The following is a 135718-nucleotide window of genomic DNA, read 5'->3' on the forward strand; positions in this document are numbered from 1 at the left end:
CTGGGTCAAGCCCTCAGGTCTAGCAAGACCACTCTCCTGCCTTCTCTGTGAGAAGGATCATCTGATCAAGGACTGCCCTAGTTTGCCTGAGGCAAGAAAGGTCCTTAGATCTCATTCCCAACCACCATCTTCCCAGAATACAACATATGTCAAGAAGAAGAGAACTCCACCACCCACTTCAAGGAGGACACCAAGAGAGAAGTCCTCTATGGAAGAACTTAAGAAAATGGTGAAGAAACTCAGCTCTGACATGCTGTCACTCCAGAAGAACCAGGCCCAGTCTTATACCTCTAAAGCAAAGAAGACTGGAAAAGGTTTCTCCGCCCAAGAGTCACTATGCAGCTCATCCCTAGAGACAATGTCTGATGATGATGAGTATGATGAAGTGGCTCACTCAACTGCAGAAGTCCAAGGCAAGTTCCCCTCGTCAGAGTGGTTACTTGACTCCTGTGCTTCATCCCATATGACTGACCAAAGCTGCCTCTTTAGATCTATGACTCCCTTGACAAGGAAGAAATGGATCAAAGTGGGAGGTGGGTTTTTATTGGCCACTCATATTGGGAATGCAGAGATGAGTGGGAGAGCTGGCAGAAAAGTTGTTTTGGAAGATGTCCTGCTTGTACCCAAGCTAGGAGTGAACCTGGTTTCATGGAACCAGTTTAGCAAGCAGTTTGGTGTGCAACCTCCATCATTTTCTCTTGTTTCCCCCTCTGGTGAGACTGTTGTCCAGACAAAGCTCCTTGGGGGGGTTCTATTCATTGATGAGATTTCTCCTCTCCTACAAGAACGGGCACATTACTCATCATGTGCACCACCAATGGAGAATGCCTTTGTGACTGCTCAATCAGAGACCGACCTGAAGCAGTGGGAGCTTTGGCATAGAAGATTTGCACACTTTGGGAAGAATTTGCTCCAGAATCTTCACAAGGTAACAGACTTGAAAGAACCCATTCCTATCCCTAAGGATGGCTTTCACCAGTGCAGAGTATGCTCAATAGCAAAGATGAAGAAGTACAAAGGCAAAGTTACAGAGAGAAGACCTGAAAGACTTGCCCTTGTATCTATTGACATATGTGGCCCACTACCAATCTCAAGACTAGGATTCAAATACTGGCTTGAGATTGTTGACAACTTCTCTAGGAAGAAGTGGACCTTTCCTCTTAGGAAAAGAGAAGATGCTCCAGTTGCTCTCCAGAACTAGAAGATCAAAGCAGAGAGGAAATCATCAGCGCAGCTGAAAGCAGTAAGACTTGACAATGCAAAAGAACTTATTGCATTAGTGAAGCAGTGGGAGAAGGATTTGGGGGTTGGGCTCGAGCCGACTGAGGCATACAACTCTCTACAGAATGGACCAGTTGAGAGGTCAATACAAACCTCAGAGGACTCTATAAGGGCAATGCTTGAAGAGGCTAAAATGCCGGTTGAATTTTGGCCTGAAGCACTAGAGGCCCAAACTTATATGAGGAACAAACTGCCAAATGGCCCAGATTACGATGGGTTCAAGGTTTCACCAGATGAGGCTTTTGATGGTATCAAACCGACCATCAACCATTTGAAAGTTTGGGGATGCAAAGCTGTTGTCTATATGGACACAAGATCCCAACCTCAATGGGCAAGAAGTGACAAGCTAATGAATAGGGGTAAAGAAGCAGTGTTTATTGGGTATGTTGAAAACACAGCTAAAGCCTGGCTCTTTTGGGAACCAGACATGAGAGCTGTTAAACAACACACACATGCAGACTTCTTTGAGGACCAGCCTGGAGGTGATATGGGTCTCAATGTTCCAACATTGAATCTACCAAGCAGTGCACCAGCTAGGAAGCCCTTAGGAAGGCCGAGGAAGAACGTATCCTTAGGACAATCTACCTACCATTCAGGCGTCCATCAGAGCCCCCCCCCCCCCGAAATAGATCAGCCAATTGAGAGCCCTAAAGTCGCTCAGCCGAGAAAGCTGTTTGTGCAACTTCCCCAGCCTCCGGAGAACGTAGGGGAATTTCAGAAAATCGATCAGCCAATTGAGAGAAGCTCCCTAGATCCCCAGGAAATAGACGTTACTAGGTCACAAGTGACGGTCCCTAAATCATCCCTTGGAAAGAGAAAGGCTGACTATGATGTTGAGGGCTATGACATGAAACAGAAAGCCCCAAGATCCATGGTCCCTAAGCCCGAACTAACCACTGAAGTGGGAGAAGCAATGGACCTCTCAGAGAACCTTGCTGCTTTTCACCAAGCTTTCTTTGCAGCCATGCAATCAGTGGACAGTTCAATACCATGGGATAGCGAATTCCTGGAAGAAGTTGAGGAAATGGCCTTTGCAGCAACTGTAGAAGCTATTGCATACAAGCAAGAGGTCCCAATTCCAAAATCCTACAAGGATGCTGTGAATGACAAGAAATGGGGACATCTTTGGAAGGAAGCAATCCAAAAGGAACTAGATGCTCTACAGAGTAACAACACCTGGGAAAATTCTGTTCCACCAAAAGGAGCAAATCTGGTTACATCAAGATGGGTCTTTGATATTAAGAGAAGCATTAGTGGAGCTATTGAAAAGTTCAAGGCTAGACTAGTTGCAAGGGGCTTCTCACAGAAGTTTGGTGTTGACTTTATGGAGACATTTGCACCTACAGTAAGACAGGACACCCTTAGGGTGTTTATGGCTATTGTGTGTAAGAAGGATCTTCATCTTCACCAAGTGGATGTGAACAATGCATTCACAGAAAGCACCCTCCATGAAGACATCTTCATGTTACCACCACCAGGAGTTAAGCTTCTACCAAACATGGTGTTCAAAATCTTCAAAAGCTTGTATAGACTTAAGCAAGCAGCTAGAGATTGGAATCAACTCTGTGTGTCAAAGCTCAGAGAGATTGGATTCACACAGTCAGAAGTGGATCCATGCCTACTTATCCATAAGAAGAGGGAGATCATAATCCTTATACATGTGGATGACATTCCAATTGCTGCACCAAAGTTGACAGATGTTCTCTGGTTCAAAAGAGAACTTGGCAAGATCTTCAAGATCAAAGATCTAGGTGAACCTGAAAAGATCCTTGGCATGAGAGTCACAAGGGACAGGAAGAGAGGAATCCTGAAACTTGACCAAGGACACTTTGTTAGGGACAGCCTAGCCAAGATGGGAATGAACCATGAGAAGGCAGCACCTACACACTCACCCATGGACAGCTATGAGGCCCTCAAACCTTCAAGCCACATGGATGAGAGGTGTGACAAGGCAGAGTACCAGAGTATTAATGGTACTTGGATGTGGCCAGCAACAATCACAAGGCCAGACATTGCTTTTGCCCTAGGAAGGATGAGCTCATTTGTGAGTGACCCATCCACCTACCACATGAAGGCTTTGAAGAAGATCACTAGGTACCTAAGATCATACCCTGATCTAGGACTTCAGTTCTCAAAGTCTGGAAAAGGACACCTTATTGGATACTGTGATTCTGATTATGCAATGGACAAAGCAGACAGAGTCTCAATCCTTGGGTATGTCTTCTTCCTCTGTGGGGCACCAGTTTCTTGGATGAGCAAGAAGCAAAAGTCTGTAGCAACATCCACAATGGAGGCTGAATACATGGCTATGAATGCATGTGCGAAGCAGTCCCAATTCCTAGCTTCACTGCTAAGGGAAATGGATTGTCCAGAGTTAGTGGGAGACTGTTCCCATCAACCAAGAATCACTGGAAACCAGGAGACTGTATCAAATTTGAGACCAGTCCAATTAAGAGGTGACAATCAAGCTGCCCTCACCCTAGTGAAAGATGCACATGTTCATGACAAGTCGAAGCACATTGACATTGCCTATAACGCTGTTAGGAAACTTTGGTGGAGGAGGCTTATTGCTGTTGAGTACACCCCAACCTCTGAGATGGTTGCAGACGGGTTTACAAAACCAAAGACTGGTCCACACTTCCAGAGGTTTGTAAGCCAGCTGAACCTGTCATAAAAAGGTCCAAGTACTATTGACAGGAAGTGAGCAGACTGTAACCTCCCATACGAGATGAGTGGGAGTGTTAAGATGTAGCATCTTAAAGGGAGTCAACAATCAGGAAGTGATCTGGCAGCCTGAGGCATCCACAATGACTCAGCTTGTAGGGAGATACCTTCTCTCCCCTTTAGCTTAGATAGACATCTAACACAATCAACATATTGGTTCCTGATATATTGCTGCATGCTCGTGCTATTATTCAGTTGAAGATTGATCTCTTACTCCACTCCGCTGCTATCCACCCGTACCTGTTTCAACAGGTTGAATTTTAGCTTTAAGTACTAGAGGCCTAAACTTATACAAGGAACAAACTACTAAATAGCCTAGATTACGATAGGTTCAAGGTTTTACTAGATAAGGCTTTTAATAGTATCAAACCGACTATCAACTATTTGAAAGTTTAGGGATATAAAGCTATTGTCTATATAGACATAAGATCCTAACCTTAATAGGTAAGAAGTGACAAGCTAATAAATAGGGGTAAAGAAGCAGTGTTTATTAGGTATAATAAAAACATAGCTAAAGCCTAGCTCTTTTAGGGACTAGACATAAGAGCTGTTAAACAACATATATATACAGACTTCTTTAAGGACTAGCCTAGAGGTGATATAGGTCTCAATGTTCTAACATTAAATCTACTAAGAGTGTACTAGCTAGGAAGCCCTTAGGAAGGCCGAGGAAGAACGTATCCTTAGGACAATCTACCTAATATTTAGGCGTCTATTAAAGTACCCCCAAAATAGATCAGCTGATTAAGAGCCCTAAAGTCGCTTAGCCGAGAAAGCTGTTTATATAACTTCCCTAACCTCCGGAGAACGTAGGGGAATTTCAGAAAATCGATTAGCTAATTAAGAGAAGCTCTCTAGATCCCTAGGAAATAGACCTTACTAGGTTATAAGTGACGGTCCCTAAATTATCCCTTAGAAAGAGAAAGGCTGACTATGATATTGAGGGCTATAACATAAAACAGAAAGCCCTAAAATCTATAGTCCCTAAGCCCGAACTAACTACTAAAGTAGGAGAAGCAATAGACCTCTTAGAGAACCTTACTACTTTTTACTAAGCTTTCTTTGTAGCTATATAATCAGTAGACAGTTTAATACTATAGGATAGCGAATTCCTAGAAGAAGTTAAGGAAATAGCCTTTATAGTAACTATAGAAGCCATTATATATAAGTAAGAGGTCCTAATTCCAAAATCCTATAAGGATGCTATAAATAACAAGAAATAGGGACATCTTTAGAAGGAAGCAATCTAAAAGGAACTAGATGCTCTATAGAGTAACAATACCTAGGAAAATTCTGTTCTACTAAAAGGAGCAAATCTAGTTACATCAAGATAGGTCTTTGATATTAAGAGAAGTATTAGTAGAGCTATTAAAAAGTTCAAGGCTAGACTAGTTATAAGGGGCTTCTTATAGAAGTTTAGTGTTGACTTTATAGAGACATTTATACCTATAGTAAGACAGGATACCCTTAGGGTGTTTATAGCTATTGTGTATAAGAAGGATCTTTATCTTTACTAAGTGGATGTGAACAATGTATTTATAGAAAGCACCCTCTATAAAGACATCTTTATGTTACTACTACTAGGAGTTAAGCTTCTATTAAACATAGTGTTTAAAATCCTCAAAAGCTTATATAGACTTAAGTAAGTAGCTAGAGATTAGAATCAACTCTATATGTCAAAGCTTAGAGAGATTGGATTTATATAGTCAGAAGTAGATCTATGCCTACTTATTTATAAGAAGAGGGAGATTATAATCCTTATATATATAGATAACATTCTAATTGCTATACTAAAGTTAATAGATGTTCTCTAGTTTAAAAGAGAACTTGGCAAGATCTTTAAGATCAAAGATCTAGGTGAACCTGAAAAGATCCTTAGTATAAGAGTCACAAGGGATAGGAAGAGAGGAATCCTAAAACTTGACTAAGGACACTTTATTAGGGACAGCCTAGCTAAGATAGGAATAAACTATAAGAAGGTAGTACCTATATACTTACCTATAGATAGCTATAAGGCCCTTAAACCTTCAAGCTATATAGATAAGAGGTATAACAAGGCAGAGTACTAGAGTATCAATAGTACTTAGATATAGCTAGCAATAATTACAAGGCTAGACATTGCTTTTGCCCTAAGAAGGATGAGCTCATTTGTAAGTAACCTATCCACCTACTATATAAAGGCTTTAAAGAAGATCACTAGGTACCTAAGATCATATCCTAATCTAGGACTTTAGTTCTTAAAGTCTAGAAAAGGACACCTTATTAGATACTATAATTCTGATTATATAATAGATAAAGTAGACAGAGTCTCAATCCTTAGGTATGTCTTCTTCCTCTATAGGGCACTAGTTTCTTAGATGAGTAAGAAGTAAAAGTCTGTAGCAACATCTATAATAGAGGCTGAATATATAGCTATAAATATATATACGAAGCAGTCCTAATTCCTAGCTTCACTACTAAGAGAAATGGATTGTCTAGAGTTAGTAGAAGACTGTTCCTATTAACTAAGAATCACTAGAAACTAGGAGACTATATCAAGTTTGAGACTAGTCCAATTAAGAGGTAATAATCAAGCTGCCCTCACCCTAGTGAAAGATACACAGGTTTATAACAAGTCGAAGCACATTAATATTGCCTATAACGCTATTAGGAAACTTTAGTAGAGGAGGCTTATTACTATTAAGTACACCCTAACCTCTAAGATAGTTATAGACGGGTTTATAAAACCAAAGACTAGTCTACACTTCTAGAGGTTTGTAAGCTAGCTTAATCTGTTATAAAAAGGTCTAAGTACTATTAATAGGAAGTGAGTAGACTATAACCTCCTATACAAGATAAGTAGGAGTATTGAGATGTAGTATCTCAAAGGGAGTTAATAATTAGGAAGTGATCTAGTAGCCTAAGGCATCTACGATAACTTAGCTTATAGGGAGATACCTTCTCTCCCCTTTAGCTTAGATAGATATCTAACACAATCAACACATTAGTTCCTAATATATTGCTATATACTCGTGCTATTAGTCAATTAAAGATTAATCTCTTACTCTACTCCGCTACTATCTACCCGTACCTGTTTAATAAGCCCTTCCTTATCTTCTCTTTTAGTTAAATAATACCGTTACTAGTAATATAGTACTTCGTCTTTATATAGTTTAAAGTACTAGTCGTAGAGACGTTAGTCTTATAGATACCCTTCTCTTTTCTAATAGCGCTATAGTATAGCTTATAGAGCTAGTATTTAAGCCTATCTTTATCCTTAATAGGCTAGCCGTAGTTCTAAATAAAATAATAAGTAGTTACGGTCTTATAAGGTACGGTAATAGGCCTTTAGTCGCGTCTAATCTAGCTAGTTAAGTAAGTCGTGCTTTCTCTTCCCTAGTACCTTAGATATATCGGCTTTATTAGATAGATTTGTCATTCCTCTATTCTAGAACCCTATTCGGCCTATATAGGTATATATCTATTATTATATATTGTTGAGAACATACAGGCCGTAGGACAAGTATATAGGTGTAGGTGTGTTATGTGACTAGATCACGTGACTAGGGTTTACTAGCCTATAGGCTAGTAAACATCCGGACACCTAGTATCTACCTATACTAACACCGGCGATACTATATATAGATATACGCTATCCTATTAGGTCCTTCTTCGTCTTTCGTATAATCCGCCGTCTTCTACTACTACGTAACTCGTACCTATTTAATAGGTTATAAGCCCGGGTTAGTAACTCGGTGTTTCACCCTCGACAAAGTCGTATTAGAGTTATTCCTCTTTAGAACAAAAGGAAGGTAGACTAGAGGCCGTACCCGCATTATATAGGAAGCTATAGCCGTACTGTAGGTATATATAAGACGTAAAAGAGCCTAGTAAGGCACTATTAGACTCCGAGTTAGGAAGCCTATACTAATACCTTAGACAAGTAGGCGAGCTTACTAAGAAGAGTCGCTCTCCGGACATCGCGTTCGTATCGACTAACTGTTTATTCTAAGAGAGCCGTAGTGTCTTAGAAACCCCCTCTACTAAGAGAGTTACGCTATAGTATCTTAGTACTAATATTAACCTCGCGTTCGGTTTATCCTATTTCGATCCGATCGCGTACGACCGAATATATCCTATTACCTAAGGGCAGCTAACCTGTCCCTTAACTTACAAAAATGGAGAACGAGACTAGGTTTATAAGAAAGAGAGCAGCACCTCTTCTAATAAGAGAGAACTACGAAACATAGTTCAAGCTAATAAGAATACACCTAGTATTAAAGTAGGTTAACTAGGTCCTCGAGGACATTATTACGGACATTCCCGCTACAACCCTAGCGACACCCTCTATATTATCGGAGTCATCCCTTCCTTTAGATTAAGCGATAAGGAAGGCATCGTATAGACGGTACAATGTAACGGCCCTATATAAGATGTATATCTATCTGTCGATAGATAACTAAGAGATAATATACGAGATCCGGTATACGAAGGAGTTATAGGAATAGGCTGAAGCTAAATATAAGAGAAGACTTCTCGCTACTAGAAGAAGTTTGCTTTAGCAATATACTAATTTCGTAATAATAGAGGACTAGTCAATAGATAACGCCTAGTAGGAGCTTAGCTCAATTATAAGGAGGGCTGTTTCAATCTCGCCTTAGTTCTAAGACATTAAGACTAAGGACAGAAAGATCTAGTAACTCTTAGTAGCTCTACTAGACTCATTTGGCTCAATTCGCGATACAATTAATGCCTAGGTAAATCTCTTACCACAAGACATTCTTATAATCCTTAGGGAGAAGTAAGAATTAATGATTTATTAAGGGACAGCTATATTCGCTAAGAAGGGTTTCTAGGGTAAGCTTACGTACTATCTCTATAATAGTGACCATTTTATAAGCAAGTGCCTACACCTTTCTATAGCTTAGTAGGCTGTTAGGAACAAGGACAAACTAGCTAGGGTTACCTACCCTACTAAGAGACAACCGTTACTACCTCGTAGGAGGTGATTATTACTAAACCTTCGTAATATCCTTAAGGTGATAACGGACCTTATAAAGTAGATAAAGGAGAGCCGTAAGCTAAAGGCCTCCTCTAGTAAGCCTGTAAGGGCCTATACGACCTAGGAAGACGTATCAGACTCTAAGATACTATTAGAAGATAATAATGTTAATTAGGTTGCCTATTCTACTATAGAAGCTAAAGGTAAGTACCCCTCGTCCGAGTAGTTACTTAACTCTTATATATCATTATATATGACTAACTAAGATTCACTATTTAGGACACTAAAGCCTCTTTAAAAGAGGAAGTGGATCAAGGTTAGGGGTGGCTATCTATAAGCTATATATATAGGAAGTGTAGTAATAGGTAGTCCTTCTAGAAAGCAAATTGTCTTAGAAAATATCCTGTTTGTTCCTAGCCTTAGAGTTAGTCTTGTTTCGTAGAATTAGTTTAGCTAATAGTTTACTATCTAACTACCTAGTTTCACCCTAAAATCCTTATCTAGTAAACCCGTTGTCTAGACCAAACTTCGAGGAGGAGTACCGTTTATCTACTCGATCTCGGAAATTCTTAAGCTATAGTATACTAGTATACTCTCTTAAGAACGTGACGGTACCGCTATAGCTAACACTAAGTCCGAAGATTAGTAGGAGCTATAGTATAGAAGATGTACACACCTTAGCAAGGGACTACTAAGAAACCTATATAGAGTTACTAATAAGAAAGATCCTATTCCTATTCCTTCTAAACACTAGAATTGTAAGGTCTGCTCCCTTATAAACATAAGGAAGTTCAAAGGACCTACTATAGAGAGGAAAGGGGAGAGGCTGGCCCTTATCTCTATTGACATCTATAGGCCTTTTTAGGGCGTAGTCTCTAGGCTAGAATATAAATATTGGCTTGAGATTATAGACAACTTCTCTAGGAAGAAGTGGGTAATCCCTTTGAAGGCTAGGAGCGACGCTCCTATAGCCCTACGGGATTAGAAGGTCTAGGCAGAACGGTAGTCAAGGTGCTTTCTGTCTACGATCCGTAGTAATAGTATAAAGGAAATTCTCGCCTTACTAAAAGAGTAGGAGAAGGAGTTTAGCACTTAGATAGACATAACTAATGCCTATAACTCTCTTTAGAATAGACCTATAGAAAGGTCAATTTAAGCCTCTAAGAACATAGTCCGGGCTATACTTAAAGACTCTAGTATACTAGTTAAGTTCTAGCCAGAAGCTTTATAAGTATAGACTGTGATTAGAAATAGACTGCCTAATAGTCCGATCATTAATAGTATTACTCTTTTACTAGAAGAAGCCTTTACTAGCTAAGTACCGTTAGTCGACTATTTCCGCGTCTAGGGATGCAAAGCTATAGTCTATATAGACCTAAGAGCCTAACCTTAAGGCTTAAGGAGAGACAAGTTAATGAACCGAGGAAAAGAAGCCGTGTTTATAGGCTACTTAGAAAACACTACAAAACAATAGCTGTTCTAGGATCCCGATATAAAAGCTATAAAAGCGTATAGTCACGTCGACTAGTTTGAGAATAAGAAGGGGGGAGATATAGATCTTAGTATCACCTTTACTAACTAGCCGAGTCGAGCGCTATAGCGTCCTATTAGGAGGAAGCCCTTTAGGGCGAAATTTTCCGATAGGGGATTATTAGAAACACCGTTACGAAGGCTAGGAGAAAATATTAAGGCGGTTTTAACACTGTCGAAGGCCAATAACGGTGGATCTATACAGAACCTACCCGAGTTATTAATACTATAGCAACCGCTATCTATATAACTTCCCCCTCTCCTAAAGGATATTAGGGAATACTAGAAGTTTAGAGATTAGGGTACTCTAATAAAAGAAAAAGAAGATGTCGTTCAGTTCGACCTATCTAAACACCTAGCGCTACCTTAGGTTATAGGCAACAAGAGGTTAAGGGGGGACGGAGATGATAACTCTAAAGAGTATAAGGCTAAATACTATAAGGCTCTTATCGCCTAGATGTTCTATCTAGACCCTATAATAAGCTAGGTAGAGGAGATTCTAAACGACGTAGAAGAATATATATTTACTGCTGTTAGGCAGGCCATAGCCTATTAGTAGGAAGTGCTAATCCTAAAGTCCTATAAGGTAGCCGTAGGAGACCCCGAATAGGGATATATATAGAGAGAGGCAATCGAGAACGAACTTATTGCCTTAGTAAGTAACAACACCTAGGAAGCAGTTGTACCGCTAAAGGGTACGAATCTAATTACTTCTAGGTAGGTCTTTGATGTAAAAAGAATGATTAGTAGAGCTATTAAGAAGTTCAAGGCAAGACTAGTTATAAGAGGGTTTTTATAGAAATATAGGGTTGACTTCGAAGAGACCTTTACACCTACTATTAGATATAATACTCCCCGAGTATTTATAGTAGTAGTATATAAGAGAGATCTCGAGATGCACCTAGTAGATGTGAATAATGCTTTTACCTAAAGTAGCCTCCTTAAAGACATCTATATAATCCCACCCCTAGGAGTTAAAGCACCTCTAAATATAGTGTTTAAGTGTTACGGTTCGGGCTGAGCTACGACGGCACGAACGGCTATTAGCCGAAGATTTACGTGTACTACACGAGATCACTCGCTTACTAGTGACTTAGTGATTCGAGATCACTCGCTCACTAGTGACTTAGTGATTCGAGATCACTCGCTTACTAGCGACTTAGTGATTCGAGATATAAAGGAACGAATCTCCTTTATATTTAGGAACGACGAGATGCCCTTATAGCTTCGAGGCGTTCAACTTATATTACTATCTTACTAATTAGAATACGACCTCTACTCCAATTATTACACTTCACTCTTAGCTCGCCCTAGCCTCTCTAAAGAATACCGCCACGTGACTTGACTCTTCTCTTTTAAGACTAGCCCTAGAACGAGACATAACACTTTGAACGCCCTTAGGATAAGTACTACTTAGGTAGCTAGAAGGGGAACACCCGCCCCTAGTAAAGTAGGAAGCATCCGCCGTACGCTACTATAGACAACTACTATAAAGGACGATGAGTCTAATAACGACGACGAACCCGTTCCTAGGAAGAAGGACGTCAAGGCTACTAAGCTAGATCTCTTCTATAGGGATAGGGCCAAGTTCGACGACTAGATCAATCAGATAGACATATACCTTATATTTAACCTAGTCGACCCCGACGAACGAACTATTTTCGCTATTACGTTCCTTCGTAGAAGCGCGTAGAACTAGATCAAACCTTACCTTAAGGACTACCTTAACGGTATAGGATAACGAGACCCTACCGGAATGTTTAGGAACTATATACTCTTTAAAGATAAGATAAAGTCGATCTTCGGGACTTCGAACGAAACATAATAGGCTATACGAATTATTTAACACCTAAAGTAGAAGACATCTACTTCGGAGTATATAGCTAAGTTTAAAGAATACGGACAGATTACCGGATAGGACTAGACGGCGTTAATAATAATGTTCCGACGTAGACTTAAGGACTCCGTTAAGGACAAGCTTATAAGATACGGGTGACAGATTAATAACCTCGAGTAGCTAATAAAGGCGTCGATCGACATCGACGACTAGCTATAGGAACGGTACTAGGAAAAGAAATACGACTCTAAGGTAGGAGGTATAGTAGGATACGTTCCGGATCGCAAACCCTCTATAGGTTACGTAGCGAAGGGGAACTTTCTACGACAAAGCCAGCCCTACTATAGACCGTAACCAATAGAACTAGACATCACCTAACGAGGGAATAGGATCGATAGAGGTAAGGGCCGAAGGAAGCCCTTTAAAGGAAAAGGAAAACTGACATACTACGCCTATAGTAAGGAAGGCTATATAGTAAGGGATTGTCGCGGTAAAAATATAGTACGCCGCGAACAGTTCAACATAATGTAACCACGAACTAGTAAACCTAGGAGCAGCGTTAGATCTCTAGGAGATACCGACTATACTTAGGGAGTAGGAGGAAGAGTTGTTAGAAGACCTTCCTTAGACCCCTTATAAGGACGAGGAGGATACTAGGGTTAAGAGGACTAGCTATAACAGTTTATAGGAATATACTAGAAAGGACTCGACGAACTCCGACAAGAAAAGAAAAACCTTGACGATATATTCGACTAGATCGATACCTAGATACACCTTTACGAGGATTATATAGATCTCACGGCAATATAACAACACGATGACCTCTATAGACAGTAGTAGGAAGTAATAAGCGAGATCGAACGAAAGGAGAAACGAGAATTCGGTATAGTAACACGACGAGTCGACTACGAGGCCGATACGGGTACTCGAAATAATTACGGAACCCTTTATTAGAGATTCTATTATTAAGACTTATGTCAAACACACTACTCCGCTAAGTTAGGGGTAGGGTACTAGCCGTAGTAGCCGCGCGGTACCCTCGGAGCGTAGTATAGGCAAGACGCTACGCTTCGGGAAGTAGATATCGACGAATCTTACTTCGATAATAGCGATAAGGAGAACTAAGACCTAGGATAGAACGGATTATAGTCACCACTACTTTCCGATACGTAAGAAGAACCTAGCCTAGATACTATTAAAGAAGATCCGTATCCGGAAGAGTTAGGCGAAGACTTATCCGAAGGAGAAGAGAGCGAAACTAACGACGACAATAAAATTAGTACGTTTACGGTAGACGCGCTAAAGAAGCTTTACGAGCTTATTATCTACCTACAACGAAGACATAAGGAGTTCCTACCTAAGGTTTCCGGCAAAAGATACTTACACCTAATCGAGTTCGACAAAACACTTAATATAATACGGAATATAGTATAGAACTATCTAGCGGTAATAGTTACGGAAGATCTAGCTACGGCGGTAAGCGAACGACTACCGATCGGAAGCAAGATAACTAGTATAGGATACCTTATACCGTTAGGAACATTCGTATCGGACGAATTACGAAGAGCAGTACAGTACGTACGGGCTCTCTACTTAGAAACGTAGAAGATCTAGGAACGTAATAGACTATAAGTATAGATATAGAGCGACGGGCTAAAGGTTCTAGCCGAAGTATCTAGGCACGAAGTATAGCGAACTATATACTATTCGGGAAAAGGAACAACTCCCTAGGAGTAAGCGACTAAAGGGAGTTATATAATATAGAAGCTCGAGCATCGACATTACTAACAGTTTTCTAAACTAAAGCAATCGTTAACGGATATAGAACTAGTGTTATAATCGACTCCGGAGTAGCGGGGAATTTTGTCTCCGAGTCTTTTATAAGAAGAAACGGGTTAGCTACCCTAAAGAAGAAATAGGGTCACGAGTTGATCGCGGTAGACGGATTATCGTTACCTAGCGTAGAATAGGAGACGATACTATTACCACTAGCAATCTAATAGTACTACGAGGAAATCACCTTAGATATTACTAATATAGCTAGTTATAACATAGTATTAGGTATACCTTAGTTAAGAAAGCACTACCTAGTTATAGACTAGAGGAAAGGAGTACTTACATTTAGGTAATACGATTACGTTATCGGTATTGAACCTACGCGTCGACAGCGAGAGGCGGTGGATAAGGCAAGGAAATAGCTTAACGTATTTAAGCTTACGCCGAATAGAAGGACAAAAGAACCACCTTCGACCGGGATAGATACTAGCGTAGGGCCGCCGGATCACGAAGTTACTAGAACGGATAGACGTAACGTACTATCGAAGGATACTAGTATATCGGAACTAGCTATCCCTAAGGAGTACCTCAAGTAGAAGAGACTCTTTAAAGAGGAAAAAGGTAAAGATGCACTTCCTAAGCACTAACTATAGGACCACAAGATAAACATTTAGCTAGGGAAAGAGCCTCTATAGGGACCCCTATATCAAATGTCTAAGAAAGAGCTAGAAACCCTACGAGAATAGCTAAAGGAGAAACTCGCTAAAGGATAGATAAGACGATCTACCTCTAGCGCGGGAACTCTATATATGTTTGTTCCGAAACCAAACGGGAAACTACGACTCGTATAAGACTACCGAAAGTTAAACGAGATTACGATTAAAAACCGATACCTACTACCGAACATCGAAGAAGTATAAGACAGACTCACTAGATTAGACTAGTATATAAAGATCGACCTACGAGACGCCTTCTACGCTATACGGATAGTAGAAGGAGAGGAATAGAAAACCGTATTTAGGACACGATACGGACTCTACGAGTTCCTAGTCATACTAATAGGGCTGACTAATGCACCCGCATCCTATTAAGACCTAGTCAATAAGACACTAAGAGACCTTCTCGACGTGTACGTCATTGCCTATATAGATGACATCCTCGTTTATACTAAGGGATCGTTACGGGACTACATTACGAAAGTCTAGGACGTCTTTGAACGGCTCACTCGAGTAGGGTTTAAGACGGCACTAGAAAAATGCGAGTTCTATAAGAAATAGGTCAAGTTCTTAGGATTTATTATTAGTATAACAGGAATCCAAATCGACCTAGCGAAGACATAACCTATTCGATAATAGCTAGAACCGGCTAATGTCAAAGACGTATAATCATTCTTAGGACTAGCAAACTATAACCGAAAGTTCATTAAGGATTATTCTAAGACAGCCGCGGCTATAACCGTACTTATACGGAAAGACACTAAGTGGATATAGGGCAATAGAGAGAAATAGGCGTTTAACCTACTTAAGGAAAAATGCGCCTCTATACCTACGCTTCGATTATTCGACGGTATAAAAGAAGTCTAGATCGAAACGGACGTATCGGACATAGCTATAGGAGCATACCTTATACAGGAGTATAACGGAAAAAGACACCTAGTGGCCTATTACTCGAGAGAAATGACACCCGCGGAACAAAACTACGACATCTATAATAAGGAACTTCTCGCTATTGTCGCTATAATGTAGTACTAGAGAGTATACGTAGAAGGAGCACCTAAGTTAACGATTCTTTCTAATTATAAGAATCTCACTTACTTCACTACGACAAAAGTACTAACCCGAAGACAGGCCCGCTAGTCGGAACTACTCGGACAGTACAAGTTCGAAATCCGCTATACCGTAGGAAAAGACAATAGTAGGGCCGACGTATTGAGCCGAAGAGGCGACTATATAGAAGGAAAGGAACTAGTACGACAATAGGTGCTTAAGGCTAATCTAGATAGAAGCCTAAGCGCTTACATAAAGGAGTTCAACAACATAGTACGCGTTCTTTAAGACACGGAAGAGCAGTTCCTACTAGTATAGGGGAAATATTAAGTACCGAGAGAACGAGAACAAGAATGTATATAACAACACTATAACAATGATACGTATAGACATCCTAGAACCACGAAGACTCTCGAGATTATATAGCGTAGCTTCTTATTCCTATAGATAAGACAAAAGGTGCTATAGTATATTAGAGAATATATATACTACTAACGGAACAAGGCTATACGACACGAGAAATATAGACAAATATAGTTCAGGACGCCACTAACGTAACTATAGGACGAAGTGACTATAGACTTCATTACTAAGTTACCTAACTCAATAGACAAAGCGACGGGTATAACCTACGACATAATCCTAGTTATAGTCGACCGCTTGACCAAATATGTACACTTTATACCTACGAGCGAAACTTACACCGTAGAACAACTCGGATACCTCGTTCTAGATAAGCTAGTTAGATACTACGGATTCCCTAAGGTCTTTATTACGGACAGAGACAAGCTGTTTATATCAAACTATTAGAAGACGCTAGTAGCTACGATTAGAATCAAACACAAACTATCCACGGCATACCACCTATAGACGGATAGTCAGACTAAGAGAGCAAACCAAACGCTAGAACAATACCTACGACACTACGTTAACTACGCGTAAGACAATTAGGTATCACTCCTACCTATAGTATAACTAGTATTAAACAATTACAAGTCTGAAACTACGGACGAAACACCTTTCTTCGCAAACTACGGGAAGCACCCTACGCTATTCGGCGAAGAAGGACAACACCTATAGGCAGAAAGAGCTATTGCTATAACATCGGACCTCCGAAAAATACACGAAAGTATAAACAGACAAATTGCGACAAAACAAAACAAACTCTCCGAATCCCGAGCAAAACGACAAATAGCACCTTAGCTTAAGAGGGGGGATAAGGTCTATCTTCTTACCAAAAACCTCAGAATAAGAAGAAAGACTAAGAAACTAGATTATGTAAAAGTCGGACTATTTCTCGTCGAAGAGTTACGAGGACTAGTTAACTACCGACTACGATTACTAAAGGACGCAAAGATCTACCTAGTGTTCTACATTTCCAAGTTAGAACCAGTAGACCCTAAGACGCTATGTTAGAAAACATTCTACTTCTAACTAGAAGAAGAAACCGAATTCGAAGTCGAAAGGATCTTAGATAAGAAAGGTTAGCGATACCTTATTAAGTAGAAAGGATACGACGAATTAGAAAATACCTAGGAACCGAAAACAAACCTATAAAATTGTTAACAGAAAATCCGGGAGTTCGAAGAAAGAGGAAGAAAACACTAACTATAACATTACCTAGCGGGTCCTAGGACGGAAGAGAAGTCGATCGCGTTGTTAACGAAATCGATCGAGGACTAAACGGCGGGAGACAAGCCAATAGTCGCGTCCGCGGTAGGACAGTCGACATCCTCAAATTCCCTAGAGGCCTCTATCTCGGCCTCTAGGCACTGCGCCTTTTTACGCGCGCGCTCTTCCGCTTAGCGGAGTATCGCCTTGTCCCGTATTAGACGCGCTAGGATCTCCGTAAGCTCCTCCTCGTCCTTCTCGACCTTCTTACGATACTCCTCCCGAGTCTTATTAAGAGACTCCTAGGAGAGGTTTATACATTTACGCCCGCGACGTACGTATTCCGAGCACCGAAGCCGAAAGTTGCCCTCTATAGCGACGTAAGAGAGACCGTTAAGAAAACAATAATCGTACGCGAGATCTACTAGACGGCCGTGTTCGTTAATTTCCTTTACGAGCCGAAGACGGTTTTTAGAAGAAAGAGACGACATCGTTGCTCGAACTAGAAGAAGGGCATTATGTCATCTTATATAAGCTTCGGGACGAAGCTAGGCTAAGGAGGGGATAGTATTACGGTTCGGGCTAAGCTACGACGGCACGAACGGCTATTAGCCGAAGATTCACGTATACTACACAAGATCACTCGCTTACTAGTGACTTAGTAATTCGAGATCACTCGCTTACTAGCGACTTAGTGATTCGAGATATAAAGGAACGAATCTCCTTTATATCTAGGAACGACGAGATACCCTTATAGCTTCGAGGCGTTCAACTTATATTACTATCTTACTAATTAGAATACGACCTCTACTCCAATTATTACACTTTACTCTTAGCTCGCCCTAGCCTCTCTAAAGAATACCGCCACGTGACTTGACTCTTCTCTTTTAAGACTAGCCCTAGAACGAGACATAATATTAAGGTCCTACGAAGCCTTTATAGGCTTAAGTAAGTAGCTAGAGACTAGAACAAGCTCTATGTTACGAAGCTAGAGAAGATTAGATTTACCTAGTCCTAGGTAGATCTATACCTACTTGTCTATACGGATAGAGACCTTATAGTCCTTACCTATATAGATGACATACCTATTGTAGCTCCGAAGCTATTAGATGTTTAGTAGTTTAAGGCTAAGCTTCGAAAAGTGTTTAAGATTAAAGATCTTAGTAAACCTACGAAGATCCTTAGAATAAGGATTATAAGAGACAGGTCCTAAGGCACTTTAAAGCTTAATCAAGGATACTATATCTACGCTAACTTAGCTAAGATGAACATAGCTAGAGAGAAGGCTACGCTAACCTACTTACCTATAGAGAGCTACGAGTACTTAGTACCTATAGTACCTATAGATAAGAGGTGTAATAAACAGGATTACTAGAGCTATAATAGTACCTAGATATAGCTAATAACAATGACAAGGCTAGACTTAGCATTCCCCCTTAGAAGAATTAGCTTATATATTACTAATCCCTCGTAGTAGTATATAAAGGCTTTAAAGAAGCTCTCCCGATACCTACGGTCGTACCTAGACCTAGGTCTTATATATAGAAAGGGAGGGGGCAATCTCTAGGGATACTTAGACTCTAACTACGCTATAGACAAAGTGGATAGAGTCTTAATTCTAGGATACGTGTGGTTCCTTTATAGATCACCTATGTCTTAGATAAGTAGGAAGCAGAAGTCTATTATAACATTAACAATAGAAGCTAAGTTTATAGCTATAAACGTAGCCGTAAAGTAGTCACAATTTCTTACTACTGTCCTTAGGGAAATAGGGTGCCTAGAACTAGTAGGAAAGAGCTCTTTCTAGCCGAGTATAAGGGTAAGCAAGGGTACTATTAACGAGCTAAGGCTAGTTAAGCTTATAGGTAATAACTAAGCCGCTTTAACACTTATTAAAGATGCCTATATATATAAAAGGTTAAAGTATATTGATGTTATATATAACTATGTTAGACATCTCTAGTAGTAGAAGAAGATTATAGTAGACTACTACTATATAAAGGACATAGCTACTAATAGGTTAATAAAGCCCCTTAATAGCTAGTAGTTCTAAAACTTTATAAGGTAGCTCTAGCTTACGTAAAGGGATTATAGGAGACTATGTGGCCTAAGTAGGAGTGTTGAGAACATACAGGCCGTAGGACAAGTATATAGGTGTAGGTGTGTTATATAACTAGATCACGTGACTAGGGTTTGCTAGCCTATAGGCTAGTAAACATCCGGACACCTAGTATCTACCTATACTAATACCGGCAATACTATATATAGATATACGCTATCCTATTAGGTCCTTCTTTATCTTTCGTATAATCCGCCGTCTTCTACTACTACGTAACTCGTACCTATTTAATATATATAAAGGGAAACCCGAATAGGTAAAAACCCTTCCCGCCCCCGACCTCTCCTTATCTAGATTAGCTTTCTCTCTAAACGTACGTAGTCTATATTACTACCCCGTTAGCCCCCGCTCCTAGCCGGTCTCGTCGCGCTACGCCGTATCCTCTCTTTCTATACTACTCCTACTAGGCGGTACTGTTCTAGCTAGCCCTTCTCTCGTATCTAGTTTGTAATACGCCGTAGGTCCTTAACGTTATTAAGAAGTGCCCTAATCGTCCGGTTCCTCGCCTTTACTATCTACTCCCCCCTTCCTAGCGACTACCTCGGATAGATAAGGAGTACGTACCGTATATTCTAGGAGTAATAGCCGTAGGGGTAGCTAGTATTCGTGTATTCTAGAACCTTCCTCTATAATAGATACCCCTAGAGGCCGATATATTCGCTCCGTAGTTAGGTTACTATACTACTCTATACCCTCGTAAGGCGGTAGTAGATAATATCGGCTTTATTACTTATAGCGTCGATCTTAATAGTCGGCGCGAATAGATCTTTAGTATCTAGTACGGTTAAAAGTATACTACTAGTTATAACTTACTACGAGTCTATATTATAGTATAGTAAGGTCGTGAAGTTAATACTTAGAGGTTGAGATAGACGCGTCGGAATTAAGAAGTCGGGAAATCTAAAGCGGGAAAGCACGTGACCGTCGGTACGTGATCCGATTGGCTTAGAGATAGGTCTGTACTTCCTAGAATTCCACCTTCTTAGATCGATATAACCTTGAATATCATTAACAACACCTTGTAAAACGACATAGACATGCTTATAAGGCTTACAAACGAAGGAGAAAACACCGCTTAATTGCTTGAAAATACTGACTAAGCTATAGGCTTCTAACTTGCTTGCTTGTGACAAGGCTTAATTGCAAACCTTAGAGAATGACTTGCTTGTTAATCAGACTATAGACTCCGGATGCTGCTTAAAGCAATTAGCATTGGTGTGCTTATAGGTGCATTGAGTGCACAGATCCTCATCATCAACAGCTCCCCCAACAAGTCCAGTCCTGATGGATGTTAGGACTTGTTCCCTTCTAAGGGTAGAGATCATGGTCTCTAGGGATGTGGTTTCTAGAGGATTGTTGTGCCTCCATGTTCTGAGCCATTCAACATAGTTCAGTCCCTCCACAAAGTTAAGTCTGTAGTACCTATCTGGCATAACAAAGAGAGGCTTAAGCTTCTTCTTGTTATCCACCTGTGAGGTTACTATAAACTGATCTAGAGCAATCCTGTGGTTGTGTACCTAGGATTGGAATGATTCACAGTATCTGAGGGTGTTTGGGCAAAGCTCATCAAGCTTTAGCTTGTTGACACTCCTCATTGCATTATATAGATCAATTGTGACCACAGGTTTCTAGGTTGTTGCAATGGTATCATACAGCTCTTTAGCAGACTTGTCTGCCTCACCAAAGTTTGGCCTTATGCTTGGATCAAGTCTTGATGTGATGCAACTAAATGCTTTCATATCATTGATCTTCTATTTCTTGTATGCAGCCTTGTAGCCTGGGCTATCCTGCCTAATGGGTGTGGTCTCTCCAGCATAAGTTACTAGGGAAGGCATTGAAACCTTGTCCACCCAGTCCAGATCATGGAAGACATGCCCAGCTAGATCGTTCTCCAGAAGGGCTGTCAGGAGCATCGTTTTCCAGGCTTGGAACTGGACTCCCTTCTTCAGCACCTGGTTGTCCTTGGCGGATTTAACCAGGCTGCTGTGGTTGTTTGTTCTGCTCTCTATATTGGGCCTAGCTCTTCTGCTGTACCACTGGTATTGATGCTTGGGACCTCGGCTTCCTGCAGGTGTTGCTGAATCGATTGGATACAGGTAAGGCAAATGCAGGGTCAGGGTCACCAGCAAAGCAAGCTGATCCTTGATGGAGGCTCTGATGACAATTCAGGCTTCAGGTCGAATAGGCAGAGGAGCACTCGGGCTCATAACCTGTTGTAGGGGTGATTGACGAGTGTACAAGCTTGCTGAACCATGAAACAATAAGGGTGATCAGATACCTTCTGAATTGCATGAGATGTATCTATGGTGGCTACAGATATTGCTGATATAGGGTGTGTGTGCCAAGTCCTGACTAATATGGTACCCAAGTCACCTGATTCACAACAGTAGGCTTTGTCGTGACCGTTGCAGGAGGTCCGTAACTCAAACATAGCCGTTAAATGTAGCCGTCACCGTGGCGTGCGTGGTGGGTATCTCTCTCGATATCGAGGTATGGCTCTCATGAGGCTTGCAAAGTGAGAAGATCTTCTCGGATCGTCGCTGTTGCTCAGTCATAGAGCTCTTCGTGTACCTGCATGATGAGCAGCCATATCCGCGATGGGCGGTGATTGGCTGGTTCCTGCCAGGTACTGGAAAGCTGCCAGCCATCTTTCTGAGCTCCTCCCTCTTCACCATACCATCCCCACCCGTTCCACCCCTCCTGTTCATCGTTCGGCGTTGACGGCATTGTGATCGCACGTTCGTTCAATCTACAGTCGATAGCTTCATCATCGATCGAGCGCAAGCTCTCACACTCACTTCACGTCCAGCTACTCCGCCCAGAGGAGTCGCAGCAATGGCCGACCCAGAGACCGAAGTCGTCATTCCAGAAGAGGACACTGTCGCAGATGAGGAGGTGGAAATGGGCGAAGCTGAAGATGGCACCGCGCCAGGCGGGTTGGAGGATATTGAGCCCAGTGTTCCCACGCGCACCACTTTCCTCGAGTAAGCGCAAAGACCACGACAGCATCAGAAGGCATTGCGATGGCTAATACACTACATACAGCTACCTTCGCTCGCCAATCATCGAGCTGGTCGTAGGCGCAGGCGATCACACCAACACGCTGAACGCCCACCAAGGACTCCTCGTTCAATCGCCCTTCTTCGCTCGCGCCGTCGAGCAGTTCTCCGGCAATGCGCATCGTCGCGTCGACCTCACAGGCGATGACATGGCCGCGACAGCCTCCGTGATCGAATACCTGTACAAAGGCGACTACTTCCCCGCCCTCACCGGCAACACCAACCTCGAGTACGACACCTCCGTCCCACAACCAGACACTGAAGGTGTCGGCCTCCTCCGCCATGCGCGCGTTTACACTCTTGCCCAGAAGTTCGAGCTTCCCGCCCTGTCCGCCATGGCACACCGCAAGATCCACCTCACACAGAGCACAGCCAAGGGCGAGATCGCATACGCTCGCTTCGTGTACAAGGAGACCTCCGTCGACGACGAGAACATCCGCAAGCCGGTTGCAACTTTCTGGGCTACGCGCTCGCACGTCCTGCGTCACGAGGCAGAGCAGGAGTTCAAGAGGATGTGCTTGGAGTTCCCACAATTCGGTTTCGACGTTCTCAGCTTGGTGCTCGATGCGCAGGAGAAGAGGTCGCAGAGGACGGAGGGTGGCGGGTCGAGCAGTGGTCCCGGCAGGAAGAGGCAAAGGGTACTATAAGCTGCTACATTCTGTATTTTAGGAGGATGATGTTCGCTGACTTTGAGATGTGTAGCAAATATTGTAAGCTGTGTGTGAGCAGACAGGCTCGAATGTCAGGCGTAGAATGTAGCATTATGGGTGTGAGAGATGTATTTGGTGATGGAGGCGAGGTGCGAAATAGCTATACTATATTTACCTGCAATGTCAGATTGGGTGTATACTGGGAACCGAGTGTAGCCTGTCCTGAGCGAGATTGCGAACAATGACATGAGACTACTGATTGCTACATAGGTTTCAAAGGCCGCAAAGCTATCTTCTCGAACGACACGGCAGCTGGACGAGGCCTGTGGACAAATCAGATGGCCGTCGATACAAGAGTCGGACCATCTTTTTCTCGCCACAAGAGCATCAGTGAAGCGTAACAATCGCTAACAATGTCGAACCACTATACTTCGCATTGCCTCGAACGCAGTTCCCAGCTGAAATATAGCCGTTGCGCTCTAAGGATCACTGCGAGCATGACCTGTGCAGGATGCTTCGAGCACCGTAGACAATGGAGTTGGTGCTGACATGATGCGCGCGCCGAGGGGCCTGGCACAGAAAAGGTGGCCGCTATACTCTAAGGATAACAGCGAGCATGACCTCTGCAGGGCGCTTCGAGGACCGTGGAAGACAGAGATGTTGTCGAGATAACGCGCGCGCGAGCATGCTTCTACTTTGCTAGCAGTCACTACGCTACGAATTTGCTACCGCAACGATTAAAAGACACTCATCTTCTCGTATAGGCGGCCACATCCATGGCACTTGGGGCGTCTACTGGGCAGGCGCGTCGCGCACTGCATGATACTCACTTGTGCAGTGGCCTCCAGGCCAAGAGCGCAAGACCTTCAACACCCGGCTGGATGACTTGTTTCAACGAGCGACTTTGAGGACCATCCAAATAACCATGCATTCTCAGGCGCTGTATACAACCGCTATCTTGTCATTTTGAGGACGACATGGCCAGTCAGACTTATGTGCCATGGTCCGACAGGTACCAGCAATATGGACGCTGGAACCTGCTCTTGAGGACCAGATCGTATATATACCCCATCGCTTCGCGCAGTAATTTCCACATCACCTCGATTCACACCGACTATCCTCTTCGATAGTCCACCATCGACGCATAGCTCCTCCCTTCCCACATCATCACATCATCCAACACCATGGCGCGACGCACCCGTACCCGCCGGCAACAGCCCAAGCCCAAGCCCACGCCACCATACCACACCCCCCGAGACCCCCTGACACAAGACATGGGCGCAATAGCCCTCATCCGCCGAAGCGACGGCCACGCCATAAATCTCCCAGACATCACATCCTTCTGGGACATGGCCCGCACGGATCCCGACCAACTTGGCTCCAACGTCGCGGACTTCAGGGCATCAGCTGTCTGGCTCGGCTTCTGCAGAGAGCATATTCTGGCGCTACAAATCACGGGCCTCCACGATGTGGAGACGTATCTGAGCTGTCTGGATTGTAGAGTGCCGCGCGAGGAGTGTGTGCGGTGTGCGGTGTTGGGGAGTGTGGTGCATTTGTGGATGTGGGATGAGCCGAGCTGTCCTATTGTGAACGAAGTGTTTGTGAGGGATGGGCAAGCGATGCTGAGGAGATTGGGTCAGCTGGGAAGTCTTATGACGCTGGCGGTGCCGCATGCGATGCTCGAGGCGCATCTTCTCAGTTTGTGGGGCGTGCCTAACCTTCAGACGGTCAGAGCAGTTCGTATGGCTCATGCACCAGGTCTCGCGGTCCGCGTCAGCTGGTCCTTTGAAATGCCGCAGCGTCGTGCTGATGGACATTTCCATGATTGGGCTGAGCCACTGACTACGCCGCCCGCTGCGCCCTGTCAGGATTGTCACGCTGTGCTGCCGGGGATATGGGCTACGTTCAAGCTGAAGGCGGGTGAGAACTTCGCCGCGAAGTTGAAGAGAGATTTGATCGAGGGAAAGGGAGGGTTGGAGAGATGCATCAATGAGGCTACGAGGGCGGGCCACTGGGTGGTGCATCACGCTCACATGCACCCCGGGACCACGATCGAGAAGGAGCACGCGCTGTTCGCGCCCAGTGCTCGAAGCGAAGCAGAAGCACTCCCTCCACCACCGCAATCGCAGGCTATCGCAGTGGAAGGCCAGCACCAGGCTCCAGCACCTTACACCCACTCGGAGGCCATGAAAATGGGAGTCTTCGACGCGCTCCCTCCTCCAGAGGCAGCATCCAGGACCGACTCACCAGCATCGTCCTTCGAATGGCACGAAGGCCCAGTCCCACCCATCGGCACCTGGCCAGGCCACGACACGCCTCCGCTCCCATCGGACCGCGAGGACGGCTGCCCAGCGTCCACGTTCACAAAACGCGGGCGCCATACTCTGAACGAGACGCTTTATGCACTGCATTCCGCGTCAGGCCGACCCCTAGCATCGCCCGACCACCTTCTCAGACGCTCGCTGGGATGGTCGTCGGTGTCGGAGGTAGACATCGATGAGCGGGGCCTCGCGTCTAGGGAGAGAGTCGCACGCGCGGACGCGTAGCAAGCTGCGCAGCTGTGGGATGGGATTGATTGGGATGCGAGGCTCCCGCTCTATTGATGCAGCGTGGCGACTGCTATTACCCTAGGAGCGGAAATATTGCGCGAGTATAGGGTCGGGTCTTGTTAGCTACGATAGCGCCCTCGCAGCGCAGCGGCTGCTATTACCCTGGGAGCGGAAGCGTTGCACGACGCGACGCGCCTCTCCCTACAACATTGCTCAGGCCCACGGTGTCTGGAGAATTTCGCATAGGTCATATCCACTATCGCTATTCGAAGCGCGATGGCCACTTTTTGAGTCATGTCAAGAACCGTCGGGGATGTTTGAGCACGGTGGAGAGCAATGCAATTTGTACATTCGACATGGGCTATCATACACTCCCGCCGAGCGCTTCATCATACGGCTTCAGCTTTTTAGTCTGATACGCCGCCTGAGTTCAGCTCCTTGGCCATGTCAAACCATCCACCTCCACCGAATTGCGCCTTGCTCTTACCCTGAGATACGTCAGTACACCATCTGATCGCAGAGACACCATCCTCCAGTGGCACTCACCTTACTCACAAACCCAAACGTCTCATAATACGGTATCAACGCCTCATGCGTGATGAGCGCCGCATAATCCGCCACATCCTGATTCTCCAACCGGTGAATATACGCCTTCATCAACGTCTTCCCCAGACCACGTCCCTGGTACTGCGGCAGGACTGCAAGACTATGGATACAAACCGTTCGTCCTTCTTGCTTGTGGCCCAGGTTCGGATCAGCGGGATCACCCATCGCCATGTCTTCATCAGACACGACCGAATTCGTCGTCCTGGTTGAGACAATGTGGCCCATCAGGACTGCCTTGCGTTCCGGTGCGCCAGAGTATACCGGCGCTGCGGTCTCTGCGGTGGTGGGGACGTCGGCACTTCCATCGTTGGCGGTTTGGGATGTGAAGATGCCTAGACTGAGTTCGCCGGCGACTTTGAGACGGTATTGGAACTGTGGTGGGGTCGTCGTTAGCTGGTGTGGTTCTGGTTCTGGATTCGTATCCGGCCTGCGCTGCGCAGGGGTGTTTATGTGAAACTGTTACACGGGAGGAGGGTACAGGTGGAGTTGATGCCCAAAGCAAGGAGGGGTTGTTGTGGGAGGGTACGGCATTGCGAGGTGGTGCAGCGGCTGGTATTGTGTTTTGGGGGGAGGTTTTCCTTTGAAGAGCTGTGAGTTGTTGAAGGATCTGCTTGCGATGGCTAGAGCTTCTGGTGTGGCGGCGATGTGTTGAAGGGATCGCCAGAGATTCTGTAGGACAGGTCTCGCTTCGATCAAGCCCATGCGTAACTTTACACACACACACACACACACACACACACACACACGATCTTTGATGCCTGATGCTGTGTCGTGATGTTTGGCGAGAGATGGCTGACAGCCCGATCTTTGACAGCAGATCTCTCGGTTCTTGTTGTGACCACTTTGTGCGCCGCCGTGGGGGGATGGAAGTCACGCTGTCGGGATGTTGCGGCACAAGGCTACGGCAAAGGACAACGCATACAGAGGGTAGTGTACCGTGGTATCACCAGCATGTCACGGCGGAGGGGTGACGCTTGCCGACGATGGAAGGCAATGATGAGGCACTCACTTTTTCTCTCGTGCAACGTTCCTGGGGCGGGAAGGCGGCTTCTTCTAATCTCGTACAGCTCTCGACGTCGGATATATTCAGCGTCTGCGTGTAGGGATGCAATTCGTTTCGCTTTTCGTTGGTGTGTGACCGTTCGGTGATGATGCTGCTCTCGCTCTCGTTGCCAGGATCTGCGTCCATGGGTGTCTCGCGATTGATGCCCTCGTCGCGTGATTTGGAGAGGCCTGGCATGTTGGAGAGGCCTGGCATGTTGGAGAGGCCTGGCATGTTGGAGAGGGTGCTCTCATTTGCCAATGCAGACAGGTCACGAGGCATTGTTGATGAGGTCGATGAGCAGTGGATGAAGCGCGGCAGGAGTGCCAGGTGCCGAAGTCTTGCGGTGGTAGTGGCGGCGACTTTATGTCGGGTTGGCGAGGATTGTGTCACTGATGAATCTTGCAGATGAGGTCGAGTGACAGAGGGACAGCGGATATAGTTTAAAGTGGCGGGTTCTGAACAACACACTTCTACTTGGCAGAACAAGGAGAAAGGCAGTATCCGACTCGTAAGTACGCATTCTATCGCGTCGAGGAGTTTCGTTAGGTCGAGAATACTATCGTTAGGCTACGAGAGTACCCGGAGGCCCGCCACTCTGTATTATATCCACCCTTGCAAGGACAAATGACTTGCTGGCTTGGGCTTTGCAGTTTCACTTCTGCTGCTGCACCGCCTTGAGATGCAGTAGCTAGCTTGTGCAGTAGCATGCATATCACACCACGAGGGCAAGCCCGCTGTTGAGATGGTGCTCCAGCTGGACTGTCGTCCGATTTGACGACAGCCGCGAAGTCATACAACCAGGCTCTACTCTATCACGCCGCCGGCTTTGCATTGGTGTCGGTCGTTGGAGCATCTCTATCGCACGCGGCAAGTTGCAACTGCAGGGTCGGCGGGCCGGATGACGATGATGCTCTCGGCAACGGTGGACAAGGGCGCCGGAGCTTTCACTGCAGCTTGCCGTTGATGAACAGCACTGCCAGACGTACCAATCCACGCTGCTGGAGACTGGAGTACTTCTGCATGAGCCAGAGCGAAGCATCGCCCACGATCACTGACCGCCATCTGCAGCACGCCCCGTGCCACGTGGGAGCGACGGCGACGACGAGTAGGCATATACACATAATGTCCTTCACTTGTCAGCAGCAGCGCCGAAGCAACACCTCTCATGTGGCGTGCGCATACGGCAGCAAGAGCTCTCTCTCACAACTTCCCTCGCAGCTCCAGCTGCTCGCCTGAACTCATTCACTGCTACGTGCCCAGTCTTTGCCTGCATCATTCCACCACCTTCCCAGCAAGACGACACTGGCGCATAACCACATTAGTCATTCGGTCATGAGGCAACGGTAGCATCAACCACCACGATCCACAACCGCCTTCATCCATCCCCGCTCCACCCGCCCACCACCACATCCAACCATATCACTACTGCCGACGCGCCAGCCAGACACTTCCCTTTCGGGTGTCACTGCTCGAATTCCCGCATTCCAGCTGACCGGCCTATCATCGCCCGCCGTCACTGACCGTTCGGTCGACCGACATATCCCTAGGAACCAACAACCACCGCACACATCAGCTCTGGATCAGACGGCATAGGCAATATGTGAGTACAGACCCGCGCGTCTAGTCCAACGCGCTTCCCTCTGTGATCTTGTAACACCGGCATGGTATGACAGTGAGACCTAGCTGACCGAATCTGTCAACTCCACAGGCCTCGCCTTGCCATATCTATCATCGCGCCCAACCATGAAGCCGACCAACAGCTCATTTCTCTCGACCTCCCAACTGGTCTCTCCATAGCAGACCTGAAGGGTCTCGTCAACGCAGACACCAACATCCCCGTAGCCTCCCAGCAATTCTTCCACAACAACCAAGTCCTCCAAGACGACAACAAGACATTAGAAGAGGTTGGCATCAAGGATGGAGACATGATTGCTATGCTGATGCGCCAACCCCAACAACAGAACAACATGGGCTCCCAACCACGAAGACAGCAGCAGCAGCAGCAGGGCCAGCAGAGGAGAGGTGGGGCAGGTGGTCCACAAGATATTGAGAACACACGTCAGAACATACTTGCAAACCCAGGCGCGATGCAAAAGATAAGAGACGAACGCCCCGCGCTGGCAGACGCAATCCACGATCCGGACAGGTTCCGTGAGGTATGGCAGCAGATGATGCAGGACGATGAGGATCGCGAGCGCGATCGACAAGAGCAGATGCGGTTGCTGAATGAAGATCCGTTCAACATTGAGGCGCAGCAGAAGATTGAAGAGATGATACGGGAGGAGTCTGTGCAAGAGAATCTGCAGTTTGCCTACGAGCACAATCCTGAAGGTGAGTCAACATGTCAAGGCAAGTGGAGCTATGCCAACGACGCCATTTACAGTGTTTGGAAGAGTGACAATGCTTTACATCCCCGTCGAAGTCAACAAGCGCCCGGTCAAGGCTTTCGTCGACTCTGGAGCGCAGACCACCATCATGTCGCCTTCGTGTGCAGAGGCTTGCGGTATCATGAGGCTGATCGACAAGCGCTACGCTGGCATTGCCAGAGGTGTCGGTACCGCTAAGATCTTGGGTCGCGTTCACTCATCGCAGATCAAGATTGGCAATGCAACCATGCCATGCTCCTTCACTGTCATGGAGGGCAAGGACGTCGACCTTCTCCTCGGCCTGGACATGCTGAAGCGTTTCCAAGCGAACATTGACCTGCGGCAGAACAAGCTCATCTTCGGCGACAACAACGAGGTGAGCTTCCTTGGCGAGGCTGACATTCCGCAACAATTCGAGGAAGCTCAGCAGAACGAGCCCACCATTGCAGGTCCCAACGGGACGACGATTGGAGCGAAGACCGGGACAGTGCAGCCAGCAGCAGCATCATCTTCCTCCAACACCAATGGCGGACACTTTCAAGGACAAGGCCAGTCGCTGGGTTCGGCATCCAACAGCAAAGCGCCAGCGGTCAGCACACCCTCTGCCTCTGGTGGCGCATCTGGTGGCGCACCCGCTGAAAACTCGAGAGAGCACAACGAGAAGATCATCCAGCTGCAGGGCCTAGGCTTCTCGCGCCAACAAGCCATCTCAGCACTCGACGCGTGCGACGGCAACGTTGACCTGGCAGCAAGCATGCTATTCAACTAGAATGACAATCTTACGGAGAACACGGCACGCTATGATATACCCAAAGTCTTACGACATACACGGGCAGGACACTTTCGTCGAAAGCGAAGCATCATTACCACGGTGGAACGGAGTGGTGCTCATAGTGCATCTTTTGGTGCCGGTGATGCCTTTCGCTCAAAGTTGAGGTTAGTGTAGATTAGGAAGTATGATCAGCAGAGGCACAACGCCTTCGTTATGAAGAGGTAGTCACTGCGCACGTTTACTGCCATCTCACGAGAGTTCCTTCCCTGTCAAGGCGGCGTGCGCTAGTGCCAGGATGTGGTCATGTGCGCTGATGTTTCATGCTTGGCAGCTTGAGCTTGACTGGGATCAAGCTTCGGTTGCCATCTCACTGAACTTGTCTGCTATGTACTGCAATTCACTTCTACATACTACCAAACATCTTCTCGCTGCAATTTGCCCTTTCATCATACGGTACATGTACCTGCTGCTACAGAAACAAGTTTCTGCCTCAGTCGCCCGACTTTGGAATCTTTGCCCCACATCTGTTCATCGCACACGTGCACCTCCGTAAGGTATTCACAACCACCTGCAGGCCTCGCATCAAACGACATCCGCCATCTGCCGTCCGGCTTAGCAATAAGGTACTGTACTGTACCCCCAGCATTGATCTATCTGCCTGCGTCTTTTGATCCTCCGCAGGGCTGTGCAAAGGATCATGTGCAGCGACCGTACCTGCATCCGCAGCCGCAGCCGAAGCATATAAACCACGCGGGGAAAGAAAATGGATCTCGTCCCTCTGCCCAAAGCCACTGGCACTGGCACTGGCACTGGCTCCCGTCTCTGGAAATCGAAAGCAGATTTTTTTCGACCCTTTCGATCTGCTGCTGAGGTCGGGGAGGGTATTGAGCCACTGTATGATCCCACCTTACCGAGAGAGGAATTGCATAATCATGATCCGGATCTGAGGGATTTGAACCGAGCGCTGGAAGTGTTGGTGGAGGTGTTTCCGGATGTGCGGGTGGAGGTGTTTAGGGAGATGTTGGGGAGTGTTGGGGAGAGTAGTCGGGTGGAGGTTGTGACGGAGTTGCTTGTGAAGGAGAGAGGGGTGGGGGTTGGGGGGAAAGGGGATGGTGGTGGTGGGGGGAGGAGGTGGATTAGGGGGAGGGTTAGGGCGGAAGGTGGGAGGAGGAGGGGGAAAGGGCGGAGAGGTGGAGGTGAGGGGCTGGAGGATCAGGATCTGTTTCGAAGTGATGCTTACAAGAAGGCTGTCAAGGACGTTTTCTACCTGGAGTTCAGGAATCTGAGCCATTCGACGATTCGGGGCGTGTTGGCGGAGCAGAATTTCTCGTATACACTTGCGAGACCAATTTTGCAGCAGCTTGCGAGTCGGAGTTGGAGGTTCTCGCTGGGGAGTCTGTGGCCGAGGAAAGCAGCTGGTGTCGGAGCAGATGGGCACCCGTTCATCTTTTGGAGTCACGAAAATGGGTCGGAGCAAGCCACCCCTGCTGTCAGGAAGACGGGAAGTACGGAATTGGACCATGAGCTCTACGAGCTATTCGTCGAGCCGATCATCACGAAACAAAGGCAAGAACGACAACTTGCCGACTACAACGTGGCATGCGAGGTCAACGAAAAGGAAGCAGAAGCTGCCGAAGCACTTTTCGACTGCGAATGCTGCTTCAGCTCCGTCCCCTTCGAACAGATCGCCACTTGTGATCAGAACTGCCACTTTCTCTGCCTCGACTGCGTTCGCCGAACAGTAAACGAAGCACTCTATGGCCAAGGCTGGTCACGAACAGCAGATCTGGAACGAGCTTCAGTTCGATGCTTTGCGCCATCTTCGCAGGATTGCCATGGCTCGATTGCTGGTGACCAGGTTCGACAGTCCTTGACGCAAGGCTCTGATAATGAAGACGCCTGGAACGACTTTCAGGCGAGGATAACTGCCGAGACGCTCATGAGGACGGGTCTATCATTACAACGCTGTCCCTTCTGCAACTACGCCGAAGTCGATGAACCACCAAATGCCCGCATCCGACACCCCATGGCAATTTGGCACCACGCTATGACGAAATCACCACCAGCTTTCCAGATCATGCTGCTCTCATTCCTGACAGCATTAACCCTCCTGACAATCCCCATACTAGTCGCTACACTGGTCACATGGCTCCTACTTCAACTCTTCCCACCAGCCAAATCCGCCTTGACGAGCTCCCTCCACCGCATCCACAAAACCCGCCGAACCCTCCGCTTCACATGCCAGAACCCCTCCTGCGCCGCACTAACCTGCACCCGCTGCCTCGCCCCCTGGCACAACCCCCACACCTGCTTCGACGCCGAATCGACCTCCCTCCGCACCGCGCTCGAAGCCTCCGCCACCCTGGCCATAAAACGCACATGCCCCAAATGTCTCCTCTCCTTCGTCAAGGCCAGCGGCTGCAACAAACTCGTCTGCAACTGCGGATACACCATGTGCTACATTTGTCGGCAAGAGATTACGAGTCGGGAGGGGTATGCGCATTTTTGTCAGCATTTCAGGCCCAGTGGGGGGAGGTGTGGGGAGTGTGAGAGGTGTGATCTTTATGGGGATGAGGATGAGGAGGGGGCGATTAGGCGGGCGGCGGAGGTTGCGGAACGGGAGTGGAGGGAGAGGGAGCAGGGTGGTGGGGAGGGGGAGGAGGAGGCGAGGAAGGGGGTGAGGATGATTGAGGTGCTTGTGGGGCAGGGGAGGAGGAGGAGGTGGTGGGAGGAGTGGGTGGATGTTGTTGTTGATGCTGTTGTGGCGTGATACCTGACAGCATCTCTTGGCGTTGAAACGCTATGAATTGTTGACTGCACCAGGCTGTTCCTCGTCTGACTCTCTGGAGAACCGGCTCCCGCTCGGTTATGGTTGAACAGAAAAGCGTTCCGACGCTGGAAGACGCTGTATTGAAAGCCCGATCACGCTTTATGCAGTAGTCTTAAGCGCTTGCCATGGGACTGTTGTCTTGAAACCTGGCCCGGGTGCTCAACAGAAATCGTAGAATCCCTCGAGGTCGTCATCGTACGTGCCGGGTGTCCCGACCTCGCAGGGTGGAGAGTATCCGGGCACGTCCTCGGGGTATCGCCCATCGTGCCCATCCTCAAGCAGCTTCATATATGCTTGAGTAATGCCCGTGTACCCTTCCTCATACATCTCCACTACCTCACCTCCGTTGAGTGTAATGTCTTCGACGTGGTCTCTGTGAGCATTGATCGTCTCCCCCTGGGCAAAGAAACCCTTCTGAATCCGTGTACTCAGAAAATTCGCCGCATAGCCTTACGTGCCGCAACTCGGGCAGCGTCCCGGCGAGTCGAGTCCAAGTCCGGCTCCGGGTGCCGTGATGGAGGTAGATGCATGAAAGGGACAGCAGGCGTAGAGTTCTCTTGTGACACAATAGGAGGTCGACTAATTCGCCTTCGGTGGTGTCGAAACCCGATAAGCTCAGCTCTTGTAGCTCGGGCCAGGTCGTGTCTTTGATAATCTCCTCAATCTGGACACTCAGTTCATCCCCCGAGTCGGGCATGCTCAGCCTCAGAGTACGGAGTCGCGAGGCTGACTTGAGCCACATGTTTAGCCCTTGATGTCGCCTGTCGAAATAGTCGCCCATGAAGCCATCATCGCTGAGGTGTGTGGTGAGCTGGAGCTGGAGGGTCTCGAGCGTGCTCATCACTCTCTCCGCAAGATTCTTCTGACCATGGAGTCTCCATTAGGGTCTCCGGAACTACATGGTGGAAATTCACATGCTTGATCTCTCTTCCGCTGGTATCGAGGGCGTGGAGCAGTCGCAAGAACGTCTGATCATCACGCCTGGTGGCGTCGTGTTGGGTGCCTGGCAGTAGCAAGCACTCTTTGAAGTCCGCTTCCACGAGGTTGAAGTATGTGTTGGGTCCAGGTCCGATGGCCAGGGTGAGCTTATCAAGGGCACGGCAGTTCTCGAATAGCGTGGTCAAATAATCGAGGTCATAGCGTTCGATAATCATAGCCGCCTGTTACCGGAACATGTGGGCATACTTACTTGTGATACGACTGGAGCAGCTCCTGCTCATCATACTCTCCTTGCACTTGCCGAGCAAGCACTCTCTTCCTATACTCTGTCCACGCCAGTTTCTCCGCTAAGGTCAAGTGGAAGCGACGGCCTCTGGTGGGACCTTCAGACTTCCAACACGTCTTGATGTTCTCTTTCCACTCAAGGAACGGGCTTTGCTCGTGGTATATGTCTGCCTGGAAGTGCAGCTCTTTGATACGCTGCGAAAAGTACGGGTGCTCCGATGCTGCGACCAGATGCAGCAGGCGTTTCTGGCTGTATGTCCCAACGATCGTTCGCAGTACATGTTCTTTGCCGACTTCAGCCATCATCGTACACGTCCTGCGGGCCGCGAGCACCTCGCTGTTGTCCAGGTGCATGAAGACTCGGTGGAGTAGTTCTGCCGGGAGACAGAGAATGCTGGAGCTTGCGGCGGCCATGACTGGGCCTTGAAGTGATGTCAAAAGGTCTGCTTCTGCGTGCTGCAAGGCTTCCGTGGTTATGACGGCGATGCGGAGGTGCTTGGATAGAATGTTGTTCTTGAAGCGAAGACGCGAACGAGAGGAAGTCGCGTCCACACCCCTGCTCGATTGGACCGCGCGAAAACGCGAAATGTTCGAGATCCATGGATGTTGTCAAAGAAGGAGTAGTCTTACGATAATGCATCATCCGTCCATGACCATTAACAGTACTGTACATCGAACATACCACTCCCTGATCACCGACTCTCCAACCCCACCACCACAACAGCACAATTATCACTATCCGGCAAAGTCGTCGCCTTCCTCGTCAAATCCGCCGCAATATCCTCCGCCTTGATCCCCTTCTCCCACAAATGCAATGCATGCTTCGCCGCCTCTTCAGCCTTAGGCGCCTCTCCCACCCCATCGGTCATGAGCATCAACAGCGGTGCCGTGGTTTATCACGCCGCCTGCTCGCTGGATTCGATGCCGTTCTTCTCGGTCGTGGGGCTTTTGGGCTTCGGAAAGTCGAGATATTCTGTTCGTTTTGTGTGTCCCGTCACGTTCGATTTGGCCAAGGAGAATGTGTGAGTCGCCCAGGTCTGCTGTGGTGAGGACATTCTTTTTGGTGTCCACTAATGCAAGCGCTAGTGTCGAGCCAGTGCTTAGACATCCCAGGTCTCTGAGTGCATCGTCTTCCGCTCGAATGGCATCCTGAATAACTTCTTCGGGGCTCTTGTCGAAGGACGCGTCGTTTAGTCCGATGTCGATGTGACGCGGTAGATGCTGCGATATGTGGTCCGAAGCCGTGGCGCCAGCGTGGCCATCGCAGACTGCAAAGAGGGCGTAGTCTGTGTGCGAGAGCGCCCCAGGTTTGCAGACGATGTAACGACCTTCTTGATGTTGCCTGTCACCGATAGCTGTCGAGATGCCAATGTCCTTGATTTTAGTGGCGGCCATTATCTGATCCATAGAGCTGTACGATCGTTTGAGGTTTCAGCCCTCCCCGGATACGAAACAGTCTTTGCCCTATATGTTCAGTGGCATGGGATGCCGCATCATGGCAGAAGGTTGTGACTGACATCACCGTGCCCCAGAAGCTCGGCTTGCCGAAGTGTTGCAGAGAAAATGCCGTACCGATATCCACATTTGCCAACTTGACTTCTCTGCGTCTCGAGGATTGCGACTATCTTGATCTGTTGCCGCTCACACATTCACGGAGTGCCGTTCTTTCACGTTTCCAAGAACAGCCACTCATCTTCAAGCAGATCTCTGGCCGAGGCACGAGTCCAGGTGCTGGCTGGCCCTCAATCCTCGTTCACTCGTCTTCGACTTTCCCAAGGTGTACATCTCCGCAGTAAGACACTTGCATTCCTTCAAATCCTCACAGAGCCACACTGTCGACGTGGTGCCACATCCAAGTGTGCCGACAATCTAATACCGGCGGGAGAAAACTTCGCCCATGCGGGCGGGATTGAAGTAGAACTTGTGTCCTTGTTGTAATGACCGAGAGTCTCCTCCTCGATCTTGATGTCTGATGTCTTTAGGTAGGGTAATGGAGCCGCTACGTATATGTCAATGTACTACTTTTGCGTCGCGCGGACGCATGCCGTTGCACACCTCTGAGGAAACGCGCGCGGCTGTAGTGGGGCTCGGCGGACTGGACTGGATTGCCCGTGAGCGAGATGGTGGATCGCATGGCTGGTGTTATGCGATGAGAGCTGATCAAAGTCCACGCTCAGGTGTCGAGTGTCGAGTAGCGCTGAGTCCGAACTCCGGTGACTCAGAGGGTCCATGCAGGGAACGCCGACTTCCGACTGTTCGGTATGGCCTGGTTGATATCCTTCGATACAGCCGACTCGTGCTGTGCGGCTGACATAGTCTTCATCCTTTGTCTGGGCGTACAAGCATGCCTAAACACCCCAAACCAGCTCATCTCCTCGGCGTCCTGGACCACAGAAGTGGTAGTAGAGAGCATTGAGCTTGGGGTAGAAGCTGATCTCCTCGATGTCGATGCCTTCTCGTGTCCAGATACCAGACTCCTCGTCGACTCCGCATCCCCCTTTCCGCTCCCACGAGGCGAGCTCGACCTATAGAAAAGCCCAAGAGGTCCAGGCGCCGCAGCCGTCGCAACCATGGGAAGCATTTCGATGGTCGTCGTAAAGTTTTAATGTTCGAAGACACGTGCAGCTTCTGATGTGACGTCGCCGTTATCGCAGCCGTCCTGGGTCCTCTCCTTTATATGACTTCTCGGATCAGTAACTCAGCAGAAGCCTGTCGCCGCACCTGGGAATGTAGATGCCTGCCACACCTCTCCAACACCGGAGTCCCCTGTCTAATATAACATACTCTAACCCAAGGCTTGGCGGGTTCCAATACGGCGATAGGAAACGTGGTTGCCTCCCGCTCCTGAAAGCCACGGCTGGAATTTGGGTGGCCTGTTTGGACAATTGCTGCACGGCGTCGGTTGAATTGTCAGGCCACTCCGTTTCTGTGGCGTAACAATAGTTGCTATCCTTTCTAATCCGTTGGTATTGGCAGACACTGCTGTTCAGTCATCACACCAGTCCCCTTGGTCGTGATGTTGTGAAATGGACCAACATTGCGCCGACCGCGTCACGTGGCCGGCAGTTTCCGATAACGAGCTCAAGGCAGGCGATCTCGTGGTACGAACGTGCCAGTCGCATGTGCAGAGTCGAGTCGAAACCTGCGACACATTTGGCCCGTGGAGGCATCAGTCTTGAGTCGTCTTCATCATTCGGACGTAAAGCGTTATGGCGTGCTATGCAATTGGCTACACATTACTACAGAACACATCAGTGCCAGCCATGCTCATTAATACTGTCCCGTGTCTAATGTCTCATGCAGACTGTTGCGCAGCGGCATCGGCCTTTTGCTTCTCCATGTCCGCTATTAAGCGTTCCCAGATGTCAATGTTGTTCTTGAAGAAGTCGATGTTGGCATCTGCTAGGCCGCCAAGTGTGTCGCGGAACTCGACTGCCTTGATCCGCTCGAAGTCGGACACTTCCTTGACGACCTCCTCATCGAATGCCTCTGACGTCTTCTTGGCGGCTTCCACTTCGGTTGTCAATCGACTTATCTGAACCTCAAGCTTCCGCTGTCGTTCTCGCCTTGATTGCTCGTGATCGACTCCGCGGACGTCTTCAATCTTTTGTCGTAGGAAGCCACTAGCTCCCATCGATCCATGACTTGCGAGAGTGTCGCGTTCTTGAGCGGCCTTGGTAAGGTATTCCGTCAAGCCTTCAAAGTCCAGCTGTTTCTGCTCGCGTGTCTTGAGCAACGCTTTGACAGACGATATGTATGCTTCCATATCTTTCAACGAGCCCAAATAGTCCTGGTCTGTATGCTCTTTCAACCCTCTCCAGCCCTCGCTTGTCTCTCCAACACTTGCGGCGAACTTGGTGAGCTCGTCCTGCACTCCAGGCTCGAGCGCGGCAAGCTTCTGGAATTGTGTTGCGAGGTCTCCGTAATCACGTTCGAGGTCTCCTTTGCGCTTCGCAACTCTTGCAACTGTCTTGCTGACAGTTCCTAGATCATCGTCAAGCTTCGAGGCACGATCGTTGACATCTTGAAAGCGCTTGTCGTGCTTGTGCGGCTTGGTGAATGCGTTCAAGAAGCTATCGGTCCAGCTCTCCAGTACCGAATGATTCCCTCCATCACTTCCACTCATGCCGCGGTTCGGCCTGGTCGTCATCACTCCATGCCAGTCGGTGGATTCGAGGAAGAGTGTGAAGATTGTAGCTCTTCGCAGCACGGGGTGCATCGAAAGACGTTTCAGAAAGCGACCCAGGGAATGTGCTCGCCGTGCTGTAAAGTCTGGTCCAAATCGATCGCCGCGCACGTACGACATGTTGTTCTTGTCCGGAAGAGGCGGCACTGCACATTGCGGATACTCCTTGAACAGTGTTCTGTATAGGAAGCCAAAATCCGTAAAGCGCCTCCGTACCTCGGAATGCGAGTTTTGGAAGGACTTGAAGTCGGTGTCTGTGATGACCAGGTATGAGACGTATGTGTTCTGAGTTCCCTCGCCCTCTTTCTGCGGCTTCGTGACAGTGCAAACCAATCTCCCATGTTCGCCGGGCCCAGCAAGGTCGTGAGGATCAGCATGTTCGCCAGCTTGCGGCCACTCCGGGTCGTCGTAGTCGTTGCTGCGGCCCGCTTCCATGCTGCGCGAGCCTGCCAGGCCAGCAGTGGAGCTCCTGGCTGAAGGCAGTCTGCGCGCGACACCCGCCCCAAGTTGCACAAAGGTGTTCTGCCCAAACGGTCTGTCGCTGCTCCCGTCGAGTAAGTGTGGAGCTTCGCTGCCTTCGATGATGTCGAAGTCGTCGTCAGTATCGGGGTCTCCGCGTGACGAAGCCAAGTCCACAACGCTGCTGGGTGCGGATCCAAAGTCCGAGTCTGATTGTTCGATTGTCGTGTTGCGGGTGGGTATAGTGGCAGGTGCATGTGATAGTGGTGGGTGTCGTTGGGTGGACCATCTCGCTGCGTCGGCCTGCAGCTCTGGCGGAACTAATCCCTGTTCGGCGCGTGAGCCAAGTGGCGGGGAGCTCGACCGGTAGGATGCACGGGATGCCACTCAATCTACGAGATGATGCTCTTAATCTTCCCGTCTACAATGTTGGACTTCACATGTGTTGCTGTTGCCTGCTGTCACTCGTTTGCAACGGCAAGAGCCGCTACGTCATTAACATGGTAGAGGGGCCCTACTTCCACCTTTCAATTTCGACACCCAACATGCTGAATCATCACTTTTCCCCGTGAGGATTCGTATCCAGGTATCCTGCTTGCCAATGCACCCTCTATGAGCGAGCTCGGCATACCACGACGACTTCATTACGATGCCAACGAGGCCATACAGGAGGCCGTGCACTTTGTTTCGCTTGACGGACCACTGAGCAGGCATTACAGACTTTCCATGGCGCCTGAGGATGATGATATGCCCATAATGCCCTATAGGCTATGGGCTATGGGGTCCGCATCCTTCTGCACAGACTGCACTACCATGACCCTGTCCCGCACGTGCCCTCTCGTATTACAGCGTACTTTGGCGGACCCATTCTCCGGCTACCTTCTCTTGTGGACGCGTGAACTGGCGGCCTCACGATGATGGACCTCCTCACCACCACCACCACCTTGGGCTGGGCCGTTGGCCTGGGCGTCACCACCTTGATCGTCCGTTTCGTACTGGAGCTCCACGCCAAACGGACTCGTATGAGAGGGCTTCCTGGGCCGCCTCACAGTTACCTTTTCGGTCACATCCTGGCCATGCCTCCAGTGCTCGCAAGCCAACCGCCAAACGCAGCTCCTCAGACGTATTTCCAGTGTGTGAAAGAATACTACAATCTGCCAGATGTCTTCTACTTTGATCCGTGGCCACTCGGACCCCAAATCATGCTCATCTTCAATGCCGACATGATGCATGCTGTTTCCGTCGCGACCTCGCTACCGAAACATCCCGTCACTCTCGACTTCATGAAGAATTTCGGCGGTCCAGGCAATCTCGTCAGCAGCGAAGGGAAAGAGTGGAAACGATGGCGATCTGCATTCAATCCAGGCTTTGCTCCGGCGCAGCTGATGTCCATGCTTCCAGTGGTAGTGGACGAATGTCAGCGCTTTTGCGACATCATGTCCACGCATGCCAAAAACAACGACATCATCCGACTGGAACAGTATGCTACGAACCTCACCGTGAATATCATTGGTAAGATAGTGCTTGACCTGGACTTGAAAGCATGGGAAGGTCGCAACCCGCTTCTTACAGCTTTCCACTCCCAAGTCCGCTGGATGCAGATGGGCGTGCAGTTCCAGCCCAGCGAGCTTTGGGATATTAGAAGGCCTATCATCCAGATGTACAACAACTGGAAGATGGCACGCTATCTCAGAGGCCGTCTGGTCGAACGATTCGCAAGCCGCGATAGCAGAGGCAAGACGAATCACGTCATCGATCTTGCCCTCGAAATATATCTGAAAGAAGTCAAAGGCACGTCTGGCGATACTTCCGACGTCAAAGAACTTGATCCTGAGTTCATGCAAGCCGCTATCAGTAATATGAAGACCTTCGTCTTTGCTGGCCACGACACGACATCCAGCACCATCTGCTATGCCCTCTGCTACCTCAGCCAGAATCCTGACATGTTGGCACGCATACGACAGGAACACGACGACGTTTTTGGTCCCGACGTGACGAAAGTGGGCGACCAGATCCGCAAAGATCCTATCTTACTCAACAAGCTGGACTACACACTCGCCGTCACGAAGGAGGTGCTCAGAATACAGCCCCCGGCGAGCACGGTCCGCTGCGCAGCCTCAGGCTCAGGGTAAGTCATGCCGTACCCTTGTTACACTTTAATCGCTCTCGAATCGATTGTGAGCAACCATGCTGGTCTGGCCGCTGACTGTTACCAGGTTCAAGTTGCATAATCCGGACACGGGAGAAGACATGGTTGCTGATGATTTTATGATCTGGCCAGTTAGTAAGTCTGGACCGTGGGCAAAGATCGGATCACAGGACAGTACTGACATTGTTACTTGTGCAGATGTTGGCATGCACAGGAATCCGAAGTACTGGCCGAACCCGTGCAAGTTTGATCCGGATCGTTTTATTCAGGGCTCGGCAGTCTACGATGCGAATAATAAAGATGCTTGGATCCCGTTTAGTAAAGGCATCAGAAATTGTAAGTCTCTATTCTTCTTAGCCCCCAGAGAACCGTTGTCGTCGAGAGTGCACTCACGTGTACCTTCATGTCATACTGCAGGCTCGCCACCATCGGCGAACCTCCTTGGTCGAGTGGATCCGGCGTGAAGCATGCTCCGTCAAATCCAGCCCGAATACCTCCTACAGGTCCTCTCCACACGAGGATCATGACACATGTCCGTGTCTCATCGTCCTCTCCATTGGCATCAGCCCTCAACCAAGCTCGTCCTCTTCTTACATCTTCAACGCCTTCGCACTAACACGTCCACTCCACTACAGGTATCGGCCAAGAACTCGCCATCATCGAAACAAAAGCCATCCTCGCCATGACGATCCGCACCTTCGACTTCCAGATCGCCTACGACGAGGTCGGCAAACTAAAGGGTGATGGCAGTGCGTATCCGAGCCGAACGGACGGGATTCTGGAGCAATTTGGGGAAAGGGCGTATCAGATTCAGCTAGGCACTGCGAAGCCGAATGAGGGTATGCCGTGTAGGTTGAGGCTGAGGAAGGAGGTGGTACCTCAGTGATTGCAGGGTGGTGATTTGCGTGGCTGCAGATGGTAAGGCTGTCGGTGGTCCAGGTGAAGTGTGACCTTAATGGAAAGCGCAAACATGTCTCTGCTCGATGACTACTTTCGCGCGAATGGCTCAGTCGGGAGTGTACCAAGTCTGCACCTCGTTACATGAAGGCATTGTAGCTGTGCCATGCAGAGATGAAATCTCATCAGAGGTTGCGCATTCGCTCTTGCCAGCTCTTCGGTCGATGGTGGTTGTTCTGTTGCTTTTTTTTGCATGCAGCATCTCTTGTTTGCTCTTGCCAAAAGTGATCGCGGTGGAAAGAGAAGCTAGGGTAAGGTACTGATGTGTGGATTCCAAATCGGAAGATGTGAGTGACTTCAACAGACGCAAAATGGTAGGAACTGCCGTTTTCCCCCCTGAGTCTCGGGAATTAGAACTGTGAAATGCATGATTGCTGTGTGATACCAGTCTCGTTTGCGGCAGAAATTATTGAGAGATTGTCACATCGGCGAAAGTTTGGATTGTGATAATTTTCACACATGAAGCATCTGCGTCAGAGCATCAAGTCTGTCCTCTGTGTCGTTCAGCCGGGACTCCATCGCTGCCAATCGTGACTTGAGCATTGCAATTTCCTCATCTTTGGTGGTGGTCCCATTATCTTGGCTGAGCGTTACAGTCCCTTGCCGCTCCATCGCGGCCACCATCTCTTTGTGCGGCTCTGACGCACTCTGCTGCTATCCACTGCTCTGTCGCCCTGAGTTCGTCTGCGGCTCGTCGTTCGTTCGTTGGCTTTGCAGTCGGACTCACTTTTCGGCCTGCAGTAGGCGCAACTGAGAGCATCCCTCTGAGAGAAGACTTTGCACTGATGCGGACGTCTGTAGCGAATGCACTGCAGACAGGGACGGGGCACGGTGATGCCTATCTCAGTCTCCAAGATTCGGCCAGCTCCATCAATCCTACGAAGTGCGGCTGGAGCGCTTAGCTTCGTACGAACATCATCGCTTTCAGCGTTGCGCAGGTGCCTCGTCCATGTTTCTTCGGAAATGAACCAGAAGTTCGTGCTGTCTCTCGGGTTGGGTTTTCCGCCAGCCAGACGACAATCTAGGAGCATACTGTCAACGCCCGTATTATCGCGGCCCCGTCCTCGAACTCACTGGCTCGGATACAGATCAGCCATGGCGAGTGTGGTGCTGTTCGAGAATTCGGGCCACTTTGCTTTCGCAGCAAGAATGTGGGAATGAAGATGACGAAGAGAGACCTCGTCATGCGCGGGGCATAGATAATCAGGTGTCGAGGAGTTAGCAGATTGGCGATTGTTGTTATGCGATAATGGCCAATACGCCAACTCTAATCCCCATCAGATGCTTGGCGTAGCTTGAGGTCATGGGGAGGATATCGCGGCCGACGATTCTGGGCAACATGAGCGAAGTGCCCGAAAGACCTTCCCGGGACGGAGAATATCGTGACCAAGATCCAGCCCCCTAATGAGTGAGTAAAGAGTACAAGTCTACGAGAACATCGCCTGACCTGACCACGGGACTTCAGTCCTCCAAGCTCAGCGTCTTTCCTGACGCTAGCTTCACGATCTTCGGTGATGAGCGTGCAAGTCTTGCTTCGTAGGCGATGTGCTCCGCCACTCTGCGATCGTGCTCGTCATCTTTGCCAGCGGGCGTCCAACGTCTCTTGCTCTGCTCGAAGACGTGGAACGGATCCTGCTGAGGCGCTTCTTCCTGTCTTTCAGGTACAGCTCCTGCAATATTCTGTGCTTCGAGTGCTCTCGCTCGCTCGATTCTTTCTTTGTGCTTCATGTTCCAGATATAAATAGAGAGTGGAGCGCCAAGGAGCCAGATGAGGTCGTACCAGCGTTGAGGTCCTTGGGACATGTTGTGTATGTTTAGTGATTGCCAGTGTGAGCTTGCGTGTGATCGTCGTCAATGCATAAGGTAGAAGCTGATGTTATATCTGAATCGCTTGTGGCACAGCAATGTAGAAGCCCGGAATTCTCCGATGCGAAAGCGAGGCTGGCGCCGAGCATCTGCCGCATCCTTCGAATCCTTCGACGCGGTAATTCTTGCGACTGGACTGTCGTGTCATGGTTTGCGTCGCTTGATTGCAGTTCAAGTCTTGAAGTCGACCTGACACACTTGATGCCGATCCCTCACTAGCCTCGCCCTCTGTTCGTTGTGAGGGTGTACGCCGAACGTGTCGTTGACGTACGCAATCACACCTTTGCCACCACAGAGTAGCTCCGCGTGTAAGACCTGCTTGCTCCTGACACAAAGCGATCTGTCCATGTTCAAGACTGCGAGCAACCGCAGCGGAACAGCCCCAGCCCCATACTCCTCGACCTCAATCTCCCCGGATCCATCAGCCACATATCGCGCGCAAAAGACATGGTACACGCCCAACGTCTCACTGCCTGCATGAACGACATCGCAGAATCGTGCGTCTGCCGAAATATCCGCGTGAGAGCCTGTTAGACGAAGAGCTCGATCTTTCTCGATCTCAGCCGTGACCAGAGCGTGGATGCCGAGTGTCTCGCTGTGGTCGAGGCCTTCGCGTCTGCGAATGTTGAACATGAGGGTCAAGGCTCGGGGTCTGATGGTGGGCTCTCGACACTTGTAGCATATAAGATCGAGCGCAGGCAAGACGTTCGCGCCCATGGAGAAGCTGTCGATCCGTTCGGCGTAAGGCATAGTAGGGCCTGGGGGAAATCCTGTTGGTTCCTCGTTTGTCATGGCTGTGTATTGTTCAATCAAGTCGAGAATGTCGCCAAAGTCGGTGCATTCTTCCACGGTGTTGCGACACTGCGAGAGGGTAAAACTGGAGAAGAAATGCTTGATGGGCAAAAGCGGATGGAGCCTTGTGCCTTCGACCAAGCCATCCGCCGTGATCTCATCATAGGATGATAGCCACCGTGCGTGCGCTTTGTTGAGTTGAGTAAGTCGCAGAGACTGGTTGTTGCTGATGGGGATGGTACGACTCAGGCACGTCGCCAAGCAGTATTGTGCTCCTTGACTCAATCCGCAGACACTGGGAACAGACCTGAGTCGAGAACGTGCTAGCTCAAGCAGTTCCGATCTCAGGTGCTCGCTCATTCGGGATAGAGCATGCAGAGATCGTGCAGCTTCATCAACTGTCTCGAAATTCGTCGACGGCATTACTCTGTACTCTGAGCAGCACTGCGAGTCGTGGTCTTCTTTCTGTCCGTCAGGCATTGCTCCCGTCGCCGTTGCCACCGCGCTGACCTTGAGCAGGTTGGTGACTGCTGCCATGCGCCAAATGTCCCCCTGCGCGCCAAGAGCATCACCTTGCTCGATGGCGATCCTACACCCACGGCGAGTGTGGTCCATAGCGGCCGAGTGCCTGCTGCGAAATACCTCAAAGCTTGTACAAAGCATGCACACTATCAGCACCAGCCGTGTGGCAGAAGTATCAGTGTCTGCGTTTCGAATCAAGGTTCGGAGTGACGACATTGCCTTGACATATTGCCTCGTGGCAAGCTCATGTAGGTCGGCATCGAGAGGCCGAAGGAATGAAGTATGCATAAGAGCTGGTATGGCTCGCTGCATAGTGCCCAGAGCAGCACTTGCGTAAAAGACTGCTGGTTCGGCGGGTCCAACTTGCAAAGCAAGTATCACAGTCAAGACCCATTGCGGCACCGGCATGCTGTGCTATGAAGTCAGTCAGGGGTCCCAGTCTAAAGATGGGTTGCGTACGTTAGCTGCATCACCGGCGCAGTGTTGATGAGGAAGAACTGATACCCATGGCGTTCTACATCACTCAGATCAGATGGTAAGTTGATCCACATCGATGGACTCCCACCGATAGGTGACAAGCTTGAAGATGATCTTGCTGGCAGGATTGCACGCCGTGGTGCACATCTCGGTGCATAGCTGACCTCATAGCCATCGCAGGTCCGCCCGGTGGATGAGCACTTGTGGCAGACTGGACGACCTTCGTCGCATTTGACCCTGCGAATCCTGTGCCGGTTAGCCCATGATCATTTGTTTGTCGTTCTTCTGCACGGTACCTGCATGTGCGACAGCCGTTGCGGGAAGGCTTGGAGGTTACGACTCTTTTCCGTGCACCGTTCGCCATTGGTGTCTTCGGTGAGAAGACGACTGTGTGAAATGGTCATCCATGCCTGGTGGTGTCAGGAGGGTTGTCTAGCTAGAGGAACTGCCAAATGAAGTCGATAGGTCCGTTCGATGGCCGACCAATCATCAGAGAGCAGTAAATCCTTCGGATCCTTCGTGTTCGTAAAGTGGGTCTGAACCATGAATGCCCCTTGCGTCTATATTTATGCAGGCGAGTGTGATGAAGCGTTCGATGATTGGGAGGCTCGGTGAACGTCGAATAGTCGTACGCAGATGCGAAGGAAAGCGATGGTTGACCAGAACCACTCCGACTGCCGGACAATATAAGCAAAGGGACATCCTGCCTGCCATGATGACTTCCATGATTTCAATGCCAGTACCAGCACATCTACGACGAAGCGTCTGCCATATCTCCGACGCTTCGAGGGCAATATCCTCACCATGGGCCTCAGCGACAGTATAATCATTCTTCTGGTCATTCTCGCCGCCGCAGTGTCTGTCGCGATTGGTTGGGCTATCTACTCACTCTTCCACCGAAGGCAGGGCGACCTCGCGATGTCAGATTCTGGCGAGCAAGCAGAATATATGCGCGAAGTCAGATTGAGAGAAAGGCACCTGATTGCAGCCGCGATTGGCTACAGGTTCGACAAGGTGTGAGGATGGGTATGCGAAGACCAGATGTCGAGCTGGTAGTCGGTCCGGTGAGAGTTCCAGATCTGAATTTGAGACGATTGGATCATGCTGACGATGTTCGCCCACCGACATGGCCAGGGGCTTTTCGATCCGGGATGACAAGATTCTCTGGCCAGACCTGTGGAGGAGCATCGTCATTTTCGAGGCGTAGTAAGACCTGTACTGGTACGTCTGGACGGCAAGGTCATGAATGCCCTCCTGAATGAGGGTGAAGTGGGACACGGTGCAGACCTGCTTCTGGCATTGATGTGAGCGTCATTGCCGTCGGGTTGTGCTTTTACGGCAAGCCGCAAGCATATGCAGCAGAGGATCGAGTGAGAAACCAGCACAAGGGGACCGCGTAAGATTGGTCCAAGGTGTAGACGACTGAAGCCTTGGGGTTGTACGCTGTCGTGAATCAATATGAATGCGGTTCATTGTTGTGATGAAGAAGGTTCCACGAAGGATGAAGCTTTGAAGGATGACTCAGCTGCAACATCACCACTTCCCCTCCAATGCTTTCATGGATCCCTTTACATCGCCATCGTACATTGATCTGGTCGAAAGCCCGTGATGTCTGTTGGGCATCAAGAAGAGTCAGCTGCTGATGGCATTGCCGCACGCCTGGAACAGCTGCAAGTTGCAGATTCACCAACACTTGCCCTACCACAAAACCGCTGCCTGCTCTTCCATATCCCATCAGAACTTCGAAATCGCATCTACGAAGATGTCCTTCGTCGAGAGGATCCCTTGATACACCTCGATCTAAGCGCTCCGTCTGATCCGCCGACTACTCAAGCCCCGAACACATTTGCCATCATCATGACCTGCCGCCGAATCCTCATCAGTCGGGTCCTATGAGCATTGGGACCACGTACAAGGACGACATCGCCGCAAGACTGAAGGTCGTTGCCGAACGCCAAGCCAAGCTCCATCAGCTATCAGAGGCGGTTGTGCATCTGGGAACACTACCACCACTCCGAACCCTACGTTGGACCACTTTCTTTGGAAGCTGGCGGAGCGTCTACGAAGTTCTGATGTCTTTGAAGACCAACGCGCCGAAGCTCGAGATATTGTTCGGCGTGATGGGACCGAACAATGGAAGGATCTATGTGCGCTTTGGGCTCGCCAGTGCTGCCGACGTCTCACAGGGCTTCCAAAGGGGTGGAATGGGATGCAAGCAAATGGAGAAGGCTACGGAGGCTGAGCTCGATAAGTTGCGGAAAATCGAGATGACTATGATCAAAACGCTGTTCAAGTCAGAACCAAGCTAGCGCAAGCAAGAAGAGGGTCTGCCATCACTCCTCACCATCACGAGCAAAAAGACATTCCACACCCGCGCTCGAACCCAGTACCTCCAAAAGTGCAAAAAGTGAGCTCCCAAGGGAGCCCATTTCAAGGTCACAATCTTGTCTCCAAGATTCACCCACCTCACAACACCCAAATTCCTCTCACAGCGCAACGGCAAGGCAATGATTCTGATACACTGAAGGTGCTTTCGTCTAAGCTCATGAAACTCCGAAGAGAAACGGTTTGAATGACTAGGGCGGGATCAAGTGATCGCTGGACTTGCAGGGACAATTGACTTTGTCAAAGGCCAATTGTGGTACCACTCCGTTGATGCGATTGGATTAGATGGCTGCTGATGAATAAGCCTGGATTTTAATTGTATGTGTAGGTCCGTTGTGAGGGCTGGGGAGGGGTACGTCATTGGTAATGGCGTTGGTGGCTTGAACGTGCGGCGGGGTGGAGGCGTGGTAGGGTCGCGAGTTGGAGGGGTTTTGCGGCGCGGGGATGCTTGCGGTAGTATTTGCGATGCGCTGCAGGTTATGTGCATGTGCATGCTGATGTCCGAGTATCAGCACCACCACTACCACTGGCACAATATCGAGATCACATTCACCATGCTCAACTTCACATGCACCTTGATCTGGCAGGAGCGAATGGAGTGATGCGGCAGGACAACGAGTGCTGATCACGAGATACCTACTCTCCTCGCACCTTCTCGAACCCTCAACAGCATGTTCAGTCACGTTCTGGCAGTGGTGTTGTTTGTGATGTCGGTCTTGGCATCACATGTGTAGAGCACCCCGGAACTGGCTTGGCAGACATCCTCCCTAGCCGCATGCTCAGGCCAATTTCCCCGTATCAGTCAATGTGCAACGATAGTTATCCAAGTGACGGAGCTCTATGGTGTTGATGGCTGTCAGTGCCCTGATCAGCTGGCCGGTAGCCATCTGTCAACCCGGCGACTCTTGGGATGCTTTGGTTGTGTTTTATTACGGCTTCGTCCTCGCTACTGGGGTACAGGTGTGTGAGGATGTTTGGCGAGGGTGGGCTGGGGAGTGAATTTCAAGGCGAGAATGGTGGGGAAAGGGAGAATGAGTGTTGCCTTCGATAAGGCATGGTTAAGGGAGCTGCTCCAGCAGCAGTGTAGACTCTACATCTACGTCTAGCTCTTTGACGCAACTCATCATCAGTGCTGCGATCATTACAGCTACAATGAAAAGCGCATTGATTTCGCCACCAACGCCTGAACACCATGCATCCCACAAACACCAAGATGTAACGAGCATTCTACCTGCTCCTCGTGCTTCCCATACCTCTCTTACCAGCCAACAGCCACTTCGACTTAGCCGCAGTAGTATGCCTATCAGCCTCACCCTGTCTCGCCATTCTGTTCATCTTCTTCTGTCCCAGCTTCTGCATCCTCTCCGCCTTTGTCCTCGCAAGCTCATCCGTCACACCGTCGTCGCGCCTGTTCTTGCTCTGGCTGCGTTGTCTCAGCACGGACATGCTTCTCGACATGCGCTCCTTTGGTGTAGCGTCCACATCCATCGCGTCGGCGTCCTCAGTGGGCGCTTGACTCCTGCCACGTGGTCGTGATTTCGAACGAGCCTCCTCAACGCGGGTCGCAATCGCGGAAGTGTCGTAGCCAGCGTTCTGGAGGGACTTCTCCATCTTCTCGAGTTCGACTGCTTTCTTCGATCGGGGTATGACGGCTCTGTTCTTGAGCGATTTGCGCATCTGGTTCTCATTTCTGATGAGCTGGCGCTTCTCGCGGATGAGCTCGGCTTTGTATGCAATGTCTGCCTCTTCCGCATCTTCCAGCTCTTCGTCCTCGTCGTCGTAGTATCCTTCTGCCTCCTTTTGCTCCTCCTCCTCTTCCAAAGCCTTCAGCTTCTCCTCGATATCTGGGTCGATGAAGTCGTACACGTTCTTGCCGTCGACAACTTCGGGGATCTTGTCGTACTTCCATTCGTCGTTCTCGAGAAGGTAGTTGTCTTTGAGGTTGACGTTGAACACACCGGCACCACCATTCTCCTCCTCGATGTCGCGCATAAGCTTGGGTCGGTTCGGGTCGTCCTTGTCGTACTTGATCCTGTTCTTGATGCCCTCCGGTAGCTCAGGTGTCCATGGAGTGACGCCGCCGAGTGGCTGCGCAACGTGAATCCTGCGCAAGACATCGCCGAGTCGTCCTGTGACCTCTCCGGAAGCGTTCGTGCCAGCCTGCAGCTTCTGTGCGTTGCGCTCTGCCAGAAGGCGATCGCATACTGCGTTTCGCACACCAATGAGACCTTCTGTGGTTGTGCAGCTCAATTGCAGAAGCTCGACGTTTGCGCTCTTCGACAACTTCTCCAATCTCTCCTTCGACTCCGCATCCAGATCTTCAGGTCTCATCACATCGATCTTGTTCACTACGATAAACACAAGCTTGTTGGCGAAGAGTGGCTTGATGCTCTCGAACAAGTCCATCTGAGCAGAAACACTGTAGCCACACTGCTCACTGAGATCCATGAAGTACATGATGGCACTCCTCAAGTGTGCGATGGCTGTGATACTCTGCATTTCGATCGTGTTCATCTCTTCAAGTGGGTGGTCCAGAATTCCGGGCGTGTCGATGGCCTGGAAACGAAGCATCTTGTAGTCAAAGTGGCCCACAAACAGGGACTTGGTGGTGAAAGCATAGGGCTGCACGTCCACATCTGCGCGGGAGATGTTCTTCAAGAAACTCGACTTGCCGACGTTAGGGTAACCGCAGATCAGGAGCGATCTTGTGTTCGGATCAATACCAGGCAGACGACCCAAATGTTGCCTCACCTGCTCAAGATACACCAGCGGATCTTTCAGTCTCTTGCAGATTGTGGCCATGCGACCCAATGCCGCCCTCTTGAGCTGCTTGCACTGGAACAAGCTCTGTCCGTACTTGAGCAGTCGCACGTAATCTCTTGCTACCGTCTCGATCAAGCCCTTGGCAGTGTTGAGCTGACCCAGCGCAATTCTGAAATGGTCGGCATCGTAGAGGGTGTTGAGCAGATCCTTGTGGAACGGGTGAATGTCTGCCAATCGGGGGAAGCCGTCGAGGATAGCTGACAACTTCTCGGCAAATGTCTCTGAGGTGTACTTGACTTTGCGAATGTAGAAGGCTCGGATACGACTGATTTTGAAGCCGGCGCGAATCTGGGTGGGCAGGCGGCGTTGTGTGCGGGAGAGGACAATGTCGAGGAACTCCTGCGATGTCGGCACCGGCGCGATATCCTTCCACGTCGTCTTCATCTTGTCTGCTGTTGTGTGAGGACGGGGGGAAGGTGTGTGGTGGGCGAAGAGCAGACCGCAACACAGATCTCGAACTTTTGCCGGAGAAGAAAATCGAGGTGGCGCTAGGGTTATCTGCGAGCAGGGTTCTAACCGAGCCACTAGAACTAGCCGAGAGCCCTATCTTGCCTCACGTCTCGACGCGTTTCTCCTTCCCGCGAACAACATCATCATCGTCAATGGCATACATGTACATCGCCATGAGTCGACGATCATGGAGCGAACTCTCCTTGTGCTGCATTCGAGATACGACTTGCTCTGTCTGGGATGGTGGATAGTTTCACAGGCAAGAAAAGCCACAGCTTGAGCACTTCTCGCACTGCAGCCCCGACAGCAGCATGAACGTGTCGCACTACCAATATACCATGCCATACTACTGACACTGACTCGCTCAGAATCGAGGCTGGTCTCAGAAGGCCAACGAGTCTTTTGGCCCCCATCATGCTTGCTAATCACCTACAGATCGTCACGAGCACCACTTGTGGTTACACAGCATGAACCGGTGAGATGCAGCTGTTCTCGCTCTCCAGCTTGTCCAATACCATCTCGGGAGCCCTGCTTGTTCATATCGAAGTCACTGAAGTATGCACTTGGCATTCTTTTCTGGACCAACAGCCGAGCTGATAACGACTGCAACAATGGCGTTGTGTGCTCATCGACGTCTTACTACTGGTCGGACATTTGGTATCCCTGCAAGTCGCTCACACTCTACAAAGATGGGTGCAGGTATGATACCGGCTTGAACTGCACACGCGCTTGTCAAGATCCAGAGAAGCTGTGGAGCGATTCCGGGCGATCATTCTCAACCTTGCGCAACTGCATTGCCTACCCGGCAACCGCACAGATATGGAGCCGGAACAACCTATCGGAGGATGCCATCAAAACAGCCCACGACTTCGGCATCACGAGGAATTTCGACGCAGAGTTGTTGAACTCCTGGCCTGGCATCAAAAAAGTATCGACTCCTTCTGCGAAGACCAGCCTTCCGGAAAGATCAAGGGCTGCGAACCACCACTCTCTGACTACCGCGCCACAGCCCGGTTCTATTCTAACACGTCCATGCTTCGCGACACCTTCGATCTCACGATGGACTTCAACGTACAAATGTGCCTCGATGCACCAAGAGATTTGGGCATCAACCTCGATCTTGGAGGCATCGGCATGTTGGTGTCATACGTCTCGCAGGTCTCGGCTGTCCTCGCAATATGCCTCATCTGGCATTGTCTGAACGACTGGGCTCACATGACAGCCCGGACCTTCTACAGGATCCGCAAGAGATCTGTAGATCACAGCAAAGCCGCTCGGGACTTCCAGCAGAGATTGATCGACAGCCGCTATTACGCATCGTTTATCAAGCTACTTGCAGAATTCCAGAAGGCGCAGGTCTTTTTCATATCCGCAGTCGAAGTTGCAGCTTTGATAGCATTGCATGATCCCTCGAAGCTCGCCGACGATTCCAGTGGAGAAACTCCAGACTCTCCTGGGGCCACGAATGCACTCCTGAACAACACTGACATCTTCATGAATCTAGCGTTTGCAGGCACTCTTCCCATCGTGCTTTGCCTGCTGGTCTTGAGGCTAGCAGGGAAGAAGGACTCCTACACTGTCGCCATCACAACATGTCCGATTGCGCTAGCCCTGCCATATGGGGTCTTGCTCGCAGCAAGCTCAATCGAGGCGGTCTTCCCGATATCAAGTTGGGTGGCGGTCCACGAGAGTGTGCGAATGTGAAACCTATCGCCTTCTGCTATCCTCTAGAACGGACCATCACGAACCCATTCGCCGAGCTGACTAGTATAGGGATTCTGTTCTTTTGTGTCTTCATTCACATCTGCATGCTACTCGAACACGTGCGGATATTCCCAGCGCATGGCTCGCGAGCTACGCAGCAAGCACGACAAGGTGGATCGGCCATGCAGTCATTGCACAGACTGCCTTGGAGCATACTGACAAGCATTCCTACGGCGTACGCAGGCCTTACCATGTTTCACGATACCGCCCATGCGGCCAGCGATAGGCAAAACATCTTCGGTCTTCTGCAGGACACTATCTCTCCTGGAGTTTCTCGTTCGAATGGCTCTCGCTGGACGTCTTGGCTTTCGCAGCTGCTATCACCTCGCGTCGCACGTGTCACCATCTACGCTGCCGAGCTTGCACTGTTCGCTCTGAATTGCATGCTGTTCTACCAATACATCCAGACTCTGCACCCTGGCGAGGGCTACCGACTGGAGGATTTCAGCAAGTGGACCTTGGGCCAAGTCATTGCGGTCACAATCTGGTTCTCCGTTCTATTCGAGTTTCTCTGGGACTGCTATCGAGGTATTGCCAGGACCAGACCATCGAGGAGAGATTGCTGCCAGCGATCTATAGGGTTGTCAAGCTCAAGCCGAATGATATCGGTCAGTCTCAAGACGGGACCTCATCAACTACGGAGCTCAACACGCTGCCGCAGATAGGACCCTATGAGCCACTTTCAGACTCCGTGCCGCCATGATGGTGCCCATGATTTGTTGTGACCCTATAGCGACATCACCTCAGATCTGTCTCGACCGAGAAGTTCATCGAATCATGTGGAAAGTCTTCGACTTGGACCAGCCAATCTTTTGCCAGCCATGCCACGACCCGAAGCTTTTCTAGACACAACTTCAATCAGAATGCTCGACTCACATCGACTAGACCATCATCCTGTCGGCCGAGTCTCGGCTTGAGTCCAACGAAGCTTTCCGTCTTGGTTCCGCCACGACAAAACTTGATCGCATTGTCTGCTCACTTCATCAACAACACAATGTTCATCGGTGGCGGCTTTGGACCATGGAAGCATCCACCAGTCCACGAAACGCTGACCCTCGCAGCCCTCATCGCATCGGATTACAAGCTGGACCGAAAGACGACATACAACAAAGCGATTCAAGAATATGATTACGATAATCTAGAATTCCTCCGAGGTATCGTCTGGAACGATGACCCAGCATGTATGCTATTCAACGACGAAGGCCTATTCGCACCCAAGAGTGATAACTTCAGCCGAGGGTTAGGCAAAGATTGGTTCGTGAAGTTCAGCGATGGACATGTCTTTGACGTTGACTGTACCAAGAACGGCTGGTTTGGACACAAGAACATCATCGCAAGGTCGCACTTTGGAGATCTACAGTTCCTACACAGCATGGCAGATGAGCCAGGAGAGTTGCCAGAAGAGACCAAGAGGAAGATCCTCAACTGGATCGAGGTCATGTACAAACTCGCCATCGGGGAGATATCTGTGCAGACGACACTTCGCAATGTCGAATTGACGCGAGATGATGGCGATTCCATCTTCCCACTTCGGGATCTCTTCGACGCCGCCACGATACCGAATCACCATTGCACAATACACAGCTTCCTCACCGCCGACCACGCTTACGTGAATGTCAAGCACGATTGCAGAGCACTCGGCAGCTGTATGCACGTTATCCAGGATTCATACGCTCGGGGACATTGCCATCGGCCTGTCAAAGATGACGGACCTCCCAAGCGATTTGGTGAAGTCGAAAACTTTCATTCATTTCGTGGCCAGAACTCGGAAGAACATACGAAGTACGACTTTGGAGCTGAGGAGGGACTGGAAGATCATGACTGCTCGGATATTAGCAGGTTCGAGGAGATGGATGGGTGCACTGATGCTATTGACAAGTGTACGACGCTGATCAATTTTTGGTGCAGGAAGGCACCGTGGGAGGAGGTACTGGCTTGGCTGAGGGCGGATGTGTTCGCTGTGTCGGAGGATGCTACGGCGTCGAATACGAATGTTGACTGATGATGGATAAATTGGTTGTAGAAGATGCTCCATAGAACTGCATGTAAGGCACATTGTACTGCAGCTCTATTAGTGTCTGTGCTCAGGTTAGCGAGCCAATCGCAGGTCGATCTGCCCGAACAACTCCAAAGCACCTCCATCGTCTCAACGCTTGCCTTGCGCCATTGTACATGACAATGTTCTCGAAACGCGCCATATCATCGCTGAGCTCTTCGGAGCGACAGCTGGTGCGAGCTCAAGGGTTGCAAAGCGGACAATGCGCTCGCTGCTTCCACGCCTCGATGCGACAACGCACAGGCAATGCATCACGATCTGGAGATGGCAGCAGCAGTCCTGCTATCGCTGAGCAGGCTGCACCACCTGATTGTAAGACTGTCATTGAATCAAAGCCAAAACTGTTTCCTGACAACGCACAGCATTAAACCCACCCAAACAACCCCCCTCCCGCAGAGAACGCTCCGCCCGAATCTCCAACGAAGTCTCGATGCTACAGAAAGGACCTCCTCCCTCAGGCGACGCTACAGGCCCAGGCAGCGTCACAGGAGCATACCACGCGCCACCTCAAGCCCCAACGAAGAGCGCCGGCTTCCTCGAGACTCCTGATGATTTGGCTGCGGACAGCCCGAGAATGGGCGATAACGTATCCGCAGGACGAGAAGGACCCAATGCACAAGGCGTCGGACGACCTGTGAGATATGAAGATAGAAGAGATGCGCCGCAGGATACGACGATGGAAGCTAGAGGTGCTAGGGGATCTGGACAGGTGGAAGAGCCAGCGGAGGGAGGGGCGAGTGTACTCGGCGGAAGTAATGCTGAGGGCGCGCATCATCAGGAGTGGATTGAGAGGTCTGGGAGGGAAGATGGAGGCACTACTGATGCCGCTCCCGCGAAGTTCGAGCCTGCCGCCTCTCACCTGAACCATACCCTCTCCACCACCCGCCTCAAGAAAGACCTCGTCACCGGCTCCCGCACCTACACCATCGCCGGCAGCAATACCCGCGCCTTCATCGGTACCATGCGTAACCGCATCGCCTCCATCAACTACCCTGCCTCCCCCTCAGCGGAACCTAATCAAGATCGTTTCGATGAGATGATGGGCTCCACGAGAGGATCTTTGGTCAAAAAGCTTGTAGCGGGACGATACGATCGAAAGGATTGGTTGGGTGGAGATAAGTTCAAGAATAGGACGTTGAATGATGTGGCGAGGAATGTGATGCTGAATGGAACGTATTTGGAGAAGGATGGGGAAAGATTGTTGAAGAAGGTACGGAGTTTGTTGCCTGCTGCGCCGATTGCGCAAAGGCAGCAGAAGGTGGCGGCAAAGGCGTAATGGTCAGGGTAGAGTGTATAAAAGAGCTTTACAAAGATTGTTCAGATCAACCCCCTGTGCGGGTCTTCGCGCGCATGGATATGGAAGGGCAATGTCGGTGTTTCGAAAGATGCTGATAGACTCGCAGCGTCTAGTTTATCGAGAGCAGTGTCTCGGTGTTACGGATATTGGCTTCGAGGAGTACCTCTTCCTACGATGGGACATGGACCATGCGTTTGCTACCAAGGCGGGCAACCGCTCGACCGTCCATGGAGACGGGATTCATCCGGTCTACGCCTTCTGGACTCAGCAGTTCGTCGGGGGTTGGGGTCCATAGTTGTTCAGCATCATTGGCTAGTAGTCGACAACGTGCAGGCCTCTGTGGATCACGAGGACTGGCTTTCTGGCGGCACTGAAGGAAGTGGGATTGACTATCTCAGCATCAATGCACGCATCCTGTCCACGCATGTCGAGGAGAATCTTACGCCATGGAGCCTGGTCACGGTGTTGATCGACTTCACTCAGCTCCTGAGGCTACGTGCTGTACCACCTGCCTCTTCCGAGCGACTGCGCTTCACTGGCTCGACACTGTGGAGACCGACTACTAGCAAGCTCGGAATAGGCGTGGAAGGCCCCGTGGACAGATATGCAACATGAGTCAGGAAGGATGGCCGCACGTGTAACGCCCATACAGACATGAAACCAACAGCAGCACACTCGCTCGGGGAAGCCGTGCCGCGGAATGGGATGCAATGCTCCACAACATCGGGCCGTACCTTGCTCAGAAGCTTACCATGATGCATAATTGTTGTCGGAAGGCGTCCTGGACGACGAGCTAGTGAAAATGCCTCATAGCGAAGAGCACCGATATCGCCAGGGAGTTGTATGACCACTTTGGCACCGACGATCTTAGCCGGTCTACTGCCCGTCTTGTGGGCCGTGAGGCTTGATGTGCGATGCTCCATGAGGCAGGGAGATGCTCAGACTTGTGGTCTTCGCGCGATCATGCAACGGGCCTCGATATTTGTTGGTCCGCACGGCGCTTGCTGTCGGACAACGCACATACCTGGACCTAGTCTATTCACTAGAGACTATGCGTGCGGATTGGGCGTCTCCTACACCTCCAGCAACGCCTAGCTGCCTCTACTGCATCGATGGGCACTTCCTGACAAACGGCGTGGATGAGTCCTTCCGTACACATTGGCCGTTGTGCTTTTCCGAGCTGCTCCACAGCATGCAGTGGTATACAACGCCGAGAGCACTCAACACATGAGCGCCCACGCTAGAGGAGATTCCCGAAGCCCAGCTCGGCTTCATCATTTTGTGCACGTACGGTTACACACTATGCGGGCGTTCTCTGGGATCTGGCATCATCCGCCGCTGTGGGATCAGAGCCCGCCGACCAGGTCCACAGCGGGATGAACAGCAAGGTCATTCTCACGGTATCCACTGATTTGCGGTGATCTCCGAGATGGGGATCACTTATGTTACACAAGACTTCGCCCCGTGCGAACACGTGCTCTTCCCTAGTAAACCCCGGATTTCTTTTCTACAGCCAAAGCTGAGAGCCGCATGTTGGTGCAACGTCCGGATTGGGCCACTTCTACCTTCAACACACCCTCAATCGCCGTACGATGCCTGGCCTCTCCACGACTTCATCTATCGTCCCGTGTTCTCCACCAGGAAAGCAACGTGCTTTGCGAAGAAGTGCTTGGCGACGATGATGTTCAAGGCGGCAGCGAGGAGAGGGAAGTTTTGTACGCCAGATCGCTCGATCGTGTCGACGGGGAGACATATATGAGGACTCAAGAATGACCACGAGATTGAAGAAAGCATCCAGCAACTCCTGCAGCATTTCCAAGACCATCAACAACTTCCACACCACAACTCGTTCTTCGAACCACCACTACAACCGCAAACATGAAGTTCGCAGCAGTCTCCCTCGCCCTTCTCGGTGCCTCTGCCGTTCAAGGCCTTGCTACTCCAGCAACCTTCGGTAACGCTGTTCAGGGTACCTACACTCTCAACTCTACAGCTTCCAGACAGGAACACAAGCTAACACAACTCAGCCCGCCAGATCAGCGGTGGCATCAACGGCATTGGTGCCATCGTCATCACTCTCGAGGACGTGATCGACTCCTTGATCGGCCTGACCACTGAGACCATCGGCGCTGTTTCTGACGCTGTCAACTCTGCCATTGGCACCGCCACCGATGCTATTGGAGAAATCACCGATGCCCTGCCAACCGTCAGCAAGCGTCAAGCTGATGCCGCCGTCGTTCTCGCCCGTCTCAACGCCCTCATCGACCGCCTTCAAGTAAGTCCATCACTACCCTTCGAGATAGTCCTGTCTCTCCATTCTCGACCTGCGATGCTAACCTTTGCTACCTACAGGTCCAGGCCAGCATCCTCACCGGTACCGCTCTCAGCACGGTCAACAACTTGATCAACCAGATCCAGTTGATCATCACCAGCCTCACCCTCGACGCCACCACCCCGTTGTAAGCGGTTGCGCGACAACTTTCATCGGGCGACGGGCGGCTTTCTCCATGGGATTCTGTACTCAGGCTTAGACAATAGATTGCAAGGAGGTCGTTTGTCGCGGCAAGCGCATGGTGGCTCTGGTGGCTCTGGTGGGTGAGGGGGTGGGAATTGTGTGAGGGAACGAGGATATGCTGTAGGTGGGTTCTTGGCCAGGACTTGCTAGACGATCATTACGTACAAGAGGAAAATGGAGTGTGCACACTAAATTCAGTCTCCCTCCCGTTGTTAACGTCCATTTCGAGCCTGATGCTTCGGGTCGAACTCGGTGTTGTGAAACGGCTCGGCCCCGGCCCCGAGGCACTTTCCTCCTGTTGTTGTGGCTTCAATCCACCTTCACTGGAACATCTTGCCATCGTTCGAATGTGCATCTTATCGAACGGACATCGGCTGTTCCTCAGTATCTCACGATGGCAACCTGTTGCCAGGTCCTTTTCCAAGTCTTGATGCCACGTTGAGCATCTACGACCGAGCAGCGCGTGTAAACCTGGATCCTCTTCAACAGCCAATTTGGCGGGACCATTGGACCAGCAACTGCCCAATACTCTTTGCCCCAACTGGACTGACAGCCTTAATATCATCGCCATGTCATCTAGCGGCGAGGACCACCATACTACTCCGTCCACAGCGGACACTACCACTCCCTCCAGCACATCATCAGAAGCCCCGCACCACATCCGCAGCAGCAAGGAAGTCAAAGAGCACCTAGAAAACACCGTCGAATATCTCTGCACATGTGCTAACGATCGTACAATCTACGACGTCCGAGAATACTTTGGCCAAGACTTCGTCGCAGTAATAGTTCCACCGCAGAAGCTGACCCTCGATGAATACTTTAGTCATCTGCGATCCGTCCGCTCTGTCAAGCCGAATGTATGGATCCAGTCAAACGGGATGTCAACGGTTGTTGATGCTCAGAAAGGCTCTGCGAGAGTGTTCATGGATTTCGAGATCTCTGGTGTATATGAGGGCGTTGTGAGGCCGAGTGTGGCAGTGTTCAAGTTTAGGTATGGGTTGGACGGAAAGTGGAGATTGGTGCATTACGAGGCAGCGGATGGATTGAGTGGTATGGGGAGTATGCCTTGATCGTTTGCTACGAGCAGAGCAGGTGCAGACTGATTTTACAAAATCTGGGCCTGCCGTTGGGAGCTCAGCCAGAACGCAGCGGCATCGTCCAGAGCAACGGACAGGTCAGTCGCAACATCGTCAGGTCAGGGACGTTGAACGGCACAGCAACAACGTCGAGAGCGGACCACAACATCCTGCTGAGATCTCACAGCAATATATACCTGTCGTGCTGTGCTTCTCTGAACAAGCTACACACAACATGTCGATCAACCTCTCCGTCACGATCTCACTGGAGACAATCGCGCTCATTCACCAGAGCGAGATTGTTTTAGAGGAGGCCAGGACAGAGTTTGAGGCAGCCCTGGCAGATGTCGCAAGCAGTGTCATTGAGGCTGTGAAGGCACTCCCTTACGATATCACCATATCTGACTCAGACTACCCTGGACCTTGTCGGAGCAGACCGCCGTCTCTTCGACACTCCGTACAACCCTCGATTCAAGACCATGATTCCAGCTACGCCGAGTCTCCACCGACCACGTTTCCCAGCACGCCTGTGATTTGTTCTGGCAGCTGGTCGTCTTTGCCAGCGTACGATCCACAAAATGGAGAGGAGGACTTTACAATCAATGTCAGCGATCTGGAAGGGCTGCAGACTACTTTCTGTGTCTCGGTCTTCGGCAGCACCACTATCTCTGAGCTTGCGGATATGGTACATGATCAGTCTGGTATACCTCCTGACCAGCAACGTCTAATTTGGAGGAACCACAGGCTGGACCAGCCAGATGCGACTTTAAGCTCAGTAAGATTTCTACGAAGCAACACTTTGGTAGTTGCTAATGCAGCGACAGTACGGCATCGCCAGTGGTGAAGACCTGTACCTGCTACGGCAACTGTTACCTAGCCCAGACATGACAGCTGCCAACGACGGCATATTCTTTCCTGAGTCCGAGTTCGATTTCCATATCCAGACTATCAGCGGAAAGCAGATACCTGTGGCTGCTAGATATAGCACAACGACTGCAGAACTGGCATCTGCAATATTCGACTACAATTGTGAGTGGTCATAGCTGCTGCTAGTACATTTAGACAGCCGCGCTGACAAAGATGATTCGAAGGCATCCCACCGAACCTGCAACGTTTAATACACAAAGGTCGTGTCATATACGATGGACACTCCCACGAGCAAGGCAACGCGTTTCCGGTCTTTACGCTCGAAGAGGTGAGCTGAACGCAGCTTACTCGCTCTTGCACTGCTGACAATATGATTCCAGGTAAACGTGGCTCATGATTCCGTGGTGCAGCTGTATTTCTGCAATACCATGAGAGATTTTTGAGTCGTATCGATGATCACACACAGATATTGAGCTCTCGAACTTAGCATCATAGATTGACTTCAGCGGCGCAAAGCGATTGTCAAATCACGTTTGGCTCACTGCTTATTCTCCGTTCGTCTCTGTGGACAGCTGTCTCATCTTGGCATACTCTGCATTCGTCTGCGCGGTAGTCGACCTGCCGAACCAGAGTTTCAATCAGGCTCAGAGCTAGTTACAATGGTAAGTCCGGGTCTGGGGCAACTAACGTCGACCAGCACATATCTCCAAGGCGTGAGGTCCAGATATATTGTTACTCCCGTCTGAACTGATGGCACAACTGTTTGCTCCAGAACAGCGGTTAGCCAGGCCCAGCCAACAGGGTTGATTATGTCTTTCAACATTACTGTGACAGTCCCGCTATCCGCAGTCGCTGCCATCATGAGTGGCAAAGCAGTGGACAAGGATCAGCTTGGCTACATGGTCGTCAATGCTGTCCACAAACTGTCCAAGGCTATGATGGACACGGGCGCACCACGAGAGGACAGTGCCATCGACATGTCGACACTACTGGGAGCTGAGGATCACCAGGCGGACGAGAGAGAAGTTCTTCGCCAATGTGGAATACAGAAGATAGCCTCCCAGCAACGAGCAATCAGAAATCCTTTCGACGGCAAGGGGTATATCGAGGTCTTCTGGGGCTTTCACGGATGCTACTCATTCAATGTCACTGAGAACACTACTGGCTCACGTATCCACGACATGGTCGCCGAAAAAACTGGAATCCCTGTCAAGCAGCAGAGACTCACGTACAAGGACAAGCTGTTCCGGGATTCAGATACGCTGAAACAGCACGGGATACGACCAATCTACTCGACTACCAATCGTCCTCGTCTGAAGCTCTCTCGCCTCGAAGGCATTTGTTTCAACGGCGCTGACATGGACATTTTCGTGCAACTGGGTGGATCTGCGACAGGGCCGGGCACAAAGAGCCAAGTACACGCCTGCCATACCACGAAAGTCACAGAGCTCGTGAAAGCACTTCTGCCCAATAAGCACGACCTCCCTCATCGCATTGTCAAGCACGGCAAGGTTGTATATGACAGCACCAATGAGCTTTGGATGACTGGGAGTGAGGGCTTGACGCTCGCTGCGATCGGGGTGCAGACTGGCGATGTGTTGCGTTTACAGCTCCTCGGAACATTGGGCGAAAGGAGTCCGTCGATGGCGTCTATTGTCTCGGTGCAATCCTCTCGGTCTAGTCGATGTTCATTGGATGATACGAAGCACTCAGCAACGACGCTCGAGCGCAGCCAGTCGGAGAGTAGGGAGACACTTCGCTCGGTGAAAAGGCCTTCGATGCTTCGGAAAGTGTTCAATGGCTGAGACCGAGAGAATGCTACCAACTTCAACTATACAACGCCGTACGTCTCGTGATTGACAAGCTCTTGCATCTGTAAGGCGTGGAGCGAAACCATATATCCGCCCAACGCAGCATTTCTTGTAGCCTGAACATGGCTCCGAAATCGCCTGTTCATTTGGCTCAGTGAGTCTTTATGGTCACTTCACGTCCGCCTCCTCGCCAGATCAGTATGCAGCGTGTGCTGCCTCATAAACAGACTGCACACAGCACCAACCGCAGCAAGCGCAAAGATAGTCCAGAAGACAGCTGTCAGGGCCTCCATGTACGATTCTCGAGCATCATCAGCCATATCCTTCGGCAGATACCGAATCTCCTTCAACGAATCTCGCACTCTTTCAACAATTCGTGCCCCATCATGATCATACTGGAAGCGACTCCACAGCTCTTGCCTGAGCTTGTTCTGGAACACGAGGGAACAAATCGTGATTCCAATCGTCGAGCCGGTGCCACGAAAGGCAAATGCTGCGGATGTGACGACTGCGTGGTATTGCTGCTCGACTGAAGCGATGAGAGCTGTGACGGTGATCGTGAGCATGCCGGCGTATGCAAAGCCGGAGAAGAAGAAGTAGATGAACGGTTGCCAGTCCGGTGTGTGCAAGCCGAATTGTGCTGTGGGCGCCATAGGGATGAGGAAGAGAGCTTGGATGATTATGTTGAGGACATAGTACTTCCCAGTGGCTCGCATGAAGATACCGACCAGGATGGATCCACAAGCCGCCCCAACGCTGGATGGTATAAGGCGGATGCCTGCACCGAAGGCAGAATGTCCCCGAACCTGGAAGTAGATGGGAGCGTAGAAGGTCAGCGCTATCTGTGCCATGGTCAGGAACCAGTTGGTCAGACATCCGGCTACCACTGTTGGGTTGCGGAAGAGGTGGACAGGAATGACAGGCTCCACGGCGATGTAGACTTCGGTGTAAACAAAGAGCCCGAGAAATACGCCACTCAGTGGCAGGGTCAGGAGGACTGTTGGATGTGTCCAGCCGACCGTGTTGCCGCCACTATTGAGGCCGACCAGGAGAAGTACAATTGCCATGACTAGGGTGGACGATCCAAGGAAGTCAATCCGCTTCCATTTGGCATCCTTTTCTTGCTTGGTATACACAACAATCTCTGGCATGTTGACGAAGCGGCCGACCAGGATGCTCGAAATCACCGTCATCGGTACGAGAGCGAGGAATGCCCAGCGCCAATTCAGAATGTCGTTCATCCAGCCTCCGAAGACACCACCAAGGCCTGCCCCAATGCCATAGCAGATGTTGTTGTAGCCCTGCCAGACTCCTCTCTTGCGAAGCGGCACCAAGTCACTGGCGATGAAGAGTGGGATAGCCGACAATGTCCCACCTCCTAAGCCAGCGATGACTCTCCCGAAGATGATCAAAGACTCATTTGTAGCGAGACCACAGATCAGGTTGCCGACGCCGAAGAAGAGGTTCGAGAACACGAGACCTGCCCGCCTTCCGTATATGTCTGTGAGCTTGCCAGATAGTGGCTGGAGTACGGAGTTGGCGATGTAGTAGGATGAGGCAAGCCAGGCGAGGAGAGTGAGGGAGTGGTAGGAAGCACTGATCGAGGCGGTGAGAGTTGCGACCATCGTGCCATCCAATGCTGCGAGGACGATGCCGAGATATGTGCTGCATAGTATTGCTGCGAGCTGTGAGGCCGATAGTTCTTCTGGTTTGACATAACCATGACTTTCGGTCCTGCTGGATTCTGCAATATCTGTCGACGTCCTACGGTCACTCGCTTTGCTCAAGAGCGGCGAGGTCTCTTTAGCTTGCGTAGTATCTTCACTCGGGAAGTCTTGCTCTTCGGTGGCCATGATCCAACTCTGCCACACGACAGCGTATCTAAACACCGCACTCAAGCAGAAACAGATGGTAATGATGCAAAGAGGAAGAGAAGTGTGACAGACCATGTAGTGACGTTCGAGATCTAGCTGAGCATGCTTCAATCTGACGTGTCGCCAGGTAGGCACATAAGGTTGTGCATGGGTTGTACAGATCAGCAGCTACACAGAGCTGGTATCGAAGAAGCTTCCCTGGACCTGCAAGCATGGAGATGCTCGGTCGAGATCGAGCTTACCTCATGCAGGCATTGCGAAGCTTGTGTGGCGTGCTTACCGAGCATGGCGCAACAGCTTCGATGCTATCTGTGGCACTTTCATGTGAGATTTGCGGCGCGTTGGCCAGACTGATCCATCTAGCAACAGCAGGATGGATGTCGACTGGCAAACTACCCGCCATACCACGAGTGCCGCCATCTCCAGTCCATACCCCAGGACCTGATGATCACCACCCATATGCAATGTCTGTTTGAGCTGTCAGATGACTTGTGAGCCCAGACTGAGCTGTGGCTCTCTCGAGTCACTTTCCAAGCTTTCACACAATTCATGGGCATTTGACTCGCCCTCCACTCGATGTGTTAGTTGATCCAGTAGCCTTTGGCCAGAAGCAGTCCCGAAGCGCTGGAATGAGTTCATACAATGTCAACGACGATTTCCTCACTCTTCCCGAACTTCCGCTTCATCTTTCCAGAGTCTAGTCCCATCCACAGTGTAATGATATGCGGGCCTCGTAATGAAGCAGGGAGCACTGTGACGGTTCGATACAGGCCGGCTTCCACGTCTACCTTACGCAGTACGATGAGTAAAGGTCTTCTGACACTGGATCGATCCTTGAACTCTCCGTTGACTAGATGTCGTCGTGAGTGGAAAATCGACACGTCCGGCTGGTCTGTACACAGTAGGTCGCCTGGCTTGATGGTATCTTGATGGAGCCTTGGTCTCTGGGAGAAGGTGAAGACGCGTGAATCCATTCGGACAACGCGGTTTCTCCGGAAAGAGTGCCAAATTTCCGAGATGGGTGACTTTTGTTGCCGACAAGGTGCTTCGCGGCGTGCTGGTGACCGCTGCTGACAAGAATGTATGTCGACCGTCGTCTTCCGTGTAAGTTTCAACTCCACCGAGCCCGAGGTCCAGGTACAGGACATCACCGTCCCGAAAAAATGTAAGGGGGACGTCGAAGTCCTCCCATTAACACCGAGAACATGTAAAGACCGTATATAGATGTAGCTATCATGGCCGTAGAAAGTTTTCCGAAGGTCTGGAACCCAGGACGGAAGTGGTTCTACATCGTGCTTCTGTTCTTCGAAAGCCATGCTGGCATTCCGGAACAGCGCCAGAGCGAATCCAGCGTCCGCCAGTCTCCGAGCAAAGTAGAGGCATACCTCTTCTATTGTCAAGCTGTAGTCCGGAATTATGTCAGGCGAGTAGGGACTGATCGACTTGAGGCGACGTGCCATACTCGTCAAGGCGTATAGCCGATCACGAGGGTCGGAGCATTCCATGAGAGAGTACTGGTCAAGGAGGCGCAACAGTATCGATTCTCCTTCCAATTGATGATGGGCACCATGACCAGCGATGAATCCCACCAGAGCCAGGACTTCCCGACCACGTTTCGACAAAGTGATGCACGATGAGAGAAGCTCTTTTTGTGCATCGGAAAGCTTTGCGGGGTTTTGGGGATAGTAGTGTAGAAGTCGAGTGATGACATGTTCACACCCTGGGAAGAGCATCATTGCGAAGCCGTCGAGTGTTTCGGAGTATCGTAAATTCCACGAGCAGAGACCCCAGCAGAATCGTAGACGCTTGGAGGAGTGCAGTTCTTGCACGACCCATCGACGACTCCAATAACGGCGACAAAAGAATTCGCCGAATACCCTGCAGTTCTCTTGAGTACGGCTGACTATGACAGGATCCGTTTCCAGCACCTTGAACTGATCGGAGACTCCAAATCGCTTTGAGCGATGTACATTTCCAATGCCGCAAATGCAGTGATAGCCACGGCCGTAGGATGAAGGCTGCGATCTGCAGCTCATTTGTTGAAGGCAAGAAAGAGTGTGCAAAATGTACTCGGGTTCAAGGCGGCAAGAGTCTTGAGTGTCTACTGCTGCGAAGAGCGAGCTTAGAACGGGAGACCTTGAAGCCGCATCGTGCTCTTGTTCGATACTCTCGCCCAGCCACGCGATGGTCAATGTGCCCTTCGAGTAAATGTCAGTCATCATCGCCACCTGCCGGCTCCGCTCCTCATGGTCGTCTTGGTTGATGCATACTGCATCGATCCACAATCTCTGAACCTCATGAGTGCTCCGTATCTGGCGAAGTCCATCGTACAAATTCGTCGTGATGGGCGCGACGTAAATTCGATCTCAAGAGTCTGCAATAGGCATGCGCAACCGTCGTCGGTCGCCCAGCTGTAAGACAATGGGTGTTAACTCGGCAGCTCTGATAACGCGGCAAGTTCTATGCTGGCTCTGATGACAGGGTCGTTGTCTTTCGACGGCTGCAGCAGCAGAATGCGGATCGCGTCGTCTGTCGGTAACGACGTGTAGTGGTACCGTGTGCCAGGATGCACAGCCTCGAGGTATGCATGCTCCGGCGGGCATGGAGACGCTCTCTCCATCACGCGGTGGCGTCGATGGCGTCGCGATTGCCTGGCTCCGTGGCCGCGTAATACTTATGTAGAGAGAAGTGTGGGAGTTAGTCAGGTACACCATAGTCTCTCTCGCTTGCGGTCGTCGAGTGGGGTATACTAGTAATAGCCTCCGTTTGCGGGAAACGTTAACTTCGCCCAGTATGTGAGCAAGTATACAGTGCGGCTACACACAACTGCTGACCGTCGGGGGCTTGTATAAGACATCCGTACTCACCCCAAGGCAACCAGGCAACCAGGCCGCACGCACGCACGCGCGCAGCATCCCGCCTTCCCGCCCCTTCGTCCTCACCGCCACCCCAAAGTAGCAACCAGGCAACACACCATCAAACCATCATATACAACCAAAATACTATTATCCATCAGGGAAGTAGCTCAACCATACGATCATTTATGATTTCCTAGATGGCTTCGGCCTAGGATTTCATCATAGCCGGGCAGCTGCGGTCAATCAGCGCATGAGGCTGGTTTCTTCGGAGACGCAGTTCTCGCCTTCCCTTTTGCTTCTTTGTTTTTGTTTGCTTGAGGTTCGCGTTTCGAGGGGTTGGGTTGTCGTATGATGAGTGGTCGTTGGTTCTTTTGCTCGTGCCTCCATTTTTGGACCAAATTCATGCTCAATTCCAGCTCTAGCTTCTTTTCTTTTTCAATCCGTCTGAGCTCGATCGAGAGTCTGTTCCAAGATGTAAACTGCGTGATATTACTATTCCGCTTCTGAGAAGGGCCAGGAGGTAGAGTTTTGTACATTCGTGAAAGTGTCTAAGTAGCAAGGCTTTGCTCTGTACAGCTCGTTAAAGCCTCGTCCTCTGCCAATGCGCTCTCCCCATCTCCTTTCATCCTCATCCCCGCCACGACTCGACATACCGACCGGACGCTGCTCAATCTATCCTCCACGAGCTCGGGACCGTGCCACGGCTCTCTCGTGCGCTCTCCGTGTGCCTTCCTCCCATTATCCAGAGCTCTTCACATGACTCCCACCATGGTATACTGTCTTCTGTCACAGACACAGCTGTACTTCCTTAAGCATGTCCCAAGGTGACTCTGATACCAAACTGTCCAACACGCCTCTTTCCTCCAGCGAAAGCATACTGCACATGCGCCTTCCTGAATCCACGGAGCATCACACTCGGCCCCTTGCTATTACCTCCACGTCTCGCCATCTTTCTCGCACTTCTGTTGGCTGTGAGACGCTTTGTCAGACGACCTGCGGCTTCCACTTCAACGCTGCTGACTTGACTCAGCAGTAGCTTATTTTGTATCGTTCCATTCGTCGTCTTTCCCATATTGCCGATCGTGAAGTCGGCGAACGAGAACTTCGTCGGCTGCTGTTGCGCTTTCGCCTGCCGAATCCTCGAAATCGTTTGCGCGTTGGGCAATGGTGCCTTCCATGTCGCATCACGAATGACTCGTCGCGGGGTGTTGCGACGATCGCGAAGACGCTGAGCGACGACTCTAGCGAGAATGTCGGCGTCGAGATGTTGCTTCGACAACCTGATAAGTCGCAGATCTACTGGCTTGCCGTATATCCTCGCGATCAATGACTGCAATCCAGCTTTTGATTCCTCATTGAGCAGAATATCAGAGGCATCCGCTCTCTTGTCTGGCTTTCCCCTCTCGCCCGCAAAGAAGGCCGCCCTCTTTGCTGCCAAATCTTCCTTCATAGCCGCCTTGCCATCGAAGATGAAGGCTGTGAGCTCTATTCTGTCGCCAAAGTCCTTGATCCTCGGCTTCGACACGTAGACCTTCTCGGCACTCTTTCTTCGCGCTGCCAGTGCTGTTCGTATCGCTCTTACGTCTTTGCCTTCGTTGTTGACTTCCTTCATTGTGACATATCCCTCGATCAGTTTCTCGACATTCGTGGCGGCTATGGGGAGGTTCTTGATGTTCTGCTTGTTCCAGCTATATGCTGACGTCTGCCACTCCATACCGCCGGTTACGGACTGAGCCTGTCGTACGATCGGTATCGAGTTCTGCCATGGTGCTGTTGCTGGCCTTGCAATGGCGAGGGTTGAGGCGAATCGTCGTGATGGAAGCCGGTTTTGCAGGTGTTTCGAGTGGAAGGCGAAGCTGCCTCGCGGTATTAGCAGCGTGCGCGGCGGCATGTTGGTAGGATGGCGATGTATGTAGTCGTGATGGTAGTGCCGCCATGTCGAGGTCCGAGGCGGTCCCGATGGTGATTGCGCCGCGGGAGTGCCAAGGATCGATCTCTTTGATCTCCGCCCGCCGGCACTCCTCCCTCTTCGCTACAACCACCAAACGACCAACAGACACACGAGGGGCAGCCTGCTGTTACAAGAACTCGAAATACTGCAAACTCCGGTGTGAGAACTTTCACAGGGTAAAAACGATGCCACGAGCACACTCCTGAAGGACGCACCGAGAGACTATACCACCATCGCGTTTGCCGGGAGATATTCCCCTATGTGCTGTCTACCGATTATGGCTTGAACACCCCCAGCTGGCCAAACCGCCCATGGTCCCACGCAACCTGAAAGGCCTCCTCCCAATCCTCCAGCCTATGCTCGGCCACCACCTCGATCAGATCGCGGACGTTCAAGACCCCACTGGTGAACAGGCTCAAGAATGCCATACGCTCCTCTCGCGAGTACATCCACTTGCCCTTGAGAGTCATATCGTATCTCATGATGAATCGATGTGGAATCGAAATATCATCCTGAAGTCCGCCGCTGCCTATTGTCAGCTTATCATCTCTACATTCGCAATCCACTTACATCAAGGCCACCCTCCCATTCCTCTTCCAACTCTGGATACCAGCCGAAATGTGTGTGGAATTGATCGCTTCCGGGGGGTCGAGGAACACTTGAACACATTCTCCAACGGCACCTTGGCATACTCCGCAAACGTCCCATCCCTCCACCCCCCTCCATCATCTTCTTAGAGCTCTCCGTTCCGCCCTGAGCCAGACCGATCAGAATTGCGTCGTCATAGTCGTCACGGCTGTGGATCATGCAGTCGAAGTAGACGAGCTCGCCCGGCTGGAGGAAGGTTGCGTCTGAGCCAACGGCGGCGACACGCGCTATGGCGGATGTGCCGGGGACAATCGGGGCCGAGTAAGGATACTGACGCTTGCCGTTGTAGACGTCGCGCATGTAGGATATGGTGGGACTGCAGAGGATCTTGAGGACTGCGGAGCCTGAGGTCGCTTGGGGAGTTGGGAGGTCTTTGACGAGGAGTGGTTCGCCATAGACTTCTTGGAGGAGGGCGCGGTGGGTTGGTGGGAGTGAGGTCATTGTGACTGATCTTGTTTTTGATGTTCTCCTTCTTGGGAGACTCGTAAGTGGATCGTTATCTGCACTTCTTGATGGCTTTTACGTTGCAGAATAGAGCTCGAGATCTAGCGGACTTGGCGTGATTGCAATGGTACTGATGCAAGAACAGCAAAGACTTGTCCGGGAGCATTATACCAGAAGCTTTTATCTCTGAAGCCATACCATAATGCCTTCCCATGAACGCAGCCCTGAAGCATTCAGGATTCTCGCGACATTGATTGAGGCGCGACTTGAGGGGTGCTGACCAAGTTCTGGCCCCTAGATCTGCATAGCCAGGAAGATGCATGTGGAATTATGGTGTAACGTGATGCTTCGTGCTTCGCGACTGGTATCATACCGATGCTTTGTCAGTATGTTATGGCTCTGGGGTTTATTCATCATCTGTAGCCACGAGTATGAAAGTTGACGAGTTGCTGTGATGAGAATTTAGAAAGTCTGGGCAATGCCATATATGGAATCATGACAGCCTCTTCGTCAACTTGGCGAATCGAGTACCTCCTCTGTGAGCGTAATATGCTGTTGGGATGAAGGCTATGAAGCCGGTAGCCATAGACTCCATCAACGTACTCCCATCTCCAAGCCAGGAATCCCTCTCAAATCTCCACTACATCGATGCGCGAGAAGGCATCCTCAATGCCGCGCTTCACCTCCAGCATACCCCAAACGACCACGACCAAGACGAGCATAGCCAAAGCCGCATTCAACTGGCCCGCGAGCTACAAAACGTCAGAAGGCTTACCCGCGCGCCGGATCACATTCACAGACTCACAGCTGAGGACGGCGGTGTCTCCGCACCGAAGATGGGTCCATTGATGACGATGCTATGGTCGGCGCTTGCGTAGATGGAGCCGTCTGCGAGGTTGAACATGCTCAGGACTTGGGAGTTGTGGCCTGCGAGGAGACCTTGGGCGTGGTTCTTCACGTGCAGCTGGGGGGTGGTTGGGGCGGCGGTGTTGGTGGGCTTGGAGAGCATGTCGTCGAGGTTGGTGCTTGGGAAGGTGCTGTCGGTGGTGAGGAGGGTGGTCGTCATGGCTGGAGGGATGCGTGCTGCAGGGGTGGTGTGTCTTGGCGAGGGTGTGGTGTGTCGCGCGGTGGTGGTGTTGATGATGTGGTGAGAGGTGTGTTTGAAATGATGGTCTGTAGAAGAGAGTTGTAAGTATGTGCGTCCATGGAGGGCGATGAACGGACCCTCTGGCACGTGGGAGTGAGTGAACGAGTACCCGCGATGATGTCAAAATTCGCTACAAGCTCTACACGGGCCGCGATCGACTTACACCGGACGCCCATAGATGCTAATGAGAATGCTGCGCGATCATTGGAAAGCATATTACAGTCACATGGCTCAAGCAAGATCAGTGAAACCCTTCTCCTTGCCCCACTCCTCCACCTCAGCAGCCCTCTCCTTGGCCAGTCTTTCTTCCTCGTCTTGAATGATAGCCATCACTCTATCATGCGGCGTCTCTCCTTGTGCTCCAGTATGTCCACTGACAGCATGACTCCAGGTGGTGGCTCGCTTCGGCTCCTTCTTCTTCGGTGGCGGAGGAGGTTCAACGCCGCCGAGCATGGGAAAGGGGTTCTCGTTGGAGTAGCCGAAGACCATCGGTCTGTAGCCTTGCTCGGAAAGTGAGTCGAACATGTCCTTGACGGCCATGGCCTTGTGGAGAGGATAGTCTTTTTGGCCTTGGTTACCGACGTCCTGCGCATTATTAGTCAGCATGGCGCCTACCACTTGAGAACAAGCTCTTACTGTGTAGAAGATGATGCGCAGGTATCCCGGCATCAAGTCCGTTGGATACCATAACGCCGGTCGTCCTAGTCGTGAAAGTCCATCGAGCCAGTATTTCTGCCAGTAGGGTAGCTTGTCCTGGAAGCCACCGTAGGCTCTGTTGTCGTAGAAGATTTGTATTGTGCCTGGGTCGTAAGCGCCGGACTTCGAGGGCTCGAATGAAGCCAGATCATTGAGTTTGTGCGCCATGATGATTGCCAGGAAGGGTTGGTTGCAAGGCTTTCCGGTCTTGATAACTGCCTCGAAGACTTGCGGGATTTGACGGACTTTGGCCAAGAGTGAAAGATTCTTGCTATCTTGTCATCATGCCAGTCCGGATCGCAATGCTCTGTATTCGGAGGTGTAACACAGGGTCGGAGAGAGCCAGAGTCTTTATTGCTATACTGTATTGACGTTGTTGTTCTGGACAGGGAAGTCAAAGTCAAGACGACGTTGTTCTGTGCCGAGACCCTGGTCAAGCTAAAGTGCCGGCACGTGGCGCCGCGAGGAAGTGGCGCACGCGTCGAAGCGCGATCCTTGTTCGTTAATGTCGTCACCAGATCTCTTTCAACATTCACTTACCACTTCCAGTCCCTTACATTGTGCTGTGCACAGCCATTGCATGAACGCGCAGCAGAATGTCGCTTCCTTGCTACAACTCACAATAACACCTCTGCGACCTAGATCATGGTCAAGCTGCAGGCGGCGACCGACCGGCCTCCTGAGATTGTTCGCAAGCCGAAACGAAAGCGACAGACACCAGCGCCACAGACCGACGACACGAATGACGAGTCTACGACAGACAACGCAGTGACGACAGTACCCACCAAAACGCACGATGGCGGCAAGAAGCCTCGCCGGTCGAAGAAGAATGCCGATGCGCCCACACTAGAGCGAAATAACTCGTCCACCGTGGTCGAGTCATCGATACCATGGCCAGCCGAGTTCACCCAACTGGCGCAAGTACATCGAGCCTTGAATCTTGTCTATACATTCTGCTGCACGCGCAAGCACTTTGCGACTACGATAGAGAACCTGCGCAGTACAGTCGAGGCGAATTTGAAGAGGGAGCTCAAGAACGAGGATGTGGCCAAGATCAAGCTACTCATACCGCTCGCCGTCGACTTTCTATACGTCGATCAGACCCTTCTCGAGATACAGCTCATGGGCGAGGAGGATCTGCGCGGCAAGAAGGCTGCTGGTGACATGTTCATGGACAGCCCTGCAGAAGTGCGAAACGTCAAAGAAGGCCTGGGCAAGGAAGAGCATCAGGATGTGCTGTTCTTCGAGTTCGTCGATGGCGAATTGAGACGACAGGTGGCAGATCCTTTGACGGGCGAGCCGATCAATGCATATCAGAAGATCAGGAAGGAGGATCTGAAGATGCCAGTGTTCAGTCAAAAGACATTGATGAAGTTGATCGATAAAAGGAATGTGAAGTTCACATCTGCAATCAATGGCTGGCTCAACGAGTGTGCCGAGAAGAGTGCTGATCCCGTGCAGCGATTGGAGGAAGAGCATAAGCAATACATACCCCAGCCTCCGCAGAGCAGGCAGAACACACCCCCTGAGCTCTCGAAAAGCACCCTGCCGGCCAGCATACCTGAAGAACGAAAGCACATACCAGAAATCATTGAAGAGCTGAAAGGGTTAGAGTGGTACACAGGTCAGATCGTGCCAGACGGCCACCGAGTCTTCGACCCGCAACAGCCTGTGTATGGCGAGCTCAACTTTTCTCTTAGCCAAGATCTGGTCGACGCCATGTATAACACGAAGAGTATAACGAGTCTTTACAGCCATCAAGCAGAAGCCATCAATGCCCTGCAAGAAGGACAAAACGTCATCGTATCTACCTCGACAAGTTCCGGAAAGTCGCTGATCTACCAACTGCCAGTGCTGCATACACTCGAGACTGAGCCACAGATCCGGGCGATGTACATTTTCCCGACCAAAGCTTTAGCGCAAGATCAACGGCGTAGCTTGAAAGCGATGCTTTCGTATATGCCTGAGCTATCAGATGTTGTTTGCGAGACCTTTGATGGCGACACCTCGTTCCCTGACCGCAACTACATACGGGATGAAGCGCGGATTATCTTCACCAACCCAGACATGCTCCATCTCACGATTCTGCCACAGGAAGAGGCTTGGCGAACTTTCTTGAAGAACCTTCGATACGTGGTCATGGACGAGCTTCACGTATACAACGGACTGTTCGGCGCACACGTAGCGCTTATCATGCGAAGGCTGCGGAGAATATGCGCGGCGGTGGGAAACCGCAATGTGAAATTCATCTCCTGTTCAGCAACAGTGGCCAATCCGGAAGAGCACATGCGGACCATATTTGGCATTGAAGACGTCAAGCTTATTGACTTCGATGGGTCACCTTGTGGACGAAAGGAGTTCCTTTGCTGGAACACACCCTACAAAGACCCCGCCGATCCTACCAGCGGTAGAGGAGACTCATTCATAGAGACGGCGAGATTGTTCTGCCAGTTGATTTTACGTGGTGTGAGAGTCATCTGTTTCTGCAGAATCAGGAAGTTCTGCGAAATCCTGACCACCGCTATTAAGAATGAGCTCAATGCACTTGGAAGAGCAGAGGTAATGAACAGAGTCATGGCCTATCGAGGTGGCTACACTCCTCAAGATCGAAGACGAATCGAAAAGGAGATGTTCGAAGGCAAGCTGGTTGGCATCATTGGTACAAGCGCGCTCGAGCTTGGTGTTGACATTGGCAGCTTGGACTGTGTCATCTCCCATGGCTTTCCCTACACTATCGCGAATTTACGGCAGCAATCTGGTCGAGCAGGTCGACGGAACAAGGACAGCTTGTCAGTCTTGGTCGGAAACAGCTTTCCCACAGATCAGTACTTCATGGCCAATCCAGACGAGATTTTCACCAGACCGAATTGTGAGCTGCAGGTCGATTTGACGAATGTTCTTGTGCTGGAAGGCCATATCCAATGCGCCGCGTATGAGATGCCCATCAGCGCCGACGAAGACGACAAATGGTTTAGCAAGCAGCTTCCAGAAATCTGCTCTGAACGCCTGCGCAAAGATGATCTGGGCTTCTACCACCCGGCGGACCGTTTCCTCCCTTACCCTTCCCGGACTGTAGCTATACGTGACACGGAAGACGACCATTTTGCCATAGTCGATATGACGAACGGCCGCAATGTCGTTCTCGAAGAGCTCGAGACCAGCCGCGCCTTCTTCACAATCTACGAAGGCGGAATCCATATCCACCAAGGCAATAAATATCTCGTCAAACACGTCGACACAGAACGCATGATCGCCAAAGTCGAATTCGTCAAAGTCGACTGGATCACCCAGCAAAGAGACTACACTGACATCGACCCGGTCGAAACAGAAGCTGTTCGACGCATTCCCGACTCAATGTCGAGAGCTTTCTTCGGCACCATCAAGATCCACCAAAATGTCTTTGGCTTCTTTAAGCTCGACAAGAAGAACCGCATCCTCGACGCAGTTCAAGTCGATAATCCACCAATTATCATCTTCAGCAAAGGCATGTGGCTTGATGTTCCCAAACAAGCCGTTGAGATCCTCAACTCGCGACGTCTCAATGTGGCGGCGGGGATTCATGCGGCGGAACATGCGCTGCTTAGTCTCATGCCGAATTTTGTGATTTCTATGCCGGGGGATGTGAAGACGGAGTGTAAAGTTGCGGTGAAAGAGTTTGCGAAGAAAGAATCGAAGCGCAAGAGGCCGGCACGTCTAACATTCTACGACGACAAAGGAGGTCAGCACGGATCCGGTATTGCGGCCAAAGCATTCGAATTCATTGATCTGCTCCTTCATCAAGCCCACGACCGGGTCGAGGCTTGCCATTGTCTGGAGGGATGTCTGGAGTGCTGCTGCTCAGAACGATGTAAGGAGGCGAATCAGGTCATGAGTAAGGCTGGGTGCGAGGTGATTCTGAAGAGTCTGCTGAACAAGGAGATTGATGTTGACAATCTGCCATGGGGACCCGAAGACGAAAGAGTGCCTGCTGGGATTGAGACTGTTATGCTGGCTGAAGAGATCAGGCCGCGAGCTGGGCGGCATGTTGAAGTTATTGAAGTGAAGAGGGAGGGTGGTGGGATAAGGAGGGTTGTGGTGGGGGAGGAGGGTGATGTTATTGAGGAGACGAATGATGATGAGGTGGTTGTTATTAAGGATGAGCCTGAGGATGAGTGATGGAAGATATGATGTGACAGTATCGCGAATGTACAAACAGAAGTGCATGATGAGGTTGACAACTCAGGTCTCAAAGGGCAGCCCCAGGTTGCATCAGGATGTGGATGCTCACTGGTCTGGCTGCCTGCAGCATCACACGTTCGATGACTGCTGTGCCACTTCGTAAGTGTACAGCAGTTCCCGTGGTTCGGCTTCGCGCAAAACAATCCCTCATAGGCGCTAAGAGCCTTAGAGTTGCTGCTAATGTATGCAGATCTATACGACGCCCACTCGAGAGAACTGCGCAGCAATGTGAGTCAGGAGAGTGGTGAGACTTGCCAGCCATATATACTAATACTGCAAAACCCAGTTTCTTGGCTTGCACCTTCATCGCTATATAGCAATACTGCATATCTCAGGCTCCTGGCTTACGAATTCATCGCTGCAACTCTTGCTGACTACTATGTCTACGTCTCAACTACAACTCCCAGACGCGCCCTCGCGCGAAGAGACAAAAGCAGATCCCCGGAAGACGCTCGACTGGATCTCAACTTGTTTGGCACAAATATATTCCGTCCCGACCCCAGCGACAGCGGACTCAAAAGCATCCTACTCAACTCTTTACACAACAGTATGGAACTACTGCACCACCACTCGAGACGAGCGCAGGAGCGGCGATGTCAGCGTCGTGAGTAGCAAGGACCTATATGCAAATCTGGAGCGAGCGATCCAAGCGTACTGCCAGGCAGCCCTTGAAGATGTCATCACCAGGGACAAGGACAGTATCCTCGAAGCGTACACACAGCAGTGGGCAATTTTCACGCGTTTGAGAAGCCAAGTGTCGCATTTGCTCCGTCCGTTGGAGGATCGCTGGATCGAACGAGAGAGAGTGGATGGGCGAGGAGACGTCTTGGGGATTTCGGAGCTTCATACGGAGCTGTGGAGGAGGGAAGTGTTCAAGGCGTCTACGGAGGCTGTTATTTCGGATGCTCTGGTGGTAATGGAGCGGGAAGATGAGGGGAGTGAGGTTTTGAGAGAGACGTTGGCTGAATCGAGGAGTGTTGGTTTGGTGATGTCTGGTGGCAGGTTGGTGGGCTTGAGTTGAGGAGGATTGGCGGGACGGGAATAGAGCGGGTAAAGAGGCGGGCTCTTGTCTATGTCTGGGGTTGGTAGATAGTTCACCATGCCTGCCGTAGCGCAATGCTGCCTTTGAAAGAGTCAACGACGATGATGATCCCGGAGGTAATTTGCTGCCTAATATGTTGCCACAGCCGTGCGTGTCAAAGGGCATATCTGGGTGAGATACATTGCAAAAAGTAGAACAACCGATCGAACACTTTCTGAGCACAAGGACTCTCGTTACCTTGTGCTCTTGAGCCAATGCACCCGAGCACTGAGCCCTGGTGAGTGCCAAAAGAATCGAGAGCTTGTGAACGCCAAGAAGTCAGGACTCATCTCTTGCCGGTGGAGCTTCGCATCCACCTCATCGAGCGAGATAGAGGAGCTCTTACGGGAATTAATATGAGAAGATGCTCTTCAACATTTTCGAGCTGTATGACCGCGGAAGTTCTACTCGCCAAAGGCAAGAGGATGTCAGATTTCTGAGTTGGGTGCGGAGAGAGGGGGGATCTAAAGCTTCCAAGCCGGTCACAGCATCTGGAAGAGTTCGTTTATCTCAGTCAGGATATTAGACGCTGCAGTCACAAGACCGGCGCCACTCAGCTGCGGCTCCTTTCGTGGATCTTGACTGCTTCATCTTCAAGATTGTACCGATGAGGGTGTACACGGTGGGTGTGTGAAGAGGTGTGTGGAGTATATAGAGAGAAAGAGGAGGAGATGAAAGCCCGCGGCGCTGGAAGTGGAGGTCACGAGGGACGGCGAGGTTGAGAGGGGGTTGATGGTGAGGTTGGTGAGGTTGGTGAAATTGGTGGAGTGGATGCAGCATGTTGGGGAGTAGAGGGCGAGGGCTGAGAGGGGCCGGGGCTTTAAAAGAAATTACCGTTTGCTGTAAGTGAAGTTATGTCGACGCTACGTAGTGCTGGCACAATACTAGCGTATCATTCCCGAGGAGAGTATGAAGGATCTAAGTCAAGGAGTGTCGCCACGACACCTGTTAGAGTGACTTGTTGTGGCGGTTCGCTCCAAGGTTTGTATCTTCCGCCACTCCAGGGACCCTCAAGTCATCTTGTCTGTTCAATGTCCCGCATCGGCAGCAACTGAGTCATTTTGGTGTCTGCCCCTGTACGCGAGTCGACCCCTAGACATCGGGGTCGTCAACTGCCTCCGTCACCGCATATTGGAACCAACCACGGCCTGTGTGTGGATCGCCGCAGTGCGGACACTCGCAACGGGCCGTGTCTCGTGCTATGTATTCTCTGAAGAAGTTCATGCACTCCGGACATTTCCACAGAGGCTGCTTGGCTTCTACCAAAAGCTCCTTGGAAAACGCCACCTGTTTCTGCAGGACCTCCACTGCGAATTTTGGACATTGAGCCATGATCTCAATGAGAGCTTTCTCGATCTCGCTAGTACCTCCGAGTAGGCCTTGAGTGACGATGTGCCGGACAATGGTCTTGCGAATGGCCTTGGTGGCTAGCTCCGCCTCGTAGGCCATGATGATGATGTTGGCGAGATCCTCGTCAAAGATTTTCTGGAACAGGGCGCGGCGAAGCTTGTCATTCGAAAGCTCTTGGAGACCGACTATATCGTACTTGTCTGCCAGTAAGGCGATGCTGCCGTGGAAGGTTGGCGGGACTATCGGGGGATCTTGTCGCGGGCCATTGTACGAGAAAGTGTACATGTACTGGATCAGCGCCTCGACATGGTCAAGTTCGTGTGCGGATAGATCGTGAGTCTTCTCAGATGCTTCCTGTCATGAGGTTAGCCCTGTGTCTGGTGGGCTTCATGTCATGACTTGCTTGAACTCGCCATTGCAAGCCCTACCGAGCACTGATGAGTGTAGCGACAGCACCACTCGGTGGACCGGCCACTTCTTTCCCTGGCAAGTGATGGTGAAGTCTGACAGAGTGACGCTCTCTGCGATCTTGGCGAGGCCGTCGCAGAAAGCCATCTTCTGATTGTAAGCCATGATCAACTCTTTGAGGTGGTGCTTGTTGATGGTTCGGAGGCGTTCCTGCAGAGCTTGAAGAAGTTGCACGTAGGTGAGAAGGTTGTGCTTGAAAACGAAAGGCAAGTGATGTGCACCAGGCGTCAGGGTCTCGTGCTAAGTAAAGCACAAATGGTGAATGTGAGTGTGACGCGTGCATGTGAAACTCGGCTTTACCAAGCGATGGACTGTGCTGCCGTCCTAGAGCACATGTCAGCAGCCGTCCTAGAGCACATGTCGGCAGCCGTCTGGAGTCCTCACTCGCGACAACCTCGAGACGGGAAAGAACCTGGCTTCGGACAACGGGTCTCTTGGGTATGCATTAGTTCGTCACACCGTTCTCGGGTGGTAAGAAGATGAGGAAGCGGTTTGGATTATCGGCCATGGAACGCATTTCCCCAGTAGCGACAGCGGCGGGTTGTGGCCGGAATGTCGTCCCGACCAAGACAGCAGTTCAATGCTGTCGAGCTGGCTATCACATCTTGCGATTGTAGATGATGCATGTCAATTCCTTGTTGATGTTGGCTTGAAGTCGTTGCTTGCATGTGATCTTAGTGCGCCATCAAGGTTGCATCAAATATTGACTAAGCATTTCAATGGACCCTGATTTGTCGCGTCACCCAGAAAGTGGACTGCTGGCAACAAGCAAGGCAACACCATACCACCACCTCCCCTTCGCGACATCAACCTTTTGACGACATATAGCGACCACACCATAGTCAGCTCCGACCCGCGATCGCATCATGGCCGCAATGCTCCCCGCCGGTGGCAGCGGACGCGACGGAAACCACCCCTACAGCTACGACGAGCCCATTGAAGACGACCTGATAGATCCAGATGATGGTAATACCAAACCATCACACACTAACCCTCATACACCTAACAATGTCACCTAGCCACCCTCGACGACCTCGAAGACCCCGCCTCCACCCACGACCGCGCACCCCTCACCGGCAACATCTCCAACCAACAAGCCAACCAAAACCACCGCGCCGCAAACAACGCGACGGGATACCTCAACAACTCAATCCCCGGTGAGGATCGGCGAGCGCCAATCGACACGATTGATGAGTCGGTATGGGATACATTGAGACGAGACTTGCTAGCGGTATGGGAGAAGATGCGACAAGTGCTGTGGCCGAAGTATCTCCTCGGCGGGATGATGGCGCGAGGAGGTGGAATGGGAGGCGAGGGTGAGAATACTGGAGGTGCGGAGGGTGTGATGGGGTATGTGAGGGGGATTGTGGGCAGGTGGCCTGATGCGGATCAGTTGTTGGAGGGAGGGATGAGTGATGGGCTGAGGGATTGGGATCTTTGGTATGATACGAAGGAGATGATGTGGTTGAGGGAGGTGCTGACACTTCTTACAGGGGACCGTTACTCTTCTGCTTACTGCTCTCCTTCCTGCTGAGCTTGAACGCCCGAGACGATCAACGCTCGCTGGTCTTCAGCGGTGTCTTCGCGACTGTATGGATTGGCGAGGCGGTCGTGACGCTGCAGATCAAGCTGTTGGGTGGTAATATGTACGTCAACCACCATCCGAGAAGTTCTGACTCGCGCTAACATGATTTAATAGCTCCTTCTTCCAGTCCGTCTGCATCATCGGCTACACACTCTTCCCAATGGTCATCGCAGCACTTCTGAGCGCACTACGAGTACCTACAATCGTGCGGATACCAGTCTACAGCGTGCTTGGACTCTGGTCGTTGGCGGCGGGAATCAGCATTCTTGGAGGGAGCGGGGTGGTGAAGAACAGGGTGTCGTTGGCTGTTTATCCGCTGTTCGTGTTCTACATTGGACTGGACTGCTTATGCTTCATTTCGTAGAGTCACAGCAATCTGATGCGAACTGAGCACCATCAAGCACACACGACTCTCGCCGATCCAACTTCTCTGATACTCAGTCTTCTTCCTCGTCGCCTGCGCAGGCTTCTTGTCCCCTTTTTGCCATGAGACATGGTGCTCTGACAGAACTTCCCCTCCACTTCCAGTCGAACGTCCCCCCGGGGGCAATGTTTATTCGCGAGTGACTGTCACGCACTCTCAGGCCAATCCCTCAGACCCCCCACTCCTCCCACCTCCCACACTCAAGCATCAAGCATCACAATCCCAATCCCCACACCCTCGACACTAAGATCCCACTCACAATCAGCCTCAGCTTCAACCTCCCCTCCTCTCCAACAGTAATCCAGGATATTCCAGGACCTTTAAACTCACACAAAAAATCCCACACACACCCCAGATTCGTCATAGTCCCCCTCCAATAATCCATGACAAGCTCCCAGCAGACAATTCGTCCACGCATTTACTAGGATCTGGGGATGAAGCTGCAGAGGTGGAGGGAGGAGGGTGATGAGGAGGCAGAGGAGAGGTCTCATGGTCGTAGTCCATGGCTCGCGGCTCGCGGCTCGTGGCTCTTTGTGGCGGATGTGGTGGGGTGGTGGGGTGGGGGGGGGCCGGTTGTGTATTGAGGCGAAATAGGGAGATGGGGTAGGACCGGGTGTGGAGGTGTTATAGGGTATGGCGACGCCGATCGGATGGATTGAGGCATTGCATTGCACTGCATCGCTGGCCCACGGCACTCGTACACGTATCCTCTGGCCTTGTGCGGGTTTGGTTTGAGACGAGTGGCGCCATTTGGTAGAACTAGTTCTGCATCTATCATGGCCGAAGGTCTTCGCGCACGCCAGATTGTCGGGGGTAAGGGATATACATTTGAAGCGAGCCTTGATGGATACTGGAGAATGTAGAGAGGAAACCCATCTCGTCTTCATTGCACCATATACTCTTCATCTTCATCTTCGTCTTCATCTAGATCCATGTCATCTAGATCCATAAAACAGATCAGAGTGGCGTCAGTATAGCATTATGCACCCACATCCCTCATAACCCCTTAAAAATGCTCTCCGAGAACTCCTTAAAATGCATCTCACTTTCGTTCCACTCACCACCACCTCCCCTTCCTCCCCTCCAGAATCTCCTCCCACCGCTCCCTCTCCCTCCTCTCCTTCCTCTCAGCAGCAGCTCCAAGCCCATACGCGACGCAGCTAGCGCCGAGGCCGACACCGAGTGCCCACCTCATTCTACTCCTGTAGGACTTCCACTTCTTCTTGTACTCCTTGACCTGCTCTGTACTGGGTTCGTGATGATGACGCCTCCTCTCTTTCCTCGAAAGGCGGGAACCAGAGAAGACTCGCTCTTCGCGCTTGATGCGAGGGTTATAAGAGTGCTTTTGATCGTAATCTTTGAGAGAGTCGGTGAGGTTATCGGCGGAGGTGGTGTTGTCCCATCTATCGCCGACGAAGCCGGTGGGGGAAGCGAAGGAGCCGGTTTCGGGTTCGATTGTGCGGGTCATGCCGTCGACTGGGTTGATGGTTGTGTTGGGAGTCTTGGTTGTTGACGTCTCTTCCGTGGCTGGCTTGACGAGACCGTGGTCGACGAGGGATAGTGCGGGCGGGGAGTTCTTCACTTTTTTGAAGACGAGAAGGTCCTTCGTGCCGTGGATGACTTGGTAGCCTTCACGTTGGAGCTCTGAGAAATGAGGCACGAATCGCGCTGGCTGGTACAGTTGAGATAGTGCTTCGGGGATGGAGATTGGATGCTCGTTGCCTGTGAAGTTGGAGGATGTGGTTGCGGTCGAGAACATGTCGTTTCCAGAGTCGTATGCAAGAACTTTGTATACGGGTGGCTCCTCCCAGGTGATGCCGAAGGTGTTCAGCTCTTCTTTCGAGCTTGCAGTTTCTTGCTTACTGCGGGCGATTATTTCGGTCGGGATGAGACGAGGTGCAGTATCATCAACGATGCGAGCACTTTGGGAGTCCAGGTCATGACCAAGCTTGTTGGCGATCGAGTGTCTCATCTTGCCAGAGGACTCTGCTGCAATGAGAGCTTGCGCTTCGTGCGCCGCTTTCTCTTGTGCCGCGATTTCAGCTTCGAGGTTGTCCTTACGGTAGCCATATCTTTGCTCGTATTCATAGTCTGCCAGTGCCTTACCAAGATCAACGTCAGATTCGACCTCAACGACCTGCTGTGCTTGCTTCGTGGTTCGTGACGCTGGCTGACCGATCGGCTGGCCATGGTTGACATCGATCGTACCGTACTTGCTCTCGTAGGGTTTCTTGACTTCGCGGACAAGCTCTTGATTTTCCTGCTTCTGAGCCGCCTTCTCTGCCTCATGACCAGTAGACTTCGTGGCTGTGTTGTGCTGTGGCTGCTTGTACCACTTGGCATTGTTCGCGTATTTGGCCACATTCGCACTGAAGTCACCCTCAGCCTGTGTGGCTTCGACGGATCGTGCAGCAGCAGCAGCAGCAGGCCTCCACGCTTCCTCAGGCTCCTTCTCCAACTCACGTATCCGCTCGACATACTTATCGCCTTGAGCACTACTTTGTTTGAACATCCTGTCAAGTTCCTCTCGGAAAGACTTGACTTTGCCCACATATCGTTGCTTCTCAACCTCCAGCGTGTCTGTTCGATGGTTGAGAGCTTTCTCGAGCTCGGCTTCCAGGTATCTGATTCGCTCAACATGCTTCTCCGAAGCAATAGTGCTCTGCTTGAACGCCACATCCAGCTCGGATCGCAGGTCTCGGGTCTTCCCCTGATAGCGTTCGCGCTCAGTCTGGAACTTTTCGACCTTGGAAGTCTCTCCGGCTGCTTTCTGAGCCCTCTCAAGGTCCTGCTCGAGGCTTCGAATTCGTTCGGTATGCATATCTCCTTGCACGCTGCTCTGCTTGTAGGCTGTGTCAAGCTCTTGACGCAGCGAGCGGATCTTGTGTGCATATCGATTCTCGTGAGCTTGCACGAGGAACTTTTGCTCTTTGACTTCAGACTCGAGCATAGCATTGGCCTTCTCAAGCGTGGCATTCTTGCTGGCGTCTCGTGTCTCGATGGCAGCCTTCTTTTCAGCTTGCTCTGCTTCCCATGCAGCTCGCTTCGCGTTCATGATGTCAGTCCAGCGTGCTCCAGTTTTCTTGGCTTCGATTGCATCCTCGACAGCTGACTTGGCGGCGTTCTTTGCATTAATATCTGCTGCGAGATCGATTTCTGGAAGACTGGTTCCGCGTGTACGCTGAACACGGTTTGCTTGGAGCAGATCAGCCTGCTTCTCCCAGTCCCTCGGCACATTAGTAGTCTTGTAGTTAATGGGTTCTCCAGTCGACTCATGCGCTGCGGAATCATCCAGCTCGTCGGCAAGACTGAGTTCCTTTGATTGCATGCGCTCTAAAGAAGGCTGCAGTGACTGCTGCAGAGCCGAACTTTTCTGCGGAGGCGACGTCGAAGTGAGATTTTGCTTCTGTGACAAGGCAGTCTCGAGACCAGTGCTCTTGTTCGCCTTGTCAAAGACGAAAGCACCCGTGGGCTCTCCAGTTGCAAGTTTGGCTTCCGTAGCGTCAAGGTTCCTCAGCTGCTTGCTGACCTCGACCGACTTTTGCTCAATCTTAGCCAATTCCTTCTTCTGCTTCTCGATATGATACAGACCACCTTCATGCTTCAGCAGCGCCTCTTTCTTGTCATGTAGACCGTCGAGCTCTTTCTCAAGCATGATGCGCGTCTCCGCTTGGTCCCACGGACTGCGCTTGATGTCAAGCTTTCCATGTCGATAGGCGCGATCGTGTTGCCGCTGTTCGGTAATTGTGTCCCGCTTGGCCTTTCCTACAGATGCGCGTACTTCAGCCGCAGTTAGTGAATTGAGCTCGTTCTTTGGCACCATGGCAACAGATGATGACTTCTTCGTCTTCGGCACGACGGATGTGTTGATGAGCGATGGGAAGTAGACCGATGTCTTATGAGCAGGAGGTGGCGTAGTTTGTGTGGGCACAGGTATTGCCGTTCGTGCTTCCTTTGACGTATTCGAAGGAATGTCCGCTGCAGTTGACTTGACAGCATCCATGTTCTCTCGCAATGTCGACGCTAGTGCTCTTAGATCAGTTGCAGCTCCAGGCTCTGACGAAGCAGTGGGCGTGTCCATCTTATGCGGCTCGCCGGACTTTGGATGATCCAACGCCACCATGCGGTTCGAGATAGGATCGTACTCGTAACGTCTTGTCTCATTGCTCACAGAGTCCCATTCTTCTTTGCGAGCCTTCTTGTTCCACGAGTCCCATGAAGTCGATGATGAATAAGAATAGTTGGTTAACTGGCCATTCGGGGTTTCTGGCTCAGGTTCAGTAAGGATGTTCTCAGGGTTGTACGGAAAGGTTGTGAGTTGACCATTGGGAGTTTCGCCATCACTATCGACAGTCTTCTTCTGCGGCTTTGCATTGTCTACAGGCTCTGGAGACGGTGTTCGTGGTGCTTTGGGTATGGGCTTCACATTTGACTGTGCGGTGGACTCACTCTCCCTGGGAGTCTCCTTCGGCTTCGGCCAGCGGGATAAACCCATTTCCTCACGCATCCAGCTGGGGACTAGTGGGCTCCAAAATGGCTCGAATCTTCGCCCAAACACAGCCTCGTAGGGATCCGTCTCGAGACGCTTACGCATGGACTCCATCTGGTCTTTCCACTCCTTCTCACGTTGACTGAGCTCATAGCTGTCTTCTTCGGCATTTTCCTCACCACCCTTCTTGTCGCCATCTTGGCTGTATCGCCACCTCGGCCGACCAATGTGATGTGCTAATCTTACGTGCTTCGGGCTGAAGAAGGGACGTTGCTCGACATCCCAGTTCCATCGACCTTTGCGTCGTAGCTTGTCGAGAAGCTTTGCTCGTGTCTTCAATGTACGGTAGCGAACGAAGCGGTGAAACATCGGATCGATGTGAGAGGTGTAATCACATCGACGCCAACCCCAGAAGCTGCGTGTTTGGGAGCAAGCAACACCGCCACGGAGGATGGAGTTAGTCGATGCTCGGACGATGTCGAGGGAGCCGGTCGATAACGATCGTTTGCGTAGGCTGTACTGCAGCTGAGGAGGTAGCATGGTGATGTGTGCAGCTCCGCCGAGCTCGAAGCACGCGATGGGATGGGTTGGTCAGCTCGTGGTGTCGTTACCGGAGCTTCATCAACGATCTGACGAGATGCTGGACGTTGCCTTTAGCAAGCTTTCTGGTACCACGCGAGCAGCAAGGAAACAACGATGCAACATGAAATGAGCAGGAGAGGCGCTCGGCAACAAGGACACGATGTAGTGGAGTGGATGGTGAGATGGAGCTCTCTTTGTGCCTCGTGCCTCGCCTCGTCGGCGTGTCGTGTCGTGTCGCTGCCCCGCGTTGTCTCCACGCACGATGAGCCTAGCGTGGCAAGCACGGCTCCGACTCCCGAGAGCTGGGCCGAGCCGGAAGCATGAACCCTGGCTGTCGCATGTGATGGCTGCTCTTTGGATACTGCAGCATAGCAACCGCTCGTGGAGTAGAGTGAAGCGCACGTGCCTTCTCGAGGCCAGTGAGTCATCTCAGGCAGTCAGGGAGCTTCACGTAGGTCAAAGCCGCCCTCGCCTTGCGAGCGGGACCTCTTTGATCGACAGTCTTCGGCCTAGAATCTTCTTCGCCTGCTGAGTGAGCAATCAGGCTGTCGATGAACACGCCGTGCACGCACACCAGCCGCGACCCACAATAATCATGTCGAACTCGCGCCCATCCGAGCCCCCCACCGACGAAACCTTCAGCAAATTGGCCGTCGGCGATGTCGAAGCGATAGGCGCGCACTGCCAAATGACCTTCTGCCGGCAACTCGACTTCCTTCCCTTCAAATGCGAGAGCTGTCAAGGGTGTGTGAGTATATCCGCATGTTAAGGAAATGCCTGACTGACGCATCCCAGCAAATTTTGCTTAGACCACCGCACTGAGACGGCCCATCAATGTCCCAAAGCTGGCGAATGGGCGAGGAGACGAGCAGATGCCAATCGCGGAGCCGCATTACGAGGCTACACACCTTCGCCGAAGCCAAATATACTCACACATGAGCAGCAGTGCTCGGAACGTTCTTGCAAGACGTTGATCGATACGCCGTTGGTGACGGCGGTGCAGTGTGACAAGTGCAATTACAGGTGCGTACGATAAGGGCACCAGGCAAGAAGCGGTGGCTTGGACAACGGTGGATTGTTGGGGATACGTACTGCACGACGCGCTCGCTCTACCGTCTCGCCATCTTCTATGCTGCTGGAGTATGGCTGACACCATCCTCCTCACAGATACTGCCTCAAACATCGACTCACCCACGAACATAACTGCGCGAGCATCACCCCGAAAGGTGCACGACCAAGCAACGGACCAACACAGAAAGAGAAGGGCTTAGCCGCGTTAGAAAAGCTGAGAGCATGGGGCGCTTCAAAGACGGCCAGTCTCCCGCAGACCAAGGCGAAACAATCCGCCGCAGCGTCAATAGCCGCGACAGCAACTTTGAAGAAGACGGCGAAAGGGGAAGACAAGATACCGCAGGATAAGAGGATATATCTCCATGTGGAGGCCTCGTCAGATACCATCACTGCGAAGATACCGAAAGGTGAGTCACTGGCTTGGACGAAGACGGATGACTGGAGCCATCCAATGCACGACGCGCTCCACGTCTCTCCGGCGTCTTCGCTGCAGCCCAGCCCACTCCCACACCGGACATTGCTAACACCCTTCTGTCTGTAGGCAACTTCTTCTACAGCTCCGAATACTCCATAGGCCGCGTCCTCGACCTCGCCGCGAAGAGTCTACAGGTCCAGAACATGAACAACCGGAGCGAGAGCGAGGAGGACAAGTTGAGAGTCTTCCACGTTGAAGGTGGGAGATTACTGGAGTTTGGAGAGAAGCTGGGGCAGAGCGTGCAGACGGGAAATACGATTGTGCTGTTGAGGGGAGTGGGCGCGGGTATGGCGAAGACGCCAGAGCAGACAAAGTGATAACGATGATGGGCGTGACCGATGGTCAGCTCCACCGGAGGAGCTGCGGTGTGTACAGGAGATGCATTTGCTGTGGGCTTAGCGAGGCGCGGCATTGAAGAGATGGCATTAGATTTGCTGAGCTTAACGTCCCAAAGTAGTATGAATTGATGAGTCCATGATTCTAGCCGCCAGGCACTCACGGGATAACTACCCAAAATCCTTCCCCGATGCCGTTGTAAACATGAAGGCTCCGATCGATACCTCTGACCTCACCCTCCCACCGCGAGACCGAAGCGTTACCGAAACACACCAGCAACCCTCCAAAGCGCCCAGGGAAGGAAGAACGGTGGGAACATCATGGGGCAGGTGACGCCGAAGATTCAGGGCGTGCTCTACCTTGATACTTGTGCAGCACTGGCACGAACCAGCGACAAAATCAACCCATATGGTACCCCCCGCCAAATGACCACAGCCCGTGCTCTCAATGCTATCAATCCGGTCCTACTGTCTGCGTTGTGGCTGTTGACAGCAACGTTGTGGTGTTTAAGGGAGAAGCTACAGCTCAGAACTTGTTCATCACAGCTATATGATGCATTCCTTCCCATCACATCAATTATGACCGGAAGACCACAGCATCCTCAAATACTATCCAGCACCCTAGTGGGGTGGTCTTTGGGTCATTTAGACGTAGTATTGGTGCTTATACCGGTCGCAAGCAGTCAGACCGAAATGCTGGCATCGCCAGTAGGTCAAGCCATCGCATGAAATACGGCCAGGAGGTGCTGAAGCTCTGGCATATCATTCATCATGAAGCTTTCATGGATTCTGGACCAGCTGGGGACAGTTCCGGTCCTTGTGGTCATGTCCGGAATCTACAGCGTTGCAAGACTACCCCGCTACGATGAGGCGCTCCCATCTCACGACCTATGACCGGAAGGCTATGATACTCTACAAGACCTTTCACAGTACCCTTAGAAAGGATTCCGAACACTCAAGCATGCGGTTCGGTGATTGCAAGCATAACCATACAAGACGATCCTCTGCGCTCGCTGGAGCCACGAGTTGACTATCCCGTCACCTAAGGTGTGACGAGATGGCTATGACGCGCTCAAACACTGTTCAAAACACTGTTGTAGATGATCTTTATTGTTCGGGTGAGGGCTCCGGTGCGTGGGAGTGAGGTCAGGCAATGTGGCCCTCTGCGCTTACTGGAGCCACGAGCCAACCGTCCCATTACATGAAACTCTACCGGAAGGCAACAGGACTCTCGCGAAAAATTTCAATACTATCGGAATGGATCTGGAGGTCGCAAGCTGTGGCTCCGGGGCCTAGAACTACTGGTGAATGAGACAATGCCGATGGCCGCTGGTGTAAGACAATGAGAAGCTATCGCATGGTCTCCAATCGGAAGGTTACACAATTCTCAGTGATCGTTGTAATCGCTGTCATGATCAATTATGAGCCCATAAGCAGTAGCCCCGGTGCCGTTCTAGTGATCAAGGTAATACTGATATTTGCTAGAACTAGACCATGCCAAGCCATACGATGATCTTCGACCGGAAGGCTATACAACTCTGCAAGGTCGTTGTTCTAACTCTGATCCTCGATTCTGAGCCCGCAAGCAGTGGCTCCGGTGGCTTTATTGGTCTCCCAGGTAGCGCTGCCTGCTGCTAGCAGCACATGATGCCAAGCCATCTTGTGAACTTTAAGCGGAAGGCTACAGAACTCCGAAAGCTCGTTGTCACTATTTATAAGCCGGCGAGCAGTGGCTCCGGTACCGATGTGGTAATCGAGGTGATACGATGTATTGCTAGCATCACATGTTGCCAAGCCATCTCGTGGCTATTGAGCGGAAGGCAATCAGAAATTTTCGGGATGGTTGTTGTGAATAGAATCATCGATTTTGAGCCTGCAACCGGTAAATCGGTGGTTGTAGGCTACGGTGATCGAGGTAATGCTAGTGGTCCCTAACGGTACATGATGCTAAGCCATCTCGTGGGGTTTGACCGGAAAACCACAAGACTTTACCGGATTGTATTCAGTCCTACGACGATGGATACTGACGCAGCAAGCAGTGCCTCCGGTGCTCAAAGTGGCGACGATAAAACATTCGCTCTCGGCGCTGTGGCTGGAACATCTCACCTTGGGCTGATGACCAACTTCATAGCTGAGCCCGAGTCTTAACTCTACAATGACCCAGATTCTCCCAGCAAGCTCCACAGCCCTCGCCGATGACTTATGCTCTGGCATGATAAAGTGGAAGTCCTTTTGTTAGTATTGCCTCGAAGCACTGGGTATAGCGAACATCAGAACTTGTTCCAACGACACAGTTCCCGCTCACAAAACGTGGGAACACCTCCAGATACACCCGTTGGGCTGTCTTGTCGTACTCTGGATCCAAAAAATCCCGGTCCCCAAGATTTTAACTTCTGCCGATGAATCAGCCGACCAGTACAAGCTCAAAAGCACCCCTCAAGCTAATTTGTACTGTCATAGACGCCCACATCATTCCCAGACAAAATCCACGTTTCGACCGAATCCGTCCAGAACTCCACCCACTAATATCGAATCTTCTTCAAATCATGCAGTCTCACTACACAACGATCAACAAACGCTACGAAGTTCTTCTAATGCCGTCTGCGACGACTCCGAGGCCTAACTTCGCCGTTGCCCCAAATCGACTTTTTGCTGATTATGGCCGATAGAGACTGGATCTCCTTATCGAGGATGCTGGAATTCACATGAAGACATCACAGCATCATCGCACAAACCTCTCCAGATCTTCCTGTGGACCCAGCTTCTGCATCGAATCAACCTTGAGAACGTCGACTTTGAGGCCCTGTAGGCAGAGCATTGAGGCTTCCAAAGATCTACAAATGGACCCGCGGCGATCGATGCGCACTATCCATCTGGCACATGAGCTGCTCTCATCTCTGCCCTGATCCCCATGCTGACATTCCAGTCGTCAGAATCCCCCCCACAGTACTTCATCCCGCCCAGCAGCGAGCGGCCATGCAAATTATCACCTCAGCCGAAAGGTCTCGACTTCTTTCCCGCTCGCCTCGTGCTCGTGTACAGCTTCGCCATTCATGATGCCGTACATATAGCAAGTCCCAACGAACTCGTAGTCCCCAGGATATTGCTCGAATTCGCGAAGGACGACTGGCCATCGGCTGCCATAAAGTATGGCCACGATATCGTCCTTCCGAGTAGTCTGTGGACCTAGACCAACGTAACGGGAAGTTGTTTTGAAGACCATCCGGTTGTGGCTTGCGTTGGCCAGTGCCTGCGCAAAGGAGGTGGCGGACTTGTCATTTCTGCTGAGATACTGGGCCCACGGCTCAAGTTCATCGTCGGGAAGTGCTAACCACTGTTCTTTCAGGGATGTGTACGCCAAGCATGCAGCTCCGGCTTCTGCCTCCTGATAGTTTGTGAGACTCTCCGTTGTGCCCGCACACAGCACCATAGCTGCGAACGCGTTCCTATTTGCAACCCCAGCCGAAGTCCCGGCCACAAGTGCATCTGCCTCGGCGATCAGCTGCACGATTGAGTAGTCACGCCTAGACGCTAGGCGCCAGACAGTGCCTAGGTTCTGCACTGAATCAACAGCGATTCCCGTTGTGCGAAGAATCGACGGCTCGTCGTTCAGTTGCTGTGTCACGAACTTACGACCCGCACTAGCATTATGCCACAGGCCCTGAAAGCCCATCGTGTCTACTGCCCCATCCCAGGCTACATGCTGCGAAGGTGCCCAAGATGCAATGTCATCTTCGTTGTTCTCCACTGCCCGGTGCGTGACAAATCTCAGAACTTCCAAATGCTCCCTTTCTTGTACGATATACTTGGTCGCCGGATGCAGCACAGTAGCGAGGGAGGCATTGTAGTCCGCGGCAAGAGCCACAGGTGTTTCAGATCCGGTGTGCTTCTGGAGAAGACCAAGGATAGCGAATACGTGATCTCGACGGTCGAATGCGTGGAAGGCGCGTAGGTCAATAAGGAGATCCATGGCCTCAGGCGATCTTAGGCCGGAGCCAAACAGGCCGTGTTGGCGATCTGCCCAATTGAACAAAGGGAAGATGCTACCGACAGGATCCTTGATATCATCGGCAATGTGATGCCATTTGTGACGCAGCCAGCCCACGACTCGCAAAATCTCATCAAGGCCAATGTTTAGCGCTCCTACGCAACAGGTGTTGCGCGATGACAGCGCGGCTTCTTGTACCACCCAGAGACGCGAGAACCACTCCAAGTACAAGAAACTGACCTGGGAATGTTAGCGTTGACTTGATCTTCGTTACGCTTTGACCCTCTCACATGCACGTCTTCCTGCGTCGAGGGACCGTAGGGCAGGTGAGAGAACAGCAAAGACAAGGCCGGCCCTCTGCTGCACAGATCATACTTACAAGTGCAGATGTATCGTACTGGGCCTTCAGATGGCTGTCTAAATATCGAAAATATGTGTTTTCATCATAGAGCATGTCGCGCAGCAATGCGAAGTCCTCGGTTTCCTCTCGAATCTCCTCGCCGATGGCACAAATGGCTGACAGTGCTGACTGAGTATATGGCTCTTCCTCGCCCAGCCAAATCAGGTTGTGCGTCGTAGTGCCATAGATGTCTGCCATAATCGATACTTGCTAACTCCTCTCCTCGACATCGACCTGATTAATGCACACAGCGTCAATCCACAAGACACCTGAACACCATAACGTCAGCTGTGATGGGACACCACTACCTGAGGTGATCTACGTCTCTGGCCGGGGTTAGGAGCATCGTTGCTCGAAAAACATCAGGGTCGCAAGCGATGCCCAAGCACGTTGATACGATCGTGGCGCATCAGTCTACTTACGCTGACAATGTCTGTGTCGCATGCGTCGCAACACACGCTCGGAGCTTTTGGGAATACCGATGAGTAGGCCATGCAAGAACATCGTGGCTCGGAGCTTAGGATCGCCCCAGACATATGAGATGGTCTCGAAGACCTACCAATGTCAGCTGGATGTTTCGACACTGGGGCTACCGCAAAGACGCGCATTCTGGCTGCTAGCAGTGCCCAGTGTTTACAGATACGCCTGGTCCGCTGGTGCTGGCATGCGTGCTTACCGGCTTCGGGTCGTCAAGTAGCGAGACGTGCCTGAAGGTCCCTCGTACGGGATCGTCTTTCGCTCCTGCTGCTACGACCAAGAGTCGGATCTCCTTGCGACTTGCATCTACAGCCTGATACAGCCGCGCTCTCTTAGCTTCCGGTGTATGCTCTTTGAGGCGCTTCGAGCCACGTTGAGGCGTCGACTCTGCGGATCGCTTTGAGGGCATCTTTGCTCAAGCCTGGATCTGGAACGTGTAATCACAGCTGATGGAAGAAGGTTTCGTTCTCGACATCCAAAAGGTCAAGTCGCAGAACAAAACCAAGTCATCGCGGCGCAGCTCAGTGTGAGGCTGAGCTTGGAGGTTCGCCCTCGCACGACCGGTCCAGAAGGCGTCGTGAATACAGGTAGTGCAGGTATCAAAGTAAGAGTACGCAGTCCACGAAGAAGCGCTTCCAAGATAGTGGGTTACTGCAGCGCTTTTCTGTTCTCAAGTGAGGGTGGTTGGAGAAGTGTTGTCGCTGTGAGAAAGTGATGTCGTGGAAGTCGTGCAACTCGAAGGAGGCAAGGAGGAACATTGAAGCTTTGGTGCTTGACCAGGGTCCAGGGTCCCCGAGCTTCGTCATCGCTGCCCTCACATGGCACATGCCGCGAGATCGCGTCCTGCAGTCCAGATAACACGACAACACACCGTCACCACCCGCAGATACATACTGCCTTACACATGCAAATCACATGAAACATGCTGCCGTGATTGCGTGAGGTCGTGGCGCAAGATCCAGGCATCCAATGCATCCCATCGGCACGGCGCAGCTGCCACGTAGTCCGCCATGACCAGCAGCAATGTCCGGAACAGCTCCACCCATTCGACGGCCTCCACCCTTAGACCTCGCACAAAGCGCCTCATATCCGGACTCGACGAGGGTGACGAGACCGCCTTCGACCCCATCAATGCCAGAAGCACCCGCGTAGCATCACCTTTACCTTCACCCTTTGATAGCCGATCAGCCTCACTCATACCTTCAGCACATCCACAGCGAACGGGTCCGACGTACCAAAGGAAACATGCTGTCCGAAGCACTGGATCGCCGACTCGAGCCGGATCTGCCAGACAAAGGAAGTCCGGAGCTGACTCGCCTAACCCATTGGCGGGACTATGGGGTACTTCGTGGAGTACACTGCAAGGCATAGCATCCGACTTTCTGGGGAGTGACCTGTCCTCGAATGAAGGGTCGAGCCAGCCGAGAGCCAGGCGACCTCTAAGCCGGCTGGATAGTCAGCGGACAGGGTCATCCAGCGCACCTCCGAGTCAATGGGGACCCTCGATACCGACATCGCATCCTCAAGGCAGCGACATAGGAGTTGGGTCGAGAGACGAACAGTTGGCAGCATTACGAGCGCAAAAGAGGAAGGATATGTTGACACGGCAGGAGAGCAGCTATCCAGATGCTCTGGGCAAGTTCAAGCGGAGGCTGTCTGATGATCGAAACTCGGCGTCAGCACCGCCTGGCGACAATGAGGATCGGGAAGCTTTGGTGTATTTGCACCATGTGAAGAAGAGCGACACAGTGGCGGGGATTACAATCCGATACAACATAGCCGCAAATGCATTGCGCAAGGCGAATAGAATGTGGCCGAACGATGTTGTGCAGGCGCGGACTACATTGATACTGCCGGTGGATGCGTGTGGTGTTAAGGGCAGACGTGTGTCAAGTGCAGAAGGAGATCTGGACCTGCTGGGGTCGGAGAGTGAAGCATTGTCTTCGATGCAGGCGGAAGAAGTGCCTACTCCCACGGCAGCAATTCCGATCCCGAATGGCACAGCGGGGCGAGGAAATAGAGATCGCACAAACTCGACATCGACACACACGACCTCCGCCGATGGCTCTGTCATTGAAACGGAACCTCCTTGGCAACACGATTCTTGGGTTATGCTACCAGGTGACAGCAAGCCTACCGAAATCGCACGCTTACCCCGAAGAGCACTGGGCTATTTTCCTCCAGCGAGACGGAAAAGCAACTCATACTCTGATCTCGACACACCATCAACGTCGCTGGACCTCGCACGTTCGAATACGAATGATCACAATCCAGCATCGTCACCGCATCGATCGACTCCACTTCGACGCACGCACGGTCGACGAGCTAGCAATGCTATGAATGGCTACTTTCCCAACTACCTGGCCGGGCCAGGTGGTGTAGGCAGCATGGGAAGGAACGTACACTTCCCTGGTCCCGCTCAGGATGGTCTCAACAAGATGTTCGCGAAACACTTACCAGACGTCGCGCCACCACGGAATCAACAATCTCTCTATCAACCTGACTTACCTCTCTACACCGACGACGCAACACCAGCCGCATCCGGCAATGCTACACCAGCATACCCCACTGGTCCTAACCTGAATCTGAACCTCGAGAATGTGGGCAGCGTTATCGAATCTTGGGTACGCCGTCTAGCGACCAAAGCTGTGCACACCCCTTCAGACCGCCAACAAGCTGCAAGAGCTTCTGTCGGCACACCAGGGAAAGGTGCCGGCGGAATCGGAGATCTGATCGAAATGACAGATGAGTTTGAAATCGGTGATGATGAAGATGAGGATGACAGAGGCAGAGAAGGATTGCTTGCCCAAGCACCTGCAGTGGGTGTGTTTGCGAGTTCTGCTACGAGCTATTTCGATGGCGCCTCTGCGAGGGGGAGGGGGAAGAGTGGGAAGAAGGATTGATAGATGGAATGAAGCATGAACTTGAGACTCTGTGTTGCAGTGCAATGCTGTCACATGTCCGGGAATACCATTGGTGCTAATGATGAGATAAGGCATATGTGGATGTCTCTTCTGTGATTGCCGCAATTGCCTTGTGCACATTCGTCGCTGCCATATCGTTATTCCCATGTTCCATCCGGCAATAATGGAAGCACGCTAGACCCCACGATCCACATCGACCAATTGAGAAGCAGCTTTTGTCACTGCAGACTCCATAATCGTGACCTCGGGCGCTGTTCTTCCTGCACCTTGACGCGCTCTCTCTCTCTCTGCAATTGCGGGAGGAGCTTAATCGACGGCAAAGTATACATTGGGTTGAGTATTACAGCTTCATTCTTCCCTTCACCTTTCATGTCTTGTTTGGACGTCTTCCTTTCGTTCGACTCCTCTGGTGCTTCACGATCCAGGACGGCGGTGTGTTGCTATAGCGGATTATATTCGCTGTATTGAGTTGGAGGATTTGAAGTTGGAGCAGGAAGGCGATTATCTTGGGGCGATAGAGAGAGAGGCAGTCAGGCCTTGAAGTTACCATACCCGATCTGAGTGCTCGCGAGCACACCTCACCACCACCATGGCACAACCCCTCAGCAGGTCCCTCCTGGACTGCTTTCGCTCCTCAGCAACCACCACCTCGTCCTTCACCCACCGCATCACCCACACCCTCCGCCACCACCTCCTCTGCACCCTCCCCACCTCCCAACGCCGCACCTACCTAGGCACCACCCAACGCCGCCGCGCCACAACGCAATCCAACTCCCCCATCTCCTCCCCCCACCCCATAATCAACCACCACTACGACGCCATCGTAGTCGGGGCCGGCGGCGCTGGGCTCCGCGCGGCCGTCGGTCTAGCAGAGTCTGGACTGGAAACAGCATGTATAACGAAGTTGTTTCCGACGAGGAGTCATACGGTCGCAGCCCAGGGCGGGATTAATGCGGCGCTGGGGAATATGACGGAGGATGATTGGAGGTGGCATATGTATGATACGGTGAAAGGGAGTGATTGGTTGGGTGATCAGGATGCGATTCATTATATGTGTAGAGAGGCGCCGAAGGCGGTTTATGAGTTGGAGAATTATGGGATGGCTTTTTCGAGGTGAGTCGGGATTGGATGTGAAGGAGGGGATGTGGAGGGAGTGTGGTGGGTGTTTGGGATAAGAGGGATTTACTGACGGTCTGCTAAAATAGGACGGAAGATGGACGGATATACCAGCGAGCACTTGGAGGGCAGTCGTTGAAGTATGGTAAGGGTGGACAAGGAGTGAGGTGTTGCAGTGCCGCGGATCGGACAGGACATGCAATGCTGCACACACTCTATGGACAGAGCGTGAAGGTAAGATTGAGGATATGCAGGACGAGGCAGACATTGAGAACGAAACACTGACGGTTGGTCGCAGCACAACACGAATTTCTTCATCGAGTTCTTCGCGATAGACTTGCTCATGGTTGATGGAGCGTGTGTTGGTATTCTCTGTATGTCCATGGAAGACGGAACATTGCACAGAGTGTTTGCGAAGAATACAGTACTCGCAACAGGAGGATACGGCAGGACATACTTCTCCTGCACGTCAGCACATACATCGACAGGAGATGGCAATGTAGGTTCTCAAGCCCGTTTCATTTGAGCAATGCCGCTGACACAGTCCTTCCAGGCCATGGCCGCACGAGCTGGTCTCCCCAACCAAGACTTCGAATTTATTCAATTCCATCCTACAGGCATCTACGGCGCAGGTGTGCTCATCACAGAAGGCTCTCGCGGTGAAGGTGGCTATCTTCTCAACAGCAACGGCGAACGATTCATGGAACGATACGCACCCACAGCGAAAGACCTCGCCTCTCGAGACGTTGTTTCTCGATCGATGAACATGGAAATCCGAGAAGGACGAGGAGTGGGACCCGACAAAGATCATGTATATCTCCAACTATCACATCTTCCCAAGGAACTAATCATGGAGCGATTACCCGGAATTGCAGAGACAGCATCAGTGTTCTCCGGTGTGGACGTGACGAAAGAACCAGTCCCAGTCTTACCAACCGTCCACTACTGCATGGGTGGCGTACCCACAAACTGGAAAGGAGAAGTCCTGAACGTGGACCCCATCACAGGAGCCGAGAAACCCGTCGAGGGACTCTACGCAGCCGGTGAAGTCGCCTGTGTCTCAGTCCACGGCGCAAACCGCCTCGGCGCCAACTCACTCCTCGATATTGTCGTCTTCGGCCGAGCTTGCGCCTTGGATATCGCCGCGAACTTCGAAAAGGGCATGCCACATAAGAAAGCACCCGAAGACATTGGGATGAAGGAACTCAACGCCATGGAGGATATCCGAAACGCCGACGGCGACAAGCTAGGAGCTGAGATCCGAAGCGACATGCAAAAAGTCATGCAAGCGGACATCTCCGTCTTCCGCACGAAAGAAGCCCTGGAAATCGGCAACGAGAAAATCCAGAAAGTCCAGGAAGATTTCCGGGACCGCTTAGCCGTGAAAGATAAGAGCATGATCTGGAACTCGGATCTGATTGAGACGTTGGAGATGCGGAATTTGCTTACTTGTGCGGCGCAGACGGCGAAGAGTGCGGTGCTCAGAGAGGAGAGTAGGGGTTCTCATGCGAGGGAGGATTTCCCGGATAGGAATGATAAGGAGTGGATGAAGCATACCCTGAGTTGGCAGAAGGATAATGCGGATGAGGTAAAGATTGGGTATAGGAGGGTGGTGATGGATACGTTGGATAAGGGGGAAATGGAGAGTATACCGCCGGTTAAGAGGACTTATTAGAGTCCCGGTACGTACCGGACTGCTTCACTGGCGTTGCGGTTAAAGAAAGCTACAAGCCTCCATCCGCCTGCCGCGAGGACCAGTATCGCTTGTTGGGCTCACGCTCAGTATCCAGCTCTCTGAACGAGTACACCTGCCTGTCGCTTCCTGCCATACAGTACCCGTCATGCGGGTGGCCCGAGCTGCAGGAGTCTCGCTCACTGGGGCACCAGAAGTTGTGGTCTGTCATCCACTCTTCGTACCTCTCCCTGAACCTCGCCTCCCGTGTTTGGCCAGACTCTGCGAGTTCCCGAGCGAGGACTATGGCCTCTGTCATGACATTCCACATCAGTTCAACACGAGGCTTCTCTCCATCGCCCCATGCACTCATCTCCTGCGATGTCAACAGGCGAGTATGGTTTCCAATCCATGTGTTCACATCAATCTCGATCTCCAGCTTGTCGACTCCACGGCATCGAGCGAGCCATCGAATGAAGTCCTCTGCTCCCTCGCCGCATGCCCAGAGATCCTGCATCTGGAGAACAACTTTCCGCGTGTGCTTCCTGTTTGCCTCGCCGATAGTTTCCATGAAGTCGAAAAGGTAGGTGAAGTCCGCGCGATGGATGTGGGCGAAGAAAGTGTTCTGACCATAGAAAATTGGTAGTGCTTCGTTGTGAATCTGGCGGCAGACTCGGGCGATGCTGGGCTGCGTTGCGTCGCCTTCGTCGTCGTAGTGTCTGCACATGCTGTAAAGCATGAGTTCTTCGCCTGTTAGAACGAGATCGTAGATGCGGTTGCGGAGTTCTGCAGGTAGGTCGAGGAAGCGGAAAGGCTTGATGGATGCCTTGCAAGCTGTTAGTTGTGACCAAGACTAGTCACATCGATGAGCACTTACGACAGCTGCTTCAGCCATGTCGATAGTCTTTTGCGCTGTTCCGGGCTGATTTTGTGCACTATGTTCGCGATGCTGCAAAGCTTCTCTTTCAGCGCCTCGACTGTCGGCACGCCGTCGGCGGTTGGCATCTTGGTCCGAAGTGGTGGTGTGGATTATTGAAAGAAAGGAAGTGAAGTGAAGAGAAGCTCATGAACAAACCGGAAGGCGTTGTGGGCCCCGCTCGGATGAAGCCGACGCACATGCCTAGTGCGACGTACTTCAGGAGGAAGGTGCGAGCCAACATTAGCGACAATATATCCTCGTGCCTTCGCGTGCACCGGTGACTCTAATGAGGGACCTCATCCCGCAGCATTGGGCCTCCGCGGTAGCTTTCTCGACATCGCAACAACATCTCGACCAGGGTTGCCGCCTGGATCCTGTTCCTAGGGCTCGTCGCGGCCCAGAACATCTTTCGAGCCCAAATGGAGAGAAGCTTACGATGGCCAAGAGATAATCGCTGAATCGAAGCTTGGGGTCGTCACTGCGTAGTCATCTTGCGACGATGACGAACCGAGGATATCGCGGATAATCGCTCATAGTGTGGGCATCTACCTCCCTACATCCTGCGCAATGCGGCTAAGCTGTACAGATCAGCAATAACAATGCGAAGAAAAGTGTTGTCTCGGGACTTATTTTGCAACACTTCTCTGCCAAGTTTTCCGGTGATACTTAATTCAATCATCCTTCTCACAGAACTTCCGACAAGCCCTCTCATGCTCCTCAAACTTCCTATCCATCTCCATAACCCTCCCAAACAAATCGCCCTCCACATCAATCTTTCCCAGAATCTTCCAGAACCCCAATAGCACAAAGTCCGCATAGCTGACTTGCTGACCCATTGCATACGGCCCCTCCGGATTCTCGCTGAGAAACTCCTTCAACACGGCGAAGGTGGGCTCTGCATTCTTCCAAGCGACACCTTCGCCCAAATCAGGGCTGTCTCGAAGATCATAAAGACTTGCGCCAATCAACCTTGTCCGAGCTTCGTGGTACCATTTGGCTGACTCTGGGGTGAGGAGCATGTCTGGGAGTCTGTGGAGATATGCTACTGAGAGGCGGTTCCCGAACTGCGTGACGAGTTCTTGGGCACGGATGGCACTTTCGCTGTCAGGGTAGACTGGCGGATCTGGCTGGTACTTCTCAAGAGCTTGAGCAACTTGCGCAGATTCCATGACGAAGGTACCATCTGGGAGCTTGACAGCGGGAATGGAGTGGTCGAAGTGTTCGCTTGGGTCGTTCGGTGGGATGCCGAAGGACTTCAGGGTGGGTCGGATGTCGGGGAATTCTAGCCATTCGGTGCGGTATGGGATGTTCTTGTAGTTGAGTATAGCTCGCACTGTGCATAATTAGAGGCTGAGGGGAAGTGCTTTGGCATCATTACCTTTCCATGTATTCGGGCTGAACGACCGGCGAGGTGCTTTCGATGGAGCATCGTAGAGGATGATCTGGTCAGTCATCGTGAGTATAGTTAAAGGATGGGTTTATCAAAGAATGGGAACTATCAAGAAACAGCATGTCGTCTTTATGGTCAGCTCTAATGCTGACTGCTTGTAGCACAAATCCTGGAGGATGATGCGACTTCCTGCTGACCAACTGTATCTGTACTGCAGTTAGGGCTCCCATATCACCAGCACACAGTCCTGGGCTATGGTTGTTCCAGCATGGTCTCGCCTGAAGATCACACGTAGTTCGAGCCAGTATCTTATAGGAGCATGTCTGATCTTGGCTTTGCTAGTCAATGCAATCTGGAGCAAGACGCCAAGCAACAATGGGCTTTTTGACATTGCGTATGATCTTCTCCCCCGGCACGACAAGGATACATGTAGTTGGAGGTTGACATGCTATCACGAAGGAGGGTGTGGTTCAAGTTGTGTCAGCAGAGAAGGAACGACGCCAAGGCCGAGGCGTTTGCCGAGCGGGTCAAGTTCATCCGCCGACTCGGAGCTGGTCTGCCGCCACGAGCACACACAGCTGCACAGATCGTTTACTCCATATTCACTGAAGTGAGGTACCGTTCCAAATAGGCTCACCAGAATTCATAACCTTGGAGGAGGAGCTCCGATCCCGAGTACCAGCGACGAACTATGATACCCTGATTCCCACGATCCACGGCTCTGGAAACGGGCAAGAGAAGGGACCAGCATGGCCTCGAGGGAAGCTGGCAGAGCTCTGCGGAGTTTTACCCAGGCTTCCCATACTTCATCGGTCATAATGCAGCAGAGGCGGACGATATGCGCGCAGTGTCTGGCGAGCCGCGCAGCGAGCTGGCATGGCAGGATCACGGGCGATGTCGGAAAGATGCCAGGAAGAGGAAACCTTCGATACAGCACATCGGCGCGGCGGAGCATGGCGACCATGACGGACTACAGGATCGACGAATATGGTCATACAGGGCCGATAGCAGAGTACGACCGCAGAGTGAATTCGGGACGTCTGCGAAACGACGAGCATCAGCGAGTGCTCATACAAGAGCTGCAGAATCTACATGATACGCTGAGCGGCTATGAGCCGCCGAAAGTGGTCCGACCCACCATAGAGTCCCTTCAACCCAAGAAGAGGTCTATCTTTGGCTCGTTGCTTGGTGGGAAGATTGTTGGTGAACTTCAGATGCGGCCAAGGTCAGATCTGCCGAAAGGCCTGTACATGTATGGCGATGTAGGAAGCGGGAAGACCATGATGATGGACCTCTTCTTCGACACATTGCCGAGTAACATCACCCACAAGACAAGGATACACTTCCACAACTTCATGCAGGATGTGCACAAAGAGCTGCACAAGATGAAGATGCAGTATGGGAATGATATTGACTGCATACCGTTTGTGGCAGCCACTATCGCCGAGAAGTCTTCGGTGCTGTGCTTTGACGAGTTCCAATGCACAGATGTGGCGGATGCTATGATTCTGCGGCGTCTTATTGAGAGCTTGATGGCGCATGGGACGGTGCTGGTGACGACGAGTAATCGCCATCCAGATGAGCTGTACAAAAACGGCATCCAACGAGAGTCGTTCATTCCATGCATCCGGTTGCTCAAAGATCAGCTTCGAGTGCTGAACCTTGACTCGACAACAGACTACCGCAAGATCCCGAGGCCGCCATCAGGCGTGTACCATCATCCAATCGACGCCGCAGCCAAGCAGCACGCCGAACATTGGTTCAACTTCCTGGGCGATCCTGAACGTAATCCCGTGCACCAGGAAACGCAGACAGTCTGGGGTCGGGATATCGTAGTGCCTCGAGCATCAGGCAAAGCTTGCTGGTATACGTTCAACGAACTTATCGGCAGCGCGACAGGCGCTGCAGACTATCTGGAACTCGTTCAACATTACAATGCCTTCATCGTGACAGATGTACCAGGCATGAACGTCCGCTCCCGAGATCTTGCACGCCGCTTCATCACATTCCTGGATGCAGTCTACGAGTCAAGAGCGAAGCTAGTCCTCACGACAGCCGTACCCTTGACCCGAATCTTCATGTCTCGCGACGAGGTTGACGATTTGCTTGACAGAGCAGCAGGGTCTGGCAGCTCGGCAGCCAAGGAGGCAAAACAGACCGCTCAAGGTGGCGATGTCGATGATGCGATGAGAATGATGATGGATGATCTAGGCATGAACATGGAGAGCATGAAGAAGAGCAACATGTTCACTGGTGACGAGGAAGCTTTCGCTTTCGCCCGAGCGCTTTCTCGGTTGACGGAGATGGGCAGCCAGGAATGGGTTGAGCGCGGCTTGGGTCTGGAGTATCGTGGTGGGAAGAAGGAGGCGGATGATTGGATCAAGGTGAGAGGACATTGGAGACAGGACAGTTATTGAGTGTCGTGTCGACAATGTCAGCGGTACGTTGTGGAGGCATGCATGGATGATGATACCCTTTGAAGCGATTAAAGCGTTGAGGCGGCATGGCAGCGCGCTGTTCTGATTTATCTACTTTGCATATAACATTGAATGAAGACGTCTTGAGTGTCAGCCGGTATCTCTTATGGTATCTATGGCAGAGATCGTTGCAACGATCGCCAAGACTTGCTGCCCAGAAGGTACATGTACATGCTTCTCTATTGGTGCCCGCCAGTACTCGAAAAAAGTCGACTGTCAAGTCTGCGACCTCGTTTTCTATCGTCTTCTATCGCCAGGTCGGATTCACCTATACGCCCACTACTTAATCACATCGCTCAAGAATCTCAAACTGTTCGCTCACAGCAGACAGAGTACAAGACAACACTTTGCACCCGACAGACATGGACAACTCACCTTCGTAAACTCTGGCCGCCATGGATGCTGAAGCAGCAATTTCTTTTTCAGTCTGTTAGTATGATATGGAAGAACGCCAATACAGAGAAATTATCAAGAAGCGACAACAGGCCGAGGGACTCGAGGCCACATACCGTGATCGCTACAACCTGGCGGCGGTCTTGGTGAAGAGTCGCAAGTTTGACGAAGCCGGAATCATGCTGAGAGACGTCCTCCGGTTCCTCGAGGGAAGGGATGGCAGGGAGAGCGAACCGTTCAGGCAGCAGGAAGCGACCACCAAGAGACTTTTGGTGCAAGTGCTTGGTGCAAGAAATAGTTCGGGCGAAGAGGCATTAGCAGTGACCGACTCCGCATAGCGCCTCGAGATCAAGGCTTCGGGCATGGAGTAGATGAGTGGCATGCAGTACAGCTAACTGCAAGGCGAGACTGAGACCCCAAATACGCTGGCCCAGCACTCCAAATGGGCACACCGGGAACCTTACGTAGCAGATACCTCGCAATAAGAGTGACACGACGGACGACATCTAGAGGAATTGTCGTCAATGGGGAGCGTGAAGAACCATGAGGTTGCAGATGGCGGCGAATCTGAGCCAACCGATGCCCGTTTCATATCGAGCGGCTCGCTTCTCTATCCCTGTGTCTTGCATGCGGAGAGAAGGGTGGCAAATGCCTACCACCAGCGCAAGGCATTCAGAAAGACCTAGAGGCACGAAGCACGACAAGCTTCCCTCTCAAGACACATGAGAACATACGTTCCGTTCGGAGCAGCATGAGAGTGGACAGCATGATGCTCGAAGACACCGTATCGATGACCAGCCGTACTTTCAGCTGACAGCGACATGCGCCGCGATGACTGTGACGTCCATCTACTCTCTGGTAAGACGCATCCCTTCGGAGTCATGCGGTACCATTTCTGCTTCTGGTTATCACGAAGAAGCGCCCGCTTTTCAACGGCACTCAAAACCGCGTCCCACTCCTTACAGCGGTGCGTGACGTCCCAGCCGCTCGTGCCTATCCGCCATGGCATTGGATCCATGGCAGGTTCTACCCATTTCAGTGCTGAAAGTGAGATCGCGAGACACCGCACTTATCGTCTTTGGAGAGGTCATGGGGAGACATGGCTGGGTCAAGCAGAATGTACGTGTCCGCTGCGAAGAATCGAGGACTAGATCACCAAGGAACGGCCCTTCAGAGACAATACTGGAATCCACACACAACACTGAGCGCCAGGACAACATACGTCAGTCCCTCATCGTCGCCGAAGTATTGCACTGCTAACGAGCGACCACGCCGTACTCAAGACCGTGCCCTACCTCTGCCGTGATGATCGACAGCAACTGGCCGCTGCAAGACTACGCGTGCATGCGGCTAGTGTGCCTCATGGCCCCATGAGTAGTGCCGACCCGTTCTATTCTTGTTTGTTTCGGTTGGCGCCCATTCAGGATGCTGATGCAAATCGAGCTAGTTCCAGTGCTAAGCGCCGCAGCGAGATTTCTATTACTGCCGGGTCGACCTGATAGAGTGTAGCGACGAGTGCTAGATGCTAACGTGCTCCAGTTGCCGTGCACTGCATGCTTTCCCCGCTAGGATGATATATGGGTGTGATCTTGTGTTCAGCGACCGTCGCATTGGCTGCTGTCCAGGTGGGCGATGCTCCGCTGCCCCTCGCTGTCACATAGCGGAGCATTCATGGTGCGTCCATTGACTGATACGCAGTGCGCACACTACGCATCTGTGCGAGGCGTTGTTCGTGCTGGGACGTTGTCTGTGTGGGTTGTGTGAAGAGTGACGAGCGCCTAGCGCCTAGCGCCCAGTCAGAATGTGGGGTGTAATATCTTCAGACCTGACAGCGACATCTTCATTATCGCCCTTCAATATTGCTCTCTGTAGTTCCTCTCTTGAGCAATATAGGGAGACCTTATGTGCTATGTCTTTTACACTGCTTCGCCGCGCATGGAAGTCCATCCACCCCCTCGCCTGGAAGCCTTTAGTATTTCCCAATCAGGGCATTGCCTCCATACCTGCCAACGAGAAGGTCGAGGAGGAAACCATTCCAGGATACATCGCGACACGATATTATCCCGTCAGGATCGGAGAAATCATTCAGGATCGCTACCAGGTCGTTGGTAAATTAGGCTTTGGACTTTCCTCGACCGTATGGCTGGCACGAGATCTCGAGTGAGTTTTGCCCTTAATCCTTGATGCTGTTTTGGGACTCATTTGTAACAGCGGGTGCCGGCATGTTGCTCTCAAACTTTATGTACAATCAGATTGCTTGGAAAGTGAGCTAGACACCGAGCTCGATGTATACAGAAGGATCGAGAGCGCACCCAACCACCACCCGGGCCGTCATGCTGTGCGCTCTATGCTCGACTCGTTTGAGCTCGCTACGCCGAGTGGCAGACACCGATGCCTGGTACACGAGCCTCTCTGGGATAGCGCGCTCAACATCAAGCACAGAAATCCTGTACGGAGATTGCCACAGCCAGTCGTGGCCTTCCTGCTAAAGCGATTATTCCTCGCGTTAGACCTGCTACATCGGGAGTGTCACGTAGCCCACACCGACATTAAGGAAGCCAACATCTTGCTCCCAGCAGATCCCTCTGTGTTGACACATTTTGAACAGCAGGAACTAGCAGAGCCGAGCCCTCAGAAAGAAGTCGATGGCGGTGTGATCTACCTCTCCCGCGAAATGGGCACGCCGAAAGCCTTTGGCGCGCCTGTGCTGTGTGACTTCGGATCGGCTGTAGCACTGGACGATGGGCAGGAGCATCGCGAGGACATCCAACCCGATGTCTATCGGTCCCCAGAAGTTATCCTGGATGTCCCGTGGACATACAGCGTAGACATTTGGAACGTGGGATGCATGGTGAGTGTCCCTGAAATGAACGCGCAGATGCACGCTAATTCTCACTCATTTATAGGTTTGGGACGCCTTCGAGGGCGAGCACCTGTTCACTGGTTGCGATCCAGAGCACGGCGCATATCGGGGGAGAGCCCATCTTGCCGAGATGATCGCCCTTCTCGGGCCTCCTCCACCAAGTCTGCTCGCTCGGTCGCATCTAAGGAGCAAATTCTTTTCTAAAGAAGGTGAGTGGGAACTCGACAGCAGCTGCAACGTTTCTCACGTGACGCTAATACTGTGCTTTTCGAAGGCGACTTCTGCGCAGGGATTGCTGTGCCTCGCACTCGGACGCTTGATCACCGGGAGTCATCTCTGCAAGGAGAAGAGAACAAAGAGGATCGAGAGTGTTTCCTACGCTTTGTGCGCAAAATGCTACAGTGGGAACCGGAAGCTCGTAGCTGCGCTCGGGAATTAGCAGAAGACGAATGGATTCTAAAGCATACTACAGACGTCTAAACAAAGGTACGAATCTTCTATTAGGAGTCGAACTACAGACTCTATTAGTATCTAATGAATATAACTAGGGTACCGTTTATATAGAATGGACTTCGGCAAAGGGAGTACGGTAAGTCTCCCGTTGTGCACAACAAGATTCCAGTGCTCACACCTTTTAGCACTGGCAAGCAGAGCTGTAGAAAGCACGCAGATACTGTTTGCTGCTTCTACTACACTCAACAAAAGTGAGGATCCGCCTCAGCGGTTTCGTGCAAATGGACCGCTGTATGTCGGCCCTCCGACCCAAGAGATCGACGAAGCATGGGACGACTTGTTGAACGACCAGTACTTCTACATCACGGGAGCACAGGCCGGAGAAGCCTGGGAAGATGGATATTAGACGTACTGGCGAGACGAGAGTCGTGGCGGGTACAGAGCTGGGTATACCTCTTGGACTTTGTCATGTCAAGCTGGTTGACTAATTGTGGCAGGGCAGGCTCAGTGTGTTCCACACTCTTCACTGCATGGTATGGCGACTCCGCTAGCAGGTCAAGTATCTGGCGCTCTTACTGACCAATAAGCAGAATCTACTCCGGAAGGAAATCTACAAAGACTACTATTAGAAGCATTCATTCACTGGCATGAACGCCAAGCTTCAGATGTATCACATCGGTAAGAAGGAAGGTGCTTCTACGTGAGCAAGCTCTGACAACGTGTCATGCCAGATCACTGCGTAGACGTCAAACGCCAGTCTGTCCAGTGCTCAGCGGATCTCACACCCTATACCCGTCACATAGTATAATGCCGAGAGCGGTCGATCGATTATCGACTCGGAGCGAGTCCACACTTGCCGGAATATCGACAAGATACATATGTGCTATTACACAGGTGATGAACTTCTCACGACCGCTGATCGAGGTTCATGATAGGCGACTGGACGATAGGCGAAGTGGCCAAGTCTGAGCATAGCGGGCGTCAAGCTTCGGAGCCACAAGAGCCATGGCTGCAGTATGTGCGATATTTGGTAGGGCGTTAGAAGCTCGGCATTGGCGAAGACTGGAAAATCCCAAGGAAGCTCAGCTTGCTCAGCTTCACTCGTTACTACAAGGGCAGTCTTACTGCCCTCACGAGTCTCATGCTGGGTGTCGTCGATGTGAGCCAGCGGCCACCCGGTCTGCGCCAGCATCAAACTCCTTCGCGGAAACGGGATCGTATGTGACAGCGGACAAGGCCGACCTGCTTAGATGTCGACCGCGGGTTGACCATGCCATCGGCGCTGGCTGACATCATGACTTGCTGCTAGCCTTCATTTTCAGCTTCGAGAAGCCCTCCTTCAACTTGTCTCCGACACTAGCCTTCTCATCAAACTGCCTTTCATCCTGCTCCGTCTTACTTCGCGGGATCTCCAGCAATCTCTCCATCTCCTTCAGCCTCTCCCTATCATCCACATCTCGCTGAGTCTTGCCCCAGCCAAATTTCATGGCCGCAACGTCCGACTCTTGTGCAGCCCGCGTCTCGTCGAGCAGAATCATCGTGATGATGGCATCCTTCAATGTTTGTCCCATACCATCGACTGTCGAGACCTCATCAACTGACACCCCCTCGAAAGTGCTAAGGAAGTTTATGCTAGGAAGCATAGCTAGACCAGCATCGAGTGGATTAGGCATCTTTCCTGTGGGCGCCGAATCAAACACCTCTTTCATCTTCGAGAAGTCACCGATGCCCATGCCTTTCACTTCCCCGCCGCTTAGCTGGCGCCTGATGTTCTCGCTCATCTTGTACCGGAAATTATCCCCATGCTCTTCACCCAAGACCTCATCTCTTGTCTGGGTAGCGATCGGAGCATCGACATGCGTATGCCCACCAGATCGGGTGGCGATCTCGCGAGCGGACAATGAATGCAGCGCCAGCTCAAAACCCTCGAGGTCCGCCACCAGTCGGTCTTGGACGTACGCTCGCACCTCAGCAAGCATCAGCATCTGGACTGGCGAGCCGGGTCTACCGTTGAAGGGATGGTGGAAGGTGTCAAGGATGGCCTGGATGCTTGGGACCGGATCCTCTATGTTGCCTAGTTACTAGAGCTAGACGATAGATGTGACGGCAAAGCTAGAGGCACGTACAGCTACGCGACTAGCAATTTCGTTAAGGACGTAGTTATAGTAGTCTTTTGCTAGCTACGAGTGTGTTAGGTCTATAGAAATAGAAGCTTTATCGAAGATGCTTTGCCCTCCTCGAGCGAGTCACGCCTCTTAGTCTACGACAAGCAATTCTCGTTCGTAGTGTTTCAGAACTTTGTTGATCTTAACAAGTAGGGGACCTAGTACGATTCCCAAAACTATGTAGACGAGCTTGTCGATAGCGATAGATATCTTTACGATAGTATCTTATACCGCTAGTATAGTCAAGTAGTCGTATACCTACTTTACGATGTCGTCTCGGAGCTTAAATATAGGTTCTATACTTTACTATAATAATTCCGGCTTATACTTAAGCTCTCCCTATATTACTAGCGTCGATAGCGTTAATTTACTAATTTTCGAGATCGAGTCCGAGAACTAAGGCGTAAGACTACCTAGTAAGCTTACGAGATGCTTAGCGAGCTCGTTTAAAGGTCAACTTTGATCGCTAGTACGTAGTACTAGTCTAGGTAGACTTATAGCGCTAAGCTTATTGTTTATCTCGCCTAGGAGGGTCTAGTATAGGTCTAGCGTACCGAACGTACCTATTACGACTAGAGGTACTAGGCCGTTAGCTATATCTACTTAAGCCGTACCTCCTATATAGGCGAATACGTTCTTTAATACTAGTATTACTTTTACTTATTTTTCGATCTTATAACCTAGCCTTTATATCGCTAGCTGTCATGGTCTCCCCACAGAGTGTATAGAAGGTGGGGACAGAAGAGCCTCAGAGCGCTCAGAAGTCGTCAAGAAGTGACAGTCTAGCTTAGTGTGTGAGCGCTAAGAATCACATGCCCCGTAACATTCACTACGGGACCCAGCCCTCCAAATTCACCCCTCTACCAAACCTTGAAGCACGTGGAAGACTCGGAACGTAGGGCAGGTTGGAATAAGGTTTTGAGCAAAGCTGCTGAGCGCGGCTTCGCACGGGTTAGCCCTGTTAATACGGGGACACGTACTCGCGAGGGTCGCGTATAAATATCTGGCCTTCCCTAGGCCTCTCTTGCTTTCTTCGTCTTTTGTTTTGTGTAGCAATCATACTATACCCTTTTGTATCTGTACTTCGCACCTGTATTCTCGCTTTCACCCTTATATCTCACAGGCTAGGCTCTCGCCCTAACATCACAAAAGACTAACAAACCGTCAACCACTCGAGTCATCCTTATAGGTGACCACGCCACCGATAGAGGTGTCAACCTCGACAACCAAGACACTCTATTCCACTTCAGTGAGTGGACTGACATCCCCTTCTCGAACGCCGCTGCCTTCGGTGCCTAGGTAAACGCTAACCCCGACACCGCCTACGCTCTCATCAACCGCACCGTCTCCTCTTTCCGCGAGACCGCCTAGCAGGTCGAGCAAGCAAACAACTAAGCAACATACCTTCAAGGTATTGTAAACACCTTCTAGAACCTCGCCCCGTACGCCGACGACAACCGCCGCCAGCACTTCTCTAAGAAGGTCAACGACCTAGACGAGTTCGACGGCAACAAGAGCAAGTTTGAGGCATTTGAGACACAGCTCACCATCAAGCTGTTGGCTAATGCCGACCACTTTCCGTAAGAGAAGGACAAAGTTACGTACGTCTTCTCCCTCCTTCGGGGAGACGCCGCGGCTTAGGTATAACACTACATCGATAACGCCACGCAGACTATCGGCTGCCCGGACGTCCTCACCTTGATGCAGGACCTCCGTGCTGCCTTTGGTGATCTAGACCGTAGAGCTACCGCCTAGAACGCTATCTACAACCTCCTCTAGAAGAACAAGAGCTTCGCCGAGTACCTCGCGGCCTTCAACCGCGACATCGGGTTTACCGGCTACAACGAAGAGACCAAGAAGAGCACTCTCCGCCGTGGTTTGTCAGCAGAGCTTCTTCGAGCCCTCGAGGACAAGGACGTCGGTACTATAAGCTTCCGTAAGCTCGTCGAGACCTACTAGCGCCTCGACTCTAACATGAAACACACCGCCTCTCTCCTCGCTTCCCGTTCTCAAGGTCGTCAGCCTCGTAGTCCCGGAAGCCACTTCGCTGCTCCACTAGGCGCCGCCGCTCCTACGGCTCTCCCTCCCGTCTCTATAGGTAACGCTATAGATCTCAGCGCTAGTGCCGCCGTCCCTCGAGTCCAGGGCCTCGTCAACGGTAAGCTTACTCCCGAAGAGAAGCTTCGCCGTCGCTAGGCCGGACTCTGCACCTACTGCGGCGGTCCAGGCCATATCGTAGCTAACTGTCCGTAGCTCGCTGCCCGTAACGCCCGCAACCCGGTTCGCGGCGCTATCGGCGCTATCGAGCCTGCTCCTACTACTCCCGCTAAGCAGGAAAAAGCCTAGGTCTTCCTTATCGACGCGATGAAGACCAAGAACAACGTTTACCGAAAGTGAAGAGAGGAAAGAAGTTGAGGATCAATATAGCATAGCTAGACCTATACGACGAGACGGGCAAGGACTACGCTTACAAACCGTTCGTCACGAATGTAAATATCGGCTCAAAGAAACTCTCTTCTTCCAATCTCACTCTCATAGACACTGGCGCACTAGGCGAGTCTTTTATAGACTATAAACTCGCGACCTCTCTCAACCTCGAACCCTAGGAACTGAAGTACCCTCGCACCCTTGAACTCTTTAACGGCACGGAGACTACCACTAGTAAGATTACTTATGTTATACACACGTTAATCACCCTCGGAGGCAAGCGTATGTCGATCACTAGCTTCCTTACGTCCCTACCGTATCAGAAGTTTATCCTCGGCCTCCCCTAGTTTAGACGACACCGACCTATCATCGACTAGACTTCCCTTACTGTCAGCTTCCCTCTAGAAGTTCCTCCGGCACCTCCGCCTTCTCCGCCGCCTCAGCGCGGTCCTAAGTATACTAAGATCTTCTAGGTGAACGCCGCTACCTTCACTACTACTACTAAGCAGCCTAAAGCTCAAGTCTTCGCCGCCTCTCTCCGCGATATCGACATCGCCCTCGAGAAGCTCGACAAGAAGCGTATACCTACCGACCCTACTACGAAGGTCCCTCCTTAGGCACACCACATCCTCTACGTATTCGATGCTAAAGCCGCAGACGAGCTGCCTCCTCATCGCCCTTACGACCACAAGATTGAGCTAGAAGAAGGTGTAGAGACACCGTTCGGACCGTTATATTCTATGTCCCGAGAAGAGCTTATCGTCCTTAAGAGATACCTCGAAGAGAACCTAAAGAAGGGGTTCATTCGAGCGAGCCGTTCTAGCGCTAGCAGTCCCGTTATGTTCGTCAAGAAGCCCGGCGGTGGTCTACGCTTCTACGTAGACTACCGAGGCTTAAACGCTGTTATAAAGAAGAACCGCTACCTAATACCGTTGATTTAGGAGACGCTCGAGCGCCTCTCTAAGGCCAAGTACTTCACTAAGCTCGATGTCATCGCTACGTTCAACAAGTTACGAATGGCAGAAGGACACGAGTATCTCACAGCCTTCCGTACTCGCTACGGGCTGTTCGAGTCGCTCGTTATGCCCTTCGGCGTTTGTAACGGGCCTAGTACCTTCTAGAACTTCATTAACGACATCCTTTAGGAGTTCCTCGATCAGTTCTACACTACCTACATCGACGACATCCTAGTCTATAGCGAGACCAAGGAGGAGCACCGCGAGCACGTCTATAAGGTCCTTTAGAAGCTCGTAGACGCCGGCTTGCAGCTCGATATCGACAAGTGCGAGTTTAAGAAGACCGAAGTCAAGTTCCTTAGTTTGATCATTACCGCAGACGGCATCAAGATGGACTAAGAGAAGATCGACGCTATCGTCGAATAGGATGCTCCTACGAACGTCAAAGAGGTCCAGGGTTTCCTAGGCTTTGCCAACTTCTACCGCCGCTTCATCCACGCATTTTCGGGCGTGGTACGCCCTTTGACGAAGCTCACGCGTAAGGGTGAGAAGTTCGCCTAGACCGACGAATGCTAGGAGGCTTTTGACTTGCTTAAAGCGAAGTTTGTTAAGAACCCGCTTCTACGGCACTTCGATTTCGAACTAGAGACCCGTGTAGAGACCGACGTATCCGACGGCGTGGTAGGCGGTGTCCTGCTATAACGCCGCTCGCCTGAATCCCCCTGGTTACCTGTCGCCTTCCTCTCTAAGAAGATGACCGCTACGGAGTGTAACTACGAGATCTACGACAAGGAGCTTCTCGCTATCGTCAAAGCTTTCGAAGAGTAGCGCCCCGAGCTCGAAGGCTCTGCTATGCCCGTCCAAGTAAGCTCCGACCATAAGAACCTCGTCTACTTTATAAAGAGCAAGCTACTCAATCGTCGCTAGGCCCGCTAGAGCGAGTTCCTCTCCCGGTTCAACTTCGTGATCTCGTACACGCCCGGCAAGGCCAACTCGATGGCCGACGCCCTTACCCGCCGCCCTAGTGACTCTCTAGTTGATCGAAGAGGGGGCCGGCAAATCGCAGGGCAACAAGTCATCAAAGAGCACAACCTCTCTTCCGAGCTTCGAGAGTACCTATCGAACGGCCAGCCTACGCTCGCCGCTTCCTTTGCTACTCTCGTGCTCGCTCCTGCCTACCTTGACGAGAGTGACGATGAATCCGAGCCTAAAGAATACGCCTCGGACGCTAAGGACTTGAACGACGATGAAGAGGGCTTAGTAACGACCGACGGCTTATCCGAATCAGACTTTGAGGGGTTTGATAATAAGGAGCAGCCCGAAGGCATTATAGCACGAGTACGAACAGCGTACGATACCGACATAGACGCCTAAGAGTTAGTTCAGGCCCTTGGATCTAGCGCGAGGACATTCCCGGGCTTCTCGCTGTCCGAGTGCGAGCTCTAGGAAGGTGTCGTCTACTTCCGTAAGAAGCTTTACGTACCGCAGCCCGAAGGCTCTAATATCCGAGCTGAGATTCTTCAAATCATCCACGACTCCGCCTCTAGGGGTCACCTAGGCGTAGCCAAGACCCACAAGCTCCTCGCTAGGTGTTACTAGTAGCCGTATTCCTAGAAGGACGTCCGCCGCTACGTGCTAAACTGCGCTACTTACCGAAGAGCCAAAGCTAACCGCCACCGTCCCCACGGTCTCTTGCACCCTCTCCCGGCTCCTGATCGTCCGTAGAAGCACATCACTATAGACTTTATCACCGATCTTCCTCACGGTAAGACCTTTAGCGGCGTGAAAGTAAAGGCCCTTCTAGTGATCGTGGACCGTCACTCTAAGGACCGGTACATGATCCCGTGCTAGAGCATGACCGTAAAGGAGACTGCTCGCTTGTTCTACGAATTCGTCTGGCGCTTTCAAGGCCTCCCGGATAGCATCACCTCTAACAGAGGCACCCAGTTTATCTCGTACTTCTAGAAGCGTCTATGTGCTATCCTAGGTATCAAGCATAACCTCTCGACCAGTTTTTAGCCACAGACCGACGGCCAGACCGAAATTACGAACGCTATCCTCGAGTAGGTCCTTCGTTGCTTCGTCGACTACTACTAGAAGGATTGGCCCCAGCATATCCCTACGGTGGAGTTCGCTACTCGTAACTAGGACTCGGAGACTACTGGCTACTCTCCCTTCTATACTACGAGAGGTTACCACCCTCGTATAGGCATAGAACTAGAAGAACCTCTCCCGCCTACCGAAGACGTAAACGAGCAAGCAGCAGACGCGTTCGCTACTATGCTCTTATAGATCTATAAAGAAGTTCACGACGAGATAGTGTACGTATAAGTAATCTACGAGGATCAAGCTAATCGTCGTCGCTAGCTAGCTCCCGACTACTAAGTAGGCGATATAGTCTACCTCAACTCTAAGAACATTAAGACGGACCGCCCCTCTAAGAAGCTGAACTAGAAGAACCTAGGTCCTTTTGAGATCACCGAGCGTATCAGTTCACACGCCTACCGTCTAGCTCTTCCTACGAACATAAAGATCCACGACGTCTTCTATCCCGTACGCCTTCGGCCGTCGGCTAAGGACCTATTCCCGAACCAAAACCAAGACATGCTAGGTCCTCCCGATGAAGTAGAAGTCGACGAGCCTATTAACCTACCTTCTGACGACTATGCCGTCCGCAAGATCCGGGGAATCCGCGTAGAGCCTAACGACGTTAAAGGACTACCGCCGATCAAGTATAAAGTCGAATAGCAAGGTTGCCCTAAGTGGGATACCTTATAGGAACCTATCCAATATATCATCTTCAATCGTTAAGTAATCGAAGAATACTACGCCCGCGTAGACGGCCTAGAAGTCAACATCGGCAGGCTCTTCGAATCTAAGCTCTTCGACGGGGCTTACTAATAGTGTATCGACTATAACATTAGGCCTAGGCCTAGTACTGAAGCTGAACATCCTCGATATATAGAACTACTACGGCTTCGTAGGAACTCAGCTTTGTTCGGGGGGGCTACTGTTATGGTCTCCCTATAGAGTGTACAGAAGGTAGGGACAGAAGAGCCTTAGAGCGCTTAGAAGTCGTCAAGAAGTGACAGTCTAGCTTAGTATATAAGCGCTAAGAATCATATACCCCGCAACATTCACTACGGGACCTAGCCCTCCAAATTCACCCCTCTACCAAACCTTGAAGCACGTAGAAGACTCGGAACGTAGGGCAGGTTGGAATAAGGTTTTGAGCAAAGCTGCTAAGCGCGGCTTCGCACGGGTTAGCCCTGTTAATACGGGGACACGCACTCGCGAGGGTCGCGTATAAATATCTGGCCTTCCCTAGGCCTCTCTTACTTTCTTCGTCTTTTGTTTTGTGTAGCAATCATACTATACCCTTTTGCATCTGCACTTCGCACCTGCATTCTCGCTTTCACCCTTGCATCTTATAGGCCAGGCTCTCGCCCTAACACTAGCTTAATATAATTACTATACGTAGCGAAGTCTTCGAGAGTATAAAGTACGGCGCTAAGATAGATATACGTCTCCTCGTCGCCCTACCTACCGTAAGTAATAACTATAATAAGCTACTTCTCGATATAGTCGGCGCTAGTAGGATTTATTAAATAGGTACGAGTTACGTAGTAGTAGAAGACGGCGGATTATACGAAAGACGAAGAAGGACCTAATAGGATAGCGTGTATCTATATATAGTATCGCTAGTATTAGTATAGGTAGATACTAGGTGTCCGGATATTTGCTAGCCTATAGGCTAGTAAACCCTAGTTACGTAATCTAGTTATATAACACACCTATACCTACATACTTAACCTACGGCCTATATGTTCTTAACACTCCTACTTAGGCCACATAGTCTCCTATAATCCCTTTACGTAAGCTAGAGCTGTCTTATAAAGTTTTAGAACTACTAGCTATTAAGGGGCTTTATTAACCTATTAGTAGCTATGTTCTTTTTATAGTAGTAGTCTACTACAATCTTCTTCTACTACTAGAGATGTCTAACATAGTTATATATAATATCAATATGCTTTGACCTTTCATATATATAGGCATCTTTAATAAGTGTTAAAGCGGCTTAGTTGTTACCTATAAGCTTGACTAGCCTTAGCTCGTTAATAGTGCCCTTACTTACCCTTATACTCGGCTAGAAAGAGCTCTTTCCCACCAGTTCTAGGCACCCCATTTCCCTAAGGACAGTAGCAAGAAATCGTGACTACTTTACGGCTACGTTTATAGCTATAAACTCAGCTTCTATTGTTAATGTTATAATAGACTTCTACTTCCTACTTATCTAGGACATAGGTAATCTATAAAGAAACTATACGTATCCTAGAATTGAGACTCTATCTACTTTGTCTATAGCGTAGTTAGAGTCCGAGTATCCCTAGAGATTGCCCCCTCCCTTTCTATATATAAGACCTAGGTCTAGGTACGACCGTAGGTATCGGGAGAGCTTCTTTAAAGCCTTTATATACTACTATAAGGGATTAGCAATATATGAGCTAATTCTTCTAGGGGGAAATGCTAAGTCTGGCCTTGTCATTATTATTAGCTATATCTAGGTACTATTATAGCTCTAGTAATCCTATTTGTTGCACCTCTTATCTATAGGAGCCGTAGGTACTAAATGCTCGTAGCTCTCTATAGGTAAGTAGGTTAGTATAGCCTTCTCTCTAGCTATATTTATCTTAGCTAAGTTAGCGTAGACATAGTGTCCTTAATCAAGCTTTAAAGTGCCTTAGAACCTATCTCTTATAATCCTTATCCTAAGGATCTTCGTAGGTTTACTAAGATCTTTAATCTTAAACACTTTTCTAAGCTTAGCCTTAAACTACTAAACATCTAATAGCTTCGGAGCTACAATAGGTATATTATCTATATAGGTAAGGACTATAAGGTCTCTATCCGTATAGATAAGTAGGTATAGATCTACCTAGGACTAGGTAAATCTAATCTTCTCTAGCTTCGTAATAAAGAGCTTGTTCTAGTCTCTAGCTACTTACTTAAGCCTATAAAGGCTTCGTAGGACCTTAAATACTATGTTTAGAGGTGCTTTAACTCCTAGGGATAGGATTATATAGATGTCTTTAAGAAGGCTACTTTAGGTAAAAGTATTATTTATATCTACTAGGTGTATCTCGAGATCTCTCTTACATACTACTGCTATAAATACTCGGAGAGTATTATGTCTAACAGTAGGTATAAAGATCTCTTCGAAGTTAATCCTATATTTCTATAAAAACCCTCTTATAACTAGTCTTGCCTTGAACTTCTTAATAGCTCTACTAATTATTCTTTTTATATTAAAGACCTACCTAGAAGTAATTAGATTCGTACCCTTTAGCGGTATATGTTATAGTCTCCCTACAGAGTATATAGAAGGTGGGGACAGAAGAGCCTTAGAGTGCTCAGAAGTCGTTAAGAAGTAACAGTCTAGCTTAGTATATAAGCGCCAAGAATCATATGCCCCGTAATATTCACTACGGGACCTAGCCCTCCAAATTCACTACTCTACTAAACCTTAATAGATTTACTTCGGCTCGTGACTATATAACTTACGGCACTCCCGCGAGCACCCGCGACTACGCTAGACCCTAGAAGAAACACGTAGAAGACTCGGAACGTAGGGCAGGTTAGAAAAAGGGTTTGAGCAAAGCTACTAAGCGCGGCTTCGTACGGGTTAGCCCTATTAATGCGGGGACACGTACTCGCGAGGGTCGCGTATAAATATCTAGCCTTCCCTAGGCCTCTCTTACTTTCTTCGTCTTTCGTTTTATGTAGCAATTCTACTATACCCTTTATATCTACACTTCGTACCTATATTCTCGCTTTTACTCTTATATCTTATAGGCTAGGCTCTTGCCCTAACACCCCTCTCTTCTAGGTACCTAGGTCCTTCGGGGTATTAAGGGCAATTACGTTACTCGCTATTAAGTCGAGTACTTCGTCGGCTATAGGGTACGGCTATATAAGGCTTTCCTAGGAAGGGTAGTATATATTAAAGTCTCCTACTACGATATAGTACCCTTGTCTCTTAAGCGTACTATCTAGGTGTCTATAGACCCTAAGGTCGCGGCTAGACCTCGAGGCTAGCGGTTATATATATAGGTTATATATCTAGGTACTATCTACGTAGAGAGAGGTAATATCGCCCCCGCCTTCTTCGTCTACGTAGTACACTACCTCCTAGTCGGATTCTAGTATATCCTTGCTAATATAGAAGTACGTACGGGGTCTACCGTCGCCTCGTAGGTATATCGTATAGCCTAGTAACTTATAGGTCGTTAGTCTCTTATAGTACGGGTTAATCTATAGCTCCTAGATTACTAGGACGTAGTAGACGTACGGGTCCGTCTCGTATAGGAAATAGTTCTAGACTATATCCTTACTATAGTTAACGTTATACTAGATAATACTAAGCGTGTCGAGGCTAGTTATCGGTATCGACAATCATTTCCTCTATAACGTCCTATATCCTACTGTCTTATACGTCCTAGTCTACGCCTATCGGCTATATACTTAAGGGGAGCCGGGCCTAGTTAGATTCCCTCGCCGTAGCTAGTAGAGTATATAGCCTCCCGTACGCCCTAGGTTACGTATCCTTTATATTGTTCTCGGCCCTAGGGCGCTTATACCCGACCGCCGCTAGCTAGTTCCGGTATAGGCTAGCCTTACGGTCGCCGTAGAATCTTAGGGCGACGGTTCTGTTTATAATTGCCTTGTTTTTCGCTAGTTTCCGCTATAGGCATTCCGCGCTATATAATAGGTAGTACCCCGGACAGTTCGCGTACCGTCTCGTAGCCGATATATAGTCCCTAGATATATAGTCTCCTATATAGTTCGGGTAGGCCTACTTGTTTATATACGTATAGGTTTAGTGTCTATACTATTAGTATTTAAAGTATTAGAGGACACGAAAGGATAAGGAGTACTTTTCTACTATCTTAAGGCTATATTGCTAGATTAGGCCTTGTTCTATTGCTAGATCCGCCGCTTTCGCGTCTTATAGCTATACGATTAGCGCCGAGGCCTTTTTACCTTCTAGCTATTTCCTATAGAGCCAAGTCGCCTTCTAGATTAGAGAGTTAAGAGTGACCGGGTTGTCCTCTTAGAGAGTACGTAGGTGACCTTAGTTACTTAGGTCGAACTCTTTAGGCATATCGTAGACTAGGATCGTAAATTACTTCGTTAAGACCTTCGCTAATACCGTAACCTTAGATACCTACTGTAGCTATACCTCTAGGTACCTCCTAGTAGTAGTAGAGCTAGTATAGATCTATAGAGTACCGTTAGACTATTAGTTCACTACGACTACCCCTAGTTAATTAATTCGTTAGGCGAGCCCCTTATTTAATAGCTTCGTAACTTCGGCCTAGTCTTCCTTTACTATAATACGGATCGTAACTATCTCGTATATTAGGCGGGGGCCTAGTATCGATACCGCGACCAATACCTAGCTATAGGGGTGTTGATTCCGGGTAGCCTTATTAATCGCCTAAAACGTCGTCCTTATTTCTTATTGCCCTCGGTAATACGATAGTACTAGCGCCGTACGTAGCTAAGTAATCATTACCTATAGAGACCGGTATAGGAGCTAATTGTCAGTTTCTATACTTTTTACGTCCTCTATAAGTTACTACTAGTTGTCTTAGGGGAGCTTCCTCTATAGAGCCGTAGGCGTAGGCGCTAGTAGTACCGTAGGCGCTAGTAGTACCGTAGCCTAGGCTACTATTACCTAGGAGTTACCTAATATAGCTAGGCACCTCCGCGGCGTTTAGAGCTAAAGAAATAGGGTGAAGAGAACTTTAAGCTGTCCAAATTAAATAAGGTAGAACTCCCTTAATTCTAGGGGTAGTAGCCTACTTTATAGATCGTTAGAATAGCCTTAATAAGGGCTTTCGAATATATCGTGTTTAACGATAGCCTAGTAATATATTAGGAACTAATAGGTAAAGATAATATTCCTTCCCGAGGATATATATATTTCGACGGTATATAGTAGAATAGCTTTTAGTTTTAAAGGTATCTTATTCCCTAGGATTAGAGACGTAGTCTCTTATATCTATATAGGGGGAATCTATATCTCTAGCCCCTACTCCTTTCCTAACGCCTTAGTAGTTTTACCTATATTTTACTATACGACGACGATCTCTATAGTAGTCTCGTACTAACGCTATACTAGTGTCTCGACTAATACGACATGCCTACCGACCTATATTCGAAATACTAAAAAATAGATAGATAGATTTGTTATTCCCCTATTCTAGGACCCTATTCGGCCTATATAGATATATATCTATTGTTATATATAAAGGGAAACCCGAATAGGTAAAAACCCTTCCCGCCCCGACCTCTCCTTATCTAGATTAGCTTTCCCTCTAAACGTACGTAATCTATATTACTACCCCGTTAGCCCCCGCTCCTAGCCGGTCTCGTCGCGCTACGCCGTATCCTCTCTTCCTATACTACTCCTACGAGGCGGTACTACTCTAGCTAGCCCTTCTCTAGTATCTAGTTCGTAATACGCCGTAGGTCCTTAACGTTATTAAGAAGTGCCCTAATCGTCCGGTTCCTCGCCTTTACTATCTACTCCCTCCTTCCTAGCGACTACCTCGGATAGACGAGGAGTACGTACCGTATATACTAGGAGTAATAGCCGTAGGGGTAGCTAGTATTCGTATATTCTAGAGCCTTCCTCTACAATAGATACCCCTAGAGGCCGATATATTCGCTTCGTAGTTAGGTTACTATACTACTCTATAACCTTATAAGGCGGTAGTAGATAAGCTTCGGGGGGTGCTTAACCGCGGATTTTGTAGCTAACTATTCCTTAGGTTGTCCCGCTAGCTAAGGGCGTCTACTATACCCTGTAACCTAGTTGTTCTACCTCTCTTTCTATAGTTACTCTATAAAAGATTTTTTATCCTCCTATTATATTACTAGCTATTCGTCCCTTACCCGGTATTTCGGCTCGTTTCCGGGTCGAATGCCCTTATACGCTAGTACTAATTCGCGGGCCCTTACGACTACACTAGCGATAACCTTCTATAATAGGTACTATACCGACTTACCTAAGTAGGAGGTCCGTAGTCCCCGGATATATAGGTCGATCGGCGGTATAGCGGTCTCGTACTTAAGTATCCTTATTAGTATCGACTTATATACCCCGGTGACCTTCCTTAGGCATTAGTTTTAGATCTTCGCTAACGGCGCGACGAGTCCCTTTAATAGGTAGGCCCTCTCGCCTAAGGACTATACTTAGCTACTATAGGTAAGGACTAGCCGTATAATAGCCGTATATAGAAGTCGTAACTACCGAAAGTCCGCCCCCTATATAGACGTAGTAAGCCTCTAGTATAATGCTATATTCTGTTTAGCTTTCCGTAATATTACCTATACGTACTTCCTCTACCGTAGCGCTAGGTCTACCTATAGTCCGAGGATCCTAAGCTAATTTACCGGGTTAGTTATATATCCCTATATCTAGATAGAAGCTTATATATTATAGAACCGTAGCCGGCGCGTAAAGTATATTAGATTGTACTTTTCTAGGGCAAACCAAACCCTATACCTCCTAGCCTAGTCCTCGGAGATCTTGTACTTCTCTTCTAGTAGCCTATAGTTCTCCTTAGTCGAGGACGACTACGCTAGGATATTCGTGTCGTCTACGAAGCCGCTCGTAGCGGTGTTCTAGGATTCTAGGGCTAGGAGTAGCGTCGCTATAAAGAAGAGGAATAGGATAGGTACTAGCGTTAAGCCTTACGGGATTCTAGTATAGACTACTTAAAATAGGCTTTTATACTAACCGACTAGGATCGACGTACTACGGTTTTAGAGGTAGGACCGTACGAAGTTAATAAGCTACTTAGGGAGTCCTTTCGACCTTAGGATATAGAGTAGCCGCGGGTATAATACGTAGTCGAAGGCTCCCGATATGTCTAGACTAAGTAAGGATACTACCTTATCCCTATTCCTATACTAGATAGCCTTTACCTAAGAGGTAATAAGTTCTATCGCGGATAGCGTCGACCGCTATAGGCGCGTACCTATCTAGGTGTCCGGGAGTAGGGAGTACTCCTCTACCGCCTCGGAGAGTCTCGTTATAACTAGCTTCTTAAGCGCCTTCCTAAGAGTATTAAGGAGCGTAATTAGGCGGTACGACTTTACCTACGTATAGTCTTCCTTTTACGGCTTACGTAGGACTACTATCGTCGATTGTTTAAATGCCGTTAGGTAGTATCCGGTCTATAGGTAGGCTTTAAAGATCGCTACGACTACTAGGGCTAGTTGATCTCTATACTTCTTTAGTAGTTCGTTTAGGATCCTATCCGGCCCCGGGGCTTTCTTTGCCGGTAACTTCCTAAGTATAGCGATAACTTCTCCCTCGGATATATTCTATTAGACCGCGATACTAGGGGCTAGGGGAGTAGAGCTATTTATGTTGCTTAGATTAGCCTCGACTAGGGGCGGGAAGAACTTACTAGCTAGTAGACGCGCCTTAGCCTCGGGGTCGCTAACCGGGCTACTAGGCGATTATAGCGCTAGGATAGAGAAGGAGGGGCCCTATATAGGGTCCTATCGGGCCTATTTTGCTAGCTTCTATATCCTCGCTAGCTTGTTAGCGATTTCTTCTACTATAGCTCTCTAGCCGACTACTTTCTCCCTCCGTATTATAGCTTTCTTCTATTAGTATACCTCTCTATATACGTTCTAGACCTCCTCGCTATAGCTACTCGTCTATACCCGGCGGGCTCTCCTTACTTCTCTTACTATCGTAGTGTACTTCGGCGTCTAGTATAATTTAGACTATATCGTTAGTTAGGTAAGCGGAACGTAAAGCAAGGTCGCTTTTCTTATTTCGTCTATTAACCCTTAGACTACCTCGTCTATCTCGTCTTTACTATTATATTACTACTACGCGATCTAGACTAGCCTCTTGGAGTCGTCGAGTAAGGAAGGAATTGTATTTAGTAAGCTAGCTACGAGATAAGGTAATAAGTCTTAACCGCGCTTTCCTACTTATCTAGTACTACCGTATAGTCTCGTTTCGAGAGGTTAGCCCGGAGCGAAAGCTTCCCTCTACGCCCTCCCTCTCTATTTACTCCTTAAGCTAATATCTACCTCTATAGGCCTAAGCCCTTTAGTGCTCTCTATTAACCGATATACGTATCCGTCCTCTCGGGCTATATAGATAGTATTAGCCGTCGCTACTAGTATATACTACGCCCTAGGTTTTGACGCCCTTCGCGTTACCGTAGCCTATCTCTAGAAAGCGGCCGTCTATACCTCGTAGGTTTGCTCGGGGTACACACTACGCCGGGTAGCGTACTCCTTACGTTTCTACCTACTAACTAATATAAAGTTCCTTATTACCCTACCCTTGATCCTCCGCGATTATAGAACTAATCCACTTGTATTATACGCCTTTTCCCCGTCCTAATAGCCGTCTTTTCCTTGCTTAGGCTATCGTCTTTTCCTCGTCGTAATCTACTATATTAGACTAGGTACGTCGTATAGCGGGATAGGTAGTACCTTAGGCAAAACTCTCGTTCCTATACTAGGTACTTAATAGGCCCTTATAGGCTTTGTCGCGTGTCTACCTACCTACCGTATTGCCCGCTAGTAAACACTAGATCGTTTCGTAGTCCGCTCGACGCCGTCGTATAGTCCGCTTAGTTATTGTTCTATAGTCCGCTCGTCTAATATTCGTCGCTTAGCCCGCTCGGTTTACGGTCTCCGGAGGTAAAATTTTTATACTTATACTAGAGGTGTCCTATCTAGCGTATAGGCTACGGTTCCGCGCCCTTCTTATATATAGAAAGAAGAGGGACTCGCTCCCGACACGAGTATACGCTTGTCGGATAGTTTTTATACCCGTTTTACTAGTAGTCCTCTATTCGCCGCGGCTTCGCCTACGTTACGCGCCCGTCGCGCCTACGACGCTCTAGCGTAAGAATACTTAGCTCTCTCGTAGTAAGACGAGAGGTTCGTAGCCGACACTACGTATAGGTGATTCTCGTCGTCGACTAATACTAAAAAATAATAAATCTAAAATCTTTAGATTCCCGTATTTTTACCTTATAGAGAGATTCTTTTATAAATCCTACCTTGCTTCTAAGGTCGCCTCCTAGCTCTATATATCTTAGTAGTACCTCTATATACCCCCGCTATATAATTAACTACTAAAGGTTAATAAGATTTAACGTATAAATTCTAGAGTCTAAAGGGGCCCTTAACTCGTTAATACTACTAGTAGCTCGGAAGCGCTTTACGCGTACGCTAATAGTAGAGCGAGAGCCTCTATAATATTATTAAGTAATAGACCGCGAATAAGAAGTATCTTAATCTAACTATTATCTTTAGAGATAAGCGGAGCTTTAGAATAGTAACGGTAAGGTATAGTAGCGCTAATACTACCTAGGACTACGGTATAAGGCTATATGCTCAGAATATATAGGTCATAGGGTCAATATTAGGTGCTTAGGGGGATTAGTAATTAGGGCTTACTAGTCAAGCCCTAAGTATAGGTATCCCTCCTAGAACACCTATACTATTAACTAGCGATACTATATATAGATATACGCTATCCTATTAGGTCCTTCTTTATTTATATAATCTATAATTCCTATCTTCTACAGCTACGCAATTCGTGTCCTGTTCTTAATAGGTTATAAGCCCGGGTTAGCCTTTAGGTCTTATAGATTAAAGTCGTAGTAGTTATTCCTCTATAATACTAAAAGGGAGGGCAGGCTAGAGGCCGCCTCCGCATTACATAGGAAGCTATAGCTCGCTATAGGTGTATGTTAGTCGTGAAAGAGCCTAGTGAGGCACTGTCAAACTTTGACTAACTTAGAGGGTTGGAAGAGAAGCCTATGCCAATACCTTAGAAAGGTGGGCGAGCCTACTAGGAAGAGTTGCTCTTAGGACATCGCGTTGTCCTCACCAACTAACTGTTCCGTCTGAGAGAGCCGTAGTGTCTCAGAACACCCTCCCCTAAGAGAGCTACAGACAGTGTCTCAGAAACACGATCCTTACGACCGACTTTCCTCGCTTTCTAGTGGACAGCCATTCTCTCTACCATCAACCTCGCGTTCGGTTCACCTCCTATCGATCCGATCGCGTACGAACGAATACCTTTCTTCTGTAGGTAGCCATCCTGTCCTACATATAAAAGCATAGAGGAAACTGGACATAGCACTCTTGGTAGGAGGAGAGCAGCACCTATCCTACCCAAGGACAACTAGAGGATATGGTTCTCATTGATGCAAGACCATCTTGAATCTCAAGATGTGCTTTGGGTTATAGATAGAAGCCATCTATCATCAAGCACACCTAGCTCCTTAACACCATCTGAGTCATCAGATCCCTTACCTGGACTTGAAGAGTCAAGATACAGTCCAGTTAGGAGGAAAGGAAATGTAAAGGCAAGATATAAGATCTTCATCTGCCTTTCACAAGATGACTAAGATGAGGTGTTAGAGATGAGACAAGCTGGAGAGATCTGGCTCAAGATGAGGGCAGAGTACAGCAAGGTTTATACTATATATACAATGACAGTTGTTCAAGAATTGATCAACTTCAGAATGATAGATGGCATGACCATCAGACAGGCCTGGGTCCACCTTAGCAATCTTGTAAGAAGGATTGCTGAAGTTGACCTAGCAGAGGCTCACTACAGAGAGCCTACAAGGAAGCTGAAGCATCTGCTTCAAGCCCTGCCTGAGGTGTATCTTGAGACCAAGAACACTATCCTAGCCTAGCCAGGACTGTCATATGAAGATTGTCTACAACTGCTTGAGTCACATGAATCCAGGCTAGAAGTTGCATCCAAGGAAACAGCAATGTTTGCAGGAATAGGTTTCCAGGGCAAGATCACCTGCCATCTCTGTGATGGTGATCATGTGATCAAGGATTGCCCACACCTCTCTGGAGCCAAGCATGCTGTCAGGAAGGACAAGCTCAACAGAGGAAACACCTCTGTTGCAAAGAGACAATCATCACCACCAAGAAGGAGGTCCCCATCCCTAAGCCTGAGGGACATCCTAGTGGTGATGAAGGACCTTACAAGGAAGAGCCTATGCAACCCAGGAAGACGCATCAGACCCTGAGACACCATCAGAGGATGATGAAGTTGATGAGGTTGCCCATTCAACTGTGGAAGCCAAAAGCAAGTACCCCTCCTCAAAGTGGTTGCTTGACTCTTGTGCTTCATCCCATATGACTGACCAGGATTCACTTTTCAGGACCCTGAAACCTCTTCAGAAGAGGAAGTGGATCAAGGTTGGGGGTGGCTACCTACATGCCATACATAAGGGGAGTGCAGTGATGGGTGGTCCTTCTGGCAAGCAGATTGTCTTGAAGAATGTTTTGTTTGTTCCTAGCCTTGGAGTTAGCCTTGTTTCTTGGAATCAGTCCAGCCAACAATTTGCTGTCCAACCACCTAGTTTCACCCTCAAATCCCTTTCTGGAAAACCTGTTGTCCAGACAAAGCTGAGAGGGGGTGTTCCATTCATTTAAAGTGTTTCAGAGCAGCTTGAAGCTATGCCTCAAGCATATGCCTCTCTACAGGAGCATGACTTGGATCTGTCCAAGTTAGGTACACATTTTGAGTGTGATTTGGAACAGGCTATGACTGCCACTGAGTCCCAGGACCAGTGGGAGCTATAGCATAGAAGATGTGCACACCTTAGCAAGGGACTGCTAAGAAACCTGCATAGAGTCACTGACAAGAAAGATCCCATTCCTGTTCCTTCTGAACACCAGAACTGCAAGATCTGCTCCCTTGCAAACATGAGGAAGTTCAAAGGACCTGCCACAGAGAGGAAAGGAGAGAGGCTGGCCCTCATCTCCATTGACATCTGTGGGCCTTTTCACGGTGCAGTCTCAAGACTTGGCTTCAAGTACTGGCTTGAGATTGTAGACAACTTCTTAAGGAAGAAGTGGGTGATCCCTTCGAAGGCTAGGAGTGATGCTCCTACAGCTCTAAAGGAATGGAAGGTTCAGGTAGAGAATAGCTCAAGGTGTTTTCTATCTACAATCCGTAGTGATGGTGCAAGGGAAATTCTTTCCTTGCTAAAACAGTAGGAGAAAGAGTTTGGCATTCAGATGGACACAACTGATGCCTACAACTCACTTCAGAATGGACCTACGGAAAGGTCAATCCAAGCCTCTGAGAATACAGTGAGAGCTATGCTTGAGGACTCAAATATCCAGTTGAATTCTGGCTAGAGGCCCTTATTGCTCAAACTGTGGTCAGAAACAGACTTCCAAATGGACCAATAATAGATGGTACTACTCTTTTACTAGAAGAAGCCTTCACTGGCCAGGTACCATCAGTTGACCATTTGAGAGTCTAGGGATGTAAAGCAGTGGTCTGTGTAGACCCGAGATCCCAACCTCAAGGCTTGAGAAGTGACGAGCTCATGAATAGGGGTAAAGAAGTTGTCTTTGTTGTCTATGTGGAGGACACCACAAAGAAATGGCTCTTCTGGGAGCCTGACATGAAAGCCATCAAAACACACGGGCAAGTTGACTGGTTTGAGAATGAGAAGGGGGGTGATATGGATCTTGGCATCACCTTCACAAACCAGTCAAGCAGAGCCCTGAAGAGAAACCCCGTTGGAAGACCTCCTGCTCAGGTCTCCAGTTCATCAATGCAGCCACAGCAGCTCCAGGCAAAGCCTCTGTTTGTGCAACTTCCCCAACCTCCAAAAGACATTAGAGTGTACCAGAAGAGTGGAGTAGAGGGGACTCCAAGAAAAGAAAAGGAAGAGGAACTTGTTCAGGAGGATCAACCTCAACAGCCACCTCAGCTTGTAGGCAACAAGAGGTCAAGGGGGGATGAAGATGATGGCTCTGCTGAGCATAAAGCCAAGCATCATAGGGCATTGATTGCTCAGATGTTTCATTTTGATCCAACTATAAGCTAGGTTGAGGAAATCCTGAATGATGTGGAGGGATATGCATTTGCTGCTGTTAGGCAGGCCATAGCCTACTAGCAGGAAGTGCTAATCCCAAAGTCCTATAAGGAGGCAGTGGGAGACCCCAATCGGGGACATATATAGAAAGAGGCAATCCAGAAAGAACTTATTGCCGTAGGAAGCACTAACACCTTGGATCCAGTTGTACCACCAAGGGGTGCAAACCTGGTTACATCTAAGTGGGTTTTTGATGTGAAAAGAATGATCAGTGGAGCCATTGAAAAGTTCAAGGCAAGACTTGTTATAAGAGGGGTTTCACAGAAATATAGTGTTGACTTTGAAGAGACCTTTGCACCTACTGTTAGGCATAATACCCTTAGGGTCTTCATGGCTGTAGTATGTAAGAGAGATCTTGAGATGCACTAGGTGGATGTGAACAATGCTTTCACCGAAAGCAGCCTTCTTGAAGACATCTACATGATCCCACCCCTAGGTGTTGAAATTCTACCAAATATAGTCTTTAAGGTCCTTAGAAGCCTATATAGACTGAAGCAAGCAGCTAGAGATTGGAACAAGCTCTGTGTTGCTAAGCTAGAACAGATTAGATCCACCTAGTCCTAGGTAGATCTATGCCTACTCATCCACAGAGGAAGAGACATCATGGTCCTCACCTATGTGGATGACATCCCCATTGCAGCTCTAAAGCTGTTAGATGTTCAGTGGTTCAAGGCTGAATTTAGAAAAGTGTTCAAGATCAAAGATCTTAGGGAACCTAAGAAGATCCTTAGAATGAGGATTACAAGAAACAGGTCCCAAGGTACTGTAAGGCTTGATCAAGGACACTTCATCCAAACTAACCTTGCCAAGATGGGCATCTCTCCAGAGAAGGCCACACCCACACTCTCACCTATAGACAGCTATAAGGATCTGAGACCTTCAGCTACCATGGATGAGAGGTGCAACAAACAGGAGTACCAGAGTTGCAATGGTACCTGGATGTGGCTAATGACAATGACAAGGCCAGACCTTGCTTTCCCCCTTAGAAGAATCAGCTCATATGTTGCTAACCCATCAAAGCAACATCTTAGAGCTTTGAAGAAACTCTCCAGATATCTGAGATTATACCTAGACCTAGGCTTGATGTACAGAAGAGGAGAAGGTATTCTCTAGGGATACTCAGATTCTGATTATGCTATAGACAAGGCAGATAGAGTCTCAATCCTTGGACATGTGTGGTTCCTTTGTGGATCACCTATGTCCTAGATAAGTAGGAAGCAGAAGTCTGTTGCCACATCAATAGTGGAGGCTGAGTTCATGGCCATGAATGCAGCAGCCAAGCAGTCACAGTATCTTGCTACAGTCCTTAGAGAGATAAGGTGTCCTGACCTAGTTAGAGAGTGTTCATTCTAACCTAGGATCAAGGCAAGCAAAAGTACTGTTGATGAGCTGAGACCCGTGAAGCTTATAGGTGACAACTAAGCAGTTTTGACCTTTGTCAAAGATGCCTATGTCCATAACAGGTCAAAGCATATTGATGTGGCATACCACTATGTCAGGAATCTCTAGTAGCAAAGGAAGATTGTAGTGGATTACTGCCACATAAAGGACATAGTTGCTGATGGGCTGACTAAGCCCCTCAATAGCTAGCAGTTTCAAAACTTTGTCAGGCAGCTCTAGCTTATATAAGGGATTGTTTGAGACCTTCTGACCTGAGTGGGAGTGTTGAGAACATGCAGGTCATAGGGTCAACATTAGGTGCTTAGGGGGATTAGTAATCAGGGCTTGCTAGTCAAGTTCTAAGTACAGCTGTCCCTCCTAAAACACCTACACTATTAACCAGCGATACTGCACATAGATATACGCTATCTTATTAGGTCCTTCTTCATTTATATAATCTGTAATTCCTATCTTCCACGGCTACGCAATTCGTGTCCTATTCTTAATACTATATATTATAGTCATAGCGATAGTAAGGTATATAGATATATTAGGATATCTATATATAGATGATATAAGGATCTACTATAAAAGCGTATTTAAGGTACCTACCTCTACTAAGGTCGAGGTAATTTTACTTTCTAGAATAGAATAATCTATAACTATAACGTGCTTTACTACTAAGCGGGCTATACTACCGAGCGGGCCACTTTTACTAAGAACTATACTACTTCTACTTTAATTACGACGGTATCTTAACACGACGACGTCCTATAGAATCGTTACTAGGAGGACAATTCCTCTTTAGATTCTTCGCTATCTAGTAAGTCTACTTAATAGGTACGTACGTTATGTCCCGACTCGCTATATCGCTTATAGTATCGTAGCCTTAGTACTAGCCAAACACTATCTAGCGACTCTCTACTTACTTCCTACCTCCTAGTATCCTCTAGAGGTATTAATTACGACGCCTTATCGAAGGTTAGAGACCCTCTAGACTAAATATACTTGCGCTTTCGTGCTTTCCGCTATATAAGGGCCTCGTTAGACTTACGTAGCTTACTAATCTCGCTTTGTATAAGAGCTATCTAAAGCGCTATTTCTCTACTCCCTCTCTATTACCCTATTAAACGACCTTCCCCTTTCTACTACGCCTTTCTGAACCCGTAACGACGCTCTAAGACGTAATGACACCTATTATAAACCCTATCTCGTCGAAGTTATAGGTGTCCTAGTTAAGGATACTATACTTCTCCTTTATATTACGTATAAGTAAGAACCACTTCTCGATAACGTCTAGATCTTCTATTAGGGCTCGCTAACGATCGTATCTACGTGTTATACGAACCTTTAGCTCACAATACCTCCTATTGAACCTGTCTGTCCAATTGAGACTAGCGGGCTTAAGACTCTTCTCTTGTAGTAATAAATTGGCTATTGCTCGTATACTAGCCTTTGATAGCGGGAAACCTCTAAGATCTAGCTCGTGTATATACTCAAGTATCACCCTCTGTTCTAGCTCTATAAGCTTCTACGAATTGGGCTCGTAGTCACCCCGAGGAGGTCGTCTATTCAATCGATACCCTAGTATAGTTCGAGACGCGTCGTATACCTTTGTAGCAAGTCGATTCGTGATTATCGCGTCGCGTTTCGTGGCCTAGACAGCTAAGGTCAGTTTGGCCTCGTTTGAAGACAATACACGCTATAATGGTGGTTGTATAGCTATATCTATAGAAGTGGTACAGTTCTTAGCAAAAGTGGCCCGCTCGGTAGTATGGCCCGCTCGGTGGTGAAGCACGTTACATAATGTTCTTTCTAAGCTATAACTATAACGAAGCCCTAGACACTCTTTAGTTTGAGAATTAAACACGAGTTTAAGCTACTATAGATTACGATTCGAGTCGAGAAATCCGTCATCAGAGAATGCGTAATGCTATCCTAGTATATACCACGTGCTCCAATTCGTAATCGCCCTAATTCTATCGTGTTAGAAAGTATCTACCTCCAGACTAAGACTCAATATAAAAGCTGAACTCGTCCTCCCGACACGGCGTTGCATCCTTGAGCTCCAGCCTCACGATCCCCATCTCCGAAATAGGTTCAATGACCACTTTTCCGTTAACCATGTCGTTCATCTTCTTGTCGAAACCCCATAGCTGGCTTGTTTGCTCGTATCCCGGAGTAACAGTCTTTCTTCCTATGAGAGCGATGTACCTTTCATCGTTCAAGGCTCGACCAAAGATGATCTTTGTGGTGAACATGACCTGATCAAAGTCATAAGCCTCGAAACTGAACAGTTCGGTGGCCTTAGAGTGTCGATGGTCATCGATGACTGTGTTCGTAAGTATTGTGTATACATGTTATACAGCTGTATCTACTTCAAACAGGGAAAGGGCTGTGAGCAACATACAGTGGGTTCTCCCGGCGTTAATGGGCATGGACTGAGCGATGAATTTAGTTTTCTTGACAGCACGCTGGGAACACAATGTCAGTGGGGATCAATCCCATAGTCTTGTTGAGTATTTCTAAGACTCACCAAGATTTCGTTCTGAAGAGCTTGCGGATCGTTGCCAGGCGGCGATCTAGCCTCCGCGGGCGTTTTGCTGACCTTCTCTACCTAGAAGCACGTTACATGTCACATTCGTGGTAATGAGAACTTCCAATGCTTACCCAGCTTCGATAGAGCTGTAGCTGCGTACTAAGCTTGGTGTCAAGTTGATCACGACCCGTTCTGCCATTAGTATAATGACTCGAATCAACTAGAGGACTTTTAGCTTCGTTTTGGCACATTTACCAAGAATCGGTAAACCGTACTCGCCCGCAGCATTGTCTGAATGACCAAGCACTCGGTAAAGTCGCCGAAGACGGGCCAACTCTGAATAAGAGATGTTAGTGAGAAGGTGCGTAGTAGCTGGATGCTCAACACATACTCGATCTTTGGCTTCGCTATAGTCAAGGGGCTGAAATGCGTTGTTGAAATTGGAAATGTTGGTATATCTTTCCAACAGCGCACTGTAATTGTGATCAGTGAGATTGAGCCATCAATTCAGCTGTAGACTTCTTACAATCGCTTGTAGGTGTGCTTTGGGGCATTGTTGTAAAAAGCGTCGGCAACTTCCTTGAGGCGTTGCATGTCATTGTCCGCCCCATCGGTCGCCTTTATCTCGGTAGGAGTTCCAACGTAGTGAAGGTAGATCTTGACCTCGGAGCTTTTGTGAATCTTCTCTATGCTTTCCTTCACTTCCGAAGTAATTTCCGCATTGGCACTGTATACCGGGAAGACAGTCTTGGCCCTACACACCAGGCTGTGTTAGGGCGGATCTCTATGTCACGGTGTCAAGATGTTGTTACAAGACTTACGCGACCTGGAGCTCATGAGAAGTTGACTTCTCGTTGGTGATTATGGAAACGCGAGCAAAGAGAGCCCCACCCTTGACAAACCCTGAACACTGTTAGCTGGAGGGACGCAACATCATGATCGGGGGAAATAGTACCGGAGATGAATCGGTCGCCGTATCTGCCCTGAGGATCGGAGGTTTCTTCCCAGTTGAACTCATACTTGGATGTCCCGCTCGGCTGACACTGAGCATCGACTTTGACTACATAGGTGAGCAGACTTTGCTTGATCTGAGAGCTTTATTAGGAAACGCACTCCCCTAAGTTCTTTCAGGGAGGTTGACAGTACCTCTGTTTTGTCGAGGAACTTCGAGTCAATTTTAGATTCTGAGCCCCATCCAGAAAGACCCGCACCAGCACTGATGTCGAGTGTCTGCAAAAGTTCGCTATTGGGGAAATGACGTTAGCTTGTTCTCTTCCTGTGAGGGGGTTGAACTAGTGGGAGTACTTGTAGTCTTTGACCTCACTCGATTCATATACGAGATTCATGGGGGTGTCTGGCGCCTGTGTCGCATTGACGGTCACGGCATCATGCACGCAAGTCTGCTGTAGGTAGGAGTTGTAACTAGAGGGTAGTAGTGGGTTAGCTTGGTTCCTTTGGGATATCCCTAAATGTGTTTACCCTTGGCCCTCAGTCATGCCATCGGCATATGGAACTCGTACTTGGCCGGCCATTGTTAGTTAGAAGTCAAGCAGCAACGCCGATATTGTAAGAACGACTTCGAAGGTCTCTTTACTTTTTCTCCTCTGACTACGCTCGCATGCTTTAAGAAGACATGCTCATGCCAATACCAGCTGACGAACAGAGTTCCCTCATTCCGTCAGTGGTCCGGTCATTGGTCAGACGTCTATCCCGTTTCTCTGATCGACGATTGCCGCCCGGACGATTAGTGATATGGATCCATCCATCCAAAATGGTACTACCAGTCAGACAGCTACAAACAATCACTCATGATCTCATTCGGCAGCGCTTACAAGGAGACACTGTCTCGGTAAGGCACGAACGCACACCGCTAAGTAGATACTGTGGGACACTCAGATGAAATACAGGGCTGTTGTCTGAGACGGCCTGCAGATAGGTCTATGATTGCTGCAGCTTAGCGAGAATGTCATGCATGAGCGTAGATTATCTTGTTCTATCGAAATAACGACCCCCCATTACCAAGATCCGTACCACTCTCTTGAGGGGGGAGCGGTCTGTGGAACGTTACCAGAGAAGACCCGCACATAGTTCCATGGTAGTTGTAGCTCAGCAGGGATGCTATGCATAATCGTAGATCATCCTGTCATATGAGAACAACGGCCCCACGTTACTACAACGTAAGAAGAAGACGTCTCTACCACTGTCTTGACATTGAGACTAGGTGCAAGAAGCTATCTCTCTATGTTGCAGCACCTCTTTCGACAACATGGTCCTCACGCCTGCAAGAGGGATAGTGACCGGGCCACCTGCCCGCGCAATAGACTC

At 50.1% G+C, this 135718-nt stretch overlaps 45 protein-coding genes across 45 annotated transcripts; 23 read left to right on the top strand and 22 right to left on the bottom strand.

Annotated features, from left to right (window-relative positions):
- Window positions 1–22460: 22460 nt before the first annotated feature.
- Window positions 22461–23331, top strand: CLAFUR5_08747 (uncharacterized protein; the record flags this gene model as incomplete). Its single annotated transcript, XM_047907895.1, has 2 exons — window positions 22461–22609; window positions 22671–23331. The coding sequence occupies 2 exons, from the start codon at window positions 22461–22463 to the stop codon at window positions 23329–23331; spliced, it is 810 nt and encodes a 269-aa protein (XP_047759932.1).
- A 1187-nt stretch (window positions 23332–24518) lies between these two features.
- On the top strand, window positions 24519–25880 carry CLAFUR5_08748 (uncharacterized protein; the record flags this gene model as incomplete). The annotated part of the gene is made up of 1 exon (XM_047907896.1): window positions 24519–25880. The coding sequence occupies one exon, from the start codon at window positions 24519–24521 to the stop codon at window positions 25878–25880; it is 1362 nt and encodes a 453-aa protein (XP_047759935.1).
- A 410-nt stretch (window positions 25881–26290) lies between these two features.
- On the bottom strand, window positions 26291–27813 carry CLAFUR5_08749 (Polyamine N-acetyltransferase 1; the record flags this gene model as incomplete). Its single annotated transcript, XM_047907897.1, has 3 exons — window positions 26291–26371; window positions 26430–26861; window positions 27499–27813. The coding sequence occupies 3 exons, from the start codon at window positions 27811–27813 to the stop codon at window positions 26291–26293; spliced, it is 828 nt and encodes a 275-aa protein (XP_047759934.1).
- Window positions 27814–29132: 1319 nt separating this feature from the next.
- Window positions 29133–30669, top strand: CLAFUR5_08750 (DNA damage-inducible protein 1; the record flags this gene model as incomplete). The annotated part of the gene is made up of 3 exons (XM_047907898.1): window positions 29133–29134; window positions 29243–29865; window positions 29918–30669. Coding segments are annotated over 3 exons (1377 nt in total).
- A 766-nt stretch (window positions 30670–31435) lies between these two features.
- On the top strand, window positions 31436–33442 carry CLAFUR5_08751 (E3 ubiquitin-protein ligase; the record flags this gene model as incomplete). The annotated part of the gene is made up of 1 exon (XM_047907899.1): window positions 31436–33442. One exon carries the CDS (start codon window positions 31436–31438, stop codon window positions 33440–33442), a length of 2007 nt encoding a protein of 668 aa, XP_047759414.1.
- Window positions 33443–33661: 219 nt separating this feature from the next.
- On the bottom strand, window positions 33662–34656 carry CLAFUR5_08752 (uncharacterized protein; the record flags this gene model as incomplete). The annotated part of the gene is made up of 3 exons (XM_047907900.1): window positions 33662–33916; window positions 33957–34364; window positions 34417–34656. The coding sequence occupies 3 exons, from the start codon at window positions 34654–34656 to the stop codon at window positions 33662–33664; spliced, it is 903 nt and encodes a 300-aa protein (XP_047759411.1).
- Window positions 34657–34687: 31 nt separating this feature from the next.
- CLAFUR5_08753 (uncharacterized protein) lies at window positions 34688–35140 on the bottom strand (the record flags this gene model as incomplete). Its single annotated transcript, XM_047907901.1, has 1 exon — window positions 34688–35140. The coding sequence occupies one exon, from the start codon at window positions 35138–35140 to the stop codon at window positions 34688–34690; it is 453 nt and encodes a 150-aa protein (XP_047759412.1).
- Window positions 35141–35566: 426 nt separating this feature from the next.
- CLAFUR5_08754 (uncharacterized protein) lies at window positions 35567–36133 on the bottom strand (the record flags this gene model as incomplete). The annotated part of the gene is made up of 1 exon (XM_047907902.1): window positions 35567–36133. The coding sequence occupies one exon, from the start codon at window positions 36131–36133 to the stop codon at window positions 35567–35569; it is 567 nt and encodes a 188-aa protein (XP_047759417.1).
- Window positions 36134–38021: 1888 nt separating this feature from the next.
- CLAFUR5_08755 (Sorting nexin-4) lies at window positions 38022–40085 on the bottom strand (the record flags this gene model as incomplete). The annotated part of the gene is made up of 2 exons (XM_047907903.1): window positions 38022–39698; window positions 40020–40085. 2 exons carry the CDS (start codon window positions 40083–40085, stop codon window positions 38022–38024), a joined length of 1743 nt encoding a protein of 580 aa, XP_047759418.1.
- A 200-nt stretch (window positions 40086–40285) lies between these two features.
- CLAFUR5_08756 (Cytochrome P450 monooxygenase) lies at window positions 40286–42406 on the top strand (the record flags this gene model as incomplete). Its single annotated transcript, XM_047907904.1, has 3 exons — window positions 40286–41499; window positions 41588–41856; window positions 42156–42406. 3 exons carry the CDS (start codon window positions 40286–40288, stop codon window positions 42404–42406), a joined length of 1734 nt encoding a protein of 577 aa, XP_047759415.1.
- A 1532-nt stretch (window positions 42407–43938) lies between these two features.
- CLAFUR5_08757 (uncharacterized protein) lies at window positions 43939–44280 on the bottom strand (the record flags this gene model as incomplete). The annotated part of the gene is made up of 1 exon (XM_047907905.1): window positions 43939–44280. One exon carries the CDS (start codon window positions 44278–44280, stop codon window positions 43939–43941), a length of 342 nt encoding a protein of 113 aa, XP_047759416.1.
- A 234-nt stretch (window positions 44281–44514) lies between these two features.
- On the bottom strand, window positions 44515–46498 carry CLAFUR5_08758 (Aspercryptin biosynthesis cluster-specific transcription regulator; the record flags this gene model as incomplete). Its single annotated transcript, XM_047907906.1, has 3 exons — window positions 44515–46066; window positions 46117–46380; window positions 46431–46498. 3 exons carry the CDS (start codon window positions 46496–46498, stop codon window positions 44515–44517), a joined length of 1884 nt encoding a protein of 627 aa, XP_047759419.1.
- A 440-nt stretch (window positions 46499–46938) lies between these two features.
- CLAFUR5_08759 (uncharacterized protein) lies at window positions 46939–47154 on the top strand (the record flags this gene model as incomplete). Its single annotated transcript, XM_047907907.1, has 1 exon — window positions 46939–47154. The coding sequence occupies one exon, from the start codon at window positions 46939–46941 to the stop codon at window positions 47152–47154; it is 216 nt and encodes a 71-aa protein (XP_047759420.1).
- Window positions 47155–48026: 872 nt separating this feature from the next.
- On the top strand, window positions 48027–48443 carry CLAFUR5_08760 (uncharacterized protein; the record flags this gene model as incomplete). The annotated part of the gene is made up of 1 exon (XM_047907908.1): window positions 48027–48443. The coding sequence occupies one exon, from the start codon at window positions 48027–48029 to the stop codon at window positions 48441–48443; it is 417 nt and encodes a 138-aa protein (XP_047759974.1).
- Window positions 48444–49746: 1303 nt separating this feature from the next.
- Window positions 49747–51726, bottom strand: CLAFUR5_08761 (Nucleolar GTP-binding protein 1; the record flags this gene model as incomplete). Its single annotated transcript, XM_047907909.1, has 1 exon — window positions 49747–51726. One exon carries the CDS (start codon window positions 51724–51726, stop codon window positions 49747–49749), a length of 1980 nt encoding a protein of 659 aa, XP_047759973.1.
- An 885-nt stretch (window positions 51727–52611) lies between these two features.
- Window positions 52612–53496, top strand: CLAFUR5_08762 (uncharacterized protein; the record flags this gene model as incomplete). Its single annotated transcript, XM_047907910.1, has 1 exon — window positions 52612–53496. One exon carries the CDS (start codon window positions 52612–52614, stop codon window positions 53494–53496), a length of 885 nt encoding a protein of 294 aa, XP_047759972.1.
- A 1054-nt stretch (window positions 53497–54550) lies between these two features.
- On the top strand, window positions 54551–55558 carry CLAFUR5_08763 (uncharacterized protein; the record flags this gene model as incomplete). The annotated part of the gene is made up of 1 exon (XM_047907911.1): window positions 54551–55558. One exon carries the CDS (start codon window positions 54551–54553, stop codon window positions 55556–55558), a length of 1008 nt encoding a protein of 335 aa, XP_047759971.1.
- Window positions 55559–55728: 170 nt separating this feature from the next.
- Window positions 55729–56888, top strand: CLAFUR5_08764 (uncharacterized protein; the record flags this gene model as incomplete). Its single annotated transcript, XM_047907912.1, has 2 exons — window positions 55729–55924; window positions 55975–56888. 2 exons carry the CDS (start codon window positions 55729–55731, stop codon window positions 56886–56888), a joined length of 1110 nt encoding a protein of 369 aa, XP_047759970.1.
- A 91-nt stretch (window positions 56889–56979) lies between these two features.
- CLAFUR5_08765 (uncharacterized protein) lies at window positions 56980–57524 on the top strand (the record flags this gene model as incomplete). Its single annotated transcript, XM_047907913.1, has 2 exons — window positions 56980–57190; window positions 57226–57524. 2 exons carry the CDS (start codon window positions 56980–56982, stop codon window positions 57522–57524), a joined length of 510 nt encoding a protein of 169 aa, XP_047759969.1.
- Window positions 57525–58787: 1263 nt separating this feature from the next.
- On the top strand, window positions 58788–59372 carry CLAFUR5_08766 (uncharacterized protein; the record flags this gene model as incomplete). The annotated part of the gene is made up of 3 exons (XM_047907914.1): window positions 58788–58878; window positions 58937–59184; window positions 59262–59372. The coding sequence occupies 3 exons, from the start codon at window positions 58788–58790 to the stop codon at window positions 59370–59372; spliced, it is 450 nt and encodes a 149-aa protein (XP_047759968.1).
- Window positions 59373–59993: 621 nt separating this feature from the next.
- CLAFUR5_08767 (uncharacterized protein) lies at window positions 59994–60494 on the top strand (the record flags this gene model as incomplete). The annotated part of the gene is made up of 1 exon (XM_047907915.1): window positions 59994–60494. The coding sequence occupies one exon, from the start codon at window positions 59994–59996 to the stop codon at window positions 60492–60494; it is 501 nt and encodes a 166-aa protein (XP_047759967.1).
- A 241-nt stretch (window positions 60495–60735) lies between these two features.
- Window positions 60736–61810, top strand: CLAFUR5_08768 (Polyubiquitin; the record flags this gene model as incomplete). Its single annotated transcript, XM_047907916.1, has 4 exons — window positions 60736–61275; window positions 61325–61529; window positions 61592–61695; window positions 61748–61810. The coding sequence occupies 4 exons, from the start codon at window positions 60736–60738 to the stop codon at window positions 61808–61810; spliced, it is 912 nt and encodes a 303-aa protein (XP_047759966.1).
- Window positions 61811–62227: 417 nt separating this feature from the next.
- On the top strand, window positions 62228–63172 carry CLAFUR5_20265 (uncharacterized protein; the record flags this gene model as incomplete). The annotated part of the gene is made up of 1 exon (XM_059463101.1): window positions 62228–63172. One exon carries the CDS (start codon window positions 62228–62230, stop codon window positions 63170–63172), a length of 945 nt encoding a protein of 314 aa, XP_059318946.1.
- A 179-nt stretch (window positions 63173–63351) lies between these two features.
- Window positions 63352–65031, bottom strand: CLAFUR5_08769 (Multidrug resistance protein; the record flags this gene model as incomplete). Its single annotated transcript, XM_047907917.1, has 1 exon — window positions 63352–65031. One exon carries the CDS (start codon window positions 65029–65031, stop codon window positions 63352–63354), a length of 1680 nt encoding a protein of 559 aa, XP_047759965.1.
- A 2239-nt stretch (window positions 65032–67270) lies between these two features.
- On the bottom strand, window positions 67271–67672 carry CLAFUR5_08770 (uncharacterized protein; the record flags this gene model as incomplete). Its single annotated transcript, XM_047907918.1, has 2 exons — window positions 67271–67463; window positions 67503–67672. The coding sequence occupies 2 exons, from the start codon at window positions 67670–67672 to the stop codon at window positions 67271–67273; spliced, it is 363 nt and encodes a 120-aa protein (XP_047759459.1).
- A 1046-nt stretch (window positions 67673–68718) lies between these two features.
- On the bottom strand, window positions 68719–69801 carry CLAFUR5_08771 (Ribosomal protein S5, mitochondrial; the record flags this gene model as incomplete). Its single annotated transcript, XM_047907919.1, has 1 exon — window positions 68719–69801. The coding sequence occupies one exon, from the start codon at window positions 69799–69801 to the stop codon at window positions 68719–68721; it is 1083 nt and encodes a 360-aa protein (XP_047759460.1).
- A 335-nt stretch (window positions 69802–70136) lies between these two features.
- On the bottom strand, window positions 70137–70950 carry CLAFUR5_20266 (uncharacterized protein; the record flags this gene model as incomplete). The annotated part of the gene is made up of 3 exons (XM_059463102.1): window positions 70137–70386; window positions 70432–70498; window positions 70554–70950. 3 exons carry the CDS (start codon window positions 70948–70950, stop codon window positions 70137–70139), a joined length of 714 nt encoding a protein of 237 aa, XP_059318947.1.
- Window positions 70951–71582: 632 nt separating this feature from the next.
- Window positions 71583–72315, bottom strand: CLAFUR5_08772 (uncharacterized protein; the record flags this gene model as incomplete). The annotated part of the gene is made up of 3 exons (XM_047907920.1): window positions 71583–71705; window positions 71759–72126; window positions 72210–72315. The coding sequence occupies 3 exons, from the start codon at window positions 72313–72315 to the stop codon at window positions 71583–71585; spliced, it is 597 nt and encodes a 198-aa protein (XP_047759461.1).
- A 16-nt stretch (window positions 72316–72331) lies between these two features.
- On the bottom strand, window positions 72332–72964 carry CLAFUR5_08773 (uncharacterized protein; the record flags this gene model as incomplete). The annotated part of the gene is made up of 2 exons (XM_047907921.1): window positions 72332–72685; window positions 72737–72964. 2 exons carry the CDS (start codon window positions 72962–72964, stop codon window positions 72332–72334), a joined length of 582 nt encoding a protein of 193 aa, XP_047759462.1.
- A 477-nt stretch (window positions 72965–73441) lies between these two features.
- Window positions 73442–76951, top strand: CLAFUR5_08774 (ATP-dependent helicase; the record flags this gene model as incomplete). The annotated part of the gene is made up of 1 exon (XM_047907922.1): window positions 73442–76951. One exon carries the CDS (start codon window positions 73442–73444, stop codon window positions 76949–76951), a length of 3510 nt encoding a protein of 1169 aa, XP_047759463.1.
- Window positions 76952–77393: 442 nt separating this feature from the next.
- Window positions 77394–78035, top strand: CLAFUR5_08775 (uncharacterized protein; the record flags this gene model as incomplete). The annotated part of the gene is made up of 1 exon (XM_047907923.1): window positions 77394–78035. The coding sequence occupies one exon, from the start codon at window positions 77394–77396 to the stop codon at window positions 78033–78035; it is 642 nt and encodes a 213-aa protein (XP_047759464.1).
- A 1152-nt stretch (window positions 78036–79187) lies between these two features.
- On the bottom strand, window positions 79188–80018 carry CLAFUR5_08776 (uncharacterized protein; the record flags this gene model as incomplete). The annotated part of the gene is made up of 2 exons (XM_047907924.1): window positions 79188–79799; window positions 79845–80018. The coding sequence occupies 2 exons, from the start codon at window positions 80016–80018 to the stop codon at window positions 79188–79190; spliced, it is 786 nt and encodes a 261-aa protein (XP_047759465.1).
- A 761-nt stretch (window positions 80019–80779) lies between these two features.
- CLAFUR5_08777 (uncharacterized protein) lies at window positions 80780–81862 on the top strand (the record flags this gene model as incomplete). The annotated part of the gene is made up of 4 exons (XM_047907925.1): window positions 80780–80879; window positions 80933–81353; window positions 81407–81559; window positions 81613–81862. 4 exons carry the CDS (start codon window positions 80780–80782, stop codon window positions 81860–81862), a joined length of 924 nt encoding a protein of 307 aa, XP_047759466.1.
- Window positions 81863–82979: 1117 nt separating this feature from the next.
- CLAFUR5_08778 (uncharacterized protein) lies at window positions 82980–86951 on the bottom strand (the record flags this gene model as incomplete). Its single annotated transcript, XM_047907926.1, has 1 exon — window positions 82980–86951. One exon carries the CDS (start codon window positions 86949–86951, stop codon window positions 82980–82982), a length of 3972 nt encoding a protein of 1323 aa, XP_047759456.1.
- Window positions 86952–87588: 637 nt separating this feature from the next.
- Window positions 87589–88856, top strand: CLAFUR5_08779 (AN1-type zinc finger protein 1; the record flags this gene model as incomplete). Its single annotated transcript, XM_047907927.1, has 4 exons — window positions 87589–87737; window positions 87789–88016; window positions 88161–88471; window positions 88606–88856. 4 exons carry the CDS (start codon window positions 87589–87591, stop codon window positions 88854–88856), a joined length of 939 nt encoding a protein of 312 aa, XP_047759457.1.
- Window positions 88857–91860: 3004 nt separating this feature from the next.
- Window positions 91861–93460, bottom strand: CLAFUR5_08780 (uncharacterized protein; the record flags this gene model as incomplete). Its single annotated transcript, XM_047907928.1, has 2 exons — window positions 91861–93102; window positions 93242–93460. 2 exons carry the CDS (start codon window positions 93458–93460, stop codon window positions 91861–91863), a joined length of 1461 nt encoding a protein of 486 aa, XP_047760006.1.
- Window positions 93461–93676: 216 nt separating this feature from the next.
- Window positions 93677–94148, bottom strand: CLAFUR5_08781 (uncharacterized protein; the record flags this gene model as incomplete). Its single annotated transcript, XM_047907929.1, has 2 exons — window positions 93677–93817; window positions 93939–94148. 2 exons carry the CDS (start codon window positions 94146–94148, stop codon window positions 93677–93679), a joined length of 351 nt encoding a protein of 116 aa, XP_047760005.1.
- Window positions 94149–94749: 601 nt separating this feature from the next.
- CLAFUR5_08782 (uncharacterized protein) lies at window positions 94750–96642 on the top strand (the record flags this gene model as incomplete). Its single annotated transcript, XM_047907930.1, has 1 exon — window positions 94750–96642. One exon carries the CDS (start codon window positions 94750–94752, stop codon window positions 96640–96642), a length of 1893 nt encoding a protein of 630 aa, XP_047759838.1.
- A 610-nt stretch (window positions 96643–97252) lies between these two features.
- Window positions 97253–99454, top strand: CLAFUR5_08783 (putative succinate dehydrogenase [ubiquinone] flavoprotein subunit, mitochondrial; the record flags this gene model as incomplete). The annotated part of the gene is made up of 4 exons (XM_047907931.1): window positions 97253–97776; window positions 97869–98013; window positions 98078–98278; window positions 98333–99454. 4 exons carry the CDS (start codon window positions 97253–97255, stop codon window positions 99452–99454), a joined length of 1992 nt encoding a protein of 663 aa, XP_047760007.1.
- A 49-nt stretch (window positions 99455–99503) lies between these two features.
- CLAFUR5_08784 (uncharacterized protein) lies at window positions 99504–100346 on the bottom strand (the record flags this gene model as incomplete). Its single annotated transcript, XM_047907932.1, has 2 exons — window positions 99504–100277; window positions 100329–100346. The coding sequence occupies 2 exons, from the start codon at window positions 100344–100346 to the stop codon at window positions 99504–99506; spliced, it is 792 nt and encodes a 263-aa protein (XP_047759826.1).
- A 695-nt stretch (window positions 100347–101041) lies between these two features.
- CLAFUR5_08785 (Glutathione S-transferase-like protein ustS) lies at window positions 101042–101824 on the bottom strand (the record flags this gene model as incomplete). Its single annotated transcript, XM_047907933.1, has 2 exons — window positions 101042–101703; window positions 101749–101824. 2 exons carry the CDS (start codon window positions 101822–101824, stop codon window positions 101042–101044), a joined length of 738 nt encoding a protein of 245 aa, XP_047760002.1.
- Window positions 101825–102509: 685 nt separating this feature from the next.
- Window positions 102510–104177, top strand: CLAFUR5_08786 (uncharacterized protein; the record flags this gene model as incomplete). Its single annotated transcript, XM_047907934.1, has 1 exon — window positions 102510–104177. One exon carries the CDS (start codon window positions 102510–102512, stop codon window positions 104175–104177), a length of 1668 nt encoding a protein of 555 aa, XP_047760004.1.
- A 2254-nt stretch (window positions 104178–106431) lies between these two features.
- Window positions 106432–107973, top strand: CLAFUR5_08787 (Serine/threonine-protein kinase SRPK; the record flags this gene model as incomplete). Its single annotated transcript, XM_047907935.1, has 4 exons — window positions 106432–106790; window positions 106842–107481; window positions 107537–107702; window positions 107768–107973. 4 exons carry the CDS (start codon window positions 106432–106434, stop codon window positions 107971–107973), a joined length of 1371 nt encoding a protein of 456 aa, XP_047760003.1.
- A 1265-nt stretch (window positions 107974–109238) lies between these two features.
- CLAFUR5_08788 (uncharacterized protein) lies at window positions 109239–109931 on the bottom strand (the record flags this gene model as incomplete). Its single annotated transcript, XM_047907936.1, has 1 exon — window positions 109239–109931. One exon carries the CDS (start codon window positions 109929–109931, stop codon window positions 109239–109241), a length of 693 nt encoding a protein of 230 aa, XP_047760009.1.
- A 22932-nt stretch (window positions 109932–132863) lies between these two features.
- CLAFUR5_08789 (uncharacterized protein) lies at window positions 132864–134925 on the bottom strand (the record flags this gene model as incomplete). Its single annotated transcript, XM_047907937.1, has 12 exons — window positions 132864–133186; window positions 133265–133328; window positions 133391–133471; window positions 133525–133613; window positions 133669–133729; window positions 133785–133866; window positions 133920–134147; window positions 134215–134296; window positions 134349–134481; window positions 134540–134636; window positions 134699–134815; window positions 134873–134925. 12 exons carry the CDS (start codon window positions 134923–134925, stop codon window positions 132864–132866), a joined length of 1410 nt encoding a protein of 469 aa, XP_047760008.1.
- Between the last annotated feature and the right edge of the window lie 793 nt (window positions 134926–135718).

This window comes from Fulvia fulva, chromosome 3 (genome assembly GCF_020509005.1).
Source record: "Fulvia fulva chromosome 3, complete sequence".
Taxonomy (NCBI): Eukaryota; Fungi; Ascomycota; class Dothideomycetes; order Mycosphaerellales; family Mycosphaerellaceae; genus Fulvia; species Fulvia fulva.